Below are 144,179 nucleotides of genomic sequence, written 5' to 3'. Positions count from 1 at the left end.
GAAAGGACACTCTATAATGCTCAAGGGAACAGTAGACAAAGAACCACTAAACTTTTAAACATATATTCAACAAATGACAGACCCGCTGAATACATCAACCAAACACTCCAAAAGATGAAAAAAGAAATCACAGGCTGAATAATTATAGTAGGTGACTTCAATATAGTGCTCTGTGAGAAACGTAGATCACAGGGAAAGAAACTCAACAAGGAGGCTAGAGATCTGAACACTACAATTAGACAATTTGACCTGGTAGATATTTACAGAGCTCTTCATCCAAATGCAAAAAAAAATCATCACATTCTTTTCAAGCCCACATGGCACATTTTTGAAGATAGACAACATGCTGGAGGATAAGCATAAATTTAAGCATAATTTAAGCACACTGATATCATACAGATCTCTTGTTTCTGACCATTGTGCCATAAGGCTGGAAACTAACAAAAGGAAGATAAAGAAAACAAGAGCAAACAATTGGAGGATGAATGACTCTATTGCAAAAGGAGTGTGTACTGGCCCAGATCAGAGATGAAATTAGGAAATTTCTAGAAACCAACGATATACCAAAACTTATGGGACACAACAAAGGCAGTTATCAGAGGAAGTTTCATACCAACACATGCACACATAAAAAAGGAAGAGAGTCTTATGATTGGTATGCAGGTACAAAATTTATAGCAACCAGAGCAGAGTCAACAGGAAAATCCTACTAATACAAAAGAAAAGATATAATAAAAATCAGGGCTGAGATTCAGGAGAGAGAAAATAAGAAAACTATGGAAAAATTAATGCTGCTAAAAGTTGATTCTTTGAAAGGATAAACAGAATCGACAGACCACTGGCAAACCTAACCAAAGAAAGGAAGGAATGACTTTCAATAGCAAGGACAAGGAATGAAAGAGGGGACATTACAACAGACTCTAATGAAATCAAAAGGATAATTACACCTTACTATGAAGGAGTGTACTCCAATGAATTCAACAACTTGGAAGACCTGGACAAATTCTTGAAAAAATCCCTCCCTCAACTATCTCCAAAGAACGTCAAGAATCTGAACAGACCCATAGCAATAGAAGAAATAGACACGGTTATCAGGGATTACCAACAAAAAATTCCATGGACCAAATGGCTTCACAGGAGAATTCTACCAAGCATTTAGGGAAGAACTAGCACCAAGCCTACAAAAACTCTTCCAGAACACAGAAAAAGACGGCCAACTCCCAAACTCCTTCTATGAAGCTAGTAAAACTCTGATACCAAAACCTGGCAAGGATCCCACAAGAATTGAGAACTACAGACCAATATCCCTAATGAACATTGATGCAAAAATCCTTAACAAAATACTGGCCAATAGAATATAAAAATATATAAAACAAATAATTCACCATGACCAAGTGGAATTCATACCAGGGTGCAGGGATGGTTCAGCATATAAAAGACCATTAGTTTCATTTACCACATTGACATGTAAAACTATAATAACCACATGATAATATTGATAGATGCAGAAAAACCATTCGACAACATCCAACACCAATTCCTGTTTAAGACACTCAAGAAGATAGAAATGGAAGGAAAATTCCTCCATATAATACAAGCTATATATGAAAAACCAACAGCCAACGTGGTAGTCAATGGAGAAAAGACTAACACAATCCCACTGAAAAAGGAGATCAGACAAGGATGCCCCTTATCCCCACTCTTATTTAATATCGTGCTGAAAGATTTAGCTAACAGCATAAGGCAAAGACAAGACATCACAGATATTTGTCTGTGGGAGAAAGAAGTGAAACTATCGTTATTTGCAGATGATATGATTTTATATATGGAAAATCCCAAAAGCTCCACAAGGGAAGTACTGAAATCAAAAGAGGAATATTGCAGAGAGGCAGGATATACAAGATAAAAAAAACAGAAGTCTATCAGGCTGTTATACACATCGAATAAGACCACAGAAGAAGAGATAAAAAAGGAGGTACCCTTCACAATAGCCAAGTACAAATTGAAATATCTAGGGATATACCTGACTAAAAGAACAAAAGATTTATATGAGGAACAATACAGAACATTATTACAAAAAAAACAAGAGTGACCTCAACAAATGGAAGAATATCCCATGCTCGTGGATTGGAAGACAATGTAGTAAACATGTCAGTTCTGCCCAAAGCACTATATAAGTTTAATGCAATCCTGATACACTTACCTCATCTTTCTTCAAAGAAATGGAAAAATGGATTACTAACTTCATATGGAGAGGGAAGAAGCCCAGAATTAGCAGAGAACTCCTCAAAAAGAAGGACACAGTGGGAGGGCTTGCTTTACCTGACTTTAGCACATATTATACAGTCACAGTGGTCAAAACCACATGGTGTTGGTATAACAATAGATACTCAGACCAATGGAAAAGAACTGAAAACCCAGAAATAAAATCATCAGTATACAGACAACTGATGTTTGATAAGGGCCCAAAAAATATCAAATGGGACGCAGATGCACTCTTCAACAAGTGGTACTAGAAAAAATGCATATCTACCAGCAGAAACATGAAGCAAGACCCTTATCTTACTCCATGCACAAGAATAAACTCAGGGTGGATCACAGACCTTGAGGTAAAACTCCAAACTATTAGGGCCATCAGAGAGAGAATTGAAACAAATACGAGAACTTTGGCACAGGGAATACAGAGGCTATCAGAAATAGGGAAGGACACAACACAGATGAGCCACAAATTGACAAGTGGAATATACTGAAGATAAAACACCTGTGTACATCAAATGAATTCACCAAGAAAGTAATAAAAGAGCCCATGGACTGGGAAAACATCTTTAGCAATGACACATCAGACAAAGGCCTTATTACTAAAATCTACAATACTGTTCTAGCTTTCAAAAAGAGAAAAACTAATTGCCCACTGAGAAGGTGGGAAAACGACCTCAACAGAAGTTTCACAGGGCCAGAAATCCGAATAGCCAACAAACATATGAGAAAATGTTCCCAGTCTTTAGCCTTGAGAAATTCAAATTAAAACAACAATGAGATACCACCTATTACCCTCAAAGATAGCCCAATTCAAAAATCAGAAAGCAACATGGATAAGAGGTGCTATGGGGAGACAGGAACTCTTATCCACTGCTGGTGGACCTGTAGGTATGTACAGCCACTATGGAAATCGATCTGGTGATATTTAAAACAGATGGAAATTGAGCTACCATATGACCCAGCAATCCCTCTACTGAGTATATATCCAGAAGAGGCAAGAAACAAACCACAGCCAGACATCTGTGCTCCCATGTTCATCACGGCACAGTTCACAATTACAAGGAGTTGGAAACAACCCAAGTTTCCATCCACAGATGAATGGATTTAAAAACTGTGGTACATACATACAATGGAGTACTATGCTTCCCTAAAAAAGCATTGATGAACACATGAAGCATATCGCTCCCTGGGAAGAACTGGAAGAAACCATGCTAAGCTAAGTAAGCCAAGCACTAAAAGGCAAGGACAACATGAGTCCGCTGAGGTAAGCTTTAAAAAATAATGCAAAAGGGGCATAGGGAAAAAGCTACTGTACACAAAAATTACTGGGGTGAGGTCCAGGTAGTATGGCAGGGGCCAGGAAAATCCAGGGATACATATGGTAGCCAACTATAAAGGAGGGGGGTAGGAAAGATGGGTAGTGGGCAAACAGGGCACTAACCCACCCCAGGGGAGGATGTTGTTTATATCTCCACAGGGAAAGAAGGACCAGACTTCAACCCGGTGCTCCAGGATGTGAATGCAACATAATGGCATGAAGCAGGGAACCAGGAGAGGAACATGTTTGATCAGAGCACAGGGAGCAAATGAAGGGGGAGTAAGAGAGAGTGGAGCACATCCTGGCCCACCAAGCCTTGAGGACGATATCCCTGCTCAGAACAGCCAATGCACAGAGAGGACCACAGGGCCAGCCCCACTATGAGCACTATGAGACATGACATCCCTCACTGACTCACAGCCCTACAGGGGACAACACTGGAGATACAGTGTAGGAATTGCGTCCGATCTGACCCTACCACACCAAGGCAAAACACTAAAGGCATGCAACAGAACAGCAAGGGGAGCAGAGCAAGAAGTCCCGAGGGTCAGGACATGTCACCCCATCATATTTGACTGGAAAACACTCCTAAAGGTCAACAAACAGACGAACTATTTACAGGCTTTTTTTTTTTGCTTTTCTTTTGTCATTGGTTTTTTGTTTTTGTTGTTTTGTTTTCTTTTTTTTTGCTTTCTTTTGCTCTGTCTTGTTTCTTATGCATTTTATTTGTGATCTCTGCAGGTTTATCTAGATAAGATAGGCAGGATAAAAAATCTGGAGGAGAAAACAATGGGACCAGCGGTTCTGGGGGGGACATGGGAGAGGGGGAGGCAGAGGAAAGGAAGTGAGTGTTAACAACCCCAGGGACAAGAGAACAAATGATCCAAAATCGGTGGCAAGGAGGGTGTAGGAGGCCTGGTAGGACTTGATCAAGGGCAATGTAACCAAGAGGAATTCCTGAAAGCCAAATGAAGACTGAGCATGACAGTGGGACAAGAGGGAAGTAAAAGGAAACAGGGGAAAGAACAAGGAGGCAAAGGCATTTATAGAGGTCTAAATATAGGCATGCACATATGTAAATAGATCGATGTACATATATTTATAGATTTAGTATCTAGGTAGCACACAGACGTTGGGCCTCTACTCAAGTACTCCCTCAATGCAAAAACACTTTGTTCTATTAAACTGGCATTTCATGATGCTTACTTTCCCAACATGATCACTGAAGACAAAGTGAATGCATAAGCAAATGTGGTAAAGAAAGTTGATGGTGCGTGACTATCAAAAGACATAGCATCTGGGGTCCTAAAGGCCTGAAGATAAACAAGCGGCCATCTAGCTGAGAAACAACAAAGCCCACATGGAAGAAGCACACCAGCCTGTGTGATCAAGAGGTGTTAATGGGATCAGGTAGCAGGCATCAAAGAACAAAACAGTCATTGTGAATGAGGGGGAGTGTGGATGGAGACCCAAAGCCTATCTGTAGGCAATTGGATAGCCACTTATAGAAGGGTCTTAGGGAGGAGAAGAGCCAGTCAGGGTGCAGTATAGCAACGATGAAACATACAATTTACCCCTAGTTCTTTAATGCTTCCTCCCCCAACTATCATGATCCCAATTCTACCTTACAAATCCAGCTAGACCAGAGCATGTACACAGTACAGAGAAGAACTGGAAACACAGGGAATCCAGACAGATAAGCCCCTCAGGACCAATAATGAGAGTAGCAATACCAGGAGGGGAAGGGGAAGGTGGGGGAGAAAGAGGGAACCGATCACAAGGATCTACATATAACCCCTTCCCTGGGGGACAGACAACAGAAACATGGGTAAAGGGAGATGGTGGACAGTTTAAGACATGACAAAATTATAATAATTTATAAATTATCAAGGGTTCATGAGGGAGGAGGGAGCAGGGAGGGAGGGGGAAAATGAAGAGCTGATACCAAGGGCTTACGTAGAAAGCAAATGTTTTGAGAATGATGATGGCAACAAATGTATAAATGTGCTTGACGCATGGATGGATGTATGGATTGTGATAAGAGTTGTATGAGCCCCCAATAAAATGATTTTTTTAAAAGAAAGAAAATACCATGGCTTGGGTCAAGTGAACTTTATTCCTCATAGTAACTTTCTTGCCTTTCAATACTCTAAGAGGTCTTATGCAGCAGATTTACCTAATACATGGCTGTTGATCTCCTGGCTGTTGTTTCCATTAATATTGATCGTGGATCCAAGCAAGATTAAAATCCTCTACAACTTCAACCTTTTCTTCATTTAACATGATGTTACCTATTGGTCCAGTTGTGAGGATTTTGGTCTTCCTCACATTGAACCATAATCAATATTCCCTCAAAAACATTTTTCTTGATTTCAGATGTTTTCATTATTTAAAACACATGGATGGTATCCTACAACCCAGTAATCCCTTTACCGAGTATAAATCGTAAAGAATTTAGGCAGAAAAGATATATGCACAGCCAGACTTATCACAGCACTACTCACTACAGCAAGACGATGGAAACCTTCGAAATGCCTGTAGGTGGAAGGACGTATAAACAAACTTGGGTACATAAAATGAATATTGTGCAATGTTAAAGATGATTCGATTGTTGAGCTGTATGATATTTGGACTATGTCCCAGTAAAACTGCTTATAAAAGGAAAAAAATAAGAATGAGAAATTGGTGAAACACCTCTTGACATGGATGGAATTGGAAGACATTATGGTGAGTGAAATTAGGCAATCACAAAAAGACAAATGTTGTAGATCCCTGTTATTTAAGAAAAAAAATTGTTTTTCACACTTAAAGAAACAGAATGCTGGTTACCACAAGTGAGAGTAGTAGAGCAGGAAAAAGAAATCCTGGCTGGAGGGCAGACAGGTGAAAGAGAAAAGAGTAAACAAAATCCAACAAGAGGGAAATGGGCAAAAAGTTATGGAAACAGAGAAAGCCCTTGGGAAGCTTAATTAGCTGCTGTGCATGAAAATGATAATCTAATCTGTAACCTCCCACCTAACTCACAATAAAATGTTTAAGGCTCATGCACACACATACATTGTATGGGGAAAACACAATCAAAGCAGAAAATAAATTGGCTATGAAAGGGTTAAAATCAAACAAGCAGCAACCTATGACTGATTCGAGATGACTGGAAATTCCTTGACACTTTTCCTTTTGATATGTGGGTTCTATCCCCTTCTTCTTAGAATGGGATTGGCTATTACTGCTTTGATGAATAAAGTATGACAGAAATGACATTCTTACAGTTCTGGTTTAAATCTAAGAGAACTGACAGTTTCCAACTTGGTCTCCAAGTGCTCTGAGCCGCCATGTTAAAAACCTGACTAACCTGCTGGAGAGGTTCTGAGTCTAGTGGAGGAGTGGGCTCAGCACAGCCCCCCACCTCTTTTCAGTCACTGTCACCAAACTATTAGGCCTGTGAGCAAGCCAGTCATCATCAGCACACCACAGCAGCCTGATCTCCAACTGAATATCATCAAGTGGATGAGAATCACTCAGCTAACCCTTACCTGAATTCGTAACCAACAAAACTGCAAAATATCATTCTTATCTGGGGGGGAAAACCCTCACTGCCATTGAGTCAACTCTAACTCACGGCTACCCTATAGAGCAGCATACACTTGCCCCTGTGGGTTTCTGAGACTGTAACTCTGTGGGAACAGAGAGTCTCATCATTCTCCCAGGGAGTGGCTGGTGGTTTAGAATTGCTGGCCTTGTAGTTCTAATAAGTAAGTAAATAAAATGATCCCATTTCTTCCTTTGTGGGATCACCCCCGGAAAGTAAAAGTCGGGGAATACAATTATTTCTTCCATTCTTATCAGTGGTAAAGATGGAAAGAAAGACAGAATGCATAGGTTAAGGCTGCTCTTGAATGAGGAAAGGGCAAGAAAATCCAGATGGCTGACAAGAACGAGAATTTTATAAAGATGGGGAACACGTGGAAGAAAAGAGAAAGACTGACAGATACAATACCATACAACTGGGCTGTGGGAATTGTAAAGTCCAAATAGGACATGCAATAGAAAAGGTTGAAACAGAGAGACGAATGGACTGGGAGACAGATTATGGCATTCTTGCCACACCTTGAGATATTAACTTTGTGATCCCAGGCAGGTTATTCAATCTCTTTAAGGCCCTGCTTCCGTATCTGAAGAATAAGGCGATTTAACAAATTGTTTTTGACATTTCAGCTCTAACTTTCTATGAATCCATGGAAGGTTCCCAGGTGGCAGAAGTTAGTATAAGCCAACAGAGAAATTAAGAAGAATCTGAAGTTTAGCAAGTATCTCACAGAGCATGACAAGAAGGTACAGTGATAGGGTAGGAAGGGAAAACTGGAGAGGCAGAGTCAAGATCAAGTGCTACATTACTGAACGCCCGAGTTTCTACCAATGCTGTAAGAGAAAATATGCCACCACTTAATAAGATGCTTACTGTTGTTAGCTTGAGCCATAAGAGATTATTATTATTCAACAGTTATAAAAAGGGTAATTTTATATGGTTTAACTTAGTGTTTTCTATTACCCCATTTGGATATAGGGATATAGTACAACAATTCTTTATGTGATTCTGATAATAATAAAAAATTAGCAAATTTATACTAATAAATTATTAGTTTAATAGTTAATACTACTAATAATAAAATTAGCGGATTTATACTAATTTACATGGGAAAAGATAGATTTGACTTTTTTTAAATAGAAGCTGATACTACTCAATAACTATTAAAACTTTGGTGTTGTTATTGCTTGGGTGAGATTTTATAGTGCAAATGGGTTTTCCATTCAACAATTGCTAACATACTTTGTTTCGTGATATTAGTTGTCGTTCCTTCCGCACTCTTTTCACTTCCTTCCTGGGATTTCTGTTTCCATTTTCCCTTTTCTGCCCCTTCTTGCCTTTGGAGTTTTGGTTTTGAGCCAGTGCTGCCCTTTTGGCTTCCTGTGGCTGATTGCTCTCAGGACGGTGCTCCTCTAGAGTGTTAGCGTTCATCTCATAAGTGTGTCTGTTGCTGGCTGCGAAGTGCTCTCCCCGGGCATGTTCAGGTCCAGGTTTGAAGGGTGTCCAAGAACCCTCCTGCAGGATTCCACCATTCTCTATCAGAAAGCTTTTGCTATAATGGCTCAGCCTTTGCCCCCCTTCCCCAATTGTTTAACACATACACATGAAAAGTTTAATTCGCATGTCATACAATAGTTGAATCACATCAAGAAGAGCTGTACCATCATCGCCAGTTTCAGGACACTTTCTTCATTTTGGCACTCATCCTATTAGCTCCCAGCACATATTTTGCAATAAACATTTTCTGCAACAATAGACTCATAAAGGCAAAAGCACGTGCTCCTTAGACACTTGTCAGTTTGTCATACTTGGGTGTTGAGTAGTGAGTGACTTGTGTGTTACTGTGATGCTGGTATTTCACTGGTATTTCAAATGCCAGCAGGGTCACCCAAAGTGATCAGGTTTCAGCAGTTTCCAGACTAAGAACCGATTATGAAGACGGAATTGGCTGGCCATTTCTGAGGAGTTAGCCATGGAAAACCTCTGAACAGCAAAAACATACATTTTATACAAAATTTCAACATTTGTCACCCTAGTAAAACTATCAAGTAGTTCTAACCCTATATAGGAGCCTGGATGGTGCAAGTGGTTTGCAATAGACTTTGAATCTACAGGTTCAGGGTTCAAAGCTATCTGGCAGATGCATGGAAGAAAGGCCTGGTGAACTGTTTCCATAAAGGTGACAGTCAAGAAAACTCATGTTGCCACCAGTGGGAGTGACTTGAAGGCAACTAACAAAAACCCTCTATAGGAGCTTGGCTCGTAGGGTTCAGCAAGCTTCCTTGCTAACCAACATGTTAGAGTTCTGTAGCTACCCAGAGGGGCTTCAGAAGAGAAGATAGATGATTGATTTCTGGAAAATCAGCCATCGCAAACTCTGGAGGCGCAGTTCTACAATGATACACATCAAGTTACCACGAATCACAATGAACTCGATGGCAACTTCTTTTTTTTTTTAGTCATTTTATTGGGGGCTAATACAACTCTTATCACAATCCATATATCAATTGAATCAGGCATGTTTATATATATGTTGCCCTCATTCTCTTCTAGGCAGCTACTTTCTTTTTTTTAATTCATTTTATGGGGGCTCATACAACTCTGATCACAATCCATACATACATCAATTGAATAAAGCACCCTTATACATTCGTTGCCCTCATCATTCTCAAAATTCGCCTTCCACTTGGGTTCCTGGAATCAGCTCATTTTCCTTTTTTCCCTCACCCTCCCTCCCTGCTCCCCTCTCCCTCATGAACCCTTAATAATTTATGAATTATTATTTTATCTTATCTTACACTTCCCGGCGTCTCCCTTCACCCACTTTCCTGGGCAACTTCTTTTTAAATCCTCTATTATTGTGGAGTTCTAGGTGATGCAAATGGTTATGCATTTGACTGCTAACTGAAAGGTTGGCAGTTCAAACCCACTCAGGGATGGGCACCTGGGAAAAGCTTGGTGTTATCCTTCCAGAGTCGGCCACTGGAAAGTTGATAGGACAGTTGTACTCTGCACACAAAGGGTTGGTGTGAGTTGGAAACCACTTGATAGCAATAGGCTTGGAATTTTTTATTACTATCATAATTATGGTTAGATAATTCCCTTTAAGACTATAATCTTTGAGATTTATTTTCTTTTTCTAGTATGTAGTTATCAATGTATAGACATTTTTCTGAACAATTTAGAAGCTGGACTATATGAAGAAGAATGTGGTTTCAATATTAGAAGGCTTATTCACAACCTTCAATATGCAGATGATGCAATCCTGCTTTCCAGAAGGGAAGAGAACTTGAAACACTTGCTGATGAAGATTAAGGACTGCAACATTCAATGTGGATTGCAACTTAATACAAAGAAAACCGAAATCTTCATAATTGGCCAATAAGTAGCATCATGATCAATTGGGGAAAGGGGCAGAGATGAAGTTATCTAGGATTTCCTCTTGCTTGGATCCACAATCAATGGTCATGGAAACAGCAGTCAAGAGATCAAAGGATACATTGTATTGAGTAAATCTGCGGCACAAGACTAAGGTCCATCTGACCCAAGCCATGGTATTTTCAGTTGCCTCCTCGGCAATTGGCACCTAGTTTATTCTGGTCACGAGGAAGAGGGTTCACATCAAATGATACGAACCCACATAGCCTAGACACTTGTGTAGTAGTTTTTCACACTTTAGATCATTTCACCCTCATGACGACTCCCATGTTAGTATGTAAAGAACTGATGTCTCTCACCGCACTTCCATCTAGTCAATTCCAACTCAGCAATTTATGGAGCCCTGGTGGGACAGTGAGTAAGGCGAGAGCTGCTGACTGCCAGGTCAGCGATTTGAAATCACCAGCTGCTCTATGGGAGAAAGACGAAGCTTTCTGCTCTCGTAAACACTTAGTCTTAGAAACCCACAAGGGCAATTCGACTGTGTCTTATAAGGTCCCTATGAGTTAGAATTGATTGATTGTACTGAATTTGGTTGGGTCTGTATGCATGTAAAGGTTAGACAATGAATAAAGAGGACTTATGAAGAATTGGTGTATTTGAATTATAGTGCTGGAGAATATTGAACTGTCAAAAGAACAAACCAATGTGCCTTGGGAGAAGTACAGCCAGAATGTTCCTTAAAAGCAAGGATGGTGAGAATCTGCCTCACGTACTTTAGAGATGCCATCAGGAGAGACCAGCCCCTGGAAAAAGACATCATGCTTGTTAAAGTAGAAAGGCAGCCAAAAGGATGTGAATCCTCAACAATATGATTGACCCCGTGGCTGCAACAATGGGCTCAACCGTAACAAAAATTGTGAGGATAGTGCAGCACCAGGAAGTGTTTCATTCTGCTGTACACAGGGTTGCTATGAGTTGGAACTAACTCGACAACTTTAATTTCCCACCAGTTAAAAAGAAATGGAGCCTAGAGCCATGGAAATCAATACCACACAGCTTCCCTGAATGTAGATTGACACAGCGAGTGGTTAAGTAATCATCAAAAAGGTTGGTGCTTCAAACCCATCAGTAGTTCCATCGGAGAACAAACCTGGAGACCTGCTCCAATAAAGATTGCGCCTAGGAAATCCTGTGGGGTAGCTCTGCTCTGGCCTATAAAGTTGCTAGGAGTCCGAATCAACTTCATGGTACATAGCAGATAATACTGAAGAGACCCAGATATGGAATGGCCTTCAGAAAGAAATGTCAACAATAAATATACCATCATTCTTGAAAAATTATTCAATAATATCATATATACCAACCAAAACAAAACAAAGAGATACCAATACAAATCCAATAAAGGACAAGGATGCCAATAATAATAATTAAAAAAAGATTTCAAAACGGAGGGAGAAGGGAGGAGAGAAAAGATCTCAACTGTGTGAATCAAAAACTTGAACATGATCCTTGCCTAATCATGAAGGTACCACAAGGAAAAGACAAGCATTTAGTTACATTACTATGGTTCTCTAGTAGAAGGAACTACTTGTAGGGAACTAAGAAACTGAAAAAGAGAAGTAAAAAGAGGTGGCTCACCCTTGTTAGTCAAACACAAACAACAAAGGATTCAGTTGGTGTAAAAAGAAGACTGATATCAGATCTGGGTTTTGTCCCTAATTCTGCCACTAACTTGTGTGACCTTAACCAAGCCTTCACCTTCCCAAATCTGAATGTTCCACAGTGAGGGGGTGGAACAATGATCTAAAGCAAGAGTTCTTTATAGAGAGAATTTCAACCTGGCAGAAAAGTTTCAAGAATAGTACAAGGAAAGCTCCCATATCCTTTACCCACATCCATAGTTATTTTCATATTACCCAATGTGCTTTATTACTCTCTACATATGTAATCATAAAGTTATACATATTTTCTGTAACATTTAGACTAAGAAACACTGTGTCCTTTCACCCCAAAATATATTAGTGTGTATTTCCTAAGAATATACAAAACCAAAGTATAGATATAAAAATCAAGACATTTGACATTGCTATAATAATCTTATTCACAGTCCATACTAAAATTTATCAATTGTCCTATAAGTACTATTTACGGTTATTTTTTTCTCTCCCCAATTCAGGATTAATCCAGGATGATTGAGGAAATGGACAGACTTTGGGCCTCTGTTCAAGACCTCCTCAAACTCAATAGTTTCTTCTTACAACCTAGCATTCTGTGATGCTCACCCTCCTGACAAGATTGCTGAAGACAAAATGGGTGCATAAGCAAATGTGGTGAAGAAAGCAGATGGTACGCAGCTATCAAAAGATATAGCATCTGGGATCTTAAAGGCTTGAAGTTAAACAAGTGGCCATCTAGCAGGGAAGCAACAAACCCACATAGAAGAAGCACGCCAGCCTGTGTGATCATGAGGTGTAGACAAAATCAGGTTAACAGGCACCAGAAGACCCAAAACAATATTGTTGAGAATGAGGGGGTTAGAGCAGAGACCCCAAACCCATCTGTAGACAATAGGACATTCCCTCACAGGAGGGTCACAAGGAAGAGATGAGTCAACCAGGTTGCAGTATAGCACCAATGAAACACAATATTCCTCTGATTCTTTGATGCTTGCTCACCACCACCACCCCCACTATCATGACCCCAGTCCTGCCTTTCACTGTGGGCTAGACTAGAGCATGCACAGAGGTACAGTTAGGAGCTCACAACACACAGAATCCAGGTCAGATAAACTCCTTAGGAACAGAAATGGGAGTAGCAATACCAGGAGGGTAGGAGAAAGGTGGGGGGAAGAGGAGATGAAAGGGAACCAATTGCAATGATCAACATACAATCCACCCCCACCCAGAGGGATGAACAACAGAAATGTGGGTGAAGGGAAACAGTGGTCGGTGTAAGATATAAAAACCGATAAAAAATGTAAAAATAAAAAAAACCGATAAAAAATAATAATTTATCATTTATCAAGGGGTCATGAGGGTGGGAGAGGGGGAAGGGAGGGGGAAAAAAGGAGCTGATACCAAGGGCTCAAATTAAAAGAAAATGTTTAGAAAATGATGATGGCAACATATGTACAAATATGCTTGATACAAATGATGCACAGAATGTTATAAGAGCTGTAAGAATCTCCAATAAAATTATTTCAGTATTTCCTTTTCTTCCATTCATATAAGTATTCATTAACTTATTTATATCAGAATGAATTAACAGATTATTTTTATTCAATGGACTATAAACCATTACTATCATTTATTTTAATTAAAGCATCCTGTCTTAACCCTCGCCCCCCACCCAAGGTCTTAACCTTTTTTGTGTGCTATAGACCTCTTTACAAATATGGAGACGCTTATAAATTACTTCTCAGAATGATTCAAATACATAAAATGATTACAGAAGATATTATAAAATAAACCAATTACATTAAAAAGTTATCAAATATTTAAAATGTATGGTACAGCAATAAATCTTTCCTTATTAACACAGTAAGTAAAATCTATTAGTGATGAGTAACTATATCAACATATCGGCAACAAGCATAGTATAACATATCTGTGATTTATATTGCTTACAAAGTTACAAGTGCTGCTAATACAGCTGTGATTTTCTTGCCTACATTCATATGAAAAGAAAATGCTACATTTCAATTACAAATCAGCGAAAACAAAGATATCATTTTTACCCTCATCCATGTGCATGGATCCAGTTAATTCATCCTGGACCCTGGTTAAGAATGCTTGCTTGATCTAGTTTCTTTGTGTCTCTTATTTCTCCACCCTATATTCATATCACATTATTTTCCAACTCAAAATTTTAATTCCCCCCAATGTAAAAGGTAAGCATGCTGGTAGAGTTCTTGGTTAGGTACTGGCTGTTAACTGCAAGTTCAACCGTTCAAATCCATTAGTCACTCTGCGGAAGAAAGATGAGGCTTTCTGCTTCCTTAAGATTTCCAGTGTTGGAAAACCAGGGAACAATTCTACTCTGCCTTTTAGGATCATTAGGAGTTACTATGAGTCAAAATCAATTGTATGGCAGTGGGTTGTGGAAATGTAAAAGGCCTTTCCTTTAATGTGTAAAAATGAAATAAGACTCAATAGGACAGATCTGAGTAAGAAGAAACAGTTCCATGGATCCAGGATATTGTAGCACTGGGGTAAAGAAGTAGCACTCTTTCCCCTGAAGGCTTCAAAGGTCTGGAGCTGGTTGTGGGTTCAGGAAGACAAAAGGTAGAGCAATTCAACTAATGACAGAAGAGATCTCACAAAGAAAAGAGTCAGAGATGGTGACTAAGAAAGACTTATTTAGATAGTTCTACAAGAAGATGAGGCCCTCAGGTCAAGAAGACATTTAAAATAAGGCTGAGGAAGGAAGAGCTGCCTTCTCCAGGTAGAACTGACAGTGATGTGAGTGGAGTGAGGCCTGTGGCAGTAAAGCCGTCACGTCGGTTCTCTCATTCACTGATGGGACATGGTCCAAAATGATACGAAGCAGTTGCAAAACTCTACGAATAATCAGAACTTGGAATGTACAAAGTATGAATCTAGGAAAATTGTAAGGTGTCAAAATGAAATGGAAAGCAACAGGATCAATATCCTAGGCATTAGTGAGCTAAAATGGATCGGCACTGGCCATTTTGAATCAGAAAACCATATAATATGTTATACTGGGAATGACACAACCTAAAGGATTGCATTGCACTCACTGTCAAAAGGGACACTTCAAGATCGATCTTGAAGTCCAATGCTTTCTGTAATAGGATTACATTTATCCACCTTCAAAGAAAATCAATTATTAAAATTACGCACCAACCATTAAAGCTAGTGATATAGAAATTGAAGAATTCTCCAGACATCGTCAGTCAGAAATTGATCAAACATGTAGTCAAGATGCATTGATAATTATTGGTGATTGGAATGCCAAAGTTGGAAACTAAGAGGAAGGGCGTAGTTGGAAAATATGGTCATGATAGAATTTTGCAAGACTAATGATTTGTTCATAGCTAATATCCTTTTTCCCCCTACAACACAAAAAGGTGACTATACACATGGATTTCTCCAGATGGACTACGCAGAAATATAACTGACTACATCTGTGGGATGAGATACTAGAGAAGCTCACTATCGACTGCTAAAAGCAGGCCAGGAGCTGACTGTGGAACAGATCACTAATTGTTCATATGGTAAGTTCAGGGTTAGGTTGAAAAATTAAAACAAGTCCATGAGTCAAAATATGACCTCGTGTCTATCCCGCCTGAATCTGTAGAACATCTCAGGTACAGATTTGCTGAATTAAGCACTAATGACGGACGACCTGATGAACTGTGGGAAGACATCAAGACCATCATAACAAAGCAAGCAAAGGTCATTCCATCATTTCAGGAGGTAGCATATGAGCAAGAACCAATGATGGTGTAGCAAAAAGTTCAAACCTCATCGGAAGTATTAACAAAACATAAGGCTCCAGGAATTGATGAACTAGCAATTGAAATTTTCAACAAGTGATAAAGCACTGGAAGGACTCCCTCATGCCAGGAAATTTGGAAGGCAGCTACTTGACCAACTAACTGGAAGAGATTCTATTTGTACCTATTCCAAAAAAGGGTAATCCAACAGAATGTTCAAATTATAGAATAATATCATTAATATCACATGCAAGCAAAAGTTTTCTGAAGATCATCCAACAACCAGTACAGCAGTACATAGACTAGGAGCTGCCAGAGGTTCAGGCTGGATTCCGAAGACGTCATGGAACAAGCATTATCATTGCTGATGTCAGATGGATCTTGGCTGAAGGCAGAAAGATGTTGACTTGTGTTTTGTTGACTGTGCAAAGGCGTTCGACTGTGTGACTCATAACAAACTATGGGAAGCCTTGAGAAGAATGAGAATTCCAGAATATTTAGTTATATACTTAATTTCTTGACTGTGAAGTGATTCTGAGAGTGATTCTCTTCCCTTTTTAAATTTTTAATTATTTATTATTAATCGTTTTATTAGGGGTTCATACATAACTCTTATCACAATCCATACATACATCAGTTATGTAAAGCACATTTGTGTATTCATTGTCCTCATCATTCTCAAGAGTGATTCTCTTTCTGGTGGGTAAGAGTTTGGGGTTTATCTGGCCTAAATCAAGATTTTTCTCTCCCCTGTGCATTTTTGAGTGCCTTCCAAACGAGTACTCAGATGAGCCTGCACTATACCAGAAAATAATGCTTTGTTATCCATAGGATTTTCGCTGGCTAATTTTGATGTTTGGTTTAATTTTTATAAGTTTGCGATGGTGAGACTGACTCATTTTGGACACATCATCACGAAAATCACTAGAAAAGGACATCATGGCTTGTAGAGGGCCAGCAAACCCCAGGGAACCCCTCCATTGGATGGACTGATACAACAATGATGTTGAAGATGGTAGAGGACTTGTCAATGTGTCCTTGGGCTGTATATACGGTTACCACGAATCAGAGCTGACTCAATGCTAGCAAAGAACAACAATCGTTTTCTGAAACAGATCATTATGCTCTCAATGTATGTATACTCAGTCTGGAAGCTGAAAACTGTTCATGATGGGTGATCCTGATGGCATTGTACTGATCTAGGGTACTTTCCAGCATTTTAGCAACATGCAAGCCACCACAGTATGACAAAGTGACAGATAGCTGGAGGCCTACCAGGCAAGTAAGTTTGAATTCAACTGCAAACTAACTCTTCACCAAATCGATGTCAGTAGAACAGTGCTTGCTTGCAAGGCTATTTTATCCAGAAATAAAGGCTACATTTATGAACATACATGCAAAATTACGCATTACATAATTCCTAAACCTTTCCCACTTTTCTTCAGTATTTAACTAAAATCTAAAGACCTGGTCATTCTCACATTTAAACTTCTCTTCTCTGTTATTCCTGTCTGCTCTATTAATATTTTTCAACATTAGGCTTTTGTCATCATTCTTCAAATTCCTATTAAAAAATTTCCCACTCATACTCTTTCTATTTAGACACTTCTTAGTTATTCACTGTTCTAATTCCATCTCTTGACCTATATATTCAGAATCTGAGATATGATTATGAACATGTGAACAAGGGAGGGAATGTTTCTGGAATCCCCAAATCAGTATATAATTTATGTGATAAAATGAGAAAAGCTGCAAATAACAATGAAATTTTCCTTATTTGAGCTTGTGGTAGAAATTTTCTGTTAAATTGCTTTTGAAGAATACTCTGCTTTGTCAAACTTTATATCCCATAAAAAGTCTAACGGAATGCTATTTACATAGAAAACATGTATTAAACAAGTGTCCAGAAAATGTTAGCATGTAACACTTCCGGTCCATTTAACAAACACTGCCACCAAAAAAAAAAAGTCACAAAAATAGACCGGTTCTTCAGATTGTTATGCTTAAAAGACACTAGACTAATAAATAATTTAGAAGTAATTACATATAGCAAATTTTAAGACCTTCATTCATTGAAGACAAAATAAAAATCCCAATGATTTAAAAAAATTAAGCTGAACAAAAACATTCATATTTATAATTGGAATGCGACTGTCAAAACATTTAAATCTGAAATTACTGAATCTCGAAATACACAAATCTCCTATTTCAGTGACTTCCCAGTTGTTTGTCATATGAAAAAGGCTCTCCGTGCCCGGAGATTCTCAATGGCATTACATCTTTTTAAAGTCTCTCATTGATTTGTGGTTGTTAGGTAACTTTCATTGGAGTCGAAGCCTAGGAAGTAATTGAGTTTAGGGACTGAGGGAATTCATGATAACAACATCCACCATATTAACAAAAAAACGAAAAATTATCTTTTAAAATAAAAAGATCCCTCTTTTTTTTTTTAATTGAAAGGACAAATGGCAAGAAAATGTTTCCAAAACTCAAAGCATGTTATTAATGGAAGAATGGGCAAGTGACTTACAAAACTTAAGAGAAAACATTTTTTAACGAACACCCAGAATTGCCGACTCTACACTGACTCATAGATACCGGACAGGGGCGGGTGGAGCTGCCCTGTGAGTTCCCAGACTGAAGCTTTATGAAAGAAGGTTCCCCCCCCACCCCACCCCCTGCGAAAAGCAGCTGGTTGTCTTGAACTCTGACCTTCGGGGAGCAGTTCTATTTCTAACCATCAACGCCACCCTGCCACCCGTAGAGTAGAAAGCCTCGGCTTTTCACCTGTGGGAGGCTGCTGGCTTTGAACTGCTGGCCCGTGGCTAGCAGTCCAACACGTTTACAATCAGACATTTGAGCATGAAGTCGGCATCACCTTGATTCCAGCTACCGCCTCGGAATGGCCTTTATTCTAATAATCACTAGTCGTCCTGATTTAGGATACAATGTCCCACACCAAACTTCCTGGTATCAATTTTGAGTCATGGCGACAGGGTAGGCCTGCCCCAGTCTGCGTCCTAGACGGTCCCGTTTCCGGGCGGGTCCCTCGGTGCGGAACCCCCCACGTGCCCCGCGGCGCCACTAGGGTTGCGAACGTCGCCCGCTAGCTGACTTGGCTGGAGTGGGTGGGTGCGCTGGGACGGGAGGGGCAGGCTTTCAAAGATCGCCTCAGTTGTAGCAAGTGCCGGGTTTGGTCTTCCGGGGTCCCTTTTGGTGCCTGGTTTGGGGACCGACTCAAAGCGCCTCGATGTCCCCAGCTGTAAAATGGTGCCGGCGCCTGCTAGTTCGAGGCGGCAATGCAGGACGGCGCCCGTCCAGTGAGGCTCGGGAGGAGGCGTTGCGGGCGAAGCGAGAGCAGGGCAGTTGGCCGGAAGCGCTCCGGGGTGGGGAGGGGAGGCTAAGGGCGGAGGCGGGAATGTGAAAAACGAGCCTCGCTGTGGAGTTTGTCCCAAAGCTCCGGAGAGGCGGACGGAGCGGAGCGAAGGGGTTCGTCGGCGCCCTGGCAAGCCAGGCCACCTCCCCAGAAAAGGCAGGGCCGCGCGGGGGAGGCTCCGAGGTGGCGGCTGAGGAGCGTGGGGGAGGGAGGGAGGGAGGAGGGGAAGAGCGAACGCGCTCAGGAAAGGGGCGGGAAGCGCGCGCGCAGCCCTCCGGCACGCACACCGGCGCTCCGGCCCGCGCGGAGGCAGCGGACGCCGGGGGCGGGGCCACACGCCCCTCCCCCGCCCGGCCGGGACGCGGGACGCCTACTCCGCGTCCCTGGTGGCGGCGGGTCGACACCTGTTTCTCCAGCGGGACTGAGGGAGCAGGGGCAGGGCCCGGGTGTCTCCCTCCTGCTCGCCTCGGTTCCCTCCCCCGCTAAGAATGGGACGGGAGGGCCTGGGCGTGTCGGGGAGAGTCCGCTCCAGGTTTTCCCGCCCACTTTAACTCTGTGAGCGCTACGGCCGCACGGCGCTTCTCTCTACCGGGCGCGCCCGAGCCTTCGCCGGAACTTGTTCCGCCTCCCCCACACGTCGCTCACGAAGAATGGAGAGAAGGAGCGCTCGGACCCTTCTCGGCGTTACGTCGGGCAGCGCCGACGCTCCCCATCTCCGGGAGGCTTCCCCCTCCCTCGCCCCCGGCGCCTAAAATCCCCCTCGAATGAGGTCGCTCTGAGGGACTACTTGACGTCTCCGTGCGCTCGGTGATGCGGCGCACTCTGCGCTCTTCCTGGAAACTCCCGCCTCGGGGAGCCAGGAGAGCCGGGCCGTGGGGGGGAGGGGACGCGCACGCCCCCAGGCCCGGGGGGAGGGCCTCGCGCCCCCGCCCCACTCCAGCACGGAGGGGAGGGGAGGGAAACTGCGAGCGGGGGAGGGGAGGGAGCGGGGCGCGGAAACGCGGGGGGTGGGGTGGGGGGCGGACGTTCCGCCCCACCCCCCGCCTGGAGAACAACGGGTTCCCGCTGCTGCCCCCTGCCGCCCGTGCGCCCCGCGCCCCCGCCCGGCCGCCCGAGGGGCGTCGGGGCGCTGCCGCCTCTGGGGCCGTGGGAACCGGGGCTGGGCTGCTCGAGAACTGCCCGTTTCCTGTCAGAAAACTTCCAGTCGCTCCGAGAGACCCGTTGGGCAACTTGGTTTCAGCCTCATTTCACGTCAGCCGAGTGACCTCTCTCCTACTTTCAAACGACGGGGGATAATCTTGGGGAAGCAGTTGCTTGATGGAAGCTGGAGCAACATTACGTTGCCCGGCTCTGACTAAAAGGAGATTAAACAAAATACTGATTGTGGAAATTTTTAAAGGGCTACCACCCGCAGGAACTCACGGGGTGGTTTTTTTTTTTTCCATGAACGTCACCCCGCCCCCCACACGCACAAAGATTTAAGTCATGAGGGCTCCTTACAGCAGTGCATCTGCGTGCAAGCTTACTTGAGTTTGTGGTTTTAAAAAAGCTTGGTGAACTTTTTCAGAGACGCGTTTGTTTCTGAATCCAAGAGGGGGGGAAATCCATTCCGAAAGAGCCTGAAAAAGTTCAATTAGAATAGCAGCCACATTTCAACATTTCCCAGATTTTGCAATATTAGACAGCGAGGATTTGTGCCAAATTTTAAGGCAAGAATTCTTGCTGCCAAATTACAAATTTCTCAAAATGAGGGGTGTTCAACCAAATTGCTGCCAGACCCCATAAACACTGCTGTAATTACACCTTATTATCTTCCTTGCAGCCTTGTTTGAATCACCGCCGGATAAAATACCCATCCCGGGTGTCACTAACTGGCTCTTTTCTGAGGCTGAACAATCACACGCCTCCCAAACCTCAGTTTGTCCAGAGCCCTGACAGCTGTATAACTGATTGCCCTCTATTCTCAATAAATCATCTCTTCTTAAAGTACAACCAGGTAAGTTAGTTTTACCCCAGCCTCCCTTCAGGTTAAAAAAGAAAACAAATTTATCAGAATTACAAGATTAAAAAAAAGTTGAAGAAAAAGATTTTGGCCAAGAGACCAACTTTGTCCTTTAACTCAAGCCTGGTGATTAAATATGGTGTGTCCCATTCTGAGCTCTTTGCATTTTTTTTATATAATCGTTTTAGTAGGGGCTCATACAACTCTTATCACAATCCATATATACATCAACTGTGTAAAGTACATTTGTATATTCATTGCCATCATCACTCTCAAAATATTTGCTCTCCACTTAAGTCCCTGGCATCAGGTCCTCATTTTTCCCTCCTTCCCCACTACTCCCTCCCTCATGTACCCTTGATAATTTATAAATTATTATTTTTTCATATCTTACCCTGTCCGACATCTCCCTTCACCCACTTTGCTGTTGCCAATCCCCCAGGGAGGAGGTCACATGTAGATCCTTGTAATTGGCTCCCCCTTTCCAACCCACCTTCCCACTACCCTCCCAGTATCGCCACTCTCACCACTGGTCCTGAAGGGATCATCCACTCTGGTTCCTATCTGTACCAGTGTACATCCTCTGGTCCAGCCAGACTTGCAAGGTAGAATTGGGATCATGATAGTGGGGGGGGGGGGGGGGAGCGAGCATTTAGGAACTAGAGGAATGTTGTATTTTTCATCATTGCTACATCACACCCTGTCTGGCTTGTTTCTTCCCCGAGACCCCTCTGCAAGGGGATCTCCAGTGACCTACAAATGGGCTTTGGGTCTCCACTCCGCACTCCCCACCTCATTCACTATGGTAAGATTTTTTGTTCTGATGATGCCTGATACCTGATCCCTTCCACACCTCGTGATCACACAGGCTGGTGTGCTTCTTCCATGTGGGCTTTGTTGCTTCTCAGCTAGATGGCCGCTTGTTTACCTTCAAGCCTTTAAGACTCCAGACGCTATATTGATAGCTGGGCACCATCAGCTTTTTTGACCACATTTGCTTATGCACCCGCTTTGTCTCTGGTGGTTGTGTAGGGAAGGTGAGCATCATAGAATGCCAATTTAATAGAAGTATTCTTGCATTGAGGGAGTACTTGAGTGGAGGTCCAATGTCCTTCTGCTACCTTAATACTAAACCTATAAATATATGCACATAGATCTATTTCCCCATCCTCATATATATATTTGCATATATACATGTTTTCATCTAGACCTCTATAAATGCCCTTTGCCTCCCAGCTCTTTCCTCTATTTCCCTTGACTTTTGTCCTGTCCCACTATCATGCTTAGTCCCCACCAGGGTTTCAGCAATTCCTCTTTTTTACATTACCCTTGATCATCCCCTACCAGGCCTCCCACACTCTCCTCACCACCAATTTGGATCACTTGTTTTTCCTTTGTCCCTGGGTTTGTTAACACCACTTCCTTTCCCCCCCCCCCACCTTCTCCTCTCCCATGTCCCCTCCTCCCCCACCGAACTGTCAGTCCCATTGTTTTCTCCTCCAGATTGTTCATCCAGCCTGTCTTATTTAGACAGACCTGCGGAGATAATAACATGCACAAAAACAAGACAGAGCAAAACCAAGCTACAATATACAACAAAACAACAACAACAAACCAATGACAAAAAAACAAACAAAACACAACAAGAAAGAAAAGCTTGTAGTTAGTTCAAGGATCGTTTGTTGGGCATTTATTTAAATGTATTTTAACAGAGTTGAACATAAGTTAAACTCATTTCTTCTATGTTAGTGTAAAGTCTACAGTTCATACCACAGAAGCAAACAAATTCCTCTGGAATGCTTCAAAATTTACAGAATTCTGAACTAAAACTAAAAATAATCTTTTTTGTAAGTCTAAAGATTTTAAAACCACCCCAAAAAGACCACATATACCACTTAATTTTTTTGGTTAAGATCCAAATACCTGAAAGATAAATGAAGGATCTTCAATGGAGGTAAAAGATAATGATATTATGTGTGTATTTATGATTATATACATGATTATATATATATATATACAATAGAGAGAAAAGTACATACACACATATATATTGTACATATATAAGATATGTACAATAGGGAGAAACGGAAGAGATCATCATACAGGACCTCATCCCTAGAAAGACTATTTCTCCCTGCCTTCATTCGCCTTCCTAAATTATAATCCTACTCAGCTGCTCACCAGCCCCAGATTGGGGAGCATTCATTCACAAATAATTTGATCCTTCTCCTGAATGTCTGCTTCTAATACATAAAGTCAAAACCTTAACACCAACCCTCAATGAAGCAAGGTTTATAAAGATACCGCCAAAAAAGCAAACAAACCTGAGGAAGAAACCACCTTCTTTCTATGCTTACCTTTTAACTCCAATATTCAGGAATAACAATAATAGCTACCTTTTACTAATGTGAGCCAGGCATCACTCTAAGCACCTTACATGAGTTAATTCATTTGTTTCTCACAGTCTGGAGCCCTGGTATCACAGTGGATACATGTTGGGCTGCTTACCACAAGGTTAGCAGTTCAAAACCACCAGAAGCTCTGAGGGAGAAAGACTTTCCACTCCTGTAAAGAGTTACAGTCTCAGAAACCCACAGGGCAGTTTTACTTTATCCTATTTATAGGATCCTTAGAAGTTAGAATCAATAGGATGACAATGAGGTTTTATTACTATTATTCCTCACAACAGGCCTAAGAAGTGGGTACAGTTGTTTTCACTATTTTGCAGATGAGGAATTTAAGACAAATTAAGTAACTGGTCCAATATTACACAGTCTAGAAGTAGCAAAGCTCGGATTTGAACTCATGCCTGTCTTTTCCCACGATGCTCATCATTAGCAAAGCTGGTTTCACTGTCCTAGGGTGAAGAGTCATCATTAGTTCACCACCTGCACTCAGGATGTTCTCCATATGAATAAGGCTTGGGCCAGGTTTTTCTTCCCTCTGAAACTTCAATAACATGAGATTTGTTGAGATCTGCTTAGGAAAAGCATTCCCAAATCATATTACTCTCTAGGAAGCCAGCCTCAGACTGTCAGCAGATGCACTGTAAGTGCTAACCAGGACAGACAGGTTCAGCCTCACGAGATAAGGTTTCAGAAATGTCTACCTCACATTATAAAGAGGCAAAATGGCTAGAAAGGAATTTGGATTCTCCCATGTTGGGTGTGGTAGAAACCAGGAGATGAAGGGGGAGACATAAGATAAAGGGAGCAAAGGGAAGAGATGTAACATGTGCCCATAGAAAGATCAGCACCATACTGCAGGAATGGGGATCAAGGTCATGCAAAAGAGAAGCATGTGGGTATGCTATGATAGTCTTGGGAAAGGAGCAGTAACTCGAAGACAAATGGAGCGAGAGGAGATGATAGGGAGTCAAGTTCTTTTTTTTTACATATGGAGCTTCAACAAAAGTGGTTTTAAACTGGACAGACAGAAAGACAGCATCTGCACTAAGAAAGGCGAGAGCTCCACTTAATTCTGGTAGACCACACCCAAAGTCCCGAGTTTGAGTTCACGGTGAAAGGGATACAATGAAAAGAGGGACCAAATGGTGATCAGATGTGAAATCCTGGCTCATGAAGAAGAGTTTGAAGAATTCATGAGTGACTAAAAGGCCATCTTCAAAGTCCTGAAAGCCACTGTGTAACAAAGGGAACTCGGCTTGTTCTGGGAGACTCACAGGCTCTCGAACTGATAGACAGGAACATCAGAGTCACAATTCCAGTCAGTGGAAGATGTCGTGTAAATTTAAAACTTGCCTGCCTTAGAATGGAATAAGCTCAACGTTACTGGAGGTGCTCAAAGTGTATGTGATGGGTAAACTAAATAATGTTTAAGGCACCTTTTATCTCTGCCACTCATTGAGACATTATAAAGAGGAGGATAGCAAGATAACCTAAAAAAAAAAAACACCTGACAGTGCCGGCAGGGCTCCTTACATAATATAACCTCCCTTATCGAAACACCAGCCCCTCAGCCATCAAGTCACTTTTCCCTCATAGTGCCCTATTAAGAAAGAGTAACTGCCCTTTGGAGTTGTGAGGTTATAAATGTGGAACCCACTCTGCCACCAGGGAGGACCCCTCCCTACCTCATCCCAGACCAAACTCTTCTGCCGTCAAAGCTGTGCCAGCTTATAACAACCCCACAGAGGGGCGTTGATCTTTACAGGGGCACAGAGTCTCCTCTATCTCCAGAGAAACAGCTGATGAGTGCCAACGGCCAACCTTGTAGTTAGCCCATCCTGTAACCAGCCATGTCACCAGGGCTGCTTCCTACCTCGTGAAGTTGTTGAAAAACACTTCTCACAATACCTGCCCTATACTCAGCACTTACTCAGAGTTCTAAGATTCAGGCTTTGGGGTTTGTTTGTTTGTTTGTTTGTTTGTTTAATATTTCTGGACAATTCTTTAATCTTGTGTTTGTAGATCATTTATTTGACCTTACTAATATTATTCTGAATGGTGGCTTTGGAATCATTTGGCATCCTTAGGATATTCTTAGTATACTTAAAACTTATTCAGTAGTACCCACAGAGCAAAATTTTTATTGTTATAGCACCAAAATCATTAAAATGGAATTGAAGCATCACACTGCAATTCCAGAGGTAAAAATATAGCAAGATAATGTAGGGTGACTGTGGGAAGATTAGGAAAATAAACATAAAACCTGGTAGACTAAGAGAATTCAAACAGTGCATCTTTGAAAAGCAATAGGAGCTGAGGTCCGCCTTACGCATTACACACAAGATTCAGATGAAACGGCGCGAGTTGAGCAAAAGGGGTCATGAAGCTCATGAAACAGCTAGGAAATTTGGGTTTAGGGAGACAGATAAATTAGTCACTGCACTGGTTACCACCTACTTGTTTCTGAAGATAGTTCTGTAAAGACTTTGCTAGTTCATAGATTATATGTTTCTATATGTATGTGCATGTGTCTTCAAACATAAAGAAAGCACACATGACCGATAAGAGTAACAGTGAAGAGTTGTACGAGTCCCCAATAAAATGATTTTTTTAAAGTAACAATGAGGTTGTCTTCACAATCAGATAGTTAAATTGTTGGTTCCTCCAAACTAACAGAGAAAATGGAGTGGAGGCCACCAAAACTCCAGGCTCCTGATCGACTTGATTCTGACTCAGAGTGACCCTACAGGACAGAGTAGATCCATCGCTTTCTGCGAGGATGCAATCAAGCATAGCGATTAAGAACTTGGCTCTGGAGGTGGACAAACATACACAAGAACCCCAGCTCTGCCTCTGCTAGCTGACTTACTGGAGGCAAGTGACTTTGCCTCTCTAAACCTGTTTGTTTGTTTGTTTTTAATCTGTGAGGTGAGAGCCCTAATCACACCTATCCCAGAGCACTGTTGTGAGTGTGACACGGTACACTTACCCCATTGCCTGGCACATAGTGTATGCCCAACATGGTATCAGAATCAAGTTGTATTAGGGGAGGAATGGTAAGCATGTGGCCATTATCCGTGTTTGAGATATCGTCTCTGCCATGTAGGATAGTGACATAATACAAAGGCAAAGGAGAACAGGGCCACACGTTCCCATCTCATCTTAGGGAGTCATGAAAGGACTACCAAGGGTTTGAGCTTCCACAACTTATAGGACAAAGCTCAAAGGGAATGGCGAGTGTCCTTGGTCCAAATGCAAGGTAAATAAACGGTTTCTCTTTCCTCTGGTTCTGTTTTTCTCTTCATGCTTTAATCATTTTGACACCAAGCTCTACAAAAGTAATTTAAAATTAACATGTCTGACACTTGGTAGCTAGCAGAACCTGATTCTGAACCCGGCCCCCCCTCTAGGGCAGCTCACAGTCATCTTTCATTGGCTGCAGGTCTTGCAGCAGCTGATGAAGGGCCCAGGAAAACACATCCAACAATTAATTTGCTAATTTAGTTTTCTGTTTAATTTGAAACCAGAAAATCCTCAATCACCCAGGAGCTTGGCTTTCTGGCTCAAGTATTGGCGTCTGAAGCATCTTCAGTACTGAGCAAAGAAATGGAAGTGCAATTTGAGAGAAAGCTTACCTATTTAGGTACTTAACTCTTGGGTCTTTTGTCCTCAAAATGGTTTTCTACAAGATCACAGTTCACAAGTCCTTTTGCACAAGTCAGGAACAACATGCCTGTATTCAATGTAGGTGAACTGTATTTGTTAAGTATGGAGAACTTTCAACTACTATGTATTTAAGTTTTTTAAAAAAACACCTTATGTTTGACTTCAACAGGAAAAGCAATGGGAATTTATATGAAAGAATTGGATGGAAAAAAAAGGAAGTTGGATGAAAAGATAGTTGTCGATACCTTTGCTTTGTTGGAGAGTCTCAGAATTGAAAGGAGGAGGAGGATAGGTTTAATCCTGAGCCTTGCACCAGAACAAGTGTGAATTACCCAATATGCAATGTAAGCACACACTCAGTTGTGCTTAACTTCTAATCTGTAGTGAGAAATTTTACATGGTTTCATCGTACCTCTGATGTGGTGAAAAACGTGAAATATGTGACTACACACATTGGGTTTTCACCTTTGCTGGAGGTGAAGATGACTTGAGGCATTCATGAAGATCAAAGAATCCAGCCTTCAGTGTGAATTACACCTTAACATAAAGATAGCAAAATCCCTCACAACTGGACTAAAAATCAACATCGTGATGAGTGGAGAAAAGGTTGAAGTTAAGGATTTCATTTACTTGGATCCAAAATCAGTGTTCATAGTTAACAGTCAATTTTAAGAATGGCAGATTCCTCTGGACAATTCTGCTGCACAAGATGTCTTTAAAGTGTTAGAAGGGTAAAGAGAAGGTGATGCTGTGAGGACTGAAGTGTACCTGCTCCGAGACACAGCATTTTCAGCCACCTCATGTGCATGTGGAAAGCTGGACAATGAATACGAAAAGTGACTGAGGAAGAACTGATGTATTTGAATTACGGTTTTGGTGAAGAATATTGAATATGAGGAATATTGACTATGCCATGGGCTGCCAGGAGAAAAAATCTGTCTTAGTCGAAGTACAGCCAGATGATCTCTAGAAGTAAGGGTGGTGAGACTCTGTCTCCCATACTTTGGACATGTTACCAGGCAGGTCCAGTACCTGGAGAGGAGATCATGATATCATCATGCTTGGCGGGTCAGTGGAAAGGAAGGTCCTCAGTGATATGGATTAACACCCTGCCTGCACAGTGTACTCAGATAGACAAGGGAGCTTCAAAAAGATCGTGGAAACATCCCATGAACTTGTAAACTCAGTTTTCCATGAACTTTTTAAAGCCCCCTTGTGTTTGTTTCTGTTGAACACAGGTCACTATGAGTTGGAACCGACTTGACAGCACCTAATAATAACAAAGTATAAGACAGAACCCAGGACTCTGTATTTTTGCAAGTAGCCCTCGTATAGCTAGTTCATTGCTCATGGCATATGGCATACAAGACCCTCGGTGTGAGGGTGAACATTTTTATGTGCATTACAACACATTAATAAATCTGCCCCCCTCAGGGCACAAGTTTGGGAGGCAGATTACCTGGTTTACCTTCTGTGGCAGTTTCTTCTGTTTGGACACCAATTCTCCTCTTAGGCTTATGCTCTTTGTAGTTACAATTGCACAGGCGATCAAGTTGACAGTAGTGTAGCTCTTTATCATTAGTTGTCACCAGGAGTCCATTCCTATCTATGGTGACCTCATGTATGCAGAGTTGAACTGCTTCCTAGGGCTTGTAAGCCTCTGACCTTTATAAGCAGACTGGCAGGCCTTTCTGCTGAGATTCCTTTGGGTGGGGTTTCAGACCACCGGCATTTGGGTTTAACCAGGTGCACCACAGAAACAGATTTCTTTCTTTCTCCTTTCCTTCTATCAGGTGCAGTCCTCAATATGTGTGTGTGGAGTAATATTTTGGGACAAGGGACTCTGGTGTGTGAAAAGGCTGGTCAGTTTCTTTGCTAGTCACACCTGAAAAACAGATACATGTGGGGTTTTTTGGCTACCACTCAACCCATACCCTCAATCCAACTCAAGTGTTAAATGATGAAACATTAGGCTGTGATCCCTTCCTGGGGTATTTGTGCGCCTGAGGAAATCCTCTGGTTATCAGAGGAGAAGACTATCTCAATGATCCCTAACCTTACTTGATATCACGGCAGACTACCCAGAAGCCAAGACTGAGGAAAACATTCTCTTAGAGGATGACTCCCTGGGCATGTCTCTGCTTCTTCCTGCATTCTACCAGCCTCCAGGAAGTAATGGCCAAGTTAGCTCTCCACCATTGTTCTCTATGCTGAGAGAATGGGACTCTCAGTTTAAGTGTGAACATGCTGGTCTGCTGTGGCTGTGTCCCATTACTGTTTTGGTGAAATGTTTTTTTTTATATATATGTATAATTTTCCATTTTCCTACACTATTGACTTCAAGGAGAAAAATCCACGAAGAAAGAATTATTCATTCAACAAATAGTTATCAAGTGCCTGTTATTTGCCAAGTTACCATACCATCTGCGAGACATAGAATCATGAACAGACAAAAATCATGGAGATTACATTATAGTGAGGGGTGGGGTGGTAATGGGGCAAGATAAAAAAATAAACGACGAGAGAATATATTAAGTGGTAAGTGCTAAAGAGAAAAAATAAGCATAGGAATGGAGAATATTGGGAGATGGCTTACATATTCAAGGGAATGAGCAGGAGTGTCACCAAGCAGGTGACACTGGAGGAAGACCTGAAAGAGGCCAGGGAACAAGTAAGCCATGCTGCTCTCTGTGGGAAGAGAGTTCATGCTAACTGGTTTGTTGTTAGGAGCCCTGGTGACATAGTAGTTACACACTGGGCTGTTAACTGCAAGGTCAGCAGTTTGAAACCATTAGCCTCTGAGGGAGAAAGGCAAGACTTTCTACTCCCATAAAGAGTTACGGTCGTGGAAAGTCACAAGGGCAGTTCTACCCTGTCCCACAGGGTCCCTATGAGTCAGCATCAACTTGATGGGCAGTTTGTTTTTGTTTTTAGTTGTATACTAGCTAATTGATTCTGACCCAAAGAGAACAGTTGGACAGAGGAGAACTGCCCATAGCGTTTCCTAAGCTGCAGTATTTATGCAACACATTCCCAAAGTCTTTGTTTTCTCCTTCAGAGCAACTGGTGGGTTTTGATCTATTGAATTTGTAGTTTGCAGCTGAGCACTTAACCATTGTGCCACCAGGGCTCCTTCATAACTAGTTTAGTACCTCTTAGATTATAGGTTAAGAGCTGAAACTTGTACATTCTAACCTAGACTAAGTGTCTTTGGAAGTGTACAATTTTCCCCTCTGAAAACAACTCAAATCATCAAAATTATAATATTTTCTAGAGCTTAATAATAAGTTGAAATGTCATACTGAAAAGTAAATTTTTCCCCTCTTCCCTAAAGCCAAATCATTATATCAAAGTCACTTAGAGGTGGGGTACTCTATCCAAAAAGAAACAAACAAGTACATAGTAAAGAAATTTGTACAGGACAAAGTAAAAATAATTTGCAGTGGCAGGTGAAGACTCTTATTTATGCTAATTACATTCACTAACAAAACAGTTACAAGAAAAATTTCTCTCGTTTATCAAGGCATTATGGAATATATGAGACTGGCATTTTACTCAGTCTACACCTGAGGGTACTATAAAGCCCAGAGAAATTAATTGTCTTGCCTTAGGTCACACAGCTAATAAGAGGTTGAATCGGTATTAAAATTCAGGTCTGTTGATTCCAAATCCTAGGTTTCTTCCCTTGATCCTAACTGCCTTTTCAGTTCCCAAATTAGGAAAACAGCTACACCACAGTGTTTGCTTACAGAATTTAAGCAGCCCCTAGATGTCCTGGGAAACCACACCTGTCATATAAAAAAGATAAATATTAACAGTGTATTGGAAAAGTTAGTTGTGAAGTTAAACTTAAAGCCAAAGGACACACAGTTGGCACCAGTTCCTAAGGCAAGAGTCTTAAAGGCTGGAAATCGAAATCACAGTAGAAATATTTTCCCTTTCTAACACTGGGCTCGGATACAAGGAATGTTTTCCAACTTGGGCAGGGTTGTTGAGGAAGAGGACCATATTCCATTAAACATGCAAATTTATCAATGCCTTAATTCCAGCAAAAGAGATACAGAACTGGTTATGTACTTGAATTTGGATTTTTCTTTCTTTTAAAAAAATCACTCTAGTCAAGGTCTTTGCCACTTAGTCCTCACATTTCTGTACAGACCTACTACTGGTTCTCCTGTTTCTCTCCTTTCCCCTGACCTTTTCTCCTATTGTAAACATGCTAGATAGCTGTTTCTGAAATCTATTTTTTGCATAAAAATCTTCAATATCTCCAAAATGTAGTTCATCTCAAGAAAACAAGATTCAGTCCAGAATTCAAGGCCTCTAATACAATATCCTAAGACTGACACAAGACGAAAAAGAAAGTTTTAATTGCCCAAAAGCAATTGCAGGAGCTCTGGTGGCAGAGTGGCTATGTGTGGGGCTGCGATTTGAAAGCTCTGCCGTTCAAAACCACCAGTTTCTCCTCGTGAGAAAGAGTGGTCTTTCTACACCCATAAACGTTTACAGTTTTGGAAACTCACAGGAGCAATTCTCTACCTTGCCCTATGGGGTTGCTATGAGTCAGCATCGACAGAAATTCAATTTATTATAAACAATAACAAGAGGAAAAACTCCATACAAAAATGGTACAATCACTCTGGAAAACAGTAAGGGCCTTTCTTAAAGAGTTGAAAATAAACATCCCATCCGATCCAGCAGCACCACCACTAGGCATGTACAGAGTAATGAGAACTGTGACGTGAACAGTTACATGTGTGCCCATGTTCACTGCCGCAAGGTTTACAATAGTAAGAGGGGAAGCAGCCTAAGTGCCCGCCAAGGTGTGACTAGAGAAACAAACTATGGTATGCACACACAGTGGAATACTATGCAATGACAAAGCACTCAGGAAACATCTTACAACATGAATAAAGCTGAAAGACATCATGCAGATTCAATCAGAAAGGGACCAGTACTCTATACGACCATTATTATAAAAAGCCAAGAAAAGGTTTATGCACAGAAAGGAGCATTCTTTGATGGTTACCAGGAATGGAAGAGGGAGGGAGGAAAAATCAGTTAACTAGATAGTAAACATGTATTAACTTGATTGAAAGGAAAGACAATATACAATAATAGGGAGGCCAGCCCAACATGACCAAGGAAAAGAAGACACAGGGAGGTACACAAGAATAAGGGACAAGTGTAAATGCTACATTTATACATAATATTGTATATATAATCTGGCAATAACAAGCAATAATTTGCCAGTGGATACATATGTAGATATTAAGCTGAACCCATGTAGGGTGACATAAGGAATATACACCTCTGAGCACACAGAGGTTTGGCAGGAAATATATCTATGTATTTGTATGTGTTGCGAATATATCCAGATATATTTGTAGAGCACACAGGGGGCCAGAATTATGCAAACCTCTTGACCAAAACCATTATAAAAGACTGAGTCCCTGGGCTGAGGACTATAGTTTGGGGGACATCTATATCAGTTGGCATGGCACAGTCCATAAAGACAGATGTTCTACATCTCACGTTGGTGAGGAGCTATGAGGGTCTTAGATACATGTGAATGGTCATCTAAGACACAACAATTGGTCTCTTCCCATCCAGAGCAAAGAAGGGTAAAGAAAACCAAAGCCACAAGGAAACAATTTGCCCAAAGTACTAATGTGAACCACAGCGTCAGCAAATCTGAGACCAGAAGAACTAGATGGTGCCTGGCCACCACTGCTAAGAAGGATCATAATTATAGGCCCTGGATAAAATGGGAGAAAAACATGAAACGACACTAAAAATGACTTTTAAAAATTGACCAGGCTTACTGATGGAAACTGATGGAACACTAGAGACTAGGACCCTCAGACACCCTTCATGCCTGGGACTGAACTCACCCTGTGGCTCAGCTTCCAGCCAAACAACAGGCCTATACGGTGAACAGTAACACCAGGGAGGTACACACTCATTAGTGCAATCAACCAAAGGAGACCAGAAGGGCAACATTTCCCCAGGGATCAAAGCTCAGAAGGTAGAAAGGGATAGGAAAATGGGATAAATGAAAAGGGCAAATGCAGGGAGGAAGCAGGAAGACTGCTATTATATTGTGAGACTGCAATCAATGCCACAAAATAAAATGTGTGTGAATTATTGAGTGGAAAAACAATTTGCTCTGTAAACTCTTACCCATATCACAATACAAAGTTATAAAAGAGAACTGCAGCCTCTACTAGGCAGAGATCGGAACTAGACGGTGCCCAGTTATAACTACCAACTGCTCTGGTCAGGATCACAATAGAAAGCCCCATTCAGAGAGTGAGGAAAATGTAGAACAAAAATTTAAATAATGAAAAAGATCAGACATACTAGTCTGATAGAAAGTAATGGAACCCTTGAGACCACGGCTCTTAAGCAACCTTTCAAATCTGGTGCTGAACCCACTGTGTGAGAGATCACCTTCGGTCAAATAACAGGCCGATAAAGAACGGTAACAGTGTGGGGAATAAAGTGTTCTTCATAACAATCCACCATACAAGACCAAAAGAGCAGCTTGCCCCACACCATGGTTTGGAAGACAGGATGGGGGAAATGGACAGATGGGTGAATGGAAACAGGGATCCCAGAGGAAAGCAGGAAGGGTGCTATTCCACTGAGGAGATTGTAACCATGTCATGAAACAAAAAGTGTCTAAATTATTGAACGAGAAACTAATTTGCTCTATAAACTTTCACCCAAATCACCATAATTTCCAAACAAAACAAAAAAATCACTAAAGAAAGCTCTAGGCCCAAATGGTTTTACTGGTGAATTCTATCAAAGACTTAAGGAGAAAGTAATGATCTTACACACTTTCTTCCGGACAATAGAGAGGGGAACATTTTCAAGTCCTAAGATCTTATCTAGTCAACTTATCTTTGAAATCCCAGTCCCAGCCACCAGGTTCCCTAATCATCCCTCACACAAATGTTGCATGTCTTCCCTTTCTTGGAACTCCAACGCCAATTACAGCCTTGACAAATGAGCACAGACACAATGACAAGCAAGTCCTTAGTACTGTGAGGAGGTACCACCCCAAAAAATTGGAATTGTTTTTCAAAGCTATGTATTTAAATTTTTTTACAAAACAACCTTATTGCCTTCAAAGTACTCTCCATTACACTTAATACAGTTATCAAACCTGTGATTCCATTCTTGGAAACATTTCTCAAACTCGTGTTTGGATAACTGGCAGTATCTTCCTTGTTTCTTTCTTCACCTCTCTACGTCATCAAATCGCTGCCCTTTCATGACCCTCTTCATTCGCGGGAACAAAAAGAAGTCACACCGAGTGAAGTGGTCAGGTGAGTCAGGTACACGGGGCAAGAGAGGAATGCTGTTTTAAGCCAAAAACTGGTACTCTGAGATGGCTACATGAGCAGGTACATTGTCGTGGTAGCAAAACCAGTCCCCTGCCTGCCACAAATCTTGATTATCAGTGGAATGATCTCTAAATGCACTATTAGCTCCCTTATATCAAAAAAGCAAATGAGCATCATCTTGATCTTTGATTTCACTTGATGAGCTTTTGGGGGGTGAGGTGATAATGGCATTTTCCACTGGCTTGATTGATGTTTGCTTTCAGGGTTGTAAGAAAAGCACCGTTTCTTGTCACCAGTAATGACCTTGGGGAAAAAAGCATGGGTTGCTTCGAAGCTGTTCTTTCAAAGTACTTTCAAAGCCCGGCATGTTCCCATTCAACACTCTGTTTCCTGGTCATTCAGAACCTGAGCCCAAATTTTGCAGTGGCCCTTCTTATTACCAAATTTCTGTTAAAATTTGCTGGAGCCAGCTCCAAGGTAGTGCAGCTAACTCCCCATCTCGTCACTGGTCCAGTGTCAGTATTCCAGCACAAATGCACACATTTTGTCAACATTTTCATCCACTCAGGGAGTTGACAAAAGTCCAGAAGGAGGTTTGTCATCAATCGACATTTCACTGTTTTAGAAATGAGAAAAACACTTGTACACTTCAGTTTTTCCCATAGTGTTGTCCTGGTAAACTGTGTTCAACATCACAACAGTTTCTGCAACATTTTTCCCAAGCAGGAAACAAAATTTCACAATCATATGCTGTTCTTTTAAATCGGCCATCACAAAAACAAGATTCAAGTGAATCTGCTTTTACAAAAAATTGCACTGTGACCAGAGAACCTTCCCAAGAAATGCCACTGGGTGCACTAACTAAGAGCAAGTTGCTCGATGTTCACCTAGTGGGAAAATTATGAAGGCTCCACCCAGTGGAGCTTTCTTCCCTTTTTGGGGGGGTACCCCCTCATATATGCATACATTAAGTCCAGCATATATGCACAAAAGAGCAGGGACTTTCTTGACTTGAAAAAAGTGTCCCCATTCAGCAGTGACATATAATAACTGTGGAAAATGCAGATAAGACCTTTATACAGTGTTCTCGACCTTCCTAATGCTGCAACCCTTTAAGACAGTTCCTCATGTTGTGCTGACGCCCCAACCACAACATTATTTTCTTTGCTACTTCATAGCTGTCATTTTGGTCCTGTTATGAATCGGCCGCCCCCTGTGAAAGGGTTGTTCAATCCCCAAGGAGGTCGCGACCCACAGGTTGAGAACCGCTGCCCTTATATATTATTCAGCCTTTCAACAAATATTTATTGAGAACTTATTATGCGACAAACACTATGTGAGGCACTGGGTAAATGCACAGAGCTTGCAGTTTGATAGAGGAGAATGACAATAAAATTTTTTGCAGAACCTGGAAGCACCTGCCATTGGTGTGGGGGCCGTGTCAAGCGGAGAGAGGAGAGTAAGTGATCGTCCCCAAGCTAGAGAGCTATCAAGTGTGAGAGCAGACAGAGACCAGTGTAGCTGGTGGGTTGGAGAGATAAGTGAAGGCCAGATTGGGCAGGGCCTTCTTGGACTTGGAAGGAGTTCGAATTTTATTCTAAATAGAGGCTATGGAAGAGGCTATTAGAATTTTATTCTAAATAGAGACTATGATAAATTAATGAAAAAAGAATTGAAAAGACACCTAGCACTGTAACAATTTAAGAGGAAATATTTGCTCCCAGATTTAGCTGACATTTATTGCACATCCCTAAGCAAGACACTCTTCTAAGCATTTTCATATCCCACGTAATTCTTACCACAGACCTGGGAGAGACATATTATGGTCATCATGACCTTCTTGCTGATGAAGAAACAGGCTCATAGAGGGTCAATGTCTTGCCCAAGACTCTACAACTCAGACCCTGTTGCAAAGAGCAAAGAAAGGGCGGGTGACTTGTGTTTCCTTATTAATCTGTAGTGAACAGTGTCACAGTTTTCCACCACATCAAAGATTCCGTTTCTAGGTATGGCTGGCACCTCCCTCTCAACCCCACAGCACCTACAGAGTCTATGCTGCTTTTCAAATTCACGGTCCCTGGCAAGGATGGAGTATGCATGCTTCTCACTACAAATAGTAAAACTCATATGAATAAGGAAGCACAAGTCGACCTGTGTTCACCTTGCTGATTGGGCAATCCCGCCCCCGACACCCAGAAGCCATGGGTGTGCAACAGTCTCACAGCCTGGGATTCAAGCCCTCGAGGATCTCCACTAGATTATATGCGGTCAGGGCACAACCTCCACTTCCACTGTATCTTGGACTCTTCCTCAGATATCGGTACTCCCATCAGCAAATGCTGGCAACCCGTCAGCGCCTCCACCGCTAACACTGGCCCCCACCATCTCCATTGTTCTGGCAACTGCCTCCCAGCTAGTCTCACCATGCTTCTGTGCCACTATCTTAATTCTCCCCACAGCAACCAAAATGATCACTTAAAATTCCTCTCCCCAAACCCGTCCTTGGTGCTTCCCTTCTCACTCAGAACAAAAGACTCGCCAGTGGCTTACATGTCTCAGAATAGCTACCCTCACTGGTCTCCTTCATGTCTCCCTTGGGTCTATCCATTCAGATACACTAGTCTTCAACAAGGAAATCCAGTCTCAGGGACTTTGCCCTTGCTGTGCCCTCTGTCTGGATGTCCCTGCTTGGCCCCCATGTTTGTCCGCTTTCCACCCTCACCTCCTTTATTGTCCCTGCTTACAATCACCTGCCTAGGGAGTCTTTCTGGCAACCCTTGATAAACTGACAAATTTTGCCCGTCTCATATGTCTATCGCCCTTAACTCTGTCTTATGATTCTCCCTACGTCTTACTCTTATTCGGTGTCCTCTGTGTGTCCTTGTTTGTTTATTGTGGCCCTCATCCCCGTTGGGCGGCAAGTTCCCTAAGCACAGGAACTCTGCTTCATTTTCTGTTCTGAGAACACTGCTGTCAGCTCCCAGAACACTGCCTGGCACAGAGGAGGTCACCAATCAATGCCTCTTCAATGACCAAATGAACAGAAAGACTAAATTATTCTTCAGAAGACAGAAAAAGCATTTTAGAAACTAAGAAGTGGTGTACGAGGTTTATTTCTTCCACTTGGTTCTTGGTTTCTAAGCCTTAAGAACCACTTCTGAAAGCCGTAACTTACTGGACCCAAAGGCTCGTGTTAACGCTGCGCGGACCAAGGCATTGTTAGGGAGCCCCGTCTTGCCATTCTTCCTTGGTTGGGTTCACTGGCAGAGCCAGTGTGGACGCCTTCTTGCTTCTTGCATGCCCTGGGCATCTCAGAGGTTTTAGTCTGAGGAACGAGAGCGATGGTTGGTGTCCTATCTGCAGTTTGGATTCTATACAGGGAAAGTCATTCAATTAAATCAGGCCGTATTGAGTTCTTAATTGACACAAATGAGACAGACAGACAGCTGGAGGAGTGGGGGAGGGACAGGGAGCAGGTGCCCAGCATAATGAAGAAAGAAGAGGGGCAGAATATAAATTCAAACTGATGATGGAGACTCACTTGTCCTCTTGGATTTTGTGCCACAAGCACGGCAGGCTTTGTAACGGCTTTCTCTAATCAGTGGTTCTCAACCTTCCTAATGCCTCCACCCTTTAATACGCTCCCTCCTGTGGTGCTGACCCCCACAACCATGAAATGATTTTTGTTGCTACCTCATAACTGTCACGGTGCTACTGTTATGAATCGGGCGACCTCTGTGGAAGGGTCGTTCAACTCTCAATGGGGTCACGACCCACAGGTTGAGAATGGCTGCTTTAGATGGTGGGCGCAGTGTGGTGTCTTTATCAGCAGGGTCCACGCGGGCTGCTTCCGTCCTCTCTTGGTCAAAGTCCACCTTCCAGGTGTTTGAAAGGGTTCAGAGCCGCTTGTATTTATTTATATTGCACCTCACACTTCTCAGACCAGGAAAGGGAGCCTTGAGGCGGGGTAGGGCAGTGAAGGAAGGGATGCTTCTGGATCTTCAAATGGCCGGTACAGGAGGCATCCCTGCAGAGGAGGCATGTCCCTTGGCAACTCTGGAGTTTCCCCTGTGAACGTTGGGGGCATTCCTCCCCTCCCCGCCCCCTGCAAACCCCTCTTGATCAGAGCGTTGACGCCCCAGCTGAGACAATTCTTCTCTGTATCCATGGGAATTGTTCCCATAATTAGCAGTGTCTCCTGCATAGAACCCAGACAAGTCAATGTTCAAACCTGGCAGCTGATCCTGGGAAGGAGAGCTGATTAGATCTTTCCTGTTGAGAGGCACCTCTTTGATTTGAATATGACACCTACGCCCCTCCCCCTAGGTTTGTCTGAGCACCGGTACCTTCATAAGGGAAAAATTCGACTATTTAAAGAGACAGCTGAGCCTAAAAGGAGCCCCCAGGTTTGCTAAGTCAAGTGACTGCAGGAGGGGGCGGTAAGCCGACGTCCCCCCTTCCCCCCTGCCACCTTCTTCCCTAAACACCATCCTGCGCGGCCTCGGAAGACAGCGCCTGCCCCCCAGGTATCATGAAGCGCCCCGGGGGCCTTGAGAAGTGAAGAGGTCTGAGCACCGCGAAGCACACCTAAGTAGGAAGGTAAATGGAAGCGCGAACGAGCGGGCAAACTCTGCTCAGAAGTTTCAGTGAGACAGGCTGGAACCATCGCCCCAAGTGAATAGTCTGGGAGCGCTTCCGTTCCAGGAAAGCTTTCGGGAGAGGGGCATTCTTATCTGGAGGTAGCGGGGATTATGTACTCCCATTCAGACTCCGTGCAGAGAGACAATATCCATTTTCCTGCTGACATCAGGCAACCTTTCAAGTTTATCCAGATTTATTTTGGTTAGTGCAAAAAAAAAAAAAAGCACGCTTGGAGAATTGTGTGTAACAAAAATAAAGCCATTGTATGCTCCGTTTCCCACCGAAAGCCTGCTTCTTCAGGCAGCGTGCTCCTCCGCAGCTCAGCCACCCTGCACTGGGGCAGGTCGGCGGGGAACAAAGCCGAGGGACTCCCCCGCAGAGCCCCGAACCTACAGCCGAGGACAGAGTTTGCCTTCGCAGTGCTTTCTACAAGGCTCTGGGTGGGAACCTTTCACTTACCTCCGAGCTCTTTCTCCTGGGAGACAAAGGCACCCTTGGCTGCGGTGACACGGGAGGGAGCGTCACCCGCAGATTTGTTATCGGCGCGGCGCGGCCTGCGGTTTCAGTGAGAGGCCAGACTGCGCTCCAGCCACAGGACCCCCGGCAGCGCCGGCCGGGAGGCACCTGTGAATACACCGTGCAGGACAGTTCAGGCTCCTGGGCACTTTGAAACCCGATCCTGAACAGGTCTCCAGGGACCCTCTCACCCACCTCAAATAATGGCTGCTTTGGAATCTGTTGGTGGCGCCGAGGGAGCCCGCTGAAGTCTCTCTCAGCCAGTTTATTGTGCGCTGGCAAACAAAGGCCCTCACCAAAGAACTCGGTTACAGAATCGGGGCAGCAAGTCAAACTTATCTCATCTCCGAGTCAATTACCCGGCAATTTCGCGAAGGGAAATGAGTGCGGGAGGAGAGGATTATGGGCAGGGGGAGGGGAGGGCCGGCTTTGAAACCCCCTGGGTGAGCAGGGGGTTCCTGTTGACTCTAGGCCCTAACGAGCACAGCACCAGGGCCTCTGTGACTTCGGGCTGTAAACTTTTTATGATTATTAACTGGGGAAGTCTAGAATATGCGGAATTTTTACAACTGCCTTTCAGCCTCCATTAGCTGCTCGCCGAGAAACCTGTTTCTGCGCTGAGCAAAATGACCCAGGGCTCAGGGCCTGTGCTGGCGACCCCGATCTTCCTTGCTGGAAAGATTCCTTAGGCACCTCTGGCTTCCAACACCGAGGCAGATGCCCCACCGCGCTGTTTATCTCAGGAAAGGAATACTTGTGAGAAAAGAAGCAATTTTCTTCTCATTGCCAATTACATTACGGCGGCAGGGCCACCTGTTGTGGGGTTAGTCTGCCATCTGCTGTTCGGAAGGGAGACAGCACAACGCCTGCAAGGTTTGGGTAACGCGAGGGCTGCGCTTTTTTAAGGGGCTCCTGCTTTATTTCACTAAGGTGAACTAGCAAGCGTGCTGCTGGAGGGTCCAAGAGGCATGGGTGTAGCTTGGTGATAGATATGGGCATGTGAGTGTAATTGGAAATATGAGCATAATTGGACAACATTGTAGCAAGAGTCTTGTGCTAATAAATCCCAAACTGAGAGAAATCAATACGTTCAAATGTGTTCATCATAATCACATTTGATTTTTTTAAAAGGAATCAATACCCACAAGTTGGTAAAGAGCTAAAACATGCCAGGGGTCTTATCCACGTTGTAGAATATGCTGAAACAATTAAAAACAATGTTATTAAAATTTTGTGATACACATAGTGTTTATATTATAATGTAAAATGAAAAGAAGTCGGTTGAAACGAGATAAAAATCTAAGTATAGAAGGTCAATTTGGGAACTCAGAGGAGAGAGCCACACCAAATTGTTACCAACAGATTTTTGTGAAGCCATGGAGACTAGCCATCATCCTCCCATTCGCTGTTCTTTGCAATAAGCAAAATTATTGGTGTAAAACGGATTTCCCCTAAAAGGCGCTTGGGTTCTGATTTCATATTTTACTACATAAATAAACAAACCCTGTGAGGCCATGGGCCATTCCTGGCAGTGTGAGGATTGACCCATTAACAGATGTGGAAGGTCCTTGAAGAGCATGATGTTTCATATGACTTATTATTATGAATAATTTACTTTACCTACAGACTCTCCTGGATCCATGCTCTTGCTTCCTTCCCTGAAATCAATTAGGGAAAAACAGAAAAACGTTAACTTCCCTACCGTCTTGGCAAAATTAATTTGGTTATCCAAGTCACCCTGGACACCTCCCTTAAGGACTCTAAATGGTCTCCAATCTGATCTCCCAGTCTGGTATCTCTTCTCCAAATGTGTTCACACCACTGCTAGCTAGAGCAATCCTTCTCAAACGCAAGGTCAGTCAAGCCAGGGTTCAGCTCAGAATCCTTCGGTGGCTTCTCCTGTTTTAGGGAATTAAGCTCAAGCTCCTGACCTGGTTCCCAAGGCCTCCATGTTTAGCTCCCAAGTCATCCCAGGCCATTTGACACCAATTTTGGCCAGCCTGCCTGACACCCCTCTGCCCATCTGTGGAGACTCAGAGTCTCAGTGACTCCCGGCTCCTTTGTAGAACTGCCTGCACCCACCTGCTCCCTTCTCCCACTGGAGAGACATCCATGACATGGCCTGTGAGGCCGGGCACTCGTGTGTTTCCTGACTTTCTCCCTGTCCAGATGAGAAGCCCCTCAGCATCTCGTGAGTCTCGTATCGGGGTGTGTAGCCCAACCCCCTGTAAGTGCTGTGCCTGGCTTACAGCCGCGCTGGGTAAGTGCTTATTGAACAGCTGAAGAATTTGTCTAACACGTTCACCTTTTACTCTCGCCCTCTATTCAGTTGGTTTTGATCGTGTGAACAAGAGAGGACAGGTGTCATTGTTCCCATTTACTGAGTGAGGCAGCTGAGACTGAGTTTTATGGCATATCGCTGTTTTGCACAGAGAGTGTGTGTTTTACCAGCGGAATGCTTGCGGCAACCCTACGGTGAGCAAATCTATTGGCATCATTTTCCTAACAGCACGTGCTCATTTCCTGTCTCTGTGTCACATTTTGGCAATTCTCACACTATTTCATTCAGTTCTCACAGTCTTTTCATCATGCGACTGCACATGTAACCGACTACAGCATCGTGTAACCCTGACTCCCAGATGCCCTAGGAAAGCAAAGCATTCCCATGACTCACTCACTCTCTTCTGATGGTGGGTTTCTTAGGGTGCTCTGCCACCACGCCCTCCATATCGCCACGGTGTGCTTAGAACTGGTAAGCGGCAGAGCCAAGGCTGGAGCCCCTGTGTTCTCTGGACAGCCAGCTCTGTCACAGCTGCTCTTCTGGTGCCCCCCTTCCATCTGCCAGCTCCGCAGGCATGTCCCCCCCCACCCCCCCAGGCTGCGGTGTGCTTTTGTTTCCTATCACCCCTGCTCTCTCAGGCTCTTCTCAGCCCCTTCCCTCTTCCTTAGTCTTGCTGCTAGTCCAAGGATTGACGGTTCAAATCCACCACTGCTCTGAGGAAGAAAGATGTGGCAGTCGGCTTCTAGGAAGATTTACAGTTTGGTAAAGCACCTCACGGGGCAGTTCTGTTCTGCCCTATAGAATTGCTGTGCATGGAATTGACTTGAGGGGAACAGTCCCATGAAGATGAACTCTAACCCTAACCATGACCCGAACCCTAGAATTCTCCTGGGGCGCTTTTACTGTGTCCTAAAGAGTCGTTTTGAGGTGAAATTGATTTGACAAAAATGTTTTTGTTGTCAATTTTATCAACATACCTAGATTATTCATGTGCCAATATCTTCAATGTTTAGTGATATCAGAAGGAGTGGCTAAAGCAGGTTAGAGATTTTAAAATAAAGCGAGGTTGGTGGGGTGCTTTGTCAAAAGAGCCCCTTTCTCCCCACTGTCAAGCACTCTAATTTCAGACTGGGTGATCTTCGACAATTCCCTATTTTCTCTGAGCCACTGTGCTTAGACCTGAAGTGAGGAAATGCAATAATCGAACACCTGTCATAGACTGCCTGGACCAGGAAGAACGCTCTGGGGTCTGTTTCTGACGGTCAGCTACCCGCAGGCCTGCGGATCCTGAGGTCCTACGGAACTGCAGCTCGTCTATGGGCCCGCAGGGCCAGGCAGCATTTGGTGTTGCTGTTCACATGGAGTCTGTCCCGACCCATAGTGGCCCTTCAGGATCCCGGGCTTCCAAGAGACTAAGTCTCTACAGGTTCAAGGCTTCATCTTCCTCCCAAGGAAGCGGCTGGTGGCTTCCAATTGTTGGCAACAGATCAGAAATAATGAATTGTTTACACCAGCCACCAAAGAAGAGTAACTTCCTGTTCCCTCTTGTGGTGGCTCCTAGAATTACCATTACCACCTACAATCAACTTTGCCAGGGGGCTTGGAGACCATGAGGTCTACTTTATATCATTTTATTACCTGCAACAAAGGAAAAATCTTTTATCTTCTCATCTGGTGGTGCAGTGAGTTACACTTTGGGCTGCAAACCACAAGGTCGGCAGGTCCAAAGCCCCACGTCGTCGTGGAGAGTGCCGGGCTTGGAACCCACAGGAGCAGGTCTATCCGGTCCTATAGGGTTGCTAGGAGTCAGAATTGGTAATTACCCCTTGATCTTATCATTCCCATGTTGATGCACAGAGACAGTGTGTAACTTGCCCAGTGGGGGAAATAGCAGAGATGGGTTTGAACTCGGGCAGCTGGCCCCAGGATCCATATACATAACTTCTCTGTTGTATGAGTGTAGTAATATTATTCCCGTTTCCCCAGTACCTCCAGTTGCACATCTCAAACTAAGCTCACACTGTAAAACAAACCAACCCAACCAGTTGCCAAGTCAATTCCGACCCAGAACAACCTATGAGCCCGTGAGTTTCCCCTTCAGAAGCAGATCACCGGGCCTTTCTCCCAAGGCACTTCTGGATGGGTTGGAATCACCAAGCTTTGGTTAGTACCTGCATATTTATGGGTTTACACCACTCAGTGACCTCCTTTGGGTTAGTGGCTTTGGTTACTTTTGGTTAGTGGCAGAACTGGTTGAGTCACCATAAAACCTAAGCTCACACTAGACGTCCTTAAAACTAAGCTGTAGGGAGAGGGGAGCAGGGAGGGAAGGGGAGGGAAAAAAGGAAAATGAGCTGATTCCAGGAACCCAAGCGGAAGGCAAAGTTTGAGAATGACGAGGGCAACGAATGTATAAGGGAACTTTACTCAATTGATGTATGTATGGATTGTGATAAGAGTTGTATGAGCCCCAATAAAATGATTTAAATTTAAAAAAACAACTAAGCTGTATTTTACAGGTGAAATAGCTCATAGTCAATGGATGAGGAAGAAAGATATTTACCATCTTGATTGTAAAGCCGGTTTCACCATTGTTATTTGTTATCTCGATTCCACCTCATGGTGACCCCACGGGGTGTATGCAGATGTCAAACCTCACAAACTTGTGCCCTTTAAATACACATGGTTGGTGGTATGTCAATCTTATGTCAGTAGGGTTGTTTGAAAAACAGAGATATCACTTTAAGATATAACTCAAAACGAAAATTTAAACATTTCTGGAAGAAAATCTTTGAGACCTCAGGGTATATAAAGCTTTCTTACAACTTAAAAAAAACACAACAACAAAATGAACAAAAACCTACCTCAGAAGAAAATTTTGATAAGATGAATTAATATGAAAAGTTTATGCTTATCTAAAGATATCCTTAAGAAAGTGAAAAAGCACCAACTGAAAAGGAGGTGGGAAAAATAATAATAATAAAGAAATGGGTACTGGGGGCACAGGGCACTAACCTACCCAAGAGGAGGGTATTGTTTATATCTCCACAGGGAAAGAGGACCAGACTTCAACCCAGTGCTCCAAGATGTGAATGCAACATGCCGGCATGGAGTAGGGAACCAGTGGAGTGCTCTGGGGGGCCGGCCCCAACACCAACTACTAGTAGACACCTGCCCCTCCCCCCAGAAGAATTTATTTCAAAGGATGGCATTGAATCTGCAGCTCCTGGAGAGGGACATATCTGATCAGAGCTCACCGGGAGAGATGAAGGGGGAGGAGGAGAGACTGGAGCACATCCTGGCCCACCAGGCCGTGAGGATGTGATGTTCCCGATTAGAGCAGCCAGTCCACAGAGAGGACCACATGGCTGGCCCCATTATGAGACATGACATCCCTCACTGACCCATAGCCCTACAAGGGACAACACCGGAGACACGGCATGGGAATTGAACCCAATCTGATCCTGTCACACCGAGGCAAAACACTAAGGGGGTGCAACAGAACAGTAAGGGAACAGAGCAGTGAGGCCCCCAGGGAATGCTGAAGGTGGACTTTGAGGCCAGGGTGTGGTGCCCAACAGACTGGACTAGAAAACACTCCTGAAGGCCAACAAACAATCCTTGAACTGACTACAAGCTTTTCTTTCTTGTGTTCTGTTTCGGGTTTTTTTGTTTGTTTGTTTTTCTTTTTCGTTTTTTTGTCATTGGTTTGTTGCTGTTGTTTTGTTGTATATTGATTGTTGCTTGGTTTTGCTCTGTCTTGTTTTTGTACGTGTTATTATCTCTGCAGGTCTATCTAAATAAGATAGACAGGATGAACAATCTGGAGGAGAAAACAATAGGACCGACAGTTCCGGGGGGACATGGGAGAGGGGGAGGTGGGGGAAAGGTAGTGGTATTAACAAACCCAGGGACAAAGAAACAACAAGTGATCCAAATTGGTGGTGAGGAGGGTGTGGGAGGCCTGGTAGGGCATGATCAAGGGTAATGTAACAAAGAGGAGCTGCCGAAACCCTGGTGGGGACTGAGCATGATAGTGGGACAAGAGGAAAGTCAAGGGAAATAGAGGAAAGAGCTGGGAGGCAAAGGGCATTTATAGAGGTCTAAATAAAGGCATGTACATATGAAAATATATTTATATATGATGAGGAGGAAATAGATCTATGTGCATATATTTATATGTTTAGTATTAAGGTAGCAGAAGAACATTGGACCTCTACTCAAGTACTCCCTCAATGAAAGAATACTTTCTTCTATTAAATTGACATTCTATGATGCTCACCTTCCCAATACAACCGCTGAAGACAAAGTGGGTAAATAAGCAAATGTGTTGAAGAAAGTTGATGGTGCCCGGCTATCAAAAGTTATAGCGTCTGGGGTCTTAAAGGCTTAAAGGTAAACAAGTGGCCATCTAGTTCAAAAGCAACAAAGCCCACATGGAAGAAGCACACCAGCCTGGACGAGCACAAGGTTTCAAAGGGATCAGGTACCAGGCATCAACGGAACAAAAAAAGCATATCATAGTGAATGAGGGGGGTAGTGCGGAGTGGAGATCCAAAGCCCATTTGTAGGCCACTAAACACCCCTTTATAGAAGGGTCACAGGGAGGAAACGAGCCAGTTGAGGGTACGGTGTAGCAAAAATGAAACATGCAACTTTCCTCTAATTCCTAAATAATTCCTTTTCCCTCACTATCATGATCCCAATTCTACCTTATAAATATAGGTAGACCAGAGGATGTACACTGGTACAGATAGGAACTGAAAACACAGGGAATCCAGGGCGGTTGATCCCTTCAGGACCAGTGGTGTGAGTGGCGGTACTGGGAGGGTAGAGGGAAGGTGGGTTAGAAAGGGGGAAGGATCTACATGTGACCTCCTCCCTGGGGGATGGACAACAGAAAAGTAGGTGAAGGGAGATGTCGGACAGGGCAAGATATGACAAAATAATAATTTATAAATTATCAAGGGCTCATGAGGGAGGAGCAGGGAGGGAGGAGGAAATGAGGAGCTGATGTCAGGGGCTTAAGTGGAGAGCAAATGTTTTGAGAATGATAAGGGCAGTGAATGTACAAATGTGCTTTACACAATTGATGTATGTATGGATTGTGATAAGAGTTGTATGAGCCCCTAATAAAATGATTAGAAAGTGATAAAGCAAGTCACAGACTAGGGAAATACATACATACATACATAAAATGGTTTTTATTGGAAATAAAAAGAAGAGCATAGCATTTACCACTTGGAATGAATGTCAATAGTAAGGAAATATTTTAATGCATATTTCTGACAAAAGACTTATATGCAGAATATGTATAGAATTCCTAGAATGAAATAATAATAAGGCCAACAACCCAATAATAGGCCAAAGATCTGTACAGATGCTTCTCAACTAGTATGCACAAATTAAAACCAAAAGGAGAAACTATACCCACTGGAATGACTAAATTTTAAAAGATTAAGAGACTATTTTGAATTAAATCATGTTCCTTCAAAGTTATGTTAAGTCCTAACTCATTACTAGTGAATAGAACCTTAATGGGAAGCAGGGTCTTTGAGACGTTATCAGTTGAATTAACATGAGGTCAGACGTGAGTCAAAGGGGGTCCTAATCTAATCTGAATGGTGGTCTTGTAAAAGAGAAGAGAGAGAGATCACAATACGAGGATGAGGTTATGCTGCAGGTACAAGCCAAGGAAACCTGAGGCTAACAAAGGCTGAGAGAGAAAGACTTCCTCCAGCTGCCATGATACCCTGAGTTTGGACTACCAGCCTCCAGAGCTGAGACAATAAATTTCTATTCTTAACAGATACCAAATTGGTATTTTACTATGATAGCCGGAGGAAACTAATACCAATGCCAAAGGGTAGCAAAGATATGATGCAACTAGAACTTTCTTTTTTTAATTATTTTATTGGGGGCTCATACAATTCTTATCACAATCCACACATACATCTATTGTGTCAAGCGCATATGTACATTTGTTGCCATCATCATTCTCAAAACATTTGCCTTCTACTTGAGCCCTTAATATCAGCTGCTCGTTTTCCCCCTCCCTCCCCACTCCCCCCACTTCATGAACCCTTCATCATTCTTAAATTGTTATTATTTTGTCATATGTTACACTGTCTGACGTCTCCCCCTGCCCTCTTCTCTGCTGCCCCTCCCCGAGGGAGGAGGCTACACGTAGATTCTTGTAATCAGTTCCCCCTTTCTACCCCACATTCCCTCCACCCTCCAGGCATCGCCACTCTCACCACTGGTCCTGAAGGGGTCATCTGTCCTGGATTCCCTGCGTTTCCAGCAACTAGAACGTTCTATGTTGCTGGTGGAAATGGTATAACCACTGTGGAAAACACATTAACAAAGCTTTTGTATAGTTGAACACACACCTACCCTGTGACCCAGCAAAGTCCCTTTTCAGTCATTATCCATGGAGAGAGAAACATATCCACATTAAAAACTCTGACATAAATACTCATAGCAAAGTTATTAATGTTAGCCCCAAATTGAAAGCAATTCAAACATCCATCAAGAGGTGAATGGACTAGAGAAACTGTGGTATGTCCATTCAATGAACACAGCAACACCAAGCAAACTACCAATACATGCAACAACTTGGACACATCTGCACAGGAGCTAGATTCAAGAGGAAATCCCTGTATGATTTCATTTAGATTCCACTCCAGGACAGGCAAAACTAATGTTGTTGCCAGATACCCCAAGTCAGTGGCATCTCATGGTAACAGGAAATACCACCAGGTCCTGTGCCATCCTCATAATTGTTGCCGTGTTTGAGCTGATTACTGCAGCCGCTGTGTCACTCCACCTCCTTGAGGGCTTCCTCCTTTTAACTGATCCTCCACTTCACCAGACATGATGTCCTCCCCTGACACATAGCCAATACGTGAGAGGAAGACTCACCATCCTCACCTCGGAAGAGCATTCTGGCTGTACTTCTTCCAAAACAGATTTAATGTATGGCATGGTGGCAAAAATGGGAATTGCTTCTGGCATTGGGGGAGATGGAGCAAACTCTCTGGGCAGGGGAAATATTACCTGTTTGCAAAGACTTATTCAATTGTGCCCTTAAAATCTATACATTTGATTATATGTAAATTGAACATCAATCAAGCTGACATAAATATACATATGGAATTTTCTTAGTCTGTCAGTGTGTGTTGGAATTTGGGAAAGGAATCCGCTCATAGCTAACAGTCCCCAGGAAGCGCATCAGCTTCCCCCAGGAGGTGAGCTGACAGCTTAAACTTCTTCCCCATGCTGATGTTGTAGCAGTGACTCCAGTCAATGGCCAATTCCAAGGCCTTACTTTGGAATACTGCCGCTGGCGTTTTGGCTAACCAGAGGTGAGTCAGAGACCTGGGCGGGCCCACCTCTCAAGGCCAAGTGGTCAATACCAGGAGCAGGCTTCTTTCTTCCGGAACTGTGTGGCCTTGTTCTAATTACTGAACCCCTCTCTAGCTCAGCACTCCAGAAGGACATTGTTTTTTGTATCTTCTGTGCTGGGACATAAAAGGCCTCCAGAAGTACCTACTGAATGAACGATGTACGCAGTGCTGGGACAGGAGGGCTGTTCTGCAGGCTTGTAAAGGACATGTGTTAATTATCTGCTCTTCTTGAGACAAGATTTCATCACATTTTGGGAAGGTCATGAACTCCTCTAAGGACCTGATGAAAGCTTTTTATATTCTTCTCCCAGAAAATGTGCCCACACGTATGTACACACACACACACACACACTCTACATATAATCCCTAGATATCTGGAACCCACGGACCACAAGCTAAGATTCCCTGGCTACGGAAGGTCTCATTTGGCTTGCTAGCAATTCAGTCACCCTTGACTCTGCCTCTGGTCTCTCTCTCTCAATTTCTTATGATCCTTCTGCAAAAGGATGAGGAAAGGGGGACTCAGAAAGCCAGGGTGATTTGGGCTAGTGTTGAGATGTCAGTGGGTTCTTTATAGAAGGTTCTTCTATTTTAAAATATGAAAGGCATGAGGGACGAGGGAGTGGGGAGGGAGGGGAAAAAAGAGAACTTGGTGCAAAGGGCTTAAGTGGAGAGCAAATGCTTTGAAAATGATGAGGGCAATGAGTGTACAGATGTGCTTTATACAATTGATGTATGTATATGTGTGGATTGTGAGAAGAGTTGTATGAGCCCCTAATAAAATGTTAAAAAAAAAAACACACATCTCCTTGGGGGGTGTTGACTATTTATAAGAGGAAAAAAAAAAAGAAAGGTTACAACTTTTATTTACTTACCTTTTAATTGTAAGTTGGGCTGCTGACCTAAAAGACCAGCAGTTCAAATCCCCCTAGCCACTGCTCGGGAGAAAGACGAGGCTTTGGGCTCCCGAGGTGAGTGGCCCTTTGGAGGGAAACACAGACAGCTGTTCCCTTATGGAGTCGCCATGAGTCAGAATCGAGTTTTTGTTTTGTTTTAGGATTAGGGTGGGGGAGATTTCTCTTCATTCCTGCTCATTCCTTGAGATGAGAATCAAGTCCCCTTCAGAGACGCTGGAAAGCTCTGCGGCCAGCCCAGTGCCCCCAACCCAGGCCTGGTGGAAGATTCTGCTGTGGGTGACTGGCCCCGGACACATCTCAGGTACAGGCTCCATGCCCCTGTCAACATGCGCCATCATCTCCCCCTGTTTCTCAACATAGCCCAGCAGTGGGGGGAGGGGTGGCGCAGAAGAAGGGAAGAGAAACAGAGGAAATGACTTAAAAAAGAAGTTTCAGCCTGAGTCAGAAACATGAGTTAAGCTCAGAGAGAGAACAGAGAAAGAATTTTCCACAAGAGAACTCCTCTCTCTCTCAGGCTTATGAGCCAACTGTCTGAATGGGGCTCCTTCTACTTCATGCTGATGGGGAGAGAGCACTAGGAGGTGAAGGAACAGTAGCCAGTAGGTCTTAAGCACTGATTAGCACTGATTATGCGTCAAGCTCTGTGTTATGTGCTTCTCTTGCACGATCTTGCTTCATCTCCATCAAAGAGTAGATTCACCTATTAAACCCTACTTTAAAGATGGGGAAATGGAGGCAGAGAGGTTATTGACTTGCCCTAGGTCACACGGGCAAGCTGTCCAAGCTGCCCAGCACTGCTTACACATCAATAACAGAGTCACCTAAGGAAACCAGGGCAGCCAAGCCCTCGAGTCTGCACCTGGCCACTCCTCTGGGCTGCGTCCTTTATGACCAGCAGCTCTCAGAGACACGCTCCTCCACGCGCACAAGAGCCCCGCTGGACAGTTGAGGCGCCGTCGGAGCAGCGAAGCGGCCTGCTGCAGGTCACACAGCAGGCCAGCAGTGGGGCTGAGTGTGGCTGCAGTGTGTGTGACTCCGTGTTGTGCTCTTCCACGCTGTTCCCCCCCTGCCTGCATGGGGAGCTGGGCAGGAGGCCAGGCACAGGGACCGGGTAGGGGTAATGGCCCACGAGGCCCTCCTGCTAACCTCTCCCTCTTGCCTGGACAGCCGTAGCAGCACACCCTGCTCTCCACTGGCAGCCACCTTCCCTGGCAGCGGCGGCGGCGATTTCAGGTGCCATCTCGTTGATTTTCGCCTCATCTCAAGCCCGGGGGACAGAGCATTGCCCCGTGGGGTCTGATAGGCTGCAGCTCAATCTCTCACGGCGTCACTGGGGACTCGGAGCAGCAGAGGTCTCCCCTGTAGAAGCCCGTGTTCCCTTTTCACTGCTGGTAGGACTGTGCATCTAGACTTATTTCCCTTGCGGCTGCTGTTCAGTCGTTTCTTGGTGAGTCCCCTGGAGTACGTGGGGGACCTCCCTACAATTGGTAGCTACTGGAGACCTCAGTTCAAAGCTGGGGAACTTTCCGACAGTGTCGGGGACTGACTGTCTTGTGATGTGGTGAACTGTGTCACTGGCAGTGTCAGGAAGAGGTTGTGGGGGTTCCTGTGGTGGGTGGAAGATCCCTGAGAGTTTATGAGTCACGGTGGCATGAAACTTCACCCAGACACCTGGGTGGTCTTGTAGGACATGCATGAGCTTTGGAGCCAGATAGACTTGGCTTCAAAGCCTGGCTCAGCCACCTCTTGGCTGGGCGACTCTGGACGCCTGATCCTCGCTGGCCTCAGTTTCCTCAACAGGAAGGAGCAGTTAGGAGACCCGCCCCCTCGGATGGCGTGGAGTGTGCATGATGATCACATGCTTGGCAGGAACTCAGTGCAGCGCGCTCAGTGTAGCCATTAACCAATTGGTAGGTGCTTTGGTGTCCTTTAATGACAGGGCTGAGTAAGAACTGAATCCCTGTGTTAGCCAAGTTACCAAATGTTTGCATATATGACAAGTTTTTCCTCTCAGTGTGCCCCTCTCAAACCTGCATTGCAAACCACGCGATCTGACACAGGAGGGAGGGCGGTATGAGATGGATTCTGATAGCCGTGCCAAGTCTCCAGATCCATCTGCAGGGCACACCAGGATCCCCTGCCGAGAACAAGAATGCCCTCCCTGACCAGCGGTCACCAGGTCTCTGTGGGTAGCCCGGCAACTGGGGGACGCATGACCTGAGAGCGGCAAGAGGAAACCCCCCAAACTCTCCAGCTGGTCTCCACTGTCTGACAGCTGGGAAACAATGTCCCAACAACCGCCCCCTTTCCCTGAGAATGAACCCCACATTTTAGGGACCTCTATGACCCTTGGGTGGGCGGAAGGGAGATAATCAGGCAGATCCGGGAAACAGTTAAGTAGGTCTTGGATATTCTCAGAAGCAGAGAGGCAGGGCAGGGCAGGGCAGCATACGGTTGACAGTGAGTTTCAGAATCACACAGCCCTAGGTTTGAGTTCTGCTCTGCTGCTTAGCTCCGTCTTGGACAAGTCTCTTCCTGAGCCTTGGGTTCCTCCCATGAGCGGATTAAATGGAAGCGCATGGAGAGCCCTTGGAGGCCAGCAGCTGCCGCTAGCGAGCATGTGCCAGGACTCATGGAGAGGACATCTTACAGGGCGGGCTCAGGGCATGTAGGGGGCCAGTGATCTTTGAACTTGGAAGCAACTAACTTGATCATTTGTTTCCCGGAGACATAGTATTTCCTAGATTTTGTCTGTCGAGGCAGTTGACACCCAGGAAGGGGAAGTCCTGACAGGTGCTGCTGGCTAGAAACTTCTGGAACCCAGCGTGTCCTTGGGGGCTCTCCCGACCTCATGAAAAGCAGGGCAAGGTGACTTGTACACGTGGCACTCCTGATCTTCCGATGCACCTCCACACTCACCCCGCTGATGAGGGGGTGCTGCAGAAATCCTACCCCCACTTGGCCATGGGGAGTCTCGGGCACAGAGCAGGGAAGCACTTGGGCTTAGTGGCTGAGAGCACTCCTGTGGGCTCTGCTAGACACACTCACCCACCACCATTTCCTGCTTCCTCCGCCTTCCCCCGCGTGCTGGGGGCCAGCCATGCCCCTCAGAGCACCTGTGTCCTGTCCCTTCCTTCCGTGCTTTGGCCCTTCTGGCTGAGCTTTCTCCAGCCCCATCAAGTCCACTGTCACTCACCCAGTCATCCACTCGGGCCCGGTGCCCGGTGTCGGTGTCTGAGACAAAGACCAGCCAGACCCGGCCCACAGACTGGTGGGAAGATTTGCATCATTAGCTGTTTCGGAAAACAGTGTGGTGTGCAGAGATGAGGTGTCGGGGCTCCAAAGGGAGCGTCCCCCAACCCACCCTGGCTTTCTGGAGGCGCAACCTGCGCTGTCCTAAAGGGTGGGCTGCTGCGGGCCAGGGGTCCATGGTAGCAGGACTTACAGGCTGCATGGGGACCCTGGCAAGAAGTGCTGAGAGCGCTCACAGCAGGGGGGCCGTGAGTGCCAGGCTGGCCTGCCTAAATTGCCTAGGTCCCAGGCCAGATGCCGAGTCAATCCTAAATGGAGGATGTTGGGGGAACACAAGGCCTGAAATCCTGCATTTCAAACAAGCTCTCAGATGATGCCAGTGATGGGGACTCGGGGACCCACCTTTGAGAAGCGTGAGCTTCGCACTAGCTCATAAGCACAACGCTCATACATGTCCTTTGGGCTAAAGGGACTTCCTGAAACCCCTAAACATTTCCCCAGAGCCTGCTTCTCCCCCTCTTATTTTAGTATTCAATGTCTCCAGTATAAAATCTGAAAGAGACACTTGGACTCTACGCGATATCTTTGAATTTCCTTTTTCTCTGACTGTCTACATCCAGAACTTGCACTTGTCTCCAGAGAGTAGATCCCGAGGCTGCTCACTCCTCCCCCACGTCTCTTGTCCTGGTGCATCTCACCTGGGCGACTGCCCTAGCTGCTGGCTTGTGACACCTGTCCCTCCTCTGCTACTCCAGTAAAGTCTCTATGGCAAAGTGCTCGCTTTAAAATGTAAATAAACAAACCCCTCAGGACCAATGAGAGTAGCAATACCAGGAAGGGAAGGGGAAGGTGGGGAGCCGATCACAATGATCTACATGTAGGGCTCAAGTAGAAATTGTTTTGAAAATGATGGCAACATATTTACAAATGTGCTTGACACAAAGGATGGATGGATGGATGGATTGTGATAAGAGCGGCATGAGGCCCCAATAAAATGATTTAAAGAAAAATAAAGTCATGCAGTTCCCTGGGACAGTTTCAACTGTCATGGAATCTAGACTTTCTGGAGCCATGAAGGCTGGGTGAGTCCTGAAAACCATCTTTAACCAGGAAACCTAAGCCTTCCTTCACGCAAATGCAGTCTACCTAAACTAATTAAGAACGTCTGTGCTTTTGGAAAACACACTCCAGGAGACCAACCTTGAGTGGTGAGAGAGGACGCTCGGGGCTCGGGGTAAATGAATGACCAGCAGGGCAAGGACAAGCCTGAGCAGGACACATGATGTGAAGGAACTAGTCCACCTTCCTGTATTTACCACACGTGCGTGGACATTGCTGAATTGGCACATTTGGTTTGTGCATTTTCAACAATAAAATCACGTCGCTTTTTCACTGAATGAAATTCTCCCAAGGATTTTCATCACACTTAAGGGAGACACTACCTACCCTGGCCTGTGAGCACGGGAGGCCTGGCCCTTGCCCTCCTCTCCGGCTTTGCCGCGCGCAGACCCCTTTGCCCTGAGGTGTGAAGCACACTGGCCTCTTTTTTTGGTCTCTGAACACGGCCCTTTGTGCCCTTCGCCCGACTTGGCCCTCTGCTTCCTGGTCTTGGCGTGACAAGTTCCTTCTTTTTAAAATTTAATTATTTTATTTGATAGCTCCTTCTTAGCACTCAGAGTCGTCTCCCCAGAGAAAACTTTCCCTAAAGTCACTCCCCACTCCTCACCCCGATGTGACCCTGCGCATGTTTTCTCGGAAGCTGGTGTGGGTTTGCTCACTGGCCACTGCCCCCACAGGGTTCCGACCCCAGTCTACCTGGTTCACCACTTTCAACTCCGGCACCTGGAGCAGGCCTGATGGGCTGTATCACATTCTCCTGAGCCTCAGTTTTGCCACAGTCCCTACCAAACAGGGTCCGGAGGAAATTAGATAGACTCGTAATGCCCAGGCAGCGCCGGCGCTGGGGAAGCAGTGGCCTGGCCTGCCCTCCAAGCAGTTGAACCAGTCTCCGTCTTAGGTCTGCCCAAGTCCAGGACGCCCGGAGCAAGCAGAGTGAGGGCAGATTCCGGAGAAAAGGTGAAGGCCAAGGCGTTTCAGCTCAGCTGTACGTTTACTAGAAAGGCCATGGACAGATGAACCCTGAGTTACCAGCTGAGGAAGAAATGAAACACACACAACAAGAGCCCCTGCACGCCTCGGCCGGCCCCACTGGTCGCCATGACCTCAGACCCCAGCAGAAGTGGGCCCAAAAGTGCTTTCCTGATCCTGCCCCTGGGCAGCCCACCGCGACTGCAAGGGACCGGGTGGGTGGGGTGGGGCGCGGGCGAGGAGGATGCTGGTGCCGGGAGCTGGGAGTCGGCATGGCGGTGGTCCTCACCTCTAGCAGGATGTGGTTCTAGACCCACCCCCAGCAGAATGGAACTGAAAAGAACCTGGGAGAGAGTGAGTTCTAACCAGCCAGAGGCTCTGCTCGGGAAGGTACCGCTGGGCTGCTCCGACTGCCGAAGGTGTGCAGATGGCATCAGAGGGCCAGTGGTGGGGTCCCCCCCACACCCCTCAAGCTGCTCTGAGTCTCAGCTACGCAGTCTTAGCAGGACTCAGTGCTTCTCCCGGCCTGCACTGGCTACTTCTGCTCCCAGAAAGGCAAACGGATCTGGTCAAAATCCGTGGAGATTGATGCCATTTCTTTCCTTAGAAAACGATGAGTTTGCACAGTGGATCAGTTCCAACCAGCAGCGCCTGACTGGGGAGAGTCCATCCTGGGGAAGGAGAAGGCACTTCTCACACCCTCATGGCGGGTGAGCTGGGCGGGCTGCTTCCTGGGCGTCTTGAGGCACCAGCTCCCTCTGGTCCTGTGACTCAGGTCGGCTCCCTCTGGGAAGTGTGCTGCCTCCCGAGCTAGCTGCCCTGCGGCCTGGACGTGCGGCCCCTCACAGGGTGGTGGATGGTAACTTCCTCACCCGCCGCTGGGCCAAGATAGATGATTCAATGGGCTTCAGCTGGGGGGTGGGCTTGGAGCTGTTGAGTGCGGAGTACGTGGCGGCCATTGCTCCCTGGGGGGGGGGGCGGGAGAGAGATATCAGCTGACTAGATGGGTGGGTTCCAGTACCAGGCCCGTCCAGCCCCTCCCTGTGTCCCAACGGCCAGGGCTCACCCAGCCTCCTGTGAATGTAGCCTCGGGGGTATGGCCTGCATGGTCTTTGGGCCCCGCTACATGTTAGATTGGGACCCCCAGAGGGCAGGGCTGGGTCTTCTTTGCCTCTGTCCCACTGGCAGGTGCCCAGCTCAGACACAGATTCCCCGGCTCTGCCAGCCCAGGTCCCTGCCCAATGGAACTTTGGTCTGGGTGCCCAGAAGCCCAGCAGCTGGGGGTGGTCGTACCTTCACCAGCTGCAGGTCCTGGTGGGAGAGCTGGCTCTGGGGGAGCTTATCTTTCTGGATGATCCACGGGTGGTGCAGGACTTGTTTGGCTGTGAGGCGCTGGTGGGGGTCTACATGCAGCATCCTGGACACCAGGTCCTACGGACACAGGGTTTGGGAGGTTAGCAGGAGAGGTCAGTAGAGCCGATCGCTCTGGCCACTGGCAAGAGATGAGCAGGGCCGCCAGGGCTCACCATGTTCTGCCAAGACCTTTGCAACAGCCCCAGTGTCCCCAAGACTAGACCAAGCAACCCCTTCCCTTCTCTGGGGCTTTGCTTCTGCAGAGACTTCTTTCTGGGATGCCCTTTCCTTTCTCCTTCACCCTCAAAATTGTTGTGTGGGAAGGTGGGGCTGAGCACACTTCGGTTCAAAAGCATCTCCTCTCCTCATCAAGGGAGGGTCCAGGACAAGCCCCTTCTACTCGCCGAGCCTCAGCTTGCTTCCTGCGTACAGGACACACTTAGTTTATACAGCTCAGAAAGGCTCAGCTCCAGTGCCTGGCACAGAGGCTCCCCCAAATTGGAATTTTTTTCTAATATCACAAACCCAAATGCCACCACCTTGCTGCTCTGTTTGGTGCCTCCACTGCCCATACTCCAGGCCAGCAGGGCCCACCTCTCTGCTGTGCGGCATCTCTGTCCCTTGTACTTATCTCCCACCGCACCATGTCCCATGAGACTGCGGCATCTCTGTCCCTTGTACATATCTCCCACCGCACCATGTCCCATGAGACTGGGGCATCTCTGTCCCTTGTACATATCTCCCACCGCACCATGTCCCATGAGACTGGGGCTGTCATGGATGCAGCCCCCTTGCCCCTACCCCCAAGCTCCCCACCCCCCATAGGAAGGCTCAGAGTGATCAGCAAGGTCGGGGACGGGGGTGGTCTGCCTGGGCCTCTTCCACTTGGAGAGACAGAGCAAGAGGGATTTGTAGAACTTGCGAAACAAGGCCACCTCCTCATCCACCACAGAGCCCTCGTGGTGGGGCGGTGCAGTTGGGCTGCCAACCAGAAGGTCAGAGGTTCTAGCACACCAACCGCTCTCTGGGAGAGAGATGAAGTTTTCCGCCCCTGTAAAGACTTACTGCCTCCGAAACTCATGGGGGGCAGTTCTACTCTGTCCTATGGGGTCGCTACGTGTTAGAATCGGCTCGACGACAGTGAGATTTTGGATACCACTGACCGCGGATGGCTCGAGATGTGCAGCGGCGTCCCCCCTGTAGACACGCCTGGTCCAGGCCTTTCAGACCCACCTTGGCTGCTTCTGAAACTGTGTTCCAGTTGCCCCCACTGAGGGTGAACTTCCCACTGCCGATCCGGGTCAGGATCTCCTCTGGCGTGTCACTGGGCCCATTGGCGAACGGAGTGTATCTGGGGACAAGGCCTGGCCTCAATCCTGGTGAAGGGGTCTATCTCCCACTCAGAGTGGACTCCCAGGGGCAGGTCGTCCTCCACAAAGGCAGGACCGTGTCTCTACCTTCAGGCCTTTCTGAGGGCACTTCCCACCAGACAAGCCCCACCGCCCTCTGAACAAGGAGGCGGCAGGAGGAGGGCGGGGGGGGCGCTCACCCAGCCAGCATGGTGTACAGCAGGATGCCCAGGCTCCAGATGTCACAACCTTCGTCGTAGCCCTGGCGCTTCAGCACCTGGCAAGGAGGCCAGTCTGAGGGCAGTGCAAAGTGGCCCCGTGGGACACGGGTCCTTTGGTGCCTGGGCCAAGACCAAGGGACTGGAGTCCGGGAGCAGCGGGAAGTCTTGGGAAGGGGCACAAGGGCTAAGGGGCCACGGTCCTCTCTCTTGAAGCTGAGGCAGCCAGGCCACTCACCTCGGGGGCCACGAAGTTGGCAGTGTAGCACGGTGTCATGAGGAGCCCGTTCTCAGCCCGCAGCTGCTTGGCGAAGCCAAAGTCACAGATGCGCAGGCACTCGGGGTTCCCAGACTCGTCCACGTACAGGATGTTGCTGGGCTTGAGGTCCCTGTGCACCACCTGGGGGCAGAGCACGGGGCTCAGGCCACAGGCAGGGTTGGCAAAGTCATGAAGACTCAGGCCCCTGAGAGGGGACGTAGGGGCTGCCTACTTGAAATGTGTACACAGACTCCTAGCAGGTATTTGTCAGTCATACCCGATGCCAACTTCCTCCCTCCTACTTAGGGAGTTCTTAGGGTCACCCACTGTGGGAAGCGTATGCATGGATGCTCGTATGTTTAGAACAAACCTTTGCAGTCCTCGCATTTTCTAGAGTGGCGTTGATGGCAGCCATTGCAGGATGCAACCACGCGAGGCCTGGATTTCTCTTTCCCCTCATATCCCTCGGGCAGCCCACTTGGTGGACTCTACCGTTGACTATATCCAGAGTCCGACCATCCCCTCGGCCGACAGAGCTCTGGTCCCAGCCACTCTCGCCCTGCCCTGGATCACCGCAACCGCCACCAGGAGGTTTGCACCCTTACCTCCTGCAGTTGACGTGCCCCAAGAAGTCAGGTCAGGGCACCCTCGGGCTTGCAGCCCTCTCAAGAGAAAAGGCCTTTACAGAGGCCTGCGCGGCCCCTCCCCGCACCCCCAGCTCTCGCAGTCTGTTGCAGTCACACCAGCCGCTACTCTCCCTCCCACAGGCCAAGCACACTCCCGCCTCTCTCTGGTCTTCGCACCTGCTCCTCCCTCGGATGTTCGCCTAGGTCACTCCCTCGCTCTGTCAGGACCCGGTTCGAACGCTGTCTTATCAGCGAGGCCTTCTGGGACAGCACCGCACCCTCAGTACTAAGTGGTCCTTACCTGCTTACGTTTGATCCATCACATGCACCACCACCGCACATCATACTGACCTGCTTCTTTCCCCACTCTGCCTGGAGGCGTGTCTGCCCAGTGGCGTGTCAGCAGCGCCTTAAGCGTTCTGCTTCTACGCGTCTGCTCACTGTATACAAGTGCTAACAGGAGTCCCCGGCACCTCGCAGAGACTCTAGAAGCATTTTCTGACGGGACACGTGAATGACACACCTTCTTTGGAGCCCATCAGGACCTGCCTGTCCATCTGCTTGGCTGCCTGTAGCGGAGGGCGCAGAGCCACTCCGCTTCTCTTTCGGAACTTTCCGTGGTAGGATGGGAGAAGCTACCCATCTCGCCATCGGCACAGCTGAGATACTGACCTTCGGCCAGACCCTATGTGAATCCGGCTGCCTACCAGACAGCCACTGCTGGGCAGTCCAGCGACTCATCGTGACCCCTCTCCACCTTTCCCTCCCATGGCAGCTCCCACGTCTCCCTCCCTCCATCCCAATCCTTCAGCTCCACACCCCGCCGCTCTGCTCCCACTCTGTAGCTTCACTGATGCCTGAGCTCCGAGGCCATGCTTCCTGCCTAGGTGGTGACTGACAGGATGATTTCATCACATTATTCCGTGGCCACAAGCCTCCGATGGCTCCTCACTCCTTCATGGTAAAGGCCTGAGTCCCCGGCCTGCTATGGGAGGCTTGGCCTTCTGTCTAGCGCTTCCCCGGGGGTGCCAGGAGCTCACACTGTCTGTGTGGGCAACACCTCTTCAACTGGGCAACCGGCACAGAGCGAGTGCAAGTGAGCATCTGCGTAGAGACGATGACGACCACTCACACACTGCTCCGAGTCGACCTCCGCTCACAGTGACCCATCTAGAAAGGCTTCCCAAGGCTGCACATCCTTACGGGAGCAGAGAGCGTTCTCCTGTGGGGCCACTGATGGGTTTGAACCGCTGACCTTGCAGTTAGCAGTCAGCGCTACCGGGTCTCCTTGCAATAAGCGATCAGACCTGTGGAACACTGGAGGCCTGGCTGGCTAGCCAAGCCTTGCTGGACAGTGAGCCTGCAGGCCCGCTCCTTCGGCAGTGACAGGTTGGAGGGTCAGCCAGGCCCACCACAGCTGAGTTCCACAGAGGGAAGAGGGCCAGGCGATGAGAAGGGCAGGGCGACGCCAGCAGGGCAGCCCCACAAGCACTCTGGGAATTGCTTCTCAGTCCCTTCCCCAGGCAGCATGTCAGGCCCTTCTTCCTAGGACAACTGAATGGTCCAGGCCCCTGGGAATGTTCCCTGCAGAGGGCACCTGCGAGTCCAGAGGGCGGTGCAGCTCAGCTTCACTGAACAAGCACCCTTCCCTGCCCGGAGCGCCGGCCTCATTCCTCTCTGCGCATGGCAGGCCAGGACTCCTAACTCTGGGACCGGACTCCAGGTCGAGGAGGAAACCGAGGCTCTGAGGGGAGGACTGGGGCCAGGTCTGACCTTCATTCCACGGTCTTTCTAGATCAGTGCGGCACTGGTGGCATTTTCAGAGAGGGGCGGGGGGATTAGGTATCTTCCAGCCTTCGTTCTGTCAGCGCAACATAGGGAAATGACCGACTCCCACAGCAAGAACAGCTTCTCAGGGCAAGCGCCAGGATGCTCGGCTGGTGGTTCTGATACCTGCCCCCAGGTGTGTGTGTGTGTGTGTGTGTGTGTGTTCACGGAGGGCAGTTACGGTCTCATGACTCACTGCACCAACAAGGGCAACAGCGGGTTGGACAAGTGCTGAGAGTGGCCAGGCTGGACAGGAGCCATGGCCAGCTGACAGTCACCATGGAGGGACTCAGGCCTAGTTTTTCAAAAACAGCCAAATTCCAAAAGAAAAAGAACCCCAGGAACCGCCCGCCCACCCCTTGGAGGCCCGCCAAACACCACCGGCAGCTGAATGACCGAGTGTAGCCACTGGCGTCGCAGCCTGGGCACTGGCTGTGATTTCAGAGAGGTCGGGGCGTGACCCCTGGCCCCACACCAGCGGGGGCACGTCACCTTCCCTCTCCAGCCTCGCTGTCCTCTTTCAAATGGGGCTGGAAAACGCACAGCCCCCAGGATTCTAAGGAGAAGCGCATGAGCTAGTGCCCTGGGAATGTCTAGCACAGGGCGTAGGAAAAGACGGCTGCCGTCCTAACAACTCCAGCACTGTCTAGGTGAACCCCGACACCCGGCCGACGCAGTGACTGCTGGCTAAGGAGCCTTAAACAATGAGAGGACAAGACGTGACTTCTTACCCCACCCCCAGCACGGCTTCCAGGCCAGACTGGCTCGAGACGCAGGCGGGTTTCTCGGCGCCCGGCCTTCAGTTCTCTTACTTACGCAACATGGAAACAAGAGCATCGTTTTCACGGGTTCGCTGGGACAACCTTATGAGTGACTGAGCCCCGTGCTCAGAGCCCTGCCCGGCTACGCTCCGTGGCTTTCGGTGGCTGGCGGCGGAGGCATTTTACCATCCTCAGCGTCATCCGATGACGCGCACTCAGGGGCCTGTCGTCGGCCAAACCCTAGACGAAACTGCTCTCTCTGTGCGAGCCATCTGCTGAGAGGCAAGCTGAAGCCCGACTCGGGCTGAGCGTCTCCCGAGTGGGGCTTCGGGCCGGCTGGGCCCACAATGGCAACCAGCAGGAGGGGTGCAAAGGGCTTCCCGTCACTCAAGAAATCCTGCAAAATAAGCGAGGGAAGACAGCCCAACCCGAAGTGAGCAAGTGGCTTGGGCAAGTAGTTCATCAAGTGGCCGCCCGAATGGCCGGTGCAGCTCCAGGAGGTGCTTCATGGGGCATCGTGGGCGGAGTGCATGTTAAAACACAGTGAGAAGCCACCTCACACTCACAAGGACCCCGATTCAAGACGGGCGGGGAAGTACCAAAATCCACAGACACGTCTGGAGGGAGTGTACCTTGGTGAAACTACATGGGAGGACTGCTAAGAGCTACAGATGAACGTATGACCCAGCAGGCCCACTCCTACGCGTCCACCCAACATGAAAACAGACACCTCCTCACCCGCAGACACGCAGGACGAGCGGTAATCCTCCCCAGCTGGTAACAAGCCCACGCCCAGCAGCAATGACAAATGGACAGTTAAATCGTGGTCTGTTCGCAGAGCAGGTGCCCTGGTGGCATGGGGATTACTGGGGGTCAGACGGGACTTTCTTCTCCCATAAAGAGTGACCGTCTCCTAGGCCCAGAGGGCAGTGCTACCCTGTCGACGGGCTCGCCGTGAGTCAGGATTGACTCGACGGCCGTGAGTTTGGTTTGGTCGGCTCGGTTCGTGTGGCAGCCGGCAAGGGCCACTGTGCCGCCCACCACACACACGATCTCAGACCCCACGCAAAAGTCGGCTTGGAACGGCCATCCCTTGGCGGACGCAGGGCTGGGAGGGCGGGGGGCTGCAGAGAAACGGGAGAAGCTTCTTCCCTGGGTGCCCTGTCCATGGGCAGAGCCACTCTTTTAGAAACCGACTAGCTTGACCGTGCTGATTTGGTGCACCTGTGGGCTCACACGTCCATAAAAACGCTAGCTTTAATACAGAGGCTCCGGCTCCCTGCCCCCCTTTCCCCTCTCGGCTGCCGTGAGGTCCCAGTTTCTAAACCACAAGCACTGCGGACGCCAGCTCAGCCTAGAGGCTCTCCCGCCAGATCACTCAGCTTTCTTGCCCTCATCCGCGTCCGGGGCTCTGGGGAAGGCCAGAAACCTTGGCTAGCCACAGCCTCTTGGCTTTAGGCAAAAAAAATGTTTTTCCAACAACCTCCTCACCAGGAGAAAGAACTCAATTGTCAGAAAGCACAGCTGTCACCGAGGGGCGCCCGTGGCTGCAGAGGACGTGAGGCTGTCCTAAGTTGGAGCCTGCGCCCCTGCTGGATGAGTCATCGCCCCAGAGGAAGCCTCACTGTGGCCAGTTCTCTGAATTGAGCCTTCCTTTCGGCTCTTTCCCATAAACCTTCTGGGGTAACGTCAACCTGTGCTTACTGAGAACAAGACAGGAAAGGAAAATACATTTACCGTCTGACCTGGATGTGTACCGGCTGCTGCAAAACACCAGAGTCTCATCAACTAGAACCATTCAAACCACGTGTGCTGACCAAACCGAAGTTCTGGTTATAGGGCAAGGTTGTTTTAAAACAAAAGAAATTCCCCGTCATAAATTAGACACTGCTATTTTGCAAACCCTAATGAAATCATGGGGAAGCCTGCTGCAGGAGACCGCTTTCAATCGTCGAGAAGCAGATGCCATTCTGTGGACCGAGGTGCACCTGACCCAGGCCACGGTACTCCCAATCGGCTCCCGTGCACGTGCACGCTGGACCACAAAAAAGGAAGACGGCAGGAGCTGCTGCATCGCAGGACGGTATTAGCGGCGAAGACCACGCATGGCCTGCCGGAAGGACAAACAGATCTGTCTGGGAAGCACAGCCAGGAGACTCCTTAGAAGCAGGCTGGCCAGACTCTCACCTACTTTGGACATGTTGTCAGGAGCGACCAGTCCCTGGAGAAGGGCGTCCTGCGTGACAGAACCGAGGGTCCATGAGAACGAGGAAGTCCCTCAAGGAGACACATATGGACTAACCCAGGGGCCGCAACAGCGGGCTGGAGCAGAGCAATGCTCCGTTCTGTTGTGTATGGATGGGCTCGCTGAGTCGAAACCAACGAGACAAGCACAATCACAACAATGAAGCAACTGACGCAGGTAACGCGCCTCCTCGAAGGACAGAGCCATTGGAAGAAGAGATGATGAGCATCTTTCCGGTGAGATCAGACCACCTGACCGCCTCCCCACCGGGCACCATGACAAGAGCAGCCGGCAAATATGATGTACTAGGAGCCAGCCCGCCCCTCCCAAACCCGCTCGGTGTTGGGAACGCCTGTCCCCAAGTTGAAGCTCCATCACATTAAGAATTTAGAGCATCTTCTAACGGACAGGGAATGTAGGCCACAGAACACTTCAAATGCTGCCGCAAGGAAGCAGACAGACATTCAGAACGAGCACATTCTACAGAACGACTGATCTCTTCAGCTTGTCAATGGTATGAAAAAGGGGAAGTCTACACGAGGGGCATGCTTGAGAAAACACACCGCACGCCACGGAGCTGCGCATGCCACAGCACGCAAAAGTTGTCCTTTTTTCTTTCTTCTTTAAATTTAAAGAGAGACTTAAGGAATAGAAAACATAAATAAGACGGGTGGCCTTGTAGACATCCTGAGACAATAGGGGCAAGGTTGTGTCTCCAGGATGGATGCCGCGTGGGAACATGTCACGGTCGACGCTGGAGCTCTGTCATGGGACAAGCGGTATAGAGCTGCAGATTAAGGAGGAGGGGGCAGGGGCCTGGGACATGCTTGAAAATGCTTCCCTTCCAGGTATTCATGGGCCAAGTAGTAGCTGCCCCGTCCTTTCAGAGCATCAGCAAAATAAGACATATTCGTTCAGGGCAGGCGTGACAACGAGGCCAGGACAGCTCTTAAACCTGGGTGATCACTAGGTACATGGGAGTCCACTGTCTCACTCTGACTGGGCTTTTAGACGTTTTAAGACTTCTAAATAAAAATAGAGAGGGAGATGTATGTGGCAACGGTCTGGTCGATGTCCCCCCTAACGTGGAAGTAGCGTATGTTTACCACAAGCCGGCCTGGCACAGGTGCCTGCTCACAGCCACCCTGGGAGGGGGCCGCTGTCCTTATCACCAGGGTGCAGAGGAGGAAATCGCTCGGAGGGGTGAAGCAGTGAGTCCAGCCTCACAGATACGTGGATGCAGGCAGAGGCTGCATGCTTGTGTGTGTGTGTGTGTGTGGGGGGGGTGTCATTGTGGGGAAGTCATAGGCAACCAAAACATGCTTCAATTCCAGATTTCGACACATATCACTCAGTGACACAGGATCTAGCCTTCAAACTGCGCCCCCATCCGTTCTGTCCAACAGAGCCTGCTCACTACCCAGCAGAGAGACCCCCGGGCCCCACCCTCACCTCAAGACAACCCCTCCCCCTTTCCTGCCTCCCTTCCGCTCTGGGTAACCACTAATAACTCTTGGTTTCCGTGCATTTGCTGATTTCATTTAAGTGAGATCATACAGCATTTTTGTGACTAATTTCTCTCGGCATGATGTTTTCAAGGTTCACCCGTGTTGTGGCTCGCATCGGGACGGGGCCTGCATTCTTAACCCCACACTGTCGTGCTAGACACGCCCTGGGACAGAAACCCAACCTAACTCGCCTGCTTACGGCTTTCAGACACTGTACAGGCCATCTCTACCTCCCTGCCGCTTTGCAGCCTGTGGCCCCCGCTTGGCCAGGCCGTCCTTGCCTTGCATGAGAAAAGTCACATTCAGACATTGGGATCTGGGTCTCTACTGCAGCACCTATGGTGCCACCCCCAGCACCCTCCTGCAGCCACTTCCTGGGCCAGCACAAACCCCCTGCCAGATGGCTCCCTGAAGCCCCACAGTGACCTTGACCGTCCCAGGTTCAAACACCAAGTCTCCCCTCCCCTGCCAGGCATTCTGGCTCCGTCCCTCCTCCTGGCCCACAGTGTGCCGTGGGCAAGTGACTACCTCTGAGCCTCAGTTTACTTGCATAGGGTCCCTATGCAAGTCAGGTAAGACAACGTAGAACTTAGGATGGTGCTTGGCAGATCGGTGTTAACTTAACAAAATGTTCGCTCCCCGATTCGGCCCCATCCATCCCTCCTTCCATCTCTTCTCTTGTCCACCCTTCCTCCTTTCCTTCAACCATTTGTATCCAAACCCACACGTCCGCCTGCTCTCTCACCCACCGTCCCATCTGCTCATCGGAACCCGCTTGCCGGGGGACTCCTGCTGCCTACACCAGCCCGTGGTCCTGACAGTTACGGATGGCATGGCCTTGGCAGCGCCCCCTCGCTCCCCTCCCTGGGCCAGACTCACCCCCTGCGAGTGCAGATACTCCACCGTCTTGCTGATGGTGTGCAGCACGAAACTGGCCTCCCGCTCTGAGAAGAACTTTTGCCGCAGGATCTTGTCCAGCAGCTCCCCGCCCCGCATCAGCTCCGTCACCAGGTACACATGCTTGCCATCATCGTAGACCTGCCAGGGGCCTTGCAGTCAGGCCCCACCCCCCAGAGCAGCGGACAGGGCCCCGTGGTGGCCAGCAGAACCACCTTGCCCGGGGACTGGGACGCTGGACACACGTCCTCTCTGTGCTTTAGTGGCCCTGGCAGGGGCTTCCCTCTTTGGGCCTCTGTCCTCCTTGAACTGGGGGAGCTGGTGTGGACACTGGCCCATTAAGGTCGGGAAAGTGGTCAGAAACTGCGTGTCTGGGCTGGAAGGTTCAGGGGGTCCAGCCAGACCAGAGACAGCAGGGGCCTCGTTCCCCTCCCCACGAGCCCTGGGAGGAGGACCGGGTCAGAGGGCTAGGGAATATCCTGGACAAAGTCTCCAGGCCCCCCCCTGCCCCCCCATCTCAAGGACCTGCACGCACATCCTTCAGGGTGATGATGTTGGGATGCTGTCCGTACCGCAGGAGAATCTCAATCTCTTCGGAGGGGTCCCGCTTGCTCTTATCAATGACCTGAGGCAAAGAGATAGCGCACTGCCACATTCCAAAATCCCTCCCTGCCAGCGAGTCCCCACTGCAGGGCTGACCCTTCACGCACCCACAGAGCCTCAGACACCAACCTTCCTCCTAAAAGGAAGGCGCCCTGGTGGTGCAGTGGGTTATGCATTCAGATGCCAACCGCAAGGGGAGCAGTTCGAGACCAACAGTCACAGCTCCCGTAAAGCATGACAGTCCTGGAAACCCACAGGGGGCAGTTTGCTCTGCCTATCAGGCTGCTGTGGGTCGGACTGGACTCAAGGTGCATGTCTACAGGGCGCCTGAGGCTGTTCATCCTCAGCAGAGCAGGGCAGCCTCATCCGCTAGCGCGGTGGTTGCATGTTGGGCTACTACCCGCAAGGTCAGCAGTTCCACTCTGGGGGCAGTTCTCCTGGATCTATAGCACCGCGGAGTTGGAATTAACTCGATGATAGTGCATTTGTTTTTTTTCAGTCGTGGCTTCACCAACAGCTCCCTCGCCCCTGCCCCAAGCAACATGCGGTCGGAAGGCCCACCTTGACGGCGTACTCCATGTTTGTGGCCTTGTGCACGCAGCGCTTGCACACGGAGTAGGAGCCCACACCAATCGTCTCCTTCACCACGTAGCCGTCACTGAAAACCAGGTTCTTCCCGTGGAGTTGCTGCGGGAGGCCAGGAGTTGAGACTGAGACCTGCCCCCCATAGCTGGGGGTGGGGGTGGGGGTGTGCATCTCCCAGCACTCCAGGTCTTGGCACCATGGAGACGGCCAGGGAAGAGCCAGCAGCCTGCCGCTCTCTGACTGAGAGTTGTCTGCTCCCTGTGCTGGGCAGACCCGTTGGCTCCCAGCAGCCAGGGCTGCAGTCTGTCAGAAGGGGTAGAGGTGCTGGGTCTGTGGTCCCGAGGAGCCTCTCTTGGGCTGACATTTGTCCTGGACACAGACGTCCCGGTTTGGAGAACGGACGGCAGTGTCCTGAGCTCTCCTTGCGTTGACGTAAGTACCTCACAGAGGGGCTCCCCCATGCCTTTCCCCAGAAAGTTCTGAACCCCGGCAATGGCTTCCAGAGCTTATACTCCTGCCTCTGCACTCTGGATTCCCCATAGGGGAGCGTAAGGACACAAGTTGGGGATAAGTGTGAGGTGACACAAAGCTCCTGCCACTCCCCTTCCCTCAGGGCCCTGATAGTCACCCCTGCGCCACACCTCCCGGGGGCCCTCTGACATCTCCCCAGGCCTCCCAATGGTCCTGGTTGTGTCAGGAACTTCCTATCCACGTGGCCACCTGGTCCTCAGACCCTTGTGCAGTGGGCACTACAGCTGAGGAAACAGGGGAGCGCTGGCCCCACGGTGGCGTCAGGGCTGGCACCGGAGCACGTTGTGTTCTCCGCTGTCCCACTGTGGCTCCCAGGTATTAGGGACCCCCCAGCAGCAGCGCCCCGCCCGCCTCACCTGAACCACGGAGTTCAGTGGTGCCTGTGGGGCCCGGGCCTTGCCATCGTCTTCCATCAGGCCCGTGGCCACGAAGCTGAAGCCTCGGAACAGCTGATGGGCACCAGCACTGGGGGGGATGCCCGGGGAGTCTGCAGGAGCGGGAGGGGGTGGTAGCCTGAGCACACGGGACGTCTGGAGGCCAGTCCCCTCCTGACACCCCAGAACACAACCGACTCCCACCCGGGCCTCCAGCCCAGGCCCAGCCGCTCCACCTCCCACAGGCACTGCTCGCCCGGTGTACGACTGCCCCAGCTCTGTCCTCCGCTTGGCAGCCAATGTGACGGTGTCAGGCACCAGTGCGGGCACCTTCAAACGCGCCCTTCCTCCCCTTGATAAACCCACCTCCTCGTGCCCTGGCCCCTGCTGACCTCATGCTGTGGTCCACCAGCCACAGCTCAGAGCAACGTGGCCTGGCCCCGTGCCTCACAGAGCTGCAGCGGCCACGCTGCCCGGGAGCTGTTCTCCACTGTGGCCCGGACCCCAGGAACAGGGTCTGCTTCACTCTCTCAGGCCCAAACACTGGGACAACCCAACAGAGCTCGCAGATAAAGGACTGCAGGTCAGTACTGAGCTAGCTTCCGGTCAACAGAGGTGAACATGACGAAGGGAAAGCACACTCCTGCTGAAACCCGAACTCACAGGACACGCAGGCTGGACAAGTCAGGACTCGGCCAGCTCTATTCCAGAAGCTTCTGCAGTGGCTTCCCGTGGCAAAGCCAGGAAATGAGCGGGTCAGTGCCTGTGCCCATGTTCCAGATAAGCACACTATGGCCCAGCACTCAGGATAGTCAAAGCCAAGTCCTATGCTGGTCCCTGAACTGTGGGGGGTCACCCCTGGGCTCCAGGCAGCCACTCTGCCTCCCCCGAGCCATTTACAGGGTCAGATTCCTTGGGCCGCCGAGTGTGGGTCTGAAGTGCTACGTCTTCCCAGTGGGCTGGAAGAAGCCCAGGGCAGAGGTCCTGACTTTTCTGTTGTGGCCTTACCCACCCACTGACCCCATGCCCTCACTCGGGCACAAAGAAACCCACAGAGGCCCGCAGTGGGAGAGCCTGCAGGGGGAAGCCAGGACAAACAGCTAAGTCCCTTGGAGCCTGCCCACACACGGGGCCTGCCCAAGTCTTACCAGTCCTATGTCCCTGCTCTCCCACCCCATACCAGCCCGACACAGACCACCCCAGACAAAAGACACACCCCTGGGCGTGCGGGATGTGAACTCGGTGTCAAAGTAGAAGGTGTCATCGGGCTGAGCCACAGCTGGCTTGAAGGGTGGCTTGATCTCCCGACGGTATAGCTTCTGCAAGATAGGGTGGTGCTCACGTCACCTCAGGAAGGCTCCACCACCACCTCCTCACCCACGCCCAACCCCCCTAGCTAGCCAGGAGCCCAGGTGGGAAGAGGCGATGGGTCTAGAGACAGGCTAACCATGCCAGCAGCCTGGACCACATCGCACCCTCCAGGAGGCCGGCCCTGGCCTCCAAGGCCATGCTATCACCTTTTGCTCTGCCTCCAAAGCCCTCATTAGCTGAGGCACCCCGCCCCTGGCCCAACCCTTCACAACCCCACTGAAGCCTGGCCAGCGCCCTGGAGTGGACAGCTACTCACGTTCCAGTCGATGGTGGAGTAGAAGACGTGCCGCTTAATCTCCTCTGCCCCATCAGGGCCAGAGCCTGCAAGGGTCCAGATGAGGGTTTGCCCACGGACGGGATGGGCACCGCCCTGCCTGCCAAGTTCCCAGTGGCTGGAGCCCGGAGGGAGAAAGGGATTTCCTGGCCCAACATTTGCTCAGCCATCGCCCTAAGTACTGCTGCCCATTCAGCTTTTTCTACTCTCTAGGGTCCCTTACCATCAGGCACCAATGTATGAAGGGGAAAAATAAAAGGCCCAGAGAGGTTAGGCAACTTGTCCAAGGCTGCAGAGTGAGGACGGGGGCCAGACTTGTCCTGAGCTCTCCAGGGGGCTGCCCCACCTCCCCCACAGCAAACCCGACAGGTTCACCACTGTTCTTCCCCCTTGCCCTGTCCACCAGGGACCTGAGCCCAGGAGCACCAGCAGGTCCTGAGCCCCATCCTAGCAGACCCGTCCACGCAGTTTCATTTGACGAGCACAGCCTGTGAGCTGGCATGCTCACAGCGACAAACCAGACCAAGCTCAGGTGACGTCACCATCCTAAGTGACCCTCGCTCAGAAACCCAAGCAAGGGAGGTCAGAAGGGGCATTCGCTCATTGGACAAGTACTTGGTGGGGCTTACTGCATGCCTCTGGTGGCCCAGGGGGCTAAGGGTGGGGCGGCTCACCCAAAGGCTGGCAGCACAGACCTAGCCGCAACCATGCGGTCGGAGAAAGACAGGCGGCTTTGGAAACCCTGCGCTGCCCTGCGGGGCACTATGACTCAGAGTCAACTCTGGCAGTGGGTTCTGGCAGCATTTCCTGTGTGCCAACCGGGGGACCTGGGCCTTCTGACTCCTGAGCTGACGACATCTCTCTTGTACCAGCAGCCTTGGCAGAGAAGCCGTGGAGGGGCCTCTGTCCTTGTCCCCAGGGTAGTGGGGATGACTCAGTTCCTGCTCCACCCCCTACTACACACAGCCCCCCCCCCAACAATGCCACACATGGAGCCAGAAAGCGGGGTGGTCAGCAGCATTGTCCACCCACACAAAGGACAACGGCCCCTTTCAGCCCAGACATGGCCCCACAGCCGGGGCTGCAGCTGGACCCTGCTCCCCCCGTCACCTCCCCTGGGTCGGAGCTGCTTACCGAGCCGGTTGGCAGGGTTCCGCTTGAACAGGGCCCGCAGGAGGCTCTGGGCTTCTGTGCTCAGAAACTGGGGCATGCCTAGCTTCGCCCTGCAACAGCCCCGGGGGCGCATGAGGGCTGAGCCCCACCCCAGAGGCCCCGTCTCCCCTGGGTCTCTCAGCCCAGACAAATCAACCACTAACCTCCCGGCAAAGGCTGCAGGGACGCCCCCCTCCCACAGGCCTGGCGGATGGAAAGAGGGTCTTGAGGAGCTGGGCGCTCTCACTAAAGAGGGGCCTGCACCTGAGGCGGGCACAGGGCAGGGCTGGGGCTTACTTCAGAATCAGCGTCATGGTGTCCTTCCGGTCCTTCCCCTGGAAGGGCAGGGAGCCCGTCAGCATCTCAAACTGTCGAGGACAAGGGTCCATTCAGGCTCGGGTTCCTGCTCCCCACTGCCCTGGCCTCCCTCGCCATGATGGCCCCAAGGCCACTCGGGCTCCAGTCCCAGGGCCCAGGCTGGGGTGCAAGCTCGCCCAGAGGATGACCTGGGCCCACCAGCCCGGCCACACCAGGTGGAACCAAGCTGAGGTCTTTCCAGGGGAGGCTGTGTGTGTGTGTGTGTGTGTGTGTGTGTCCGTCCAGCGTGGGTGTGAAAGGAAGGGGGAGTACCTGAGACGCCATCAGCCTCACCCCCCCACACACACACAGTACTGCTGAGCCAAGGGGGGCCAGCGGCCAGGCTGGATCCCTCAGCCCTGTGGAGATGCTCACCATCAACACCCCATAGGACCACCAGTCTGCGCTGTGGGCGTGGCCCTGGCGGTTGACGACCTCGGGGGCCATGTACTCCACAGTCCCGCAGAAGGAGTAGGCCTTCTTCTCATGGTCAATGGCCTCCTTGCTCAGGCCGAAGTCTGCAGTGGGGCAGGCCAGAGGGCACCTCTTCAGGGATCGCTGCCTCCCTCACTGCCACCCTCTCCCTCCCAGCCCCCATGGACAGCACTCAGGGGGAAGTGAGGCCCAGAGAGCTTAGGCAACATGCCAAGGCCTCACATCTAGAACCTCCCAAGTCGGGCCAGGGTGTGTGACCGCTTCCCAGTGCCTGACACAGCCTCTCGGGAGGGGGTCCCTTTACCCAAAGCTCGGCTGTATCAGGAGGCCACTCTGGGCCCCCCACCCTGGGGCCCTCGGAGGCAGGTGCCCTCTACTCACCAGTGAGCTTGATGTGACCCTCTTCATCCAGAAGGATGCTGTAGGGAGAGTGGTGGTCAGGGCCCCACCTGTGGCCCTCAGAGGTCCTGGTGACACCCGTGGGCTTGTGGGCACCCTGTACTTTGGGTTAGCCACACGTCTGATGAATGGGTGGGTGGAGCAGGGGTGGGTGGCGGCAGGCGCCTGCTGTGGGGGACTCCGAGCGCCTGAGCAACTCAAGGCATCACCAAGTGCCAGGCAGGTGCATGACCTCTCCTTCCTGCTTCGAGGAATGTGGAGCAGGTACTGCTATGGTCCCATCTGCACAGGAGCCCCGAGGCTCAGGGAGGCTACGTGAGCCCTCACGGACGAGAAAAGGCAGCGGTGGAGAAGGCAGTGCTACTGAGGTCAGCCTAACTCGGAAGCCGAGTCCATTCCCCTTTACCACCTGGCCCGGGCTCCCCAGATACACCCAGATGTTAAGAAAAACTCCCACGAGGGCCCTATCAACCCAAGGAACAAGCTCCACTGGCCTCGTCTCAGAGGCTGCACTGGATGAGCAACGTAAGGGTGAGTGGATGGTGCCTGGCACGGGACCAGGGCAACACTAGAGGTCGTGTGCCCCCACAAAGAGGAGGGGCCTGCAGCCAGTCCACCCACCCACTCAGCAGACAGACTACGGTAGGGACATCCTTGAGGAGAGCCAAGCCGCCTCCAGCAGAGGCCCCGTCCTTCAGAGGCCCAGCACCTGCCTGTGCACTCCCCTGGGAGGCCGGGGGCGCGTAGGCGCTTCACTCACTTCTCAGGCTTGAGGTCTCTGTAGATGATGCCCAGGCTGTGCAGGTGGTCCAGGCCCAGAGCCAGCTCAGCCAGGTAGAACTTCACGTCCTCCTCTGTGAACATGACCTGCAGCAGGCGGGAGGAAGCTGCAGCTGGCACCTCAGGCCCCGGCCCTGGGCACTCAGTCCACTGCCTCCTGGTCCACCTGGGGCTACAACTCCTCCTTTTTTGAGCAGGGTTTTGTAGTACGAAGTGACTAAGACACAAGTCCCTTACTGTGGAGCTATTTGGAATTACAGAAGGTGGCACTAGTCGGCCACAGTCCCACATCAGAAGACTGGCATAAACTCTTTCTCGCACACCATCCACGCCAACAAGGACTCTCGCCTTGTGTGGCTATGGCCTGATCGCCAGTATGCACTGGCAGTGCCATCCAAACAAGGCACAGAGCAGCGTATGCAGACAGACCCTTCTTTCTGTGAGAGTCGGGATTCAGGGCACACGAGATCTGTTTCTATTCGCCAAAGACACCAGCAGAGGTTAAGCAAGAAACCAAGCAAACCGCTGACTCAGGTGGAGGTAGAAGGGACTGGGCTCAGTGCAAGACTTCTCCGTGAGCAGTGTGTGTTGAATCAGGTGCATGCATTACCGTTTCAGTCAATAAAGCGACCTGGGTGGAGGGATGGACCGCACTAGCAGCAGTTCAGACCCGCCCGCTTCTCCCGGGAGAAAGATGAGGCTCTCTCTCCTACAAAGATGTATAAGCTCGGAAGTTCTGCATAGGGCCGTCATGAGTGGGAATTGACTCGATGGCAGTAGGTGTTTTTTGGTTTTATTCACACTCCCCCCCCCCACACTCTAAAGTAAAAATGTTCTCATAAGTTGGTCTGTATTAATGGTCTCCTTTTGTCCATCTGGCTCAAATCCTTTTATATTAATTCAAACCCTTTTGGTTAAGGGGACAAGAACATTGATGCTTCTAGCTTTCTGGGTGGATCTGGGCCTCCCTGAGGCACTGCGCGGGCAGCCTGGGAAAACAGCGGTGCCCGCAGGAGAGCTCCCAGTCCTCAGAGCCGGCAGCATCGCGATCCAGACTCATTTTGGGAGAACTCTCAGAGGCTCTGCCAGGCTTAGCCCCAGGGCCGGTGGTGCTTCCAGGGGGAAAGGCAGTTAGGCAGGCCTGGGTGGTCCCAGGTCCTGGCCATACTGCTGGGCAGGCCCTGGCATGGGACCTCAACCAGTCACCCCCAAACCCCCCAGCTCCTCCCTCAGGTCTGCTGCCAGTAGAAGGGTGGCTCACCTCCTTGGAGAGCCGTGTGAAGAGGTCCCCGCCACGCAGGAAGTCCAGAATGAGATAGAGCTTGCCCTCGGTCTGGAAGGCTGGGAGATTGGGAAAGGGAGGCAGTCGAGCCAACAGGACCCAGAACCTACTGCCCTGCCCCGCTCTCCTGCCCTGCCTGCTGGGAGGAGCACTATGTACTGGGAGGGCAGTAGTCTCGGGGGAGAGGGAGGCGTCGGGCGAGGGTGGGAGGAGAGGGGGGTTCGGGCGAAGGTCGGGGAAGAAGGCTGGTGGTGGCTGGGGCAGATGGGGTCCAAGGACTCACCATAGTGCAGCTTCACCACAAACGGATGATTGACGTCAGCCAGGATGTCCCTCTCCATCTTGGTCCGGACGCGATCTCGCACTGGCCAGAAGAAACAGGTGGCTGTGCTGGAGCTCTCCTGTGAGTCCAGCCGCCCGCTACACGGTGACTGGAAAGCGCCCTCCTTCCTGCTTGCTCCCCCAGGCCTTAGCCCTGCGGGCACTTCAGAAGTCTTCCTTCTCAGCCTGGTTATGGCTCTTCAGCCAGTTCTCTGCCCCCATCTCTCAGGCAGTGTCCAGGGATGGACCTCCTGCTCATCTCTCTAGCCCTCCCACCTCCCCCACCCCATCCAAGGCCATTTAGCTCCGCTGATCTAACCAGTAACCCAGGGGCCCAGCTCCTTCAGAACTGCAGGCCCCTGCAGCTCCCCTGGGGGTGCTGTACCCCACCCTTCTTCATCTGGTATCAAAGTCCCCAGGGTCCAGCATGGCAGCACATGCCCCTGGGCAACTGGCCAGGAATGGAGATCCCCTGGGTCCAATGCTGGAATTCAAGGCTCTGGATGAGCACTCTCCAGTCTTCTGTTTTGTTTTGTTCTTTAAGGACAAGAAGTCCCTGGGCAATTCTGGTCCCCAGTGGGGTTGGGGGCTATGAAATGCGCCTCCCTCTTGGACTCACTTCAGGCCTCCCCTCTTCCAGGAAGCCAGTCTTCACTCCCGAGCCTGGGTGGGGCCTCTGTGACACTTCCCTGTGTTTCCTTTTGCAGTTGACGCGGTCCAGTTTCCCCAAACTGCCTTGAGCACCCCTGCCTCTCGTTTCTGCACAGATGTTTCTCCTCCCCGGGGTGGCCTTCTTCCATGTGGGGAAAACTTCCAACTCCTAGCTCAAGCAGGTGCTCCCTCGACATCCCGACCTCTTAAGCCGGCTCTGTCTGGGTGCTCTCTACCACCCCGGCACGTGGGCCGCCTGTCCCAGTAAGGCATAACTGACTGCACCCATTCCCCTCAGCCTAGGAGACTCTTCTGGGTAGGAACCAAGTCTCATCATCTTTCTTCTGGCCTGGGGGATGACTCCCATCCCTAGCCCAGGCTGGCCCAGGGACACTAAAGTTACCATTCACCCCAGAAGGACCTTCCCAGGCCACATGACCCAGAACATACCCGAGCCTCCCAGAGCTCCCACTCTACCTGACATGTGGACACGCTGGTTTCCCTGCCCGTCAAAGGGTCAGCATGCGGCCCAGAGTTGTCTACTAATCACCCTCCGGCCGTGGAAAGTGCTCAGAAGGAGAGACTTGGCTTGTGCTCCTGCCAGTCCTCTGTGCCCCCCATCGCCACGGTCATTCCTTGACCTCACCCTCTCCTGCTGGCCCAGCTATCCCTGGGTTCCTGCCGCTTCTCTCGTAACCTTCTCCATCCTGAGCCACGAGGCCAGAGAAGTCACCCAAGATTCTACACCACGAAGAAATTGGGCTAACAGAATGCCCCCGCCCAAGCAGCATGGTGCTTCATACTTGAGCCCCGCCCCCCCACACCCCGATATGCATGTGCAAGTTGGACACAGAATAAAAAAGACTGCAGAAGACCCAGTGCATCTGAGAGGTGCTGGCAAAGACTGCTGAGAGTACCACACACTGCCGGCACACACACCCAGCACATCTGTCTTAGACGAGGCACAGGCTTAGACGCAAGGCTGGTGAGTGAGATCTGTCTCACTTACTTGGGACATGTCAGGAGAGACCAGTCCCTGGAGAAGGACACTCTACTTGGTGAAGTAGAGGGGCAGCAAGGAAGAAGGCCCTTTGACTACGTGGATGGACACAGTGGCAGCAAGGATGGGTGTGAACATAACACGGGGCAGGGCTTCCCTGGCAGGGGTCCAATCTGCTGTCTGCAGAGTAGCTCGGCATCAGAACTGACTGGACGTGCCTTAACCTCTCACCACATTGTCCAATCTGTAGGCCAAGCAAATCAGCAGAGAAGCTGGCTTCTATGAAAAGGGACATGGCATCAGGATTGGAGGAAGGCTTATTAACAACATGCAATACGCAGATGACACCGCCTTGCTGGCTGAGAGTGAGGAGGACTTGAAGCTCTTGATGATGGAGATCAAGGACTGGATCACAGCTCAATGTGAAGACCAAAATCCTCACAACTGACCAATAGGCAACGTCATGGCCAATGGAGAAAAGATTGAAGTTGTCCAGGGTTTTGTGGTGCTTGGATCCAGAATCAGTGCCAGGCAGGCAAGCAGGAAGCAGCAGGCAAGAGATCAAAAGATGTGTTTCATTAGGCAAATCCACTACACAAGACCTTTTCAGAGTACTGAAGGATGTTACTTTAGAGTGACTTTGAAGGATGTTATAGTATTAAAGGATGGTACTTGAAGGGCTGTCTTGTTCCTGACCCACGCCATGGCATTTCCCATTGCCTTATCTACAGTGAAAGTTGGATCTTGAATAAGGAAAAATGAAGAATCCATGCATTTGAATTGTGGTGCTGGAGAAGAACATTGAAAGTACCATGGACAACTGAATATTGGAAGTAAAAGGACAAACTGATCTGAGAAGAAGCAGAGCCACAGGGCTCCTTGGAGGCAAGGATGGCAGGACTTCATCTCACAGACTCTGGGTGTGCTGTCAGGAGAGTGCGGTCCCTGGAGAAGGTAAAGTGGAGGGGAAACGAAGGAGAGGTGGGCCCTGGACGAGATGGACTGCACCCAAGGGCTCCGGCACAGGAACAATTGTGAGGATGGCACAGGGCCGTGCTGGTGCTTTGGTCTGTTGTGCGTAGGGTCGCCGGGGGTCAGAGGCGACTGGAAGGCACTGAACCACCACCACCACCTCTACATAAATACATTGCATTGCCCTACTGCCATCACCAGCTCCAGCGATTGGCACTCGGCCTCTAGAGTGAGGGTAAAGATGGGGTAGAAGGGTAGGGTTCATGTCTTGTGAGGGGGGCCTCTCTTCCTATCAGGCAGGGTGGGTGGGGCAGCTGAGAACGAGCCAGTCGCTCCTCTTTCAGACCAGGTACTCCCGAGACTAGAGGAACCTGCCGTTGACCCGGGCCCCGGAGGATGAGGCATCCACCCACCCTGAGCCTCCCGGGGCCTCCCACAGGGAGGTGCTCCCCACTCACCTTTTAGGGTCGCCTTCTTCAGCACCTTCATGGCGTACAGATGCCCGTTATCGGGCCGGGTGATCTTCCGCACCAGGAAGACCTGTGAAGGCAGTGTGGGAGAAGCCCATCAGCCCTTTCCCCTGATCCCTTGAACCTCAAGATCCCAGCAGCTCCCCACCCACTGGGCCCTGCGGGGACTCCTCGCCTCCCACCTCTGACATGGTCAGGACTTCCTGCCCAGCTGCGAGCCTAGAACTCACTTTGCCGAAGGATCCCTGGCCCAGGACCTTGAGGAGCTCGAACTGGGAGGGGTCCGCCTTCTCAGAGCCAGCCTTGACGTGGTGTGTGATGGAGAACTCCTGGAGAACACCCTCATCCTGACAGAGAGACAGAGTCCAGGCAAGTCCATCCCCACCGGATCGCAGCAGACAGGGGCCCACGGGCCCATGCAGGCAGCAGCCTGACGTCGAGACCAGGGAGGCCAAATTACCAGGTGCCCCCATCCCTGTTACTCGACCTGGGCTGCGCAGACATGGGGGGTGGGATTCTCGTACTGCCCAGCCCTCGCTGAGACCCCGAGGCCGGTAGAGACCCTCCCCGTGGGGATCTCCTCCCCCAGCTGCAAAGGCTTTACGATTTACCACAATAGGAAGTAGGGTTTGTTCTTGTACAAGGGAGGTGAAGCTGAACCTTTGCTCTTGATCGAGGTGGGCAAGTGGTGGGGGGAGGTCTCTCTGGCTAGTGGGACAGGGATGAGGTGCATAGCACCCTAAGAGTTCTCTGGACTTCTCCACCAACCCAGAAGCCTCAGCTTTGGGACTCGGGATAAAGGCCAGCCTCAAGGCCCTCCTCCCAAGGTTCCCCCCGAGAGGCTCGGGCCATGGCTGGGCTGGCCTGGTGTGCCTCCCTCCAACCCATCAGCATTGCCCTTGAGTCCCGAAATGCCTCTCCACTTCCCCAGGAAACCACTCTGGGCAGGGTCCCATCAACCCACATAGCCAGACCTGGACCAAGACAGCCCACAGGCTGCTGAGGCCAAAGTGGCTCCCCAGGCACCTGCTCCCTGGCTGTGGCCCTGTGGTCCAGACACCCAAGTACACTCACCGGGTCCTGCCGGGGGTGAGAGCCAGGGCCCAGGGCAGGCAGCAAGGTCTGGCTGATCCTGCGCCGCTGCTTCCTGGACAGCCAGGGCAGCAGGGACAAAAGCCGCAGCCCGGGCAGCTTGGGATCCTGCTCCATCCACCCGGCAGGGCCAGGGCACCATGGCAGGGGCAGGCAGTGTCCAAGTCACCTAGGAGGTGGCTAGGCCCAAGGCGGATGTGCAGGGTAAGAACGGGGGCTGGGCTGATCCCAGGACCGCCAATCACTCGAGGCCTGTGGTTTCCCAGTTGCAGGCCTACACCCTCCCCAAGTTCCCTTCTTCCCCACCCCCCCCACCCCAATGGCTGAGGGCTGCCCTCTGGCCCTCCCCCAGTCTCAGGCAGGGGGTGGGGGGCTGGGGAGAGCTGCAAAGGGAAAGCCCTGTCCCAACCCAGCTGCTGAGGAGGAGATAGGCGCTCATTACAGAGGTGAAGGCAAGTGCCATCACAAGACAGGAACTCGACAGCAGAGGCACCCAGAGGCAGATAAAGAGAGACACCCAACAGGAGAGGCAGGCACCCGAAGGTGGAGGCTGATAAAGAAAGGCAGTCAGCAGTCAGGGCAGGAGAGACCCAGACCAACAGGGTTAGGACATGCACCCAACAGGCAGAGGCAGCTGGAGACTCACAGTCCACAGAAGGCAGAGAGAAACACATCCCCAACAGGTAGGCATGGCCAGGGGCAGGCACCCAACCAGCCGAGGCAGATGGGGGCAGATGCCCAACAGGTAGAGACAGATAGGAAGCCGTATCCAAGAAGCAGAGACGGGTGGGAATTCACTCTCAACAGGAGGAGGCAGATGGGGACTCGCACCCACCAGGAGGAGGGGGGACAATGACTGTACCCAACAGGCAAAGGCAGATGGAGACTTGTATCTAACAGGCACAGACAGATGTAGACATGCAACCAACTGGCAAAGGCAGATGGGGACGTATGAGGGGGCTTCTAAAAATTTGTGGAACAATGGAATGAAAAGATAATGGAATTTTCCCACGAGCTTTCTGAAGTCCCCATGTGCACACAAAAGGCAAAGAAAAAGGGCTTCCTGCCCCCAGCGGAAGTGTGCCCAAAGGCAGAAACACAGATGGGGCACGGGGCCAGGATGGAGACAAACAGGAGTCCGTCGGAGAGGCAGGTGGGGAGCACAGAGGCAGCCATAGTCAAACCGACTGTCAGATGCCCAGAGCAGATGGAATCTGACAGCCACAGACAGGGAGCCGGGTGGGGATCCCCCAGAGGGGGTCAAACTCTGGGCAGAAGGTCCCAGCTAGGGGTTCCCATTGTCTCCTGGAGAGCAGATATAACTTCGAAACCCCAGGACTCAGGAGAAGAGGCCGGCGTGCATGGCAGCCAGAGCCCTGAGGTGGCCCAGGGCTCAGAGTAGGTAGACAGGGCATCTCCTGAGTGTCCTCTCATGACCTGCATTCTGACCCCAAACATCAACAAGCACTCTCTCCATTTTCTAGAACTAGGAACAAAGGCCAAGCAGACAGTGCCTCCCCCAAGTTCAAAGCACACCAGGCTGGTACCCGAGTTCCTCCCCAGGTTCTGGGCTGGCCTCGAGTGCCGGGAAAGGGTGGGCAGGTAAGTCAGCCAGTGCCACTTCCTGTCCACCCCAGCCTGTCCCTCCCCACCCTCACACGACAGCAACCTGGGGACTTCCCACTCCGGGTGACCCTCCGAGAGCACACTTTCCCTGACAGAAGAGGGAGTTGAGGGTAGCAGCCAAGGGAAGATCCCGCTAAGTGGGCCAGTGCGGGCTGCCCCCAGGAGGGGCAGGCAGAGAGCTTGGCTCAGAGAGAGAAGATAGGGTAGGCCAAGGAAACAGCAACTACGACACGCTGAGCCCCCACCTCTTCAATCTCTGACTGAGAACACTCCCTGGAGACAGAGGCAGCCACCCGGAAACCCCAGGGGACAGAGCCACCCCCCACCCCCCCTCCCTTGCCCAGTCACAGTCACAGTGCCACACATGGCTGGAGGCAGCTCACCTCTGTGCTCACCTTTCTGGGGCGGGGGACTGAGCCTCCCTCCCCCCGGGGGAAGTCTGCCGGGGTCTGCATGGTAGGGCCCTAGCTGGTGGCCAGAGGGCCCTGTCACTACTGACTTCTGCTTTTTCAGCCTTCTCAGCCCAGAAGGCAGGGTCCCTGTCCCCCCTCCGTCTCACTTCCCCCTCTGCAGGGAGGAGGGACAGCAGATGGGTCAGGCTCCCTGTGAGGGAGGGACCCCAAAGACCCCAAGCCCATGGCTCCAAGGTAGACTCAGATATGCAGCCCACCCCCACCCCTGGCAGTGTGGAAGGGAACCAGAGGCACAGCAATTGGCAGGGCGGGGTGGTGTGTGTGTCGGCCTCCAGCTGCCCAGCCCAGGGCTTAGGGGGTCCACATCCCACAGACACTCCCTTTCTATAGCGACCCCTACCCCCGCCAATGCTAGTTCCAGATGCCCCCAAACCCCAGCCCTTACCCAGCCCCGCCCCAAGGTCCTTAAGCCTGAGCCCTGTCCTGAAGAAGCCTGCCAGCCCAAGGGCCTGGGGTGGACCATGAGCAGAAGGCCCCCGCCTGCAAGGACACTGGCTGCCCTGGAAAACCCACAGAGGATTGGAGGGAGAGGCCAGTAGGGTTGCCCAAGCCCCACCCTTTCTACGTGGCCCCACCTCCTCATTCACACCAGCACACCCACAGGAACTGACAAACGGACACACTGACACACACGCACACACTCAGGCTGCTGGTCGGAAACTATTTCCACAGACATCCCCCATGTGGAAACCCACGCCCGTGTACACAGACTTCCCCTCCCTGCTTCAGGGGGCTGCCAGGAGCAGTCTCTGATGGTGGTGCCCTGGGGGTCCTGAAAGATGTTCCCCCACACTGGGCCTCCCACTGCCAGCCCATTCCTCAGGCAGGGTCTGTTGGCCAGGGCCGCCATGGGAACAGCAGTGGGACCAGGCCCAGCAGTGGAGGAGGGGCCAGGGTGCGGCCCTTGGAAGCAGCAGAAGCTCGCCTCAGTGGCCAGCAGGGGACAGGAATGGGCAAGAGGAAGGAAGCAGTGTCACCTTAGCAGAGGGTGTCTGGAGGGGCTGGCTGTGGTGCTGGGGGCGGGGCAAGCACCAGCCCACATGCCTTTGCTCTGGGCCTCTCTCCTCCTCTATGCACTTCCTCTTTCTTGACTTCCTCCCACAGAGCAGGGGGGAGAAGCCTGGAGCCCCCAGCCTGATCCCCAGCCCCCAAGGCGCCTGCACTCTGCCAGCCATTGCCTGTCCCTAATGGACACCAACCTTCCCTTCCCAGCAGGTACCATGTGCAGGGCTCCCAGCCCTCCCCTCTCTGCTGGCACCACTGTCCCCGGATGCATTCCCCAGCATGCCTCTGGGCGGATGTGGCGGGGTCCCTACTTGTGTGGGGGCCACAGAGTAGTGAGAGTCACGGAACCTCTGACTGACTAAGCCTTCACTGCACGCAGCCATTCCCACCCACACCCCCCTGCCCCTACTCCCCTCCCGCCTGAGCCAAGGGGATTCAGCAGGGCTTGGCTTTGGTTTTAGCACTGGCGCAAGGACCCTGGGTCTTAGCCACCAGGGAGGCAGCGCCATTCCCACTTCAAAGATGACACTGAGCTCAGAAAGTGGCAGGCCCAAGGTCACGTGGCTAGAGGAGTAGCGCTAAGAACAAAGTCAAAGTCGGTCTGTACCCAAGCCCCCTCCTAGCAAGGCCAGCCGGCCTCCCCTCTGCACACCACTCACACCATCAGCCACAACTCTGACCCGGGCAGGAGCCTGACACCAGGGGTTACTGGGGCGAAGGCAGACCTCGGCCGTGTCCTGAGAAGCTTCCCCCATGGGAGCCCGTGGCTGTCCTGGCAACCCTGACTCCCAGAGACCGCCCAGCCTCGGAGCGAACGGTGCCCCACAGGATTTTCATGGCAGACAGCCAGGTCACTCTCTCGGGGCACTCTCTCTGGGTGGACTTGATCCGTCAACCTTTCAGTTAGCAGCCAAGTGTGTTAACCCCGTGCCCTGCCCAGGACCTCTCAGGAAAGGGACACACGCTGACGAAATACCCAGGTGCTGTGGGAACGAAGTACAGTCTGGGCGCGTACCAGGGAGACCCTCCAGGATGGAGCCGTTCAGTCTTGGAAAAACAGGCAGTGGGCAGGACGGAAGACCTTGAGCCTAAGGCGTGGAGCTGGGAAGCCCAGGGGAGTGCACCTCAGTTTCCTCCTCTTAAAAGTCCATGTTCTTCCCGCGGGAGGCTGCTCGTAGGAGCACATGGGACCACAGACAAAGGGGCCTTGTAAGGGGACCTTCGCCTGGTTTTGTTGGGCAGTCTTACTGCTGCAGGGTCTTCCGCTGGGCAGGCCACAGGGGCACTGGCCAGCCATGGGGCCCCAGGTGATGGGAAGGTGGGGTAGCCCTGTCCTGGCCAGCCCGAGGGAAATCCCCCCAACACCTGAGGCTCCCCAAGGTCCACAGTCAAATCCTGCCTGAGCTCAGGGCAGGGGAGCAGGAGGGATCCTGGAGGGATCAGGGTTTCATAAACAGGAAGAGAGGAGGGGGGGGGGGAGACACTCAGCTCTCAAAATAGACCTGCGGGTGCTTCAAAGGGGTCCAGCTCTGGAGACAGCAGAGGGAGGGTGCCTGGGGTGCCCAGTCCACCCTAGGAAGAGTGGGGGTGGGGGTATGCTCAGGGTGCTGAAGGCATCCGAGCAACTCTCAGCCTGGACCTGCTGTCCACGCTGTCACTGCTAGAAGCCTGCTGACCACAGCAAACATGCGTCCAGTCCCGCACTGTCCCCCCCACCACCACCACATGCCACGCAGCCTCACTTCAGCTGGCCCTGAGAGCGGGGTTCTAGTTGCCTTTGCTGAGAAGGGCAGGGAATCTGAGGCTCAGAGGGGCCAGCCTCTCACCTCAGGACTTAAGGTCACCAGACACACAGAATTTGAACTCAGGATGCTCCCCACTCCCCTCCTGGCTTCTCCCTCATCCAGACCCCACCTCCTCCTATTGCCAAGGCCATCAGTCAGGCCCCAGTAAAAGCCGGCGCTGTAGGGAAGGCAGGGTGATCTCCCCCAGCCCACCCATCTCTTCCTGCTCTGCTACTCACAGCCATGACTGTCTGTCACGGGGCCCCCACTCAGCCCCGTGTCCCGGTGTGGCCACGGGTTCCCCCTGAGAACACCTGTGCGAGCATGGCGTGCAGGTTCTGTGCCCACAGCCACATTCTTCCCACGAGCGTACACGCCAAACAGTGCTCCTATCTCCACCCTTCCCTGCAAGGCGGGGAGTTCTTGGAGGGTAGGGTGCTGCAGTTCTCCTAGGGCCCCTTCGTGCCACAGCCAAGTGCAATGAATGTCTGATGAAGCAAAGGCTGCTCGGGCGGCTGCCAGCTCCACGTCCTGTGAGGGTGACCAGGTTCCAAGCCCAGGCTGAGCGCCTGCTGGAGGTGGAAGCCCAAGATGGAGTACTGAGGACACTGGCGGTGGGACGAGAGAGCAGGTGGACAAGCAAGTGTCCTGACCTAGTGGCGCTCGGGATCCTAAGAAAAGAACCCAATGGTCCCTCTTTCCAGCTTCAGAGTGCCCTGGGCAGGGAGGGGCGGGGCCTCTGAGGTCAAGCAGACATCTGCTCAAGTCTTGACTCCTGCATCGACTGCCACGTGACCTTGAGCGCCAATGTTCTTGCCACTGCAGAGCCAGCGTTGGACTCCTAACCAGAAGGTCAGAGGTTCGAATGCACCAGCGGCTCCGAGAGAGAATGAGGAGCTGTCCCAGGAACCCCACCGAGGAGCGTCCCCAAGAGTCGGAATCAACTCGATGGCGGTGAGCTGAGCAGTGCTCTCTGGTCCAGAGGTCGGGAGCCCTGGTGGCACAGTGGTGGAGCTCTTGGCTGCTGCCACTGCACCTGCTCGGACTGGTGGTCTGCTCTCGTGAAGATGACAGCCCCCAAACCCTGCAGGGGCCGTTCTCACTGTCACGTGGGACCCCGATGAGTTTCAACTCACAGGCTCAACTGCATCTGACGGTGGCACTGGCGCCCTCTATGGCTCTTCACTCCTGTAAAGATTTAAAGTCTGGAACCCAAAGAAGGGGTTGCTCTGCTGTCCTCCAGGGTCAGCATGGACTGGATGGCAAGGGCAGGGAGAGAGAGCTCACCATAGAGCTCCTGAGAAGGGCGGGACCTGGCGAAGCTCCTCCCTTCTCTGATGTGACATTCAAGGCCCTCCCTGTCCCACCCAGCTCCAGTCTGGCCTTCCCTTCCTGAGACGGGGCCTGTGGCAAGCTTCAGGGATCTGAGACCAGTGTAGTCACCAGATTTTAACATTGGTAAAGTGGGACGCCAGCGGGATACCATTGATAAAACTCACATCCTGGCAAAATAACCACATGGCAGCCGAAAATCATACACCCTAGCTTTTCGTGCATTCTTTCCAAAAATGGGGACTTGTTTAAAACGCCGCAGGATGCGGGAAACATTGTTTAAAAGTGGGACGTCTGGTCACCTTAGTGTAGTACCTTTTCTGCTAACTAGCCAGTTCAGCTCTCAGGACGGAAGCGTGCTTACCCAGAAGCCCCCACCCCACCCCCGAGTACCAACCTCCTCTGCACCCCCAGAACTTCAATCCCAAGTCTGGATCATTCTGCTTCTTCAACAGAGGACTACTGGCCCGCCATTCTGTTGCTAGGCAACCAGAGGCAGCTACTGGGTGGACAGACATTTCAGACAGGCAGCCGAGAAGAGAGACACACACCAAGGGGATCAGTCTACACCACTTAGCCTGACCTCTGCTGCTCCAAGGTCACTGTTGCAGCCAGAAGAGGCAGGGTGGGAGCCCACTTCTCTGCCCCTGCCCAACTCCACCCCGTTCCATTTGCTTATCTTAGGTGGCGGAGTCAAAGCAAACAGCAGGCCTCCCCTATCTCAAAGGTCCCCTTTATGGGGTGCGCCATGTCCGGCTGGCCCAGGAGGGTGGGGCCCCTGGCAGGACGTGGAGCTGGGCTACACACGGAGCACGCCAGCCTCTGTGGGACAGGCGGGCACCACCTTAGATGCCCTGCACGTATGAGGCGAGAGGTGGGCACTATGAAGACCCAGAAGGGTGAGCTTCTGGTCACATGGTGTGGGCGGAGCCAGGACTTGACCCCTTTTCTGCTCCTGAGGCGATGCTCTGCCTGACTCTAGGCGGCTGTCAGTATCTCCTATGGTTCACAGTGACCCCTTGAGCTGCAGGGGGTGGCCTTTCCCAGAGAGGAGGCAAAGGGCAGGAGAGCCACTCAAGGTCATACAACGAGCACCCAACCGCTGGGGCTTTGGGGTGGCACATGGGACCAAGCCGAGAGGCTGAGGGAAGGGGCCAGGCAAACGGAAGGAGCACCAGGAAGGGAGCAAGCCTTAGGTCAGGAGTGGGGGCCACTGAGAAATGGCTGGGCCCTGTTAGACTTGAGAGGCCACCAGATTCCTCCCAGTACCATCAGGCCCAGGGGATGGGGGTGGGGGGTGGGGGGTGAAGCTTAAGTCCAGCTCCTTCCCCTCACACGAGCAGGAGCAGAAATGAGCATGCACAGCAAGGCGGCGTCCCGGCCTGGCTGATGAGTAACCAGACCGATTCTGCTCCCGACCCTTCCCTTTGGACCTGCAGTTTCCTCGCCTACAAAACCGGAAGTTGTACCAAGTGGCTCCCGACACAGGGGGCCACAAGGATGAGATGGATCAGAATGGGAAGGCTGAGCTGGGCAGGGGGTCAAGAAGCCAGGATTCTCCATTTAGGAGGGGTGAGGACAGCTCTGTCTTCTGAGGCCCTGCAGACACTGCCCCCTCACCCAGTTCCTGGTCCTCACCTTGGATGGTTCCAGTCCAGCTTCTTCCCCCAGTGCCTGGCCATTCTGGAAAAGAGAAGTGAGGGGCACTGTCAGAACTCACGGCTTAGAACAGACCACGTGAGGCAGCCCCCAGCTCTCGGGGAAGCCATGGAGGTGGGGACAGGAGCTCTGGATGGATTCCCCACCCAGTCCCCCTCCACTTTCATGGGGGCTAGACACAGGGGCAGAGACACCTCCTCCTGCAAAGCCCCTCCTCAGGGACCCAGCATTCCCCCTCGTGTTCTCGGCCCAGCAAACACCTCAACTTTTGATGCCTGCTTAAATACCACCTCCACCCCTGGTGAGAAGGAAGGGTCAGCTGGGGCTCTTCAGTGACCTGGTGCAGACTACTCAACCACAGAAGCTTCACTCCCTCAATCTGTAACACGGGCACAATGGCACCTCCTCCAACCCTGAGCCCCTGGAGCACCAGGGAGAGAGACAACATATGAGGAGTCCCCACCCAGAGACGGTGACTGGTCTTGCACTTCCCGGACAGGATGGCCCTGGGTTCCTTCACTGGACCACGCATCCCACTTTACATGCAGACCTGCCCTTCCCAGCAAACAGGAGCCCCAGGCGATCAGGGCTTCAGGCATGGTGGGAGCAGCTGCTCTGCTCTCAGAAAGCGGCTGCCACAGGCCAGGCACGAGGTGTGGAGCCTTACACCTGTGGCCCCAGTTAATCCTCAGGACAGCCCTGGGTGGGGGGGCTGACTTGACTGAGGAGGTAATGGAGGCTCAAGGGGCCCAAGGATGTGCCTAAGGTCATGCAACTGATATGGAAGGGCTTAAAACCTGGTCTCTCGGGGACCCAGGGGATACTCTAAAGCTGCCTGCTTGAGCCTCTAGCTGGTGCGAATGAATACACTGAACTGCTAACCCAGGGATGGGAGGTTCAAGTCCACGCAGAGGCACCTTGGAAGAAAGGTGTGGTCATCCGCTGAGAACAAGACAAAGGCACCCAGCCCAGCCACTGCAACCGGAGGGGGCACAAGCCTGCTCTGATCCACACGGGCCACCACCCGACGGCAGCCGGCAATGCCACAGCTGGGAAAAGGAGAGCTAGCAGTCAGCGGGAACAATCTGCTGAAGAGCAGCCCTCACTCCTGGCTGGAAAACTTCCTTTAAGAAGGGCCCTGGGCCCCCACCCCCGGGCAGTTCTGTCCCCGGACTATATACTCGCGTGGCAGCAAACCCAGCCCATCCCTGTGCTGCCCAATCTGGGCCGGGCAAGCTGAACAGGGTGGTCCCCACCCCTCCTGGCACAGCGGAAGTGCGGTAAAACGGCTGGCCTCAGCCTGGGGCAAGTCAGGGTTCTAGAGCCAAGATCTGGGTCCACAGGGAAGCTGTACCCTTACTTGGCAGCAGCAGGCACACCTGTGCTGTCCATTACATAATCTCCCGGCCCCTGGCATAATGCCCCTGCCACTCCCAGGACATCCTGCCCCCTGAACCCCCTTAATGCCTCCTAATCCTCCCCAGAGGCCATGTGTTCCGCGGCCCTCACACACTGCCCTCTCTCAGCAGCCTGGAGAGCAGGCACGGGCTGATCAGGGCCCGGGTGGGGGTGGGGGAGAGGTGGTGATGCCTTTGCAGATCGGGTGCCACCACAGGTGACCAGGGCAGCCTCATGGCAGTGCCCTGGGCCCAGCCTTCCCATTCTACATCCTCATCCTTCCTGCATTCAAGCGTGAGCTTTGCACCGTTTACTTGGCCCTCCGCTGCCTGCAGATGGAAGCCCCCGCTCCTCAGCATGGCCTTCCAGGCCATCATTGACAACTGCCCAGCACGGCGATTAAAAAATGAGTGCTGGAACCTGACCCTGGTGGGTTTGGATCCCAGTTTCTCCCACATGCGTGCCCCGAGAAGGTCATGCCACTTCTTGGGACTTGCGTTTTCTCAACTGTGTTATGGGGATGAAGGATGAACGTGGAAGTCCCTACCATGTTAGGAAGGGGCTATTCCAGAAGCCAAGGTGATCCCCCCCACACCCCCCGCAGTGAACATCTGCAGAACTGCCGCATCAACAACAGCTCTGATGACGGTCCCACCCTCTTCGAGCTCCGCCACCGTCTGTCAGTTTGTTGCACTGCGGTGGCCACTATGCTGCTGTGGTGCTGGCAGCGATGCCAGCGGTAATTTAAAACACCAGCAGGGTCCTCGTGCTGGACAGGCTCCAGTGAAACTTCCAGACTCAGACAGACTAGGGAGAAAGACCTAGTTGTGAAAATGGGCCAATGAAAACCTTACGGCTCTCTGGAAAACATGCTCTGGCTGGCTTGGTCACGTCTCCATGGGCTCACGCTGTAGGAGGGCAGCGTGCTGGGTGAAGCAGAGGGACCCACAAAGGCCAGGGAGACCCTGGGTGAGGTGGGGCGGCACGAGAGTTGCAGGGCTGACCTTGAAAACACCGGCAATCAGGAGGAGGGTACAGGTAGGGCAGAAACACATTCTGGTGTGCCCAAGATCACCAACTGTGCAGCGATCTAATCATCCTTGAGCTCAACCCAATCACCCGAGTCCCTGAACCACCAGCGGATCTCACATTCCACCAAGAAAAACTCCATGCCTTGTTCCTTTGGCCAGCTCCTGGTCTTTCAGGGCTCAATTCAAATGCCACCTCTTCTGACCACACAGCCTCACCATCTTCCTCCCTCCTCGGTGTCCCTACAGTGTGGCGCCCACTGCGGCTTCACTTGAGAAGGAACGGCTGTCCTTCACCCTCTCTCAGAACCCAGCCGAGGGCCCAGAGTGCTGGCTGCCACGTGAAGGTTAAATGCAGCAGGGAGACCAGGCTGCCTCTAGGGCTCCTATTTTGCAGAGGAGGCTCAGAGAGTTAAGGAACTTACCCAAAGTCCCTCAGCAGGCAGGTGCCTAAAATGGGCCATAACCCAAGTCACGTGGCTGCAAGTCTTGGTCTCCCGAGATGGAGAGGCGGCAGTGGGAGCACACAGAGGTGTGGGTTTACCAAGCCAGCAGCGCTTCCACACCAGCCTTGAGGACCCAGGAGACGCTGCAGGCCCCTCTCCCTGCTGCCCCATGAGTTTCTGGACTGAGGGGTCCTTGAGGAACCCCGCCCAAGGGTGATGCCTATATGAAGTAACACATGGGGCTCCAGCAAGAAATAGGCAGCTCTGGAGAAAGGACTAGGGGTATGGAGAGGCCCCCTGGCGAGCTTCCCCATCAGGGCCAGGCCCTGGGAAAGCAGAGCTCGGGTGCCCCTCAGGCCTGGTCGCTGCATGGGGTAGGCACAAAGGCATGGCCTCCAATCCTGGCTCTGGCCACGAGTGCATCATGCTACTTATCCCAGGCTTGGCTTCTCAACTGCAGAGATTTTCTGCTCCCTCGCTCATGGCTGCAGCCTGATTGCTTAGAGTAGGACTTGGGACATAAGTGCCCAGTAAATATTTGATGACTGAATGAATAAAAGGGGGCAGTGACGCTGACCTGACACAACAGTGAATAAAGGCTCAGCAATAGGCCCCGTGGCCTCTTGGGGCGGACGGACCCTCTCTCCTTGCTGTTTCTCAGAGAGCAGTGTCTGGGGAGAGCTGCCCAGGGCTCTAGCAGCTTGGTCTTGAGAAGAGCGAGCCAGGGCAGCGGCTGCTGAAGCCGGGCGGCAGATGGAGGGAGGGCAGCACGTGCCCCACAGGCAGGAAGTAGGCTCAGTAGCTGGGTTCAGAGCCCAGCCTTGGCAGCCCTGAATGCTGCTGGAGGCCACCGGCCAGAGGCCAGGGGCCAGATGCCAGGGCAGGCTAGCACCAACAACTGCCAGCCCCTCGGTCCAGGTTGGACGCAGGCCCTGTGGGGTGAGGACCTCTGCCAATATCCGGAGTACCTTTCACCTGGGCCACTGACCCCGGCCCCTCTTCAAAGGAGCCTCCCCAGTCGGCAGAGGGCACTGAGAGAGCCGGGTTCCAGTTCTGGCTCTCACATTCATTCCGAAGCCAGTCCTCTTTGAGTTCAGCTGGCTCTTCGGAAAATGGAGGCAAAAATTCCCACTTTGAAACTTGTGAGATTTACTGGGTTGGTGGCAGGTAGCAAGGTTCTGTGCAGGGCCAGGAAGGACAGGGCAGGGCAGGGCCGGGCCATGACAAGGTGAGTGCTTTCAGCAGTGCCAAGGCCCAGGTGGAATCTCAGCTACATTTCCAACGGCTCTGCTCCACCTGGGCCGCACCCTGGGCCAGGCCCTGCCTCCCAGCAGCCCATTTTCAGCGGCGTCACAGGAAGGGCAGCCCAGACCCAGGCCTCTGCTAAGTGCTCCAACTGGTCCCTTGCTGCCTCCTTCCCGGCTCCCAGCCGCCAGCGGCGCCTGTACCTGCAGGTCAGGCCACTGTATCACTTACATGTCACCTGGGCGAAGAACAGCGAAGCCCTGTTCTCCAGTGAGAACAGCCCAACCCTGGCCCTGGCTGCCCAGGGCTCCAGTTACCCAAACAATAACACCCAGCCGCCTGGTACACCCATGGTGGGGGAGGGGGTTGGTAGGGGTTAGGCAGCCATGGAGAGTGGGGCAGTTGCACCCCATCCCATCCCTCCCCCAGGCCTGACAGGCAGAGACTGGAACCCATCCCTCCCCCTGGAGAAAGAGAGGCTCAGAAAGTGTGAGGACTGACCAGAGGTCACACAGCATTTCCCAGGTGAAGCCCCCGCCTATCTAAGCGAATAAACTAGTCTCTTCCTTCACAAGTCAGGTGTGGCAGTCCTCAGAAGGAGGCAAGTTTCCCTTTAGACCCTGCCCTAGGATCCCCAAGGGGAAGCAGGAAGTGGTGCCCTTGCCTGGGCTTCTGGAAGCTCTCCCTCCCTCCCTCCTCCCTCCCTTCCTTCTCCCTCCCACCTGCACAGCCCACGGGAAGTCCTGGGGTTATATCCCTGTGGCCTCTGCCCTATCTCTCTCAGGAAGGCCTAGGTCACAGGGATGCACCTGGGCAAAGGACGCCACCTCTCTGCACCGAGTAGAGGGGAGGGTGGGGGGGGGAGCAGGGCTGCACGGGACAGTGTCCCTCACCTTGGAGGGTGGGTCAGCAAGAGAACCTCTGAGCAGCCAGCCCAGAGCCTGTAAAAAGCCCATGGCAGCCCTCCGGAGCAATTGACTTCACGTGGGCTACCTGATTCTACCTTGACCGCCTGCCGCCTGCCACCCTCCACCCTCCCATCAAAGGGCAGTGGGAGAGACCCCAATCTGAGGTCCCCGAGTCAGGGCACATGGGGTTGCCCCAGTGAGAGAGAGGGGAGGGGCAAGGATTGAGATAGAGGCCCGGGGTTGTGGTGGAACTCCCTGAGTGCCCTAACTTAGCCGGTGTCAGGTCCCCTGCAAGAGGGCGGATCACCTGCCAGTTCAGGGGCCTGCTGTGGACCCTAGGGTCCAAAGGACATTAAAAAGCGCAGGAGCTGGCCTTCTGCCTCCATAAGTAATGCAACCCAGGGGGCAGGCCAGAACTACTTCTGAGAGACACTGCCAGGTGGAGGCCAAACTCCCCATGGCCTGGTCATTTCTACCAGAAAGAGCCCCAGACAGGCCCCAGGCCCCAGCCACGCCCCCTCCCCAATAATCTTCCTAAGGTCTGAGGCTCGGCGCCCTTTTCTCCTCCGGAGGGCAGGCTAGAGGTATGGGTGTCCTCTGGTCCTAGCTTCAGGATGGAGAGCCAGGAGTCCCAACCCCAGATGGGTCCTGTCACCTCACACTGCACAGGGGAGAGAAGCGACAACCCCAGGAGCAGCGGCGAAGACGCGGGCGCTCTTGATGCAGAGAGCAGAGATGTCAAGGTGAAGTTGGTGGGTGGGGGGCTGTCCCATGACTGGTTTCTGGTAGAATCCCCAGTCCTGCCCGCGCCAAGGAAGCCTCCACAGCCCCTCGCTGACTCCAGGAAGGGTCCACGGTGTGTGTGTCGAGGAGGACCCGATCTCAGCGCGCCACAAAAGCCCTCTCTCCTGGCTATTGGGGGTACTTGGCGGAACTGTCCCTGGCGTGCACACCAGCGTGCGTACACGTACACACACACACACACACACACACGGCATGGGGGGAGGCGTGGAGACCGAGAGCAAGCAGAGATCAGAGGACATTTGCGCCCTCGAGGGCTCCAGCCAAGCTGCAGCCACGGCGTGCGGGCCGGCCCGCCCCGCCCCTGCGGGGACCCGTGCAGGCCGGCCGCCGGCGCCAGTCCCCCGCCCCGCTCACTCACCTCCGGGTCCAGCGGCACCAGCTCCATGAGCGGCCAGGGCTCCTCCAGCTGGGCGAGCGGCATCGCGCCGCTGCCCGGCCACCCCCGCTCCTCCCGCGGCCCGGAGGCGCTGCTCCCGGCTCCCCAGGTCCTGGGCTCTGCGTGCCCGAGCCTTCGCGTCCCTCGCGCCCCCCGCGCCCCCCGGGCTCCGGCTGGGCCGTCCGCCGCCGCTACCGCCGCCGCCGCGGCACTCGCACTTCGGCTCTTTCCGTCACCCGGCGCCGCCTCGCCCATTGGCTACCTGCGTGGAGGGCGGGGCCGCAGAAGCCCCGCCCCAGCCCCCGCAGCGCGGCATTCCCGGCGCGGACCCCAGCACCCCCTCCTAGAGCAGGCAGCTCCGGCCCCGCCCCCTCCAGGAGCCCCGGGCTCCGGGCTCCGGCTCGGCTCCGCTCGAAGAGGTCCTCGTGGCTCCGCCCTCCCAAACCTTGCTGGGCCATCCTCCGCCCACCCCCCTACCTACCCCACCACCCTCGTTCAGTCCAAGCCTGGGATTGGGTGGGAGGACAGCCGCCCCACCCCCACCCCACCCCCACCTCCGGACTTTGCTCATTTAAGAATCTTTTTCCGTGCCAGGAGGAGCCCACCCAATACACCAGCCCTCTGCTTGTCGTGGACCTGACCTCTCCAGAAGCTTAAAGGGAGACCTGCCTCCCATTGCCCCCAGACACTCACCACCCTAGCTCCTGGGGCACCCAGCCCACAAGCCCCTATCCTTTACAGGTTTGTGCCCAGCACAGAAACCAACACGGGGCTCTCTCTGGAGCCCCATGTCCCAGCCTGGCGTTCACTCTTCTGCCTCCACCAGCAGGGCCCGGAGTCCCCCAGAGCGATTGCTCCCTACCCATGTTTGGTAATTGGTGCTTGATAGTGCCCTATCACTTGAGGCCTTCCTGAAATCTCTGCAGCTGCCCAATTCTGGGCTGATTTGGGCTTGGGCTGCCTCAGGGGAGGGCAGAGCCCAGGCTCCCAGGGTCACCCTGCATTTGATGAGGTGAGCTTGCAGTAAAAGCGGGGTGGGGGCGAGGAGAGTCGGCCTCCACCTAAAGGAATCTTAAGGGCCCAGGGGTGGTGATCTGGTGAGCTGTATTCACAAGTTCAGAGCTAGGGCTTCTGGTGTTGAAGACTGGCCAGTATTTGCAAAGCTGTTCTCAAGCAGAGCGATGGAAAAGAATGTTATCAAAAACCTCCTGCAATCGAGGCTCAGCCAACATGTGATTATCTTGAATCCTGGTGGAATCTTGAAACTGAGGCTCAGAAAGATAAGTGACATGCCCAAGGTCACAGCTGGTTGAGATCAGGATAAGGCCAGAAGAATTTACGTGGCTAGCTATTTCTCCTGGATCCAGATGCCCCCCTCCTCCCATGCCTTTCCCAGGGTAGGACCTCAGTTGTTGATTCTAAATTGAGTTTTCAGTTGGAAGGACGTGGGAGTTCAACAAAGGGCTGAGATCCAGTGGATTTGAATCCCAGCTCTGCCACTTCCTTAACACTGGGTAATGAGTCTTGTGTCTCTCGACCGCAGTTTCCTTATCTGTGAAATAGAAATTATAATCCTGATCTTTCAGGGATGTGGTGAAAACTGAGTTCCTTCTAATACAATAAGAATCTCCGGGCTGTACATGACACACCGGGTCCTCTTGTGTTAACTCAGGCCTTCCCCTGCATGCTGAAGATTCAGACAAAGTCCCTGCTCCCGTTCATTCTGGCGTGGAGAGATGAATAATTACAGCTGACATTCATGTGGCCCAGGCGTTGTTCGAATCCCTTCACAGGCCTAACCGAATCGTCACAACAACTTCTCAGGGAGGTGCTCCAGTGCACAGGTGAGTGGCCCTCCAATGTCACTGCGCAGGGAGACAGGGCTGACAATGGCTCTCTGGATGGCTTACTTGCCACCTCCCTGAGGGGTGAAGAGGAGGGAGACAGGGAAGGCAGTCCTGGATCAGAGTCGGCAGTGTGACTATTACCCAGTTCAGTCTCCTGGGAGTCGTTTGTAATGTCCCAGTCCCTGCTCCTCAGGGCTGAATATGTTGTGGTTAGGTGCCCTGGAGTCGGTTCTGACCCACAGTGACCCTATGCACAGCAGAACCAAACACGACCCTGTCCTGGGTCACCCTCACAACTGTTCTCAGGAAACGAAGTCTGGGCCCATGTTTGCAGCCAGTGTCCATCTATCTCATGGAGGGCCTTCCTCGTTTTTACTGCCCCGCCTCTGCTTTCACATACTTAAAACATATTTAAGACTAAAGAACAAATTCTTTATCTGAAATTCAAGTTTATCTTGGGGTCTTGGAGTTTTATTTTAGTAACCTTAGGGTACACAACAGATGGCATAGAGATGCCAAATTCCAGTTTTTTAGCTGGCCACACTTAGGTTAGACTTGGGAAGTGACTCTGAGCCGCAGAGAATGAGGTCAAGGGCTGAGTGAAGGAGGTGGGCGGATGGCAGGAGTGGGGGAAGTGAGGGGAAACTAGAAATGACCTTGCCTGCCTTCTGCCCCCTTCCTAGGGCCCTTGACCTTCTTCCTTCCCCCTCTCAACAAACAAAACAAAAACATTTCCTATTAAATGTAGCATCTCAACTTAAGAACTAAGTCGCTGGTTGTGCTTTCCTACACACAGTGCCCACATCCTGTGGGGCATTAGGGAGTCAGTGGGTCGTGCTGGGAAGAGGGGAGACCCGAGGACAGGTCACCTTGCCCATCTGTAGGGTAGGGATAATAGTCCCTCAGCAGAGATTGGCAAGGACCAAACCAGAGCCTACAAAGCTGATGCTGCTGCAGCCTCTGCTCACAGGTTGTCCACCTCCCTTTAGGCTCCAGCTACCCTGCTGGTCCTTCCACAGGGACTTGGCACACGCTGCTCCCAGCATCGAGACTGTTTCCCTCTTTCTCAAGCTGGCTCATCTCCTTGGTCACTTCCTCCAGAATGTCTTCCCTCATGCCCCCGTTGTTACATATGCCCCTGTTGTTGCTGTTTGTAGTGCCATCAGGTTAAATTCGGCTCATGCTGATCCGTATGACAGAGCTGACCCTACCCCATAGGATTAAGCACACACCAATTCCACCGTTGCTCATGTACAACCCAGTGACGGTGACTCCATTTTGAGCCATACAGCCATTCTCACCGGCCTTTTCTGAGTTGGTCCTCCCTAAACCCATTGCTCCCTAAAGTTTCTATCTAATCTTTCCGGTTACTGTTGTCCGTCTGATTCCACATAAAAACTCCCTGCCATCGCGTCCACGGCGACTCACAGCGACCGACATGGGCTAGTAGGACTGGCCCTGTGGGTTTCTAAGATGGGAACTCTTTACGGAGTAGAAGACCTCATCTCTCTCCTGCTTGATTCTGTATAAACAGATTGCAGAATACTATTTGAATGACATGATCCTCTATCTAGAAAACCCCAAAGGGGCCACAAGAAAGCCTCTAGAGCTACCAGAGGAACTTAACAAAGTTCTGGGGCATGTGGTCAATAAACAAAAATCAATTGGGTTTCTTTACACCAGTAATGAGAAATCTGAAAGAAAAATCAGTGGAGAACTTCCATTTACAAAAGAATCTAAGAATTAAAACCTGGAGACAAATTTAAGCAGGATGTGAAGGAGTCACACAGGGACAACTCTAAAGCACTGCTGGAAGATTAAAAGGCCTGGACTAAAGGGAACATGTTGCATGCTCATGGATCGGTATTGTGAAGATGTCAATACCACCCAAAGCAAGCTATACAATCAATGTCATCTCAATCAAAATTCCAACCATTTATATACAGAAATAGAAAAACCAATTCTCAAGTTTATATGAAAAGGCAAGAGGCCCCAAATAAGTAAACCGAAGCTCAAAGATTGTGCTTACATGCAATCTGTGTTTGGCTCAAGAGGCAGTCATGAGAACAGAACAAGATTTCAAACCAAGAAAGGCTTGCCTCAGGGTTGTTCCTGTTACCATTCCTACTCCAGCTGGATGCTAAGCAAATAAGCAGAGGAGCTGGATTACATGGAGCAGAATGCCGGATTAGCTGAAGAAGAATGTGCCATCAGAATTGAAGAAAGCCTTGTGTGATAACCAAATGATGCAGCCTTGCTCGCTGAGAGTGAGGAGGACTTGAAGCACTTGCTGTTGAAGATCAAGGATTGCAGACTTCAGTCTGGGTTACAACTCAGTGTGAAGACCAAATCCTCACAACTGGACCAACAGGTAACATCATGATCAATGGAGAAAAGATTGATGTGGTCAAGGATTTCATCTTGCTTGGATCCACAAACAGTGCTCATGGAACCTCACTCAAGGGATGAAAGGACAGACACATTGCACTGGGTCAATCTGCTGCACACGACCTCTTTAGAGTGTTGAAAATCAAGGATGTTACTTTGAGGGCTAAGGTGCGCCTGACCCAACCCATGGGATTTTTAATTGCTTCATATGCATGTGAAAGGTGGACATAGAATAAGAAAGACTGAAAAAGAATGGACTTGTTTGTACAGATAAGAGCCCACAACACAGGGAATCCAGCCAGAATAGATAAACCCTTCAGGGCCACCAATGAGAGTAGAGATACCAGGAGGATTAGGAGAGGAGGGGGGGAGGGAGAATTGATCACAAGGGGGACGAACAACGGAAAAGTGGGTGAGGGGCCATGGAGGGTGATGTGAAATATGAAAATAATAATCTATAACTTATCAAGGGTTTGTGTGGGAGAGTAGGTGGGGGAAGGAGGGGGCAGAAATGGGGAGATGATATCAGGGGCTCAAGTAGTAAAAGAATGATTTGAAAATGATGATGGGTAAAAAATGATGATGGCAGCATATATGCTTGACACACTGGATGAGTGTATGTATTGTGATAAGAGATGTAAGAGCCCCCAATGAAAGTATTTAATAATAATAATTTAAATAAAAGAACAGACTTGTTTGAATTTTGGTGCTGGTGAAGAATTTTGAAAGTACCGTGAACTGCCAAAAAATAAACAGCTCTGTCACGGAAGAAGTACAGCCAGAGTGTGCTCCTTAAGAGGCAAGGATGGTGAGACTTTGTCTCGTGTACTTTTGGCATGTTATCAGGATAAACTAGTCCCTGGGGAGGAACATCATGCTTGGTAAAGTACAGGGACAGTGAAAAAGAGGAACTACCTGGAGGAGAGGGGTTGACACAATGACTCAACAGACTCAAGTAAGAACAAGAGCAGGCAGTGTGTCACTCTCTCGTACACAGGGTCGCTGTGAGTCAGAACTGGCTTAGGCACACCCAACACCACCACACTGAGAGAGAATACAGCAGGAGGAATCTGATTTAAACATACTATATAGCTAACACTAAATAAATAAATGAAAATAAACAGACTACATAGCTACCGTCATTTACCATAGACGTGTGGGTTTATTTCTGACTCTTAATTCTATTCCATCAGTCTGTGTGTCTGTGGCGATGCCAGACTGTTTTGACTACTGCAGCTGCGCGGTGGTGCTGTTGCTTTTGTTGTTAGATGCCACTGAGTCAACTGTGACTCACAGAAACCTGTGTGCAGCAGAACAACACATTGCCTGACGCTGCACCAGCCTCAGGATTGTTGGTCTGTGTGAGGTCCTGGTTGCATCAACCCAGCTCATCGAGGGTCAGCTTCTTTCTGGCTGATCCCTTGCTTTACCAAACATGAAGGCTGAGAGGAGATGGCTCAGTGGTTCTTCTAGCTCAGCCTCTCTAAGGTGCCTGCCTAGGGGATCTGCTGGGCCAATTAAACTCACGACAAGAGAGGTCAACCGGAAGTGTATGAGGCCTGTCTTTGGGCATTCCAAAGGGTTAATCTTGATAGATTTTCCTGAAGGACACAGGAAGATCACAAGGGCTAATTGTGAAAAATTTTTAAGAAATTTGAAAATCAAATGGGTAAGAAAAAGGCCAGGAAAACTGCACAAAGACAGTTCAAAAAACATACAAACAAAAAAATGAAGGGAAAATCCCACTTGGATTTCGCTTCTGGGGGACCCTCTGACCTCAGACCAGGGATGTGAACAGCCTCTCTGTCCTGGAGACTGCACTGGAAATAGGATGGTTGCAGATGGAATTAGGTGAAAATTTAACACCTAATCATTTGCTCAGTCTTTTGACCCATTGTAAATTTGTTTTAGTTTTTAATATTTTCTGCTTTCTTTTCAATTGAAGTTTTCTCTGTCTTTGTTATTGCTGTTAGTTTTGTTTTATATGTTTTTCTGTATATGCAGTTCAGGATAGGAAAATCTATACAGATAGTAACTAGATTCATGGTTTCTTGTGGGTGTGGCAGGGAGCTGTGGGGCAATGGAGAGCTAATAACAAAGAGTACAAGAGATATGATCAATGAAGACAAAGCGGGTGCATAAGCAAATGTGGTGAAGAAAGCTGATGGTGTCCAGCTATCAAAAGATATAGCATCTGGGGTCTTAAAGGCTCGAAGATAAACAAGTGGTCATCTAATTCAGGAGCAACAAAGCCCACATGGAAGAAACACACCAGCCTGTGTGACCACGAGCTGTCAAAGGGATCAGGTAGCAAGCATCAAGGAACAAAAACTCCTATCATTGAAAATGTGGATGAGTGCAGAGTGGAGACTCAAAGCCCATTGGTAGCCAATTGGACACCCCTTACTGAAGGGATGTGGGGAGGAGATGAGCCAGTTAGGGTTCAGGGTAGCAATGATGAAACATATAACTTTCCTCTAGTTCTTAAATGCTTCCTCCCCCAAACTATCATGATCCCAATGCTACCTTACAAATCTGGCTAAACCAGAAGATGGACATAAGTACAGATAGCAACTGGAAACACAGGGAATCCAGGACAGATGACTCCTTCAGGACCAGTGGTGAGAGTGGCGATGCCTGGAGGGTGGAGAGAATGTGGGGTAGAAAGGGGGAACTGATTACAAGAATCCAGGTATAGCCTCCTCCCTGGGGGATGGACAGCAGAGAAGAAGGCGGCGGGAGACATCAGACAGTGTAACATATGACAAAATAATAATAATTTATGAATTATGAAGGATTCATGAGGTAGGGAGGAGTGGGGATATTAAGGACTCAAGTAGAAGGCAAATGTTTTGAGAATGATAATGGCAACAAATGTACATATGTTCTTGACACAGTGGATGGATGTATGGATTGTGATAAGAATTGTACGAGCCCCCAATAAGATTATTTTTTAAATTAAAAAAAATAAAATCAATAGGGCAGCATTACTCACAGGCAAAACTCTGTGGGTTATGTAAAGAGGAACAGATATAGGATACACAAAGAGGAAGTAGAATTACTGATATTACATTAAAAAGAGTGCAACGAATGGGTTGAAAAAGAATGTGTATGGATTGATGACTGTAAAACTGATGATCTGCTAAACCTGATTGTGGTGATGTGCTTAAACTATTGAAGTGTAAGATACATGAATTATATACCAGTTATATCAGTCAAAAAATTAACTGATGCACTGCTCTGTAAGCCTTCCTCCAATTTACAATAAAAGGTTTAAATTAAAAAAACACCAGAGTACAAGAAAGAAAACATGTTCTAAAATTGATTGTGGTAATGATTATACAATTCTTTTTGATATGATTGAAATATGTAATTGTGTGATAGGTGGGTTATGTGTCAATAAAACTTTTTAAAACTGCAGCAAGGAATATTTCCAATTCCCCCCATCCTGAGAATGCAGTTGGTCTTTCTTCCAGGCTAGCAAGGACAGTCCTGCGAGAATTTCACTGGGAAATCTTACTCCATCCACACCATAACCCGGATCTTGCCCCTTGGAATTTCTTTTTATTCTCCAAACTCAAAGAATACTGAACAGGAGCATGACTGAGCCCTCGAGGAGACCCCGCCTCCATTGTGGCATAAATGGAAGAGCACAGATTCTTCGACGGCATGTTCGACATGGAAACATCCTTTCCAGAAATATATGGACCGAGTTGAAGGATAAATCAAGAAATAATAGCTTCACGTTTTCATATTTTTTTGTTTAATGAACGTTTCTATGATTTTTAATCAATTCCTTTCATCTATTTTTATTCTTATTATTTTCTCCCTTTTATCTATTTTTAAACATTTTATTGTGAATCAGGTGAAAGTTTACAGACCAGAGCAGTTCTCCACGAACAATCCATACACATTTTGTTTCATCACATTGAGCATGATCCCCACAAAGCTCCACCACTTAGTCCATGTCCTCCTGGTATCCCCTGTGCCGTTCCTCCTCTTGCCTTAGTCCTGAGCTTGTCCTTGAAGGCAGGTAAACGCTGCCCTTCTTCAATCTCCAATGGTGGACTATTCTACTAAGGTGTCCATGCTTCAATCATGCTATCGTTTCCCTCTACAGACCTGTTTATTGTCTGGCTGAAAACTGAGTCTCAGGGTGAGTTCATTTCCAGACCTGAACGGTGTCTAAGGTCCAGCGTCTCAGGGGTCCCACGTGATTCTCTCCAACCAAGGTGTGTATGGCCATGTAGCAGTCCTTTCTGACTTCCCCGCCTATGAATATTAACAATGACGAGAAACATCTAGAGGCCGAGTGTACTAGCAGTCACCAGGGGCAGGAGGGAAGGAAGAAGGGGGGCATTAGGATGGAAAACTGCACGGAGTAAGGGGAGGATTCCACAACTGATGATTGTAATTACTGCCAATAAGTTGTACACCTGTAACAAGTTAAATTGCCGAAAGTGATGTGATTGATATATTTACAACAACGATTAAAAAGAAAATTTAAAAAGAGTAGCAGCTGAGGGGGCTTATGCAGAGCCAAATGCCTCGTGGTTTCGTGGTTGAGAGACAATGGACCAGAAGCTATAGCAGAAGCCCCCAACACATATTATGCTCTTTTAAGAACCATCCATGTGGGGTCACACTGACCGCAGCAACGTGACGTGAGACCATCAGGGGGCAGAAAGTTTATGTGCAGGAGAGGAACGAGTCAGAAAAGGAGGGGGACAATTTGAATGACTGTCACTGAACTGTGCGCGTGGAAACCGTTGCACCGGTCCTGTTTTGCTGTGTGTGTTCTCAAGACAACGACAAGGCGAGTAAGCTTGGCACTAAAAGACCAACAAGAACCACACTGATCGAGGCAGACTAGTTCAGCTAAACTATTGCTTGATTTTTGAAGAGACTTCAGGAGATAATTTTGGTTTAAGGTTTAAAGATTATCTCAGGGTCAGAGTTTCAGGGGCCCATCCACCTTCCATAACTCTACAAAGTCTGGAGATCATGAGAATTTGAAATTCTCTTTCTGTATTTTCCTGCTTTTGATCAGGATTTTTCTACGTAATCTTTGATCAAAGTGTTCGAGAGGGGTAGTTTATCGCTTACCAACATGGCTCTTCCAGGCATCATCCCTTTTGAGATACATCATCAATTGTAGTCTCTCTGCCTGTGGTTTGGTGAGGGGAGCATGACCATTACACTACGGGAACTGTTCATGCCTGCAGGTTGAGAAGGAGTTCTCTGTGACAGGACATAGTGGGAGTCTCCACCTTAGTAGAAGGTGTGACCCAAATCACTCCCTTTTGTTTCCTCGGGGGTACAATGTACTGAAAGACAAAACCAATACTCCATCAGAGTCATTCTTGAAAGTATATGAGTCATCTTGGAAGTAGACAGAGAGAAATCCCAGGGCTAACCTGGAACATGTTCAAGACCTCTGTCTGAAGTGCCGGAGGCTGAGATCAGAGGCGCCAGAGGCTGCGGCATGGAGCACACAGGGCAAAGCAAAGACGACTAGAGACCAAGGCAAGGAGACCAAGAGACAGAACAGAGCAGCAACACCAAGACCAGGAACCCGGCAGAGCAGTAGGCCGACTTCCTGGCCAATGGAGGCAGAGGCCAAGGGACCATGCAGCTGAGAGGCTGGGCTGCTGCATGAGGAGAGGTGTTACCACGGACCAAGGACTCCATCCTGTTTACCCATCCTGATGGGTGGTGCCAGTTAACTTCCCTGGCAGATGCTATTGCTTGTGAGCTTTGCAACAGATTACCCAACCCAACCGAGTGTGGTGGCAGGAGCAGCGGGTGTCAGAGAGGGGACAGAAAGATGAAGAGGGGAGGCATGGCTGAGGAAGCCAGGGGAGGTCAGATAGGGCCTCATGCCCTTGACTCGGGCACCATTCCGCTTCAGGTCTTATGGCAAAGAAAGTATCTGTTTGTGGGAGAAATGAGTCAAACATTCCATGTCCTCTTCCTATTCAGTGCTTTTGTTTTTGTTTTCAAGTTTCAGGTATTTATTATTCACTGTAAATCCCAACACAATACACCAACTTCCTTTCAGGCATTTAGGGATGAAAGGTTTCCTGGGTAAGTAGGAAGTTGTGTGGATGGCTTCTAGAAGGCCTTCATTCTTTTTTAAAAATCATTTTATTGGGAGCTCTTAAGGATATCATGACAACAACAAACAACCCCCAAAAAAGATATAACATTCCACAGTTTAATCATATCAAGCAGTGTTGTACGATTGTTACCACAATCAATTTCAAGATATTTTCTTCTTTTTTAAAAAACCATTTTATTGGGGGCTCTTACAACTCTTGTTACAAACCATACATCAATTGTATCTGACATATTCATATATATATCATTCTTTTCTAGACATTTACTTTCCACTGAGCCCTTGGGATCAGCTCCTCCTTTTTTCCCTCCTTCCTCCCCCACACCCCCCACACCCTCCCCCTCGTGGCCCCCCTGATAGATTGTAGATTGTTAATTATTTTCAAATCTCACTCCAACCACAGTCTCCCTTCCCCTCTGATTTCTGTTGTTTTCCCCCGACTGGGGATGTGTGGTTATGTGCCATTCATTGTGATCTGTACCCCCTTCCCTCCCTACCTCTCCTCCACCTCCCCCTACCCTTTTGGTATCTCTATTCCCATTCCTGTTCCTGAGTTCCACGTGCCTATACTATGTACATGCTTCCATCTAGTTTAGATTGGGAGGCAGCACCGAGGTCGTGATACTGGGAGTAGGAGTGAGGGCGGCGGGGTGCGGAGGCCTCCAGGAAACAGAGCTATATTGCATGACTCATTTGTGCTCTACTGCACCCTGATTGGCTCACCCCCTCCCTGGGACCCTTCTGTGGGGGGATGCTCTATTGCCCATAGAGGGGCTTTGGGTCCTCACTCCAACCTCCCTCCAATCTCACCAATGCATTTTTGTTTGTTTGTTATGAATCTTCTGATGTCCGTTGCCCCATCTCAATGACACCTCACGATCACAGCAGCTGGTGTGCTTCATCCATGTGGGCTTGTTGCTTCACTGTTGGATGGCCACTTGTTTAACTACAAGCCTTTAAGACCCAAGACACTATATCTTTTATTTTTTAATTATTATTTTTTGACACTCTATCTTTTAATAGCCAGGCACCATCCTCTGTCTTCACATCTGCTTATGCACCCATTTTGTCTTCAGCGATTGTGGGGGGGGGTGTTGAGCATCACAGAATACCAATTTGTTAGAACAAAGTGTTCTTTTATTGAGGGAAGGTGTGAGCTCAGGCTCAAGGCCCGTCTGCAGCTTCAGTGTATTGTCTTATAAATATATGTATGCAGGCCAATACCACTATTGTTATGGATTGATGTATTTGCATAAGTGCACACCTCTGTTAAACTCCCTATCTATGCCTTTGCTTCCCAGAGCTTGCCTCTGTTTCCTTTGCCTCCTCCTGCCCCACCATCACTTTCCCCCTTCTTCCCCCTCTCAGTGCTCCTCTCCACTAGCTTGGTGTTGCTCTAATACTCACAGAATCTCCAACTTCTCCTAGATGCTGGTTCCACATTTTCTTTCTTCTTGAACTCCCCCAGGAACTCTTTTTTTTTTTTTTAATGTTTTGCTGTATCTTACACTATCCAATATATTGATTCACATACAATTCTGTTGTTCACTCCCCTTGAGTGGGGTTATACAGTCATCAATGCTCCCAGTGCTCCCTGTCCCCTCTTCCCCAACCCCTTCCCATACTCTCAGGGAAACATTACTCCTGTTACTGTTTCTGAAGGGTTATTGGTCTTGGGTTTCATATATCTAACGATCTTAGTTATACAAATTAACATATGCAAGTCAAACGTGATTAATGAGGTAAAACCAATAAAAACCGTAATAGTAAGTGGAGGAAATATTAAAGAACTAGAGGACAGTTGTGTGTTTCGCCAGTGCTATTCCACACCCTGGATTTATCATTGCTTCCATGTGGCCCTTCTGGGAGGGACTGTTCAGTGATCTTGCAGGTGGGTGTTGGGTCTCTACGACATCTACGCCCCTTTACATCGATTTGGTTACTTGTCTTTGAACTTCTGATACCTCATCCAAATCTTTGTGGTTTTATCGCCAGGTTGTAGAGCTGCTGGATGAGTTTGAACCGCCAACCTTTCAGTCAACAGCCAACCCTCTGCTGTTCACCAGCAGGGCTACTTACACACGCCTCTAGCGGTGCCTGTGTTCCTCCCACATGTTTCCATGATTCTGTGACCCCTGGGTGACACAGATGATCTGTGCTTGACTTCTAACCTAAAGTTAGCAGTTCAAATCTCCCAGCAGCACTGTGGACGGCCTGGTGATCTGCTTTGTAAAGATTATAGTAAAGGAACCCATGGAACAGTTCCACCCTCCACGCGTGGAATCAACATGAGTTGGAATTCACTCAATGGCAATGGTTCTTTGGTTTAACTTTGCTGCTGTTGGTTAATGGTTGATTAACATCTGGCTCGAGGGTAACAATGGAATCTGCCTTGTCACCTGGGCCCCTGATGCACCAGCTGGAACATCGTGGAGGCTCACAGAGGCTCAGTGGAATGACGAAGATCATCCTGCACTTGCGAAACTACATCAGCCCCGGGCAGCCTGACTCCAAGCCTGTGCTCTGAAATCCTAGTCTTGAAGAGGCAGTTAAATGCTAAATATTAATAATCATCATTATCATCATAATGGGGTTAGAACAGTCCGTTCTGGGCACTTACTTGAGGTGTTTGTTAAATGAATGACTCATGTGTATGACAGGACTTTTCTGAGCGCAAGTGAGGTATGAGTCTGTACTCTGTTTGGAGAGATTGTCTGGCAAGGAAGCAGGGGGCTAAGCTAAGGGGGGCTGGGGCGAGGTTTCAGGGCATCTGCTCCAACATGGGCATGAGATTGCTATAATGTCCAAAGGAAGCGGCTTGGGTGGTCCTGTCCCTGGGAGGAGGTCTCTCATGATTCCTGCTCCTTGACCTCTCAGAAGGAATTCTGAACACATCTGTCTCCTGGAACCATCTGAAAGAATCATAACGGTAGCTACCTTTAACAATCAATTACCAAGAGCCAGAATCGGGCTCTTCTTATTTAAAAAATAACAATCACTAACTATGAAGGCTTAAGGATCCTTAACGGTACAGAGTTCAGTGTTGGGCTGCTAACCTCACGTTCAGTGGTTCAAATCCACCAACAGCTCTGCAGGAGAAAGGTGAGGCTGTCTACTCCCATAAAGAGTCACAGTCTCAGGAGCCTAAGGAGCAGCTCCATTCTGTCCGAGAGGGTTTTTGTGAGTTGGATCAACGCAGGTGGCAGTGAGTTTGTTTTTCTGGTATGAAAGTTTATTGAGAGTTAACTATGCGACCTGTCTGGAGCTATTTACACAGGCAAGAGCTCATCAAATCATCCCCACCCACCCACCACCACCATGAAACAGAAATGATTCTCACTTTCCAGATGAAAAAATTAAGACCTAGGGAGGGATTGTCCAGTTATACCTGTTACTCAACTCATAGCAATCATGGCAGACAGACCAGAACTGCCCCTTGGGAGTTTCCTAGATTGTAATCTTTATTGAAGCCGGCTCTGACGGAGCGGCTGGTGCGTTTGAACCGCTCACCGTTTGGTTAGCAGCCAGGTGCTTGAGCCGTACTGCACCATGTCCCTGATGGCTCCTTGCACGGTCCCACAGCTAGCAAGGAGTACACCAGGCCGGGAGCTGCGCCCGGTGACAGCTGGAGCCAGGGCTCTGAAGCGGTGCTCACGGCACTAAGCCCTGGAGGAGGTCTAGGAGCACAGAGGATGCGGACTGTGGGCAGCAATAAGAGTGTGTGTGCTGAGCACAGAGTCCCTTTCTGCCCACCCTGCTCTGAGGGGCAGGGGGGTTACCCCACCCCCTTGCTGAAAACCCTCTGGTGGCTCCCCGGTGCTCTTCACACAACATCCACTGGCTTTCTCAGGGCCCGGATGCCTCACAGGATCCTGCCCGGCCCCCCTCACACCACCTCACCTACTGCCTGGACATTGCACACTGCACTCATGCCACCAGGCATCCTTGTTGCCCACTGACATGCCAGCTACGTTCCCACCTCAGGCCTGTGCTCCTGCTGTGCCCGCCACCTGGAAGGTTCTTCCGCCAACTTTCAGAATTGGCTCCCTCATTCCCTTCAGGCCGTCTGCTCAAACATCAAGTCTTCAGGGAGGCCCTTCTTGACCCTGAAACAGCTCGGCATCAACAGGACCGCCATGTGCCTCTACCAGCCAGCCGATGATGGCCTTTCCTGGCCTTTCCCCCGCTAGAACAGAACCCCAGGACACAGGACGTGTCTGCTTAGTTTTACTCTACAGACCTCTATGTAGCAGGTCCTCACAGTATACTAGTAAAAGATGTCCCACAGGCCTGTGCTCCAATCCTTACTCGGTGTGACTCTGAGCATGGCAGGGAGTCCCTCTCAGTCATCATTTCCTCATCTGCACACAAAGGGTGGCTGAGAGCATTATGCGAGACCAGACACGTGGTAGGTGCTCAGGATGCATGGTAGGTAACAACCACAGGCTCTCCCTTCCCTCCCAATTCTTCTCCCTGCAAAGGAGAGATGTGAAGGGGCAGGAGAATGAGGCTTGGATGGAGTCTCCATTGATGTGAAACAAAGAAACCTCAACTTGAAGGAACTCTTGAGCCTACAATCACAGGGCTGATCCAGAAAGAGAGCCGGAAAGAGGTCAGAGAAGAGAAGGTCACAAGTAGTGGTGGGCTGGTCCCAAGGGTCCAGAAGGACAAGAGGAGGTAGGATGGTTGGCCAATGGGCTCATCCATAGGGAAGGGCCACTGACTTTGGAGACTGGAGGTTGGGCAGAAGCTGGTTGCTCTGTGTGGTGCAGTGAATTGCTGTTATATGAACCTTGGAGTCTTGATCTTGTAACTCCTACAAAATAACTAAGTGGGATTATGTAAATAAAGGCTGTGGTGGTCCACCAAGGGGACTGGACAACTTGAAAATGCAAATAAGAAGCATGGAACTTGCTGGAGTGGGGCTGTGTAAATGACGTGCATGGAATGCTTGAAGGGGATTGGTTAATTTTGCTATTTTGCTAGGTTTCCAGGAAGCCAATCTGAGAGATTGGAGGGAACCTCAGAACCATCATAAAGAAGAACCAGGAACCAAGTGCATCTTTTGGACCCAGGGCTCCTATGCTGAGAACTTCCTGGACCCAGAAACAGAGAGCGCTGTAACCCTGAAGACCAGACAACACAGTAGACGTTCTGGTCTGCAGCGAGAAGCAGCTAGAAATGCCTGCCTGTGCACAGAATGAGAGCTACAGGCTTGGGCAAGAGGCTTCCGTGCAGAATAGAGTACCTCCCGGCACCTACTGGTGGAGCTGAAGAGCTTTGTCACCCCTGCCCCAGGCTGAGTGAGGACTCCGGGGTGGTAGCTGGGAAGCAGCTGTCTTGATTGAAGAACTGTATGTATCCTGAGTTCTTGTTATTTCCGAGTTGATCCTGATTCTGAACTGTCCTTCCCTAGGAAGCCCCATAGCCCTAAGGTGTGTGAGTTCTGTGTGACTATTGCTCAGAATGGTCACACCCAGCAGAGCGGTAGCGTGTGGGAGGGGTTGGAGGTGGGAGCAGCTGGTATCAAAAAGATAACAAGATTGGAAAGTGACTGTATGTCTACCTTTCACCTCATGGGCACTTTAGACTGATGATGATCTTGATTCTCTGACGCTGCACCCTGTCTGTACTCCCTGTTAGAGAAGAGGGGCTGGGAGGACCAGAAGGGGCACAGTCACCACCAGAGAAGAGTTACAGAAGGCAGCAGAAGGGGAGGTTGGTCCTTAATATCAATACTTAGCAGCATGTGTCATGTGTTCTGAGGACCAGAGCTACAGCACGTCAGTGGACAGAGGGCCTCCGCCCTCTAAGTTAGGTGTGGGTGATAACTCGCCATTCGCATGCCCGAAAGCTGAGTTTAAAGAAACATTTATAATAGATGGAAAAATGCAAAAGGATCGTCTTTATTTTATGACATATGAGCTATATGAAATTCAGATTTCAGCATCCATAAATAAAGTTGTATGGGGACCCAGCCATGCTCCGTTTACGTATCCTCTAGGGCTGTTTCTGCTACAACAGCAACTATGAAGTCTGAACTGCTTACTCTCTGGTCTTTACAAAGAAGCTTGCCAAGACCTGCTGAGTGCATGCTGTGTGAGGGAGGAAGACAATTAAACAAGCGTTGTTGTTGTTGTTGTTGTTGTTGGGTGCCCTACAGAAGGAAACCTGCACCCTCCTCACCATCCTCCTGATGTTTGAATCCACGGCTGCAGCCGCTGTGGCCACAGTCTCATCGGAGGCCTTCCTCTTTCCGCTGCCCCTCCCCTTCACCAAGCACGATGTCCTTCTCCAGTGACTGGTCTCTCCTGACAACATGTCCAAAGTAGGTGGGACAAGTCTCGCTGTCTTAGCCTCTAAGGAGCCCTCGTCTGCGCTGCTCCAGGGCAGATCGGTTTGCCCTTTTGGCAGTCCGCCGTGCTTTCAAAATTCTTCATCAGATCCATGGTTCAAATGCATTGATTTCTTATTCAACGTCCAACTTTCACATGCGTATGATGAGGCAACTGAAAATATCATGGTGTACTTAAATCATGGCGTACTTAAATAATTTTTCTTCATGTAATCTAACTTCTCTGATGATTTGTTCAGCATGCAGATTGAATAAGTCTGGTGAGAGGATACAGCCCCGATGCACACCTTCCTGATTTTAAGCCCTGCGGTGTGCCCTTGTTCTGTTAGGAAGACTGCCTCTTGACCCATGCACAGGTCCCCATGAGTTCAACGAGGCGGTCTGCTTTCCCTTCCTCTCCAGGCCTCCACACTTGGGGCATCCGCACCGTGGAACACCTTTGCATAGCCACTGAAATACAAGCAAACAAGCTCCCGATAAAATGATTGTTTAAGCCATGATTCATGCATACACAAAACATAATAAAACAAATCCAAGGAAACATCTTTCTGGTACTCTCTGCTTTGAGCCAAGACCCATCTCACATCAGCAATGATACCCCTTATTCCACATCCTCTTCCGAATCCAGCCCAAACCTCTGTCGGCTCCCTCTCTGTACGGCCGCAAGCATTGTTGGGTGATCTTCTGCAACATTTTACTTGCAGTGAGATCAATGACATTTTTCTGTAACTTATGCATTCTGTTGGGTCACTTTTTTTTTTGAATGACTACAAATATGGATCTCTTCCAGTGAGTTGGCCAACTAGTTGTCTTCCAAATTTCCTGGCATGGACCAGTGAGTGCTGCATACAGTGGTGACTTGTGTGTCGCTGTGATGTCGAAGGCGATGTCACTGGTGTTTCAAATACCAGAAGAGTCACCCTGTGGGAAATAACACGGAGGGAAATAGACGAGGACTACATTCCCTGGCTCATCCCAGAGGGAGTCTGGAAAGCTGGTATTCCACACTAGGATAGCCTCCACTTTGGTAAGTTAGAGGTAAAGTCCAAGTACATTATCCTGCTTTAAATATCGTTCCCACCCATTCTCCCCTAACAGCTATGCTGCCTTAAAGGGCGGACATGGTTGATTCCATCTCCCTACAGAGCAGACATCCTGTTGCTCTCTCTTCCGCTGTGTCACCAGCCCCTCCTCCATACCTTCCCCCAGGGCAGGTATTAGGTTTCCTCACCTGTGAGCTCAGGAACCTTCCTGTAGATTCCACTCCTTTGTTTGATTCTCTCTCCTACTTTTCCTATTCTCTAGGACTTGACTATAAGCTTCCTGTATTACAACTCCACGACTGTGCCTACTGACCCTCTGGCTGTTGGAGGCAGGCTTCCTCTGACCTAACCCCACATGAACAGGTTTCAGTTAAGCTTCTAGACTCAGCGCAGACAACGAAGACAGACTGGGCCGCCCACGTCTGCCGCTGGAACCCTGTGCACAGCACGGAGACTTGTCATGACTGAATAGCCCGACTGACGAGCAGAGCAGAAGACTCAAGCTCCTCCCGTTGGCAGGCACTCAACTATGACTGAGGTAGAGCTGACCAGGATGGCGTGGATGGAGGCACGCCTGCAGGAGGGGAGCCTTCAGCATTTACATTCAACAAACAGGTAAGGCTGATGTCAGGGGCCATCTAAGGACAGGTGGCAGCTGGCAGCAGTGTTTCCTCACATCCTGCTTCCACCTGGTCGCCTTCCCTCGGAAGGGAAGTGCTGTTTGTCCTGGTTGTGTAATATAGCAGCCAAGCAGTTTGGGTCATTGTGATTAGCTACCTGGCTCTTGGACAGGACAACCTATCCTTTACCGATGCTCAAGAAACTGTCGAGTCTACTTGCCCCTCTCCAGATCCTGGATCCTCAAAAACTTCAAGGTCACATTGCCACCTCTGCCGACAAGGCCTGTCATCTCTGTGCCTGCCACCTCTTTACAGAGCGGCTTCACCCACACCACCTCATGGGCCTCCTCGGGATGAGGCAGGAGGAAGAGTTGCTGCTCCCATTTCACAGATGAGGAAACTGAGATGCAGGGAAATGCCTTGCCTTGCCCTGAGTCACACGCATTAAAACAGCTTGTGGAGCCGGAAGTAGACGGCCCTGGGATGTCAGCATTGGAAAGGACTTAGCCAAAAATAGAAAACTGGGAGTCTAAGGCAGATGCAAATCAGGTCAAGGTGGTGGCTCATCTAGCAAGCACCCAAAATCAGGAGGGTTGACAACAATCAAGAAACCAGATAGGGCAAGATATAACAAAATAATAATTTATAAATTATCAAGGGCTCATGAGGAAGGGGGGAGCGGGGAGGGAGGGGGAAAAAAAAGAGGACCTGATGCCAAGAGCTTAAATGGAGAGCAAATGCTTTGAAAATTATGAGGGCAATGAATGTACAGATCTGCTTTACACAATTGATGTATATATGGATTGTGATAGAGTTGTATGAGCCCCTAATAAAATGTTTTTAAAGAAGGAAGAAAATGTTTTAAAACAGATTGTAGTACAATTGTACAATACTGCTTGATGTGATTAACTAGGAAAGAGTATGATATCTGTAAAAGCTCTCAATAAAATGTGTTGTTTTTTTTTTAAAAACTGGGTAGGTCTGCTTTTTTATGAGCAGCTTTCCCCGGCAATTCTGGGCAATGTCAGCCATGAAATTGTTCTCCCTAAAGAGACTTCTTGCTGCAGATTTAAGTCCTAAATTATTGCTTTCATCACTGGTGAGTTGTAAGAATATGACACAGGTGTAAGCTTGATATTGGCATATTTTAATTTTAAAACCCTTAATGAATATTGTATTCTACATGGAAGCTAACTTGGAGAACTCCCAGTTATGCACATGATTAATTGACTCCTAGGCACATGGTTTTTGTTTTGAGAGTGGATGTATAGAGGGTTGGAATGCGTCAAGCTGGCTTTGGGAGCAGTTCGTGCCCCCATGTCCCTGCATGTCGACAGCAGGTTTGAAAGGTATGACAGCACAGTCACTGTGAGGACAGAGGAGGGAACTGGAGCTTCTTCCATGCTGTCATTGTCTGGGCAGCTCCCTCTCTGCCCCGTGGGGCATTCCTTTGGAGAACTTTCTTCCTGTGTGTGTGTGTGTGTGTGTTTGTGTGTGTGTTCTTTTTGTCAAAAATGCATTAATATAAGTAAAAACTATTGGTCTTTACTTTTTCCCCTTTAATACTGTAATTTTTATTTTTATTTTTTAAACAATTTATTAGGGACTCATACAACTCTTATCACAGTCCATACATATACATACATCAATTGTATAAAGCACATCTGTACATTCTTTGCCCTAATCATTTTCTTTTTTTTCCTCTTTTCTTTTTTTACATTTTATTAGGGACTCATACAACTCTTACCACAATCCATACATATACATACATCAATTGTATAAAGCACATCCATACATTCCCCGCCCCAATCATTCTCAAAGCATTTGCTCTCCACTTAAGCCCTTTGCATCAGGTCCTCTTTTTTTTTTCCCTCCCTCCCCATGTAATTTTTATTTTTTTAAATGTATTGGTCTGAGGATATTTGTGAGCACAATAAAAGAATACTTCCGCTGTCTCTTTTCTGGTGATTTTAGTAAGCATTTCATGAATTATTATTGAAGATTTCCTGTCCAATGAGGTGGCCATTAGAATGACATGGCGTCGATGATACTAGTACACCAGTAGCCTGAAGACAGAACAGGACCCACAGTCCAAGAGGGCCTGTCATTAATTATCTTGTCCATCATTAGCACATCATCTTATTGAGCCACCTACTGGGTAGCAGGCATCTTTCTAAGGTGTGATACATTTATTTTTTCTGAATTCTTTTGATTTTGTTGTTGTTGAGCCTATACGCAGCAGACACACACTCATCCAGCAGGCTATCACCATCCAGTCTTGTGCGCGGTTACAGTCCTCAAGGGGTGTAGCTACTCTGACCCCTTTCCTGTGCTGTTCCTCCTGTTTGTGTTAACTGCCCCTGAAGTGCCTATCTAACTTCTCAAGTTACTGATGTCATTTTGATTCCACATAGTTCTTGTTTCATATCGTTTTAAATTTTGAATAAAGACAGGGTCCAGCTGGGATCAGAGCGAGTCTGTTATGCAAGTTCAAGGTTGAGCTTGTCTTTATTTTAAATGTTGACTTTTCATTCATCATGGATTTTTTTCTATATTACTTTTGATTTCTTAAAAGACTGCATTAACGGGGGACAGGAAGTAGGTGTTAACAAATCCAGTGACAAGGGAACAAGTGATCCAAAATCAGTGGCAAGGAGGATGTAGGAGGCCTGTTAGGGCTTGATCAAGGGCAATGTAACGAAAAGGAATTACTGAAACCCAGATGAAGTCTGAGCATATTAGTGGGCCAAGAGGAAAGTAAAATGAAATAGAGGAAAGAACTAGGAGGCAAAGGGCATTTATAGAGGTCTAAATACAGGCATGTGCATATGTAAATATATTTATATATGACAATGGGGAAATAGATCTATGTGCATATCTTTATAGGTTTAGTATTAAGGTAGCAGAAGGACATTGGGCCTCCACTCAAGTACTCCCTCAGTGAAAGAATACTTTCTTCTATTCAACTGACATTCCATGATGCTCACCTTCCCTACATGATCGCTGAAGACAAATGGGTGCGTAAGCAAACGTGGTGAAGAAAGCTGATGGTGCCCAGCTATCAAAAGATATAATGCCTGGGGTTTTAAAGGCTTGATGATAAACAAGCAGCCATCTAATTGAGAAACAATAAAACCTACATAGAAGAAGCACATCAGCCTGTGTGATCACGAGATGTCAATAGGATCAGGTATCAGGCATCAAAGAACAAAAAATCATACCATTGTGAATGAGGGGGAGTACAGAGTGGAGACCCAAAGCCCATATGTAAGCCACTGGACACTCCTTACAGAAGGGTCACAGGGAGGAGACGAGCCATTCGGGGTACACTTTAGCACCAATGAAACATACAACTTTCATCTAGTTTTTTTGATTAGTTTTATTTTAATTGTTTTATTAGGGGTCATCTAGTTCTTTAATACTCCCCCCCCCCCACTATCATGATCACAATTCTACCTTACAAATCTGGCTACACCAGAGTATGTATACTGGTACAGATAGGAACTGGAAACACAGGGAATACAGGGTAAACCCCTCAGGACCAATCATGAGTGTAGCGATACCAGGAGGGGAAGAGGGAGGTGGGGGTAGAAAGGGGGAACCGATCATAAGGATCTACATATAGCCCCCTCCCTGGGGAACGGATAACAGAAAAATGGGTGAAGGGAGATATTGGACAGTGTAAGACATGAAAAAATAATAATTTATAAATTATCAAAGATTTGCGAGGGAGAGGAGGTGGGGAGAGAGGGGAAAAATGAGCCAATACCAAGGGCTCAAGTAGAAAGCAAATGTTTTGAGAATGATGAGGGCAACAAATGTACAAATGTGCTTGACACAATGGATGTATGTATGGATTGTGGTAAGAGTTGTATGAGCCCCCAATAAAATTATTTTAAAAAGAAAAAAAAGATTGCATTAACTAAGACAATAATTGTTCACAATGAGTTGAAATGAACTCCATGGAAGTGAGTTTATTAGACACAGTAACTGGTCTTTATTAGAAAGCCAAAAAGGAAGAATATGCTAAGTATATCTCAAACGGAAAGAAATGAAGAAAAAATTCAAGCCTCGAGTTGTGATACTGAAGGGGTCTATGGGCACAATATTGAACAATGCAGGAACTAGCAGAAGAAGATGGTAGGAACAGAGTCACTGTATCAAAAAGAATTGATCAACATTTGACCATTTCAAGAGGTAGTGTGTTGTCTTATTTTCTCTTTTACCTTTCTAGGATCTAATATCCATTGCAATGGCTACACAGAACTCACAGATAAAAATTCATGGCTAAAGGGTTTATTAAAGACGTTAACAAGTTGTCGTGCCAGTGAGAAATGCCCAGGGTTGAGTTGTTCATCAGGAGTTGTTACAATATTTCAGTCAAGCCTGCCAATAAATGCCCAAATGGGTATACCACTCCACTGTAAAGCCTTAACCCAGAGGCACTCAGCTCAAGCTCCATGGGTCGGCAAACCCAGCTCCCTGATCTAAGTTCCTTGCAGCACTCATTCCAGTAAGCCTCAGCCTGAAGATCCTCAGTTCCACTTCCATAGGTCAGCAAGTTCAACTTCCCCAATTAAGTGCCCAGAGGCACCCACTCCGCAGACTCTGCCTCCTGCACAAAAGCACTCCACTTATTTGCACCATGGGTTAGGAAGTCCTTAACTCGGCGCCATGCTCCTGCTCTGGGATCTGCTGCTGCTCCTCTGAGGATACAGCTGCATTCCTGATCCAGGAGGTTTATTTCTTAGGGATCGGGGGTCCAGAGGACACACTCTACTCCTGGCTCTTGCTGGTAATGAGATCCCTCCTCCTGAGAGCCCGCTGAGAAGAGGGCTCATTTTATATGCAGCAGGATGACATTCCAAGGTATCCTGTTCACAGTTACTCACAGGAAATCCTATCACTATCTTCCCCCACCTCCTCACCAGGCTCATGAAGGAAAAGGTCACTTGGTGGAAGTTAGAGAAGAGCCACATTAAATATTCACTGCCTTTGCTGAGAGCATCTTATCAAGAACCGATCATATTGAAGGAAGAAACTCAAGTGACTGAAGGTATTAGTAAAAAATAAAGCTCCAGGAATTGATGGAACACTGATTGAAATGTTTTAACAAGCCCAGGCAGCAGTGGACATTTGGAAGACAAATGACTGGCAGAGATTCATATTTTGTGTCCACTCCAAAGAAAGGTGATTCAACAGAATGCACAAATTATTGAAAATAACATAGCGATCCCATGCAAGTAAAATTTTGCTGAAGACTATTCAAAAACAGCTGCAGCAGGCCATCAACAGGGAGCTGCCAAGAATTCACGATGAATTCAGAAGAGGCCCTGGCATGGGGGCTATCATTGCTGATGTCAGATGGGTTTTGGCTGAAAGCAGGGAAAGGGAGAAAAATAGAAAAATGATTACTTGTTGACTTATTGACTGTGTGGATTATAACAAACTGTGGGCAACCTTGAGAAGCATGGGAATTCCAGAGCACTTCATCGTGCTCCTGCAGGACCTGTACATACAACACGCGAATACTACACGGCTTAAAACCAGGAGAGGTGTATGTCAGGTTTCCGTCCTTGCAGCATACTGAGTGTGTGTGAAGGCTGAGAAGCCGGCCTACCTAAGGAAGAATGTGATGTTAGCATCGAAAGACGGAAGCAAGAAGACTTGGAGCACTTGCTGATGAAAATCAAAGACTACGACACACAGATGAATCGCAACTCATTGTTGAGAACACAAAAACCGCTGCCGGTTGAGCCAACAAGATATGATATCATGACAAGTGTCCTAAGATGTCACGATAAGTATCATAATAGTCTCACGACAAGACTGAAGCTGTTAAGGGTGTCACGTTACTTGTATCGGCCATCAGTACTTGTGGAGGTCACCGCCACGCCAACGGGCTTCGTCCATTTTCACTCAGAGTGACAAGGTGAAATGAAATTACTTATGACTCTCCTGTATAACTCCCACCAAATGATTGGATGGGACCATGCAAATAAGTTGTAGAGGACTCTCACTCAGGGATTGGGTTTTGTCATTCCTCTTAGTTTAAGACAGCCATCTCAGAAACAGGAACAACTAGATTTCTGTGACCACCAAGAATCAAGCATCACCAGCACAGTGTGCATATGTTCCCCGCCTGCAGTGGTAGAGGCCAAAGCACAGAGACACCAGTCCCTGGAAAAGCACATACCTGGTGTGTTATTCTGTGCAGACTAGAGAAGTAAATCCACAGACACGCTCATATGTGCGTCAGAAAGAGCTTTATATACGGAGTAATTGTGTATTATGAGAACATCCCAGCCCAGTTCAGATCAAGTCTATAAGTCTGATATTATCTATGTCTGATAAAGTTATCTTCAGACTCATGTAACACATGCAATGACACCAAATGCAGGAAGATCACAGGCCAGTGAGTGGGAAGTCTTGTGGGTCCAATGGCATTGGAAGCATCTCAGCACTGGCTGGGGTCTCCATGTGGCTTTTCCAGCACCCAGGGCAGCACCACATGGTGTCCATGTGGCTTCTCCTCTGGAATGTCTAGCAAGGAGTCAGCCTTGTCAGTAGAGAGTCTCCAAGGGAGTGAGCTGAGGAGTGTGCTTCCCAACTCCAAGGAGGAACAAATACAGCAATTCCCAGAATCCTCAGCGGAAGGCCATGCCCACACAGAGGCCTCATTGGCTACCATCTGATGGACAGGCTAAACTCCACCCCTACAGTCATCCTCTCAAATTGACCAATGAGTAATAGAATGACCACATCCAGTAAGTCAAAAAGAGGAAGACCCCCAAGGGGATGGATTGATACAGGGGCTGCAGCAATGGGCTCAGCACACCAGCTGATGGGAGGTCTGATGGTGCTTTCTGTCCTGTTATCCATAGGCGTTGCTGTGCGGTGGAACCTACTGGACAGCACTTAACAAGCACAGTTGCCTCTGAAGCAGGAGAGGAAGGAGGCCCGGAACTTAGAGAAGCATTGCCTCCACAAACTGCTGCCTCTGAACCCACGAAACCGGAACAGTTAGATGGTGCCCAGCTACCACTGGTGAACATTTACGGCTCAAGGTGTCAACAGCTGAATTCTGTTTAAGGGAGATGTGGGACATTTCAAGTTCTTACAGAATCTAAACGTACGGGACCCACGGAGGTTAGAGGAACCCTCAGATCCATTGCTCCCTTCTCTTGAAGCTAAGGCGTTAAAACATCCGCTGAGGTGATCTTTAAACACTTCCACTAACTTGGTGGAGAATGGTCAACATGAGCCTTGCACTCTTTGAAAGCCTTCTCTGTATGAGACCAGACCGTCCCCAGGACCTCTGAAGCAGAGACGAGGTGTTGGGGGGTAGTGAGTCTAGGTCAGTGCTGGTGGAACAAGAGGAGTAGAGACAGCTTGAATGGGAATATGTGAAGAATATCCACGCATATTGAATCATACAAAAGCCAATGAATGGGTGTATGTTCTGCTGCATACACTTCTACAAAAAGTAAAATGAAAAAAAATTGCATTATCATCTTAATTATTTTTTGCGGGGGAAAGGAGGGTCCCCAACAAATCATCATAGGTTCAGTAGAACAATTGTACAGTGACAATAAGTAAAGATTATAGCGAAGTCATAGAGAGCATGAGAGATAGAAGAGAGATTGCAGTACTGGAGCCAGACACAATTCATGATAGCGTGCTCACCTCAGCCCCGCTTGGTGGTGCTCGTGGGGGGAGCCCCGGAGCCAGAGCAGGAGAGACCAACTTTATTGCTAGCCAAGGGTTAGATCCTCTTAGGGGGGCGCGATTACAGAACCACAGGTCACAGGAAGGGGCAGTACAATAGGCAGACACATTGTAGGAAGGGGATGTACGATAGGCATGGGTGTGACAGGAAGGGGACGAGCTAGGGGTGTGCCCATAGGAATGGGAGGGACTAGAGGTATACATTTGACAAGATGGGTAGACCCTAGATTCATGATGGAGGCCTAACTTTGGCCACCCTTGAGTAGGCTTGACCTCTCAAGGGTCTCTTACAAAGAAACAGACAACTGCTATCCTTATCAGAAGGGAGTGGGTCCTACTTGTGTGGGATAAGCAGTGGTGACTGGTTGCTCCAGATGGCTGATAACCCTTGGGGAGAATAACTCCTGACCTACTCCTGATGACCTCCAAGTGTATAGATATCTGTCACATGTAGCAAGCAGTTAAGTTTGGTATATATTTGGGGGAGACAACTTGGGAGAAATCTGTCTCCCACAATTTTTTTGGTGCCCCATTTCATTTGGCACCTGAGATAAGCACCTCCTCGGCCTCACCTACAACCCAGCCCTGTTCACTTAACCCTTCACAACAATCCCATGTGGGAGGCACCACAAACACCCGTTTCTCGGCTCAGGAGGAGGGAGGCAGAGAGGTGAGGTGCTCAAGCACACACAGTCAGTAAGTGGTAGCGATGACATAGAAACTGCTCTTTAGAGCCATGCTCCCACTTTGGTTAAAGATATCAAATTGCTATCACTTTCACATTAAATATACATGAAAAATACATTAAATTTATCAAAATCCAAAATTCTAATTAAGTTTCTCAAAATCTCTCCTACCCTGGGCCCACACCCTTGCTCTGTCACAGCCAGCAGTGGACACCTTTTTGAGATTGGGGAGGCTCATGGGACACCAGTTACCCCTTCTACAACCACAACTTGGGCCAGTTCCATTCAGGCTACCTGCCTGCCCCTGTGACCATGTGCATGTGGATGCATGACCTTGTCCCTTCACAAATGGATGAGTCCACGCCCCAGGAGAGAAGAGGCTCGGCCAGTTCACCCGGAGCCCAGGTGGGTTCACACAGCTCCTCTGTGGCAGGCAGTCTGAAAAGCTGACTCAGGAAGTATATGTGGCTTGCACTAGGTGTCACAACACGTTGGTGTCACATCACCAACTCAACATAAAACCAGAGGAATCCTCCTCCTGCGTCCTCCCCAGGAACCCCCTCTCTCTCGTGCTGGGAGGTGCTTTGACTTGGCTGGAACCACCCTCAGCTGAATGTCTTCTCTTCTGGAGAATGTTGAGAAGACAGTCTGAGAGCCGAGCTGGGGATACCAAACACACCAATGATGCCAGGGCAGGTGTAAGTGCTAGTCACACACTGAGACTTCTTTGTGCTTAACTGCATCCTCTAGAGCAGCGCTTCTCAACCTTCCTCGTGCCTCAGCCCCTCACGCGGTCACGGTCACCCCCAACCATAACATTATTTCCGTTGCTACTTCATCACTGTCATTTTGCTACTGTGATGAATCGGGAGACCCCTGTGAAAGGGTCTTTCGACCACCAAAGGAGTGGCACCCCACAGGTTGAGAACAGCTGCTGTAGATGTTCCACAATGATAACACTTTACTTCCTATATAAACTGTTTCTTGATCTAGGCCTTGAAGAAGTTCCACAAAGGGTCCAGGGAAATTGGAGATTAGTTGTCCCATTTTGTAGTTATGGAAACGGAGGCTGAGGCTTACCCAAGATCACACAGTGATCAATGAGTGCTGGGGCTGGGGCTGTGGGGGGTCCGATTCCAAGTCCTGTACTCTTCCCACTCCCGTGTCCTGCCAGCCCTGACTTCTTCAGAACTTACTCCACAAAGAGTTCAAGCACATTATAAAAATAAGGGGAATCAAGCATTACTCTTCCTTTCTTATATAAACATTATTCAAGATGATCAAGTAACAAATAAGGAAAAGTTCCCTGGCAAAGAATTCCAGCTAATGAATGCAAAAAAAAAAGAGTGGGGGAAAGATGGAGTTAGAGAATCACCATTTTGCAACACCTAATGAAATTACTGGCTTGTCAGTGGATGCTAAAGCCAATAGGTGAAAAGTGTATAATGGGGCGAACAGACCAACAGCCCTGAACTCACTGATCGCCGAGTGAAAATGTTTCAGGTAGACATTATGTACCTTCAGCTATGATGAAATAACAAGCACACAGCACTAATGAGGTATTCTTGCCAAAAAACGTTAAACCTGAATCTAATCAAGCTTCCACATCTAACTTCTAGCTTACTAGAAAAAACAAGGGACAAACAGAGAACAAGTTAAACGACATTGCCAGGAAGCAAGCAAATCATCGTAAGAAACCTAGGACCCTGGATTGGACAAATGCCCTGGTTTCTTCTACAGCTAAATCATATTTGGGGGAGGAGGGGGGGTGAGAACCAGTTTAAAACATAGGTTAATAATTGAGACACACCCACCAAATTAGTTGATGTTATTTTTTTTAGCGAACAAGTTTGTAATTTAAAATTAAAACACCATAAAGATGATTATAAACATGGGCATAAACTCTAAAAAAGAATGAGGCCTATCTACGCGTGACATGGGAAAAGCTGTGCCTAGAATACTAGTGAATGAAAATCGCAAATTACAAAACAGTAGAGTATGATCTCTTGAATATAAATCCCCTCTTTTAGGTGTGTGCACACACAGGGAAATGGCTGACTCCAGTCACTGGAGAGATGAGGGCGCGCTTGTCGTTTTCTAAATGGTTACTTTGGAAAAGGTTTGATTTTATAAATAAAATGCCTGAGTGACTTGAAAACTTTTCTTACCAAGCTGACATCGGCAGAAAGGAAAGGGGCGCGGCTCGGCCCTTGGTTAGTTGCCCTCAGTTCGTTCTGATCCGTGGCAGCGGCGGAGGGCCCCGCTCGTGAGCGTTTAACCACGACGACACCCAGGGGCTCCTACCCAGGCCGTCCATCTTTGTGCAACTGAGCTTCCGCCAGAACCTGCGGCTGCACCTCGGCCCAGTCTTCAATCCTCAGAGCCCCTCACCGGGAAGGAGCCTGCTAGTTCCCCCCACAGACTCTTCCGGGAGCGGTGTAAGGTCTGCCGGGGCCACAAGAGGGCCGCGGAAGACAAGGCGAGGGACTGGCGACCTTTCTAGAGGCCAAAGCGAAGCGGGGAGGCATTTACTGCACAGTGGCCCCCGCCCCCACCGGCGCCGAGTCAACGCATACTGGGGGACAGACTTGGGCATTCTTGGAATGTGGGGGGATGAGGTCGACGTTGCCTCCAGATCTAGGGCCCGGATTGAGCCCCCGGATTTCCTGGGCAGGTCCGCGAACGCTGCCCGGAAGGACGGCGGGGTGCCCGCTTCCTCCCCAGTGCCCACAGGCCCAGCTCGCCGTGGAGGCGCAAATGGGCGGCAGCCAGGCTAGACGAGACCGCAGAGCCGGCCCGTGCAACGCCCGGGCCTCTAGTCACCCGCCACGGTCTCGGTCGGCCCGGCCCGTTCGCCCAGCGGCCCCTCCCACCTTCCCCCATTTCCGCGTCGCTCCCGCTCCCGTCAGCCCCCGCGCGCCCGCCCCGCGGCCCGCCCCCGCCTGCAGGCCCCGCCCACAGACGCCACGCCCCGGCACGTGAGCGCGCGTGCTCCGTGCCCTCTCGGAGGGCTGCGACGGGACCCCCTCCGCCCGCCCCCTCCCCCACAGGAGCACTCGGGGTCTGCGGGCCGAGGGCGCCGAGCTCGAGCCCAGCCCTCGTGGGCGGCGCTGTTGGGTCCCGCGCGTTGTGGGCCCCACAGGCCCGGAGCCCGAGTCTGAGGAGGGGCGGGCCGAGGAGGCCGGCCCGTGCCCGTCGGCTGCGCAGCGTGGACTCGCACGGGGCGGGGCGGGGCGCCCCGAGGATGGCCGTCGAGGGTGGAGAGCGCGTCCCGTGAGCAGCGGGGCATGCTCGACCTGGGGTGTGAGAGGCAGGGCCCAGCGAGGGCACTGAAGGGAGCTTTGCGGAACATGCCGTCTCTGGCGCAGCTGCGCGCTCTGGCGAGCAGTGGAGAGCGGCGGCCCAGAGGCCCAACCTGGCGGGACGCAGCCGCCCACCTGCCAGGTGGGGCGCGGAGCTCAGCTCTAGGCCGCCATCTCGTGGCTGCAGTGAGGAGCAGCTCCCTGGTGCTGCGAGAGCCCCTCCGAGGGGACCGTGGGAAGGGACGCCCTCTGGACCTTGGATCCTCGAGACCACGCCCCCTTTTGATGGAATAAGGTTGCCATGGCAGCGGAGTTCTGGGCCGGGTGCCTTCCCTCCAGCCACTCTGAGCCCTGCTCCAGAGTGTGCCCCGCGGAGGCGTGAGTGCCCGTCACACACCCTCTTCACTGATGAACAGAACGATTTCTCCCGCCTGCAGTAAGACCCCAACCACCCTTACCAAGGACCACTCTGTGTGCAATGGTATTATCAGAAGGAAGCATACAATGGTGACTAATTACATAGAGAACATTTACATCATGCAAGCCCTTTTATATTCACGGTTCTTAAAAATAACAAGTAACAGTGAAAGAGCGCTGACAATATGCTGGACGTTGACCTCATGCCTTTATGCCAGCAAATTCTCACCACACTCTTCTAAGAGAGCAGGCAAAGCCAGTGATTTGTCCAAGTTGCATAGGTAACTGTGGATTGGATTTGTAAGCCCTACGTTGGCACTGTCAAGTACTCACTGGACTGCTAACTACAGGTCTGTAGTTCAAAGTCACCAGCAGCTCTGCTGCAGAAAGATGAGGCTTTCTGCTCCTGTAAAGATGTACAGCCTCCAGAACCTTGCATAAACAGGGTGACTAGGACTCAGAATCGACTCCTTGGCAGTGGGTTGTTTTTTCTGTTTAACCTTTCTAATTTCCTACATGGAAAGGTCAAGTTTTAAATCATCACTTGACTTACACATAATCCCTACTACCCACAAACTGCCAACATAATACTATACTTTTGGTTAGGTCAATATTTAATATTCAGCGTTGTCACTGTTGACAGTAACACCAACTAAAATTTCTTGTAGAATCCTACTCCCAACCCCCTGGAGTTAATTGACCTGTTTTTGTCTTCTTGTTAAGAATATATATTCCACTCCACCAATGTCTCTACCTTGCAAAGTCAGGTAGTTGAGTCTTCAACATAGAAAGTGGAGTTCCAATGAGGGCCAGACAAAGCTATGGCCAAGCTGCCAGTCCCTTAGTGTCCCAGGTTGGTTTGAAACTACCAGGCCTTTATATCTCTGCATGGCTTGTGGAGATGAGATTGGGCCTGGTGTCTCTCAGTCTGAGGCCCTTCCTGAGGAGCTGGAGACTGCTGCCCAAACTCCCTCTTCCACCTGGGCCACAAGCCCAGCCCTGAAGGAGGGTCTTGGAGGCATGCCTCTATGACTGCCACATCCCAAATCCTACGATTTCATAGCCGTGAAGAAACTTGTCTTGAGTTTTCTCTTTTGCTTCAGTCTCTAGTCTGTTTTTTCCCACCCTCTACCACTTCCAGCACTTAACGGGCCCAAGGAAGTGCAGAATCTGAAATAGCTGCTTGGGAAATGCCCATGTGGGAGGTGACATTTTTGAGACTTATTTTTTTTGTGATTTAGGTGAGAGTTTACGGAGCAAATTGGTTTCCTTTCAATGATTCATGTACATTTTGTCTTGTGGCATTGAGGGCAATCTCCACAAAGTATAGGAGGACTCTTGCCACATTCACCTCATGTTTACCATTTCCATCTGACCTTTCTGACCCCTTCCTGTGGTCTGAGTATCCTACCTGGGCAAACAGGCCAATGCTGCCCTTCTCACTGCCTGGGGCTGATTGTTCCAAGAAGCAATACCTCCCTGGTGTTAAGGTCCGCCGTGTAGGCCTGCCTTTTGGCCGAAAGTTGAGCCACAGGGACATTTTTGAAGCCTTCCACGGTTATAGATATCTCTAATCTTTAATCTGTCCTCACCCTTAATTACTATTTTTATATTTTTGGCATCCCTAGGTGAGCACAAACTCACCTTTAATAATTTAACAGATACAATGGATTACATCACTATCATAAGAAGAATTGAAGTCCTAGTACATGCTACTATATGGACGAAACATTCTGCTTGAAAACGTGATGCTGAGTAACAGCCATTCACAAAGGACCGACATTGTGTGATCTCATCTACATGAACTCTCTGAAGAGATCAATGGACAGACCAATATTTATTAGTGGTTACCAGGTGTGGCAGGGGAAGGAAAAAGGAGGAGTCATTGTTGAGAAAGCATCAAGTATCTGTTTATGGTGTCGGAAGACGTGGCAACGGGTAGTGGTGGAGCAACATGATCAACTGTACATGTGGAAAAAACATGGTGAATTGGGAAATAATTCTTACTGGAAACGTTATTTTTAGTGTTGCTATTCAGAAGTCCAAAGCAATTCCTTACTCTGTATTTCTGGTTCTTGGAATCTATGGAATTCTATGGTACATCTGTTTACCTCTGAAAGCTGTCGGATTCGCTCTGTGCCCACGGTTCTGACCGGCCATGATAGGAATCTTACTGCGTGGAGCATCCGCGGCAGTGGGCACGTGGAGGCTACTGTCACTATGGGAATGTACACCCTTCAGTTCTCCAGAGCGAACTTCAGTTTTCAGTTGAGGATTCCACCCATCCACTTTCTATGAGTTCTCTTTTATGTCTATTTTTCAGTTGTTGGGTCTCCTGAACCAGCCCCTAGTTTTCTCTTCCCCTCTCTTGTTTTCCATCTCTTTGTTGGTTTTGCTTTCTAGATTTCCTCAAATTTACTTTCCAACTCCCTTACTCAATCTCCGATTTCCAGGGACTTTCTTGTCATTGTTCTTAATAGCATTCTGTTCTTGTACTATAGGTGCAGTTATCTCATCTCTCTGAGAATATTAACAGTCTTTCCTTTGACGGGATCAGATTTCCTCAGAGAAAATGTTCCCCAGTCCCCTGTCTAGAGAGCAAAGCCATGGCTTTTAGCTTTATGGGATTCAAGTTGTGGGATAGGCATCTCAGCATTTACAGTGTGTCTGTTCCTGCCATCGTCTGATTGGAGGGAGAATGATGAGGCTGACTGTCTACTCCTGTAGAGATTTAAAGTCTTGGAAACACAAAGGGCAGTTCTACTTTGTCCTACAGGCTCACTGTCCTATAGGGAATCACCTATAGGGAATCACCTGGATGCTAGCGAAAGCTCTTGCTGCCCTCATATCTCCCACTCCAGGAACCTTCATGTCTCATTCCCCCCTCTCCCCCCCCCCCCCGCACTAGTCTTCTGCAGGGCCAGGGGACGATGTGCCCGGGTTCTAACCATCCTGATTCTTAAGCTGTTTCCGACATCTTGTTTTATACCCTTCACCCATGGAGAGAGGTACCTGAGCCTGTAGGCTACACTGGGTTCTCCTCTTTCTGTCGCAGCTTCCAAATGCTTTGCTATTGCTTCTTCACTCATTCTCCTCCGATGGGGTTAATGCCTTACACAGCTTGTGTACCGTATGAACTGAAGAATTGTATGATATAGGAATTATAAGCCATTGAAACTGTTGGGGGTGGGCATCTTTATACTGCAATCTCAGTGGGATTTGGGGAGGGAGTTCAATCTGCTGTAACTTTCAGAGCCCGAGTTCTTACCTGAACTAGTACACGGACGGATACTTACAGACCGGGTAAGAGTTCAAAGGAAACAGGAGGCCAAGATGAGAATAGGCATGATGACTACAAGTTTACAAAGTGCAGCATCGTGTCTTTAAAATGCGGCTCTGGCTGCTTTGGAGACAAGGTGAACAGGCAGAGGCATGGAGTCTGCCAAGCAGTGAGGAAGTCACAGCCGAGACCGAGGCATGATGGGTATTAAGGCCTGGCCACAGAACCACGTTGGGGATAGACCAGTCCGTTCCCAAGTGGAGCAGGTATCCCTTTTGTTCCCTGATGAGTAGATACCCTCATTGGCTTCTGTCACTCATAGTGACCAGCAAGCACAAAGATCGGCCCGTTGTAATCTGGAGAGTTTTTCTCCCCGGGCTGTCAGTTCCTGCGAGCCTCCTGGTGTGTGAGTGGTGACTGTGCTTGGGGATGCACAACTGCAGATGGAACCCAGTTCTCCCGCATGGGAGTGAGGCAAGACTCCCACCACTGCAATCCCACTGCCCACCTGCCTTAACATGGTCCCTGGCCACCTGGGGCGCTTTCTACATGTTTGTCAAATGGTTATGGGGTCAGGGAAGGTACAGGGGGTGGTGGGGTGGTGAAGAAGAGGGAAGAATCGGGCAACTTCAAGTTCCTGCTTCTCCTGGTGTAGTCCTGGAAAGCCAACCTCAGGCTGTGGAATGTGCAGCCAAAGGCAGCAGGTGAGAGTGAGTTGTTGTCTGCAGAAAGCTAGCACTCCGCTCCCTCCTCAAACCTTCCATGAGGTGCTCTTCCCTCAGCCACCATTGTGGCTCCCCAGCCCCCGCCTCCTGCCACCTGGCCCCTCCCCCCCCTCCCCCCCCCACCGAGTTCTATGTTCTTTTCTACAGTACTCTTCCCGGGGCTTGGGGTGAGGCAGCAGTTGGTGGGATTGTGTGTTGAAGGCCACAGCAGCCTCCTCTCAGAGTGTAAGCTTCATGAGGAGGAAGCCCTCTGTTTTGCTTACCATTGTTCCACAGCCTTCCCAGGACTGTCATCTTTCTTTATTTGGGGGGAGAGGGGGGCTGGCTGTAATCTTTATAGCAGCAGTGCTAGACTTGACAGGAGCCAGACCGGAAGCATCTTAAAGGCAGGAATTTGTGTTTCCCTTGGTTGCTGCTATGCCCCGTGCCTAGTGTCTGACACTTGTAAAGAATTCGGTATGTTTTGCTGAAATAATTTGTGGAATAATTAGATAATAATGCATATAAAGTAGAGCTGTCTAGTTTAAATAAAACACCACATATAATTTTTAAGATTTGTGGAAGTAATATTTTTCTTTTTATAATCTTCTTGGGAGCTCTTATCACAATCCATACATCCATCCATTGTGCCAAACATATTTGTACATTTATTGCCATCATTTTCAAAATGTTTTCTTTCTACTTGAGCCCTTGGTATCAGCTCATTTTCCCCTCGACCCCAGGAGTCTTTAAAAAAATGATAACGGAAAATTAATTTTAGTACTATATATTTTAATAATAAAACTACTACCATTACAACATATAATTCAGATTAAAAATGAAAGACATATTTTTCATTTTCTCTCCTACTAAATCTTTGGAATCCAGTGGGTATTTCATACCTACCTCGCTTCTCATTTTGGTATTAGCTATCCTGCAATAATAACTTACATAGTACAGTGGTTTAAGTGAAATGGTCTTGCTGAAAAAATTAAGTATTGACAGAAAAATAACGTGTACTCTTTTTTTCCCTACCAAAATAGTTTTCCTTTAAAAAGCGCCGCACTGAAAGGGCCCCCACTAAAATGATCTTTAAAAAAGAAGCCCCACCCTTGGCAGTCCACAGCGGCTTCCCACTATACCACTATATCCCTGTCTGGCTGGACACAGCCCGGGCTAGTCCTGGACGACCTCAGCACCCTTTGAGTCGTTCCCACCCAGGAGGTCTTTGTAGGTGGAAAACAGAATTCCCTAAGGTCCGTGGGGGGGAGTTCTCCCCTGATAGCTTCTTCCTTGTTCCTCTAGGCCCAGCGTGTAGCTGATGCCTTGTACCAGGCCAGGCGCCAATCTAACAGTTGCCTATGCAGGAGGCAAGGCCACTCCCAGGGGTTACGGGACACCCTGTTGAGGTCCACTGTCTCTCTGCAATAGGTACATAGCTGCTGCTTCCCACAAGGCACCAGCCATGGAGTATGTGATTGCAAGACAAACTACACGTGTTCTCGATGACACTCTTTGCTGACATCCACGGAGATCTGTCTACACACGACACACACACCACCCAACAGATACCTGGTAGGCAAGCCTGCTTGGCCGCAGATGCCTGTGCTGGGCGCCCTGTGGCCTGCCCATGTTTCTGCAGAGTGTGGCTCAAGCAGGCCATAGCAGGGGCCACAGAAGAGGCATGACATGCCTGAGTTCATGGCATCTCCTGGTTGGGTTTTAAACAGCCAGAACAACGAGGGTAAACATGACAGCCGGGTAGTCAACGACTGCCAGTGGCACCGTACTTTCTAGATCATCAGCAGGCACTTCCCTCCCCCCGACCTTGAGGTGGTCTGTTTTACAGGCTGTGGGGGGGCTTCGAAGATGACCGAGGCAGTGATGGTCGAGAATGAGATCCTGATCCCCAAGCATGTGCACCAGGGCTGCTTCCCTGGGAGAGCGGCCCACCCATCTGAAAGAAGGTCACGGTGTGGTGGTGCCGGGGCCTCTGCTCCCATCATACCAGGCACAGCTGGGTCACCACCAAGTCAGAGATGGGATGAAGCCCTTCTTAGCAGGCATGGCTTCATGGTCATGATGCTTGGCATGCAGGGGCATGCTCTACCCTCCGCTGCTCCTCTGGAAACAGGTCTATCTTCTCAACCTCACCCAGTTCCCCTTCCCCAACCACTCCACCTGCTCCACCACTGCCATCTTCACAGTGCCCTCTGTCCCCTCAGTGTCCACTGCCTCCATTTTTCAACTCACTGCCAACTCACACCAGCCATCTTTCCAGGACTGGGTAGCCACATCAGCTAGTGGACCAAAATTAGACAGGAGATGAAGGGTTAAGCATCGGGCTACTAACCACTAGGTTGGCAGGAGCAGAAAGCTTCCAGAGAGGTTGGCAGCCTGGTGTGATGGGCCTGCACTTTGCATCCTTGCATGTGCTGGTGAAGCTGAAGAAGGATGCATGGACTGGTATTGGATTTATGGACTTGATCTGAACTTGGCTGGCATGTTTTCTTCATAAACAATTACTCTTTGGAAAAAAAAGAAAAAGATTTACAGCCTCAGAAACGCAGTGGGGGCGTTCCCCCTCCCTAGAGCGTGGCTGAGCTGACAAGGACTCGGCAGGTCGAGCAGAGGCCAGTGCTTGGCTGGTAACGGGAAGACCCGAGGTTTGACCCCATGCATGACGCTCTGGAGAAACGACCTGCCCTCGAGTCCCACACAGAATACAGCCTTGGGACAGTTCCACCGAGCCACGCCCTGTTCCCCCAGACCCGCCTCCCCCGACTGAGCTAGTGGGAGACACGCTCCTCCCTTCCCCGCCGCGACAAGCACAGGTGATGGCCCTGAAACATGGCTAAGGAGCCTAGTGAGTTGGCCCTGACCCGCCAGCACAGGGTTCTGCAGGTCCACAATAACGGGACCTAATGACGGCCAGTATCGAGGCGGTGTATTTTTTCCTTTTTTAAAAATTGTTTTATTGGGGGTGTGTATTATTTGACAATTCATTTTGCCTTGGAGACCCCTTCAAACCACCTCGGTTGCGTTTACCACACAAAGAATTTATCATCCAATACTGGCAGCAATAGTAGCGTTCGTCCTCGACGTTCTGAAATCACTGACTCCTGCTTCAACTCTCCCCAGAGCTCTCCCATCCTGTGTGTTCCCTGCTGTGTGCGCTGGACCGGATGAAGCCCTGCTGCCCGAGACTGCACGGGCCTCTCAGAGTACAACACAGTCTCTCGGAACGGACTCGGGTCTGGCAGGTGAGGCAAAGTCAGAATAGCCTGCCTTAATGCTGGAATAAACTTTAAACTACTGTTAAAAATAGAAATACAGCCTGGAAGCTCCACGGGCAGTTTTCCTCTCTCCTCTCGGCCCTGAGGGTCAGAAGTGACGCAATGGCTACAACAACCACACAGCCCAGCGAAGTGCTCAGTCAATCTGTCTGACTGCTGACGGGGAGGTGTCCGTGAAACAAACAAGTTGCCGAATCTGGTGCAATGTGATATCAAGCAACTCCACCCCCTGCAACTTCCACATGTGTGGAGTCATCATAAAGATGCCATGTAAAAACTCTGTGCTATGTGGGTACAATGTGAACCACCTCAGGGAGCACCAGACCCTCAGTGAATTCTCCTCAGGGACTTATCATCGTGGCCCTGGGACCTGAATGTTCGGGTGGAATCCAGGAAAGGACGGAACTGCTCATCTAAGTTAGAGAAGAGAGACTACACAGGCACAGCCAAGGGTCGGGAGGCCGAGGAGGCTGTGCGCACAGAAGGTCCCAGCTCTGCCTGCAGAGAAACTCAGGGCAGTCTGGGAGGGAGAGGCATTGGGGGGTATCTGGAGGGGGAGGCATTGGGGGTATATGGAGGGGGAGGTATTGGGGAGTATATGGAGGGGAGGCATTAAGGGGTATATGGAGGGGGAGGCATTGGGGAGTATATAGAGGGGAGGCATTGGGGGGTATATGGAGGGGGAGGCATTGGGATTGTGTATATGGAGGGGGAGGCATTGGGGTGTATATGGAGGGGAGGCATTGGGGGGGTACATGGAGGGGAGGCATTGGGGGGGGTTAGGGTATAGAAGTGGAGGTTGGCCCCACCTCCACATCTCAGCTAGACCTCAGGAGCCAAAGGGGGTCTCAGGAAAGCATACAGCAAAAAGCCAAGAAGGGTCCATACCCAAGCAGAGGTGGCTGCTCTGGGAGAAGAGTGAGCTTGCGTAGGTGAAGGGAGTTTCACTTGTGCACTGTGCATGGGTGTATTGTTTGGATTATTTTACAGTTATAGTTAGAAGCAAAGGTATGCACACCTGTTGATCTTCCTTCCCAAGGCATGCAAGGCACTGTGGGAAAGACAAGGAGCAGCAGGTAAGCGAGGCTCAGAGACAAAGTCCTTATGGACTTGCTCCTCAGCATCTCTGAGTAAAGGCCTGGCCTCTGGACCTGCCTCTGCAGCAGGTAAGCGAGGCTCAGAGACAAAGTCCTTATGGACTTGCTCCTCAGCATCTCTGAGTAAAGGCCTGGCCTCTGGACCTGCCTCTGCAGCAGGTCTGGCCGGCTGAGCCCCAACTTTTTGTCAAAGCCCCAGAGTAACCCAAGGGCAAAGTAGCCAAAAGAAGTTTCAGGGCCTAGGGGGTGTGAGGGGCGTCACCTTTATCCCACGGTGCTATGGTAGAAAGTGGGCCCTTGATTGGCATCGAGTGTGCTGTCGAAATGTTTGGGTCCCGTTCCAGGGCTGCTCTGGGCGCAGGGGTGCCCCAGGGACATGTCAGGCTGTGCGAGTCACGGTGCCCGGCACACGGAAGTCACTGGGGGCCCTGCCTTCTTGTGACACATTGCTGTCACAGGCAGGCGTTGGTTTTCGTGTGAAAGAGGGGACTGCCCAGAGGGTTTTCTTGGCTGGCTGTCGTTACGTTGCCAGATCTGGCTTCCATGACGCCACTGTGTGCGTGCGAACTGCCATCCTGAAGGATGCGCTTTACCAGATGAGTCACCAGGGTGCCTTTTCTTGAGGCTTAGAAGTCAGGAGTCCAATCTCATCGCCACCACGTAACTAACTGTGAGCAAGTGACGGAACGCATGTTCTGGGGCCTCCGGGTTGTTTTCTGTGGAAGTCCAGAGGTCCCCTGCATGGCACGCACTGACCACCAAGTGAAGTTTGGTAAGAATCAAAACAATCCAAGAACCAAACTGGGCTCAGCCAATCTCTCCAGGGGCGGAGGGAGGCGGAGGGCCAGGGCCAGCTCTGTCGGATAGGGACAAAATGTGACTGGCAACCCTGGCCTGGGGCAGTGGCAACCCCACAGGAGGACTCGCCCAAAGGCACAGTGGTGGGAAACGCGGGGGTGGTTGGTGGCTTGACCAGTTTGGGGATGAACAGGGTAGGTTGAAGTCACGGTCACGGATACCAGCCTGGTGTGGGAGGCAGTCAAGCTTCACCATCTGTGAGCTTCATGGTCAAGGGCAGGGTGAACGGGGAGGCTGGTTTAGGGTGGTGGTTTCTAGTGCAGCCTTCAGACTCAATGGCCAGGAACAGCCCCAGTTGGTCCCTTGCCAGTTTGTCCCTAGGTGGTTGTGGGAAGTAAAAAACTTCATTCAGGCGCACAGCAAGGGCTCCATGGGAGGACTGCTTTGTTGGAACTCACACTTCCCTTCTGCACCTGAAAGAGTAGCGGGCCATCTTTGGGTTTGCTTTGTTTAATTCCCTAGTCATCAGCGTCATTCGGGTGTGCAACCCAAGCTCGTTAGAAAGCTATTTAAGAAAAGAAAAAAAAGGGAGGGGAAAATGAGGAGCTGAAGCCAGTTCTGAAGTGGAGAGCAAATGTTTTGAGAACGATGAGGGCAATGAATGTACAAATGTGCTTTACACAATTGATGCGTGTATGGATTGTGATAAGGGTTGTATGAGCCCCAGTAAAATGATTAAAAAAATAATAACCTTGGATACAGAGATAGTAAATAAAAGATACATGAAATTAAACAATTTAAAACACTGAATAGGTAGTTATAAATGCAACTATGTATAGAGCAAAGTAAAACAAATAATCTTTGAGAGAAATAGTTATGCAGACCTAAAAGATATGACATTTGGATCAGAGATCAATGAAATTATCATATACTAATACTCTGTTATCTGAGCAATGAAATGAAAGTTAATCGTGAAGGTTACATTCTGTAACTAAAGACACTGATAAATATAAAATATGACTTTTCTGGGGAAAAAAGAAAAGCCATTTAAGAGGCGTCCCTCCTGCCAGTCCCACCTCCAGCCCTGGAGGTGATGAAGCTTCTGGGGACTGGAGACGGACCTTCTCCCTGCCTCATGCGTTTTGTGAGGGAGTGAAGAGGACATTTCTGCTGTGGTCAGTCTGCGGGGCCAGAGCTCCTGCTCTCACAGCTCCTCTTCTGTCTTCCGGGCCAATCCTCTCCTCCCACGGTGGACCCTAGCTGAGCCCTCAGTTGGGAGCCAGACTGGGCCTGGGCCGGATGCCGGCTGTGCCCCCATAGAGATATCGTTTCCTCACCTGGAAAAGGGAGAGACTAATTCCCATTTCCTCATCCGATGTGAGAGTTAAATGAAGCAATCATTGGATCAGTTAGGGCAGATTTTTTTTTCAACTTAAGTAACAAAACACCTGACAAAGTAAAATAAAGGTACCGTATTTTCTTTTTTCTTTTGTATTTTCTTATCAAAACACAAAGGTATTTCCTTTCTGTGAGCATGCTGGTAGCACTAAAAGTTGGCTCAGCAAGTTCAGTGATGCCCTGACTTCTTTCTGCTCAGCTGCACTCAGTGTGTTGACAACACTGGGTCCCAGGGGGCTGCCCTTCACCTTCTCCTGCAGCATCCGAGCATGAGGTATGAGGTGGCATCTGCAAGTCTTTCTCCTCTAGAAACTTGTTTTCTTCAAGAAATTCAGTCTCAGACTTTAACAAGGATAAGAATCTGCGGAGCAGCTTTTTACATTGTGTTCCTGGATCCCCATCTCCATGGATTTGGCCCAAGATCTGCATTTCTAAGGAGTTTACAGTAGGCGGTGTTGCTGGCCCAGTGCCCACAGGTCTGGGGATGCATTGGCCCTGGCTCCATAATGGTGACTGGGGCTGGGTTATGTCTTACCTTGGGTCCTCTAAGCGGAAAACCCCAGTGCTAGTACTTGATTTGGGAGCTGCAAGCCCAGGGTCCTGACAGTGAGGGCGAAGGGAAGGAAAAATAGAGCCCCAGCGAGCTTTTGCACTGGCTTTTGCTTCCCCCCCAAATTGCAGAGAGACATAGTTAAGTTGTCCAGCAGGTGTATTCACTTGATACGGAGACTTTTCCAAAAGGGCTGCAAGGAGGTGCTCTGTCCTAGAGAAGAAGATCATAGAGACAGAGAGGCATTTGCCTGCCCTGTTCCCCCTTCTGTTTTACAGGTTTGTTTGTTTGTTTTTCAGTAACTCCACGTTCTGGACTGAATCGTCCAGCTGCCTGTCTGCCTTTCAAAAAGCTAGATTCCATACCCTAGAAGTGGTGTTTCATCCAAGTGCAAAAGTGGAGAGGAGTGATATGCTAGGCTGGGTTACCTAGAGGAACAAATCCAGTGACACACACACACATACATACATACACATGCATATATATGAAAGAGCTGTGTGCCAGCAAGTAATCTGTGTCAAAAGGAGACATCTCATGTATGTATGGATTGTGATAAGAGTTGTACAAGCCCCCAATAAAAGGATTTAAAAAAAAAGGCATCCAGCCTAGTCCAACTCAAGTCCCCATAGTCCTCTTTAGACTCAGAACTGAAAACCCGAATGCTGGTTGTGGACACTAAAGGAAAGAACTTGGTTAAGAATAGAAAGCTGCTGGAATGGATTTTTGTGTTGAGTGGTAAAGTGTATGCCATTGGCGATCTGTTTAATAAGCGGCGAGAGAAAGGCTCCTTAATGGAGTGAGTTGAGGAAAGAATGGGGGGAGGAAATGGTGATGGGAGACACAGACAACTTCTTCAAGGAGTCTTGCTGTAAAGGGAGGTGAGAAAGACCATGGGAGCATGCTTCGAAGGCAAGGGGTGTTTGCAGGCAGGCAGGCAGGGTCCCACAGAGGAGACATGGCTAAGGCTGGTGAGAAAGAGTTCAATTGCACTGGGCCAGTCCTGGAAGAACTGAGAGGGATGGAGCCAAAGCATAAGTCCAAGGGCTGGCCTTAGAGCAAAGAGGGGTTTCCCCGTCTTAACAGGAGTATATGCGGAGTATGTGTGTGTGTGTTTGGGGGGGGGGGGTGGTAGCTAATAGCAAAGGGGATGGAGGGAAGAAGTAGAGCTTTTCTGATCACACCTACTATTGATAAGAAGTAAAAGGGGAAGTCGTTGAAGAGGGCAAAGATGGGGATAGAATATTGGAGATAGGGTGTTGAAGATATGAAATAGGTTACCTATATACTCGAGTATAAGCTGACTCAGGTATCACCTGAGGCGCCTAATTTTACCACAAAAACTGCATTAAAATGTACTGAAAACTTCGATTGTACATGAGTACATGCGGTATATTTTAGGGAGGGTGTCTGAGGTCAGGTTCCCTAGAGAAGCAAACCCAATTAAGCTTCTATATTCACCGCTCCTCCACTTGACCAGCAGGACGTCCTTCTCCAGAGACTGCTCTCTTCTGACAACACGTCCAAACTCTGTGTGACAGTCTCATCACCCTTGCTTCTGCGGCGCACTCTGGCTGTACTTCTGAGACAGATCTGCGTGCTCTGTGGCGGTCCATGATACTTCCAATATTCATCGATTATTTTTTGGTCTTCCTTATTCAATGTCCAACTTACACATGCATATGAGGCCGTTGAAAACACCATGGCTTCAGTCAGACCCCCCTTCGTCCTCAAAGTGAATCCTTGCTCTTCAACACTCTACAGAGATCTTGTGCAGCAGATTGACCCAGTGCAATGTGTCCCTGATCCCTTCACTGCCGCTCCCATGAGCATTGATTGTGGAGCCAAGCAAGATGAAATTTAAAAAATCATTTTATCAGGGGCTCATACAACTCTTTTTTTCAATCTGTACATACATAATTTGTGTACAGCACATTTGTACATATGTTGCCATCATCATTCTCAAAACACCTGCTTTCTACTTGAGCCCTTTTTATCAGCTCATTTTCTCCCTCCCCCTGAACCCTTGATAATTTATAAATAATTATTATTTTATCATATCTTACACCATCCGACGTCTCCCTCACCCAGTTCTCCGCTGTCCGTCCTCCAGGGAGGAGGTTACATGTAGACCTTGTCATGTTTCCCCTCTCTCCCTCACCCTCCCTCCACCTTCCCAATATCGCCACTCTCACCACTGTTCCTGAGGGGCTCATCTGTCCTGGATTCCCCATATTTCCAGTTCCTATCCGTGCCAGTGTATATCTTCCGGTCTAGCCAGTTATATAAGGTAGAATTGGGATCATGATAGTGGTGGGGAGGAAGCATTCAAGAACTAGAGGAAAATTGTATGTTTCATCATTGCTACACTGCACCCTGACTGGTTTGTCACCTCCTGCAAGATGAAATTTTTGACAACTTCAATTTTTTTCTGTTTATCATGATGTTACTTACCTCTTGGTTCAGGTTGGAGGATTTTGGTCTTCCTTACAATGAATCATAATCTATACTAAAGGCTACAATCTCTGATCTTCAACAGCAAGTGCTTGAAGTCTTCCTCACTTTTTTAGCAAGCAAAGTTGTGTCATCTGCACCTCACAGGTGGTTAATAAACCTTCCTTCAACCCTGATGTCACCTTCTTCTTCCTACAATCCAGCTTTTCAGTGGGTTTGTTCCGCATCCAGACTGAACAAGCATCGTAAAACGATATCCCTGATTCACACCATTCCTGATTTTAAACCAAGTAGTATTCGTTCCTTTGTTCTGTTTGAATGACTGCCTCTCGACCCACATATTCATCATCAAAAATAATGTCTCAAGCTCTGTCTCAAAGGACAATGCTGCCTGTGATAGAATAATATCAATATACACACAGGAAAACAATCAATACAACTATTATGCAAATTTACACACCAGCCCCTAAAGCTAGTGAGGAAATTGAAGAATTCTACCGCTGTCTTTAGTCTGAAATTGTTCAAACATGCATTCAAGATGCATTGATAACTATTGATGATTGTAACGCAAAAGTTGGAAACTAAGAGGAAGTAACCATAGTTGGAAAATACAGCCTTGGTGATATAAATGAAACTGGAGAGCACACGGTAGAATTTTGCCCGACCAGTGACTCCATTGTAAACACCTTTTCAACAACATAAACAATGACTATACAAGTGGATTTCTCCAGATGGAATACACAGAAATCAAATTGACTACATCTGTGGGAAGGGATTATGGAGAAGCTCAATACCATCAGCCAAAACGAGGCCAGGGGCTGACTGTTGACCAGATCATCAGTTGCTCATATGTATGTATAGAGAGAGAACTGTGTATCAAGAAAGTGGCACACACAGTTCTAGAATCAGGCAAGTCCATGTCTGCACAGGTTCCAAATCTGTGCTCAGATGTTCGCTAATGAACCCAAACTTGGTAGGAAGATGACAGGTGGGTGGCAGCAAAGGTCAAAAAACTGAAGGTCAGCAGTTCAAATGGCAGGTCACTGATGACTTTCAGGATCGGCAGGCAGTATGGGTTCAAGTCCAAAGCACTAGAAGTCACCAATCCAGATGTAGGATCCAGATCCTTCAAAAAAGCAAGCAAGCTTTTCCACAGCATCCACTTGTATTAGAAGCAGGCCACACTTCTGGAACAACAGTCTTTCAATTAATTGCTTTAGGGCTGTGATCTGAAGGAGTTTAAGCACAGCCTAATCTTCTTACAATTGGTTGGCTGTTCATACCACTAAGGAGATGACTACATTGTGTTAGATCAAGTCACAGGGGATTGCTAAGTCTTAGCTGCCAAACCACCACTGGCTCAGGCAAGTTGACACAAAACCTATTACAGAGGGCCTGGCAGTGTTGAGAGCCAATGTGAACCTAATTGTCATAACTACAAGCTGAGTCTAGTCAGTATAGTGGAAGGAGGAGTTGAGCGTGTTTGTAAGGAGTGGTTTTATTCCTCGACTATGGAATCTGAGTCAGAAGGGAAGAGGGGAAGTGACTGATGGAGGAAAAGTGAAAGAGAATCAACGGTCTTTCAGAAGTTCCAGTAAGGCCAGAGGGGACTAAAGGTATTATGCGAATGTCATTAATATCAAGGTAATCATTGAATAAAAACATAAACCTCCTAAGTACCAAAACATACTGCAACTTTTTAAATTATTAATCATTTTATTGGGGGGGCTCTTATAAATCTCATGGCAATCCAGCATTAAATTTGTATTAAGCACACTTGTACATATGTTGTCATCAACATTTTCAAAACATTTTATTTCTACTTGAGCCCTTGGTATCAGCTCCTCTTTTCCCCCTTCTCTTCCTTGATCAATTATATATTATTGTTGTTCAAACGGAAACTTTGAAGTAAAAAGAGAGATAAACAAATAGAATAGACTCATAGACACATGAAAGGGCTTCAAAAAGTTCCTAGAAAATATAAGATGACCCCAACTACCATGATCCGAATTCTACCTTGCAGGCCTGGATAGGACAGAGGCTGTACACTGGTACATATGAGGGCTAGAGGCACAGGGAATCCAGGGTGGATGATACCTTCAGGACCAGGGGTGTGAGGGGCGATGCTGGGAGAGTGGAGGGTGAGTGGGTTGGAAAGGGGGAACCGATTACAAGAATCTACATGTGACCTCCTCCCTGGGAGATGGACAACAGAAAAGGGGGTGAAGGGAGATGCAGGATAGGGCAAGATATGACAAAATAACAATCTATAAATTATCAAGGGTTCATGAGGGAGGGGGCTTTGGGAAGGGAGGGGAAAAAAGAGGACCTGATGCAAAGGGCTTAAGTGGAGAGCAAATGCTTTGAAAATGATGAGGGCAATGAATGTACGGATGTGCTTTATACAATTGAAGTATGTATATGTATGGATTGTGATAAGAGTTGTATGAACCTCTAATAAAAAATAAGATGAAAAGATAATTAAATAATTATCAAATTTTAATTTTGATAATTAATTTTTATCATGAATTAGGTGAAGGTTTAAAGAGTAGATCCTGTTTTTATATTCAGGGAGGCACACATTTTGTTTCAACTCACTCATTGCAAGCCCTCAATTTGCCATCACTTATCCCATTGCTCCGCGTTTCCTGTTTCCATTCCTTCCCTTCCTAACCCTCTGAACTTCGTCCTTGATTAAGTAGTGGATCATCCTAACAAGGGGGTGACATTAGTACCAGACCTGAAGGGTGCCTAATCGTGGGGGTTTCACTAAACTCTTTCCAAAACCTTTTATGACTTTAGGTTCCAATGCACATTTTCCCCACTGTATTCAGAGGCTTCTGATGCTGTTGTTCTCAGAGCAGTTGGTAAATGTAGGCAGGCACCATCTAGTTCTTCTGGTCTTGGGGTTGTGAAGATCAATTAGTGTTTTCATGGTGGTCCATTAGACGAAATGCTTCCATGTGTATTTCCATCATTCTTCTATCCAAAGTAGGATGGAGCGCACTGTCACTGTGAACTGTTATGCCCATTGACCTTGGTGTCCTCTGAGACTATGTGTAGTCCTGAGCCTCAAACCAATAATGGGATTTTTCTTTCTTTTAAAAAATAATTTTATTGGGGGCTCATACAACTCTTATCACAATCCATCCATCCATCCACTGTGTCAAGCATATTTATACATTTGTTGCCATCATCATTTTCAAAACATTTTTTCTACTTGATGCCTTGGTATCAGCTTCTCATTTTTCCCCTCCCCTCCCCCACCCTCTCTCCCTCATGAACTCTTGATAATTGAGGTTATTATTCTTTTTTCATGTATTATAGTGACTGAGGTCTCCCTTTACCCACTTTGCTGTCCATCTCCCTGGGAGGGGGTTATACATAGATCACTGTGATCTGTTCTCCCTGTCTCCCCCACTTTCCCCTTACTCTCCTGGTATGGCTGCTTTACTGGCAAACACATCATGAAAGGGATAAATAGATGGGCAAACCTTTTCTATGTCGTTCTCAATGCTGTTGGGACTCAGTATTGGCCACTTCTTTCAAGACATTTGTCTGCACCTCTCGGGTCATGCTTTTCAACTGGACTTGTGGACCTATTGGTGCTGAGCATAAAAAATCTTCTGAATCTGATTGCTGTATATTTTTTAGTAAAACCAATGCAGAACAGATGAAACATAACCACGGGTAGTCTTGACATCAACGTGAATTAAAAAAAAATATGGAGCACGTTATGTCATGAATCAGATCCGTGCCATGGAAGTTGGTCAGACAGGTTTGGTCTTGAATGTCTTTAGTAATGAGCTTGAATTTTTAAAATGTAGTTGCATTGTTCTGCAGATCAGCAAGGCTAGCTTCAAAAACACGACCCTGAGGCCATCAGATCCAATTCTGGTTTGAGTCCTGGTGTCTGGTGTTTTCCAAATATTTCCCATATAGAACGTAGCTGGTGCCTTCACATCACACCAATCTTTCTTCGAAAAATGGACCAACTACTTTCTTCTTGGGCCCTTTTTTGTCACCTCTTTTAAGGTGCTTGTTCTTGCCCACAGCCACAGTCCTGCTCTGGCAGGTTTTGAAGACTTTCTGTGAACTTCTGGAAGCCCTTCTCATGTATATATAAAATACTTGGAATATGTGTAAATGAACATAAAATAACATGACAGAATCCAAGCCAAACATATACATAGCCTCTTATGCTGCTATAAAAAAGACCAAGGGATATCTCTTTAGTTCTCACATGACGTGAACCCATCTCCAGAATACATAAGGGAAAAGCAAAGCAGAGGTGCATACTATGCTGCGCTACCTTTATGTAAGGAGGGAGGCCCACCCACTGCCAGGTGTCCATTCTGACCCATATATATAGTCCATGTTTAGATGTCTGGTATTATGAATCATTATACGTATCTCAATTCTTTAGTTTAATAGGGTTCATGGGGGTTGTTTTTAAACTATAGGTTTAAGTTACATCTTCATAATCTAGGGACTGCTTGTCTCTTAAAAAACTGAAAAAGATTATCATAAAATAAAAATGATCACTAACTAGGAAGGAAGGAAGGAAGGAAGATGGAGGGCACAAGTAGATACTACACTCTTGGAGTTCATCAGGTTTTGTACATTAGATTTGGAACTATATATACTCACCCCCTTTTTGGAGGTGAGATATATATTTTTATTCCCTTCTAAAGAACATTCTAGCACACTCATACTTTTACCAAGACAGATGTGTTTGTTTTCTGGCAGTCCATGGTATATTCAATATTCTCTGCCAATGCGGTAGTTTAAAGGCTTCAGTTTTTCTCTAGTCTTCCTCATTCACTGTCCAGTTGACACATGCATGAATGAAAGAAAATACCACTGTTGGGGTGGGGGTCGGAAATGAGGAGCTGATACCAAGGGCTCAAGTAGAAAGAAAATGTTTGTACAAATGTGCTTGACACAATGGATGGATGGATTGTGATAAGAATTGTACAAACTTCCAATAAAATGATTAAAAAAAAACCAAAAGAAAATACAATAAATAACATAATTTTTCTTTTTAAAAATAATTTTATTGGGGGCTCATACAACTCTTATCACAATCCATCCATTGTGTCAAGCACATTTGTACATTCGTTGTCATCATCATTCTCACAACATTTGCTCTCCACTTAAGCTCTTGATATCAGCTCTTTTTTTTTTTAACATTTTGTTCTTAAGAAATAGCATCTCAAAAAGAAAAAAAAAAAGAAATAGCATCTCCAAGGGCTCAAGAAGAAAAACAAGGTTTAGAAATTGTTAACACTAAAAATTGTACATGTTTGCTTAAAATAATGGATGAATGGATTGATATAAGATACCGTATATACTCGAATATAAACGAACCTGAGTATAAACCGAGGTACCCAATTGTTACCTGGGAAACCAGAAAAACTGATTGACCCAAGTATAAGCCTAGGGTGGAAAATGCAGAAGCTATTGGTGAGTTTCAATAATCAAATGAAAATAAAATTACTAAAAATTAAGACATCAGTGAGGTAATATATTTATTTATTTTAAATAAAAACAAATAAAAGGACAAGTCATTTAACATTAGTAAACCAGCACAGTAAGTAGAAAATAGGTTCAACAAAAACAATAAGGTATCAACAATGATACCTTAAGAGTACTATTCCCTGAGCTCAATCAGCAACCAAGCTAAAATGTAGAGTTAAAATCCTTCAAAACTGGATTCCTCATCATCATCTATATCTGATGTGAGGTCATCATAGATGCTGTCCTCACTGAGATCGCCATCATCACCATCACTGCTGTCATTTTCATACAAAGCGCAGTCTTCACTGCCATCCATAGCATTACTAATACTACATTTCAGGAAGGCACGTCGCACCATGTCTTCTGGAATGTCTTCCCATGCATCTCGAACCCACTTTGCTATTAACTCTATGTGAGGCTTCATGAGATTTCCCCCTTTTGTTAGTCTGGCTTGACCAGATGACATCCATTCATGCCACATCCTTCGCACACAGTCTTTAAAAGGTTTATTCAAAGATACATTCAGAGGCTGCAGTACAGAGGCTGCAGTACACCTGGAATAACGGCTAAAGTAACTTTACTAGATTTTGCCAAATTTTTTATGTCATCTGATAGGTGGGCTCTGAACATATCCCAAACAAGTAACTATGGCTTTTTCTTTAAGGCTGCTCCTGGTTGTCGGTTCTAAATTTCTTCCAGCCATTTTTTTGTTCTGTCTTCATCCACCCATCCTTTAACATGTGCACGCACAGTAATTCGTGGTGGGAAATTCATCTTTTTTAAAAAAACATTTTATTAGGGGCTCATAGAACTCTTATCACAATCCATACATATACATACATCAATTGCATAAAGCACATCTGTACATTCTTTGCCCTCATCATTTTCAAAG

General features: G+C 49.0%; 1 protein-coding gene across 2 annotated transcripts; it reads right to left on the bottom strand.

Moving 5' to 3' along the window:
- Positions 1 to 55,916: 55,916 nt before the first annotated feature.
- On the bottom strand, positions 55,917 to 122,774 carry RPS6KA1 (ribosomal protein S6 kinase A1). Of its 2 annotated transcripts, none has more exons than XM_075552796.1 (22): positions 122,643 to 122,774; positions 87,464 to 87,508; positions 78,744 to 78,860; positions 78,502 to 78,583; positions 75,383 to 75,463; positions 75,079 to 75,158; positions 73,798 to 73,904; positions 73,020 to 73,057; positions 72,579 to 72,721; positions 72,144 to 72,214; positions 71,829 to 71,917; positions 70,677 to 70,741; positions 70,266 to 70,368; positions 69,032 to 69,162; positions 68,121 to 68,246; positions 67,492 to 67,581; positions 66,939 to 67,097; positions 59,072 to 59,233; positions 58,816 to 58,892; positions 58,500 to 58,617; positions 57,207 to 57,344; positions 55,917 to 56,878 (listed from the first exon to the last, which is right to left on the bottom strand). In XM_075552796.1, exons 4-22 carry the CDS (start codon positions 78,530 to 78,532, stop codon positions 56,756 to 56,758), a joined length of 1,932 nt encoding a protein of 643 aa, XP_075408911.1. In that variant the 5' UTR covers positions 78,533 to 78,583; positions 78,744 to 78,860; positions 87,464 to 87,508; positions 122,643 to 122,774; the 3' UTR covers positions 55,917 to 56,755. The 2 variants fall into 2 exon arrangements, with proteins under 2 accessions (XP_075408911.1, XP_075408910.1); XM_075552795.1 differs by lacking the exon at positions 122,643 to 122,774 and adding an exon at positions 93,672 to 93,845.
- Between the last annotated feature and the right edge of the window lie 21,405 nt (positions 122,775 to 144,179).

The sequence above is a fragment of the Tenrec ecaudatus genome, chromosome 1 (assembly GCF_050624435.1).
Source record: "Tenrec ecaudatus isolate mTenEca1 chromosome 1, mTenEca1.hap1, whole genome shotgun sequence".
NCBI classification, from domain to species: Eukaryota; Metazoa; Chordata; class Mammalia; order Afrosoricida; family Tenrecidae; genus Tenrec; species Tenrec ecaudatus.
The sequence above is the reverse complement of the archived record's forward strand: the minus strand, read 5'-3'. Positions and strand labels throughout refer to the sequence as shown.

Bases quoted from the DNA above. Each gene is read 5' to 3' on its own strand.
- RPS6KA1 (XM_075552795.1), bottom strand. From the start codon at position 93,734: ATGCCGCTCGCCCAGCTGGAGGAGCCCTGGCCGCTCATGGAGCTGGTG. The intron at 78,584-78,743 runs GTGAGTTCTAGG...CTGCCTTCACAG, and splicing joins GCCAGGGATCCTTCGGCAAA to GTCTTCCTGGTGCGGAAGAT. The intron at 73,058-73,797 runs GTGAGTGAAGCG...CTCTCCCTACAG, and splicing joins AGAGACCTCAAGCCTGAGAA to CATCCTTCTGGATGAAGAGG.